This window comes from Mustela erminea, chromosome 2 (genome assembly GCF_009829155.1).
Source record: "Mustela erminea isolate mMusErm1 chromosome 2, mMusErm1.Pri, whole genome shotgun sequence".
NCBI lineage: Eukaryota > Metazoa > Chordata > Mammalia > Carnivora > Mustelidae > Mustela > Mustela erminea.
In genome coordinates, this window is record NC_045615.1 from 31231121 (window position 1) to 31353016 (window position 121896).

Here is a 121896-nt window from a genome sequence, read left to right on the forward strand (position 1 = left end):
ATAAATATTAGTGTAAATGTGGGTAAGAAGAAATAGCAGTTTTAGCCAGAGGGTTCACTGAAAAAATTTTAAGTCATGTAATCAGTACATTCAGAAGAATGTATTATTATAATATTCAAATTCATGAAATTTTTGGTTTACAGATTTTATACATGTGTTATGTTTTATCTTCTAATAATCAACTGTGCTGTTTTAGCAATTCGTCAAATATCCTATTCACGTGTCAGTTTTCTTAAGTCTATGAACAGGATTCCAACCAGATCAACTTCAAGACACAGAGCCAGTAAGTTAAATTTTGAGAAACTGTATAGAAAAAAAAGTATGAGGGGCGCCTGGTTTTGAGCCTCTGCCTTCTGCTCAGGTTATGAACTCAGGGTCCTAGGATCCAGCCTGGCATGGGGCTCTCTGCTCAGTGGGAGTCTGCTTCCCCCTCTCTCTGCCTGCCTCTCTGCCTACTTGTGATCTCTCTCTCTCTCTCTCTCTCTCTCAATGTCAAATAAATAAATAAAATCTTTTAAAAAAAAAGTATGAGAAAAATACTTTCTTCCTGTTTTGTAGCAACTGCCGTAGGTAATTGGTAAGTGTTTATAAAGTTTACAGAGTAAAGGGGCAGGGTTATTCGTGTGGATGTCTTTCACGAAGTGTTTTCTTCCTGCTGCATTTCTAACAGTTTCAGGTTGCTTGCTGTTGACAATGCTCTGGTTTTATTTTTAGGTTAATGTTGGAACATCTTAGTTCAAGTGTATGCTGCCCACCTTGTCTCTGAGCATATGCTCATTCCTCAGACAAGTCTCTGTAGATAGAAGTGCACATCCGATCACCCAGAACTTTTGGGCAGTCTCTCCAGCTTCCGTCCCTCTCATCACCAGATGACACTTGGATGGTAACATTTCGGAAACACTAAGTTTTCACAGAGCACATTGGGCACTAACCTCACAAATCCTGAAGAATAAATTCACTATAGTTTTATCTTTCTCATTGGATCATCTGACCTTCATATTGCTCACAGCCATGAGTACAAACAATACAAGTAATTCTTTAAATTATTTTTCAGTTAGTCAAACACTTTAGAGTTGATACTAACATTATTACTTTTGCAAGCGGTCCAGCCAATTTTATGCCTCTTTATTTGTGCTCTCGACTGAATACCATCAGCAGACTTGCGTGAACTGTGAGCGCCGAGACCGATCTTGATGTCACATAGGTATATTTTTTATCTTATCTACCCCCCTATGTTACATCATCACTCTTACAATAACTGGGTTTCCACCTCATTTCCAAGCACTGGTCGCACCTGTGGGTCTTCTACCTGGGTTTCTCCCATGGTCCCAGTTTCCAAGTAGCAAATCTCATAACTTAATCTTGCAACAATAGTAATAGTAATAAAAATAACCACCTTTTTTTTTTAAGATTTGTTTATTTGAGAGAAAGAGAGAGAGAGACAGAGTCAGAGTAGGAGACGGGGCAGAGGGAGATAATCTATCAAGTAGGCTCCCGCTGAGCACGGAGTCCAACATGGGACTGGATCTCCCAAACCATGAGATCCTGACCTGATCCAGGAATTGGATCCTCCACTGACTGAGCCACCCAGGCATTCCTAACCACACATTTTTGAATAATAATAAAGTGTTGCTGAGTACAAGTAACTACATTTTTGACCACTTGCTACATACCACTTGCCATTTTCTAAGTGCTTTACATATATTAATTAATAAGTGCACCACAGCCCCCTTCTTGCCAGGATTACAGACTGGCCAGGAACCATGTCCCGGAGCAGAAGCCTCACTATCCATGGATAGCCTCCTTGAACCTAAGGGCCTGTGTCCCTTAATATATTCCTTTATTAAAGCATTGTCTTCATCAATTTTCTGTCTGATTTCAGGAACCCTAATACTTCACTTTATACCCTCCCTCTCCATCTCACTGTAGTCCGCTCTGACTACAACTTCAAGACGGACCGAACTTCTGCAACCAGAGCCTGCTCTGATCAGCTTCTCAGGAATTCTTTGCCCCCAAGGAGGAAGTGAGGGACAAGGAGGCAGGTGTCATGCCACATCCTCTCTTCACCTGTCATGTTCTTCTGTAGGTTACTGGACATGCCGTGTGTCTCTTTGCAGCATTAATTTGTGGTCAAGCATAATATCGATGCCAAACATCACCAGGTCCACTGGGAATCGGATCACACTAACTGGATTCATAGTAATTCCACCTAGCAAGAAGCTATAAAACAGGAGCTGGTTGTATGTATTTGCAGAATGTTTTAAAATTATCTTTAAAGGGTAGGTAATAAACCTGCCCAGAAACCCCAAGTATAGCGATCAGCGTATGTGAAGTAGTCAAAGGAATTGAAAACAAAGGTATGTTTAATCAAGAATATAACCCTTTTTGGATCATGTTGAAGAAGTGAGGTGAGGTAAAAACAGATAGACTTGAGGTCAGGCAGACATGAGTTTTAATCCTGGTCTACCACTTACTCTTAGCTCTGTGAGGTATGGAATTTAACTTAAATTCTGAATCTGTTTCTTCATCTGTTAGACAGGAATACTGCAACACTTCCTGTCTCACAGCTTCATGGTGGGGTTTCAAAATACTGCATTTCATTCAAATGCCCAGCACAAGGTGTGGTACAAGATATATGCTTGATAATGGTGGCGACTACCATGGTAATGGCCATGGCCATAGACCATGGAGATGTGTTATTACAATCTCTGGTCAAGATCACAGAATGAGCATTTAGTACTTGCTGAATGAATCTTCAAAGGAAAAGAATGGATAAAGGAAAAGGAGGGAAAAGGGAAAAAAGAGAGCTAAGATAGGTTAAAAATTAGGAGGAGTAGAAGAAAATACAGCAACCTACAAAATTAACCTTGTAGGCCCTGGCATCATGAAAATTTTCAATAAGGTGATTTTTCTTTTCTGAGCCACTACAGGCCATAGTCACTGATGACTCTTAATCCAGGAAAGTTTTTTTTTTTTTTCTATTTTTTTATTAACATATAATGTATTAGCCCCAGGGGTACAGGTCTGTGACTTGCCAGGTTTACACACTTCACAGCACTCACCATAGTACATACCTTCCCCAATGTCCATAACCCAACCACCCTCTCCCTACCCCTCCCCCGTCAACCCTCAGTTTGTTTTGTGAGATTAAGAGTCTCTTATGGTCTGTCTCCCTCCCAATCCCATCTTGTTTCATTTATTCCTTTCCTACCCCCCAACACCCCCACATTGCCTCTCAACTTCCTCATATCAGGGAGATCATATGATAGTAGTATTTCTCTGATTGACTTATTTCACTAAGCATAATACCCTCTAGATCCATCCAGATCATCACAAATGGCAAGATTTCATTTCTGATTCTCAGGGAATTTTGCAATGACTTAAACAAATCACATAAGACTAAAGTTATGTACTATGCTAGAAACCCAGGTTATGATTGAATTGATTCACTGGCTGACTGTCTAGTAGAAAAAAAGAAAGGGTACAGAATTAGAACATTGATAAGTACCTAGAATGATGTTTTTGTTTGTTTGCTTTTAAAGATTTTATTTATTTGACAGAGAAAACATAAGTAGGCAGAGAGGCAGGCAGAGAGAGAGGAGGAAGCTGACTCCCTGCCGAGCAGAGAGCCCGATGCAGGGCTCTATCCCAGGACTCTGAGATCATGACCTGAGCCAAAGGCAGAGGCTTTAACCCACTGAGCTACCCAGGCGCCCCTGTTTGTTTGTTTTTTAAGATTATATTTATTGGGCGCCTGGGTGGCTCAGTGGGTTAAGCCATTGCCTTCGGCTCAGGTCATGATCTCAGGGTCCTGGGATCGAGCCCCGCATCGGGCTCTCTGCTCAGCAGGGAGCCTGCTTCCCTCTCTCTCTCTCTCTCTGCCTGCCTCTCTGCCTACATGTGATCTCTCTCTGTCAAATAAATAAATAAAAATCTTTAAAAAAAAAGATTATATTTATTTATTTCATAGAGAGAGACACAGTGAGAGGGGGAGCACAGGCAGGGGGAGTGGGAGAGGGAGAAGCAGGCTCCCCACTGAGAAGGGAGCCCAATGCAGGACTCGATCCCAGGGTCCTGGGATCATGACCTGAACCAAAGGCAGATGCTTAACGACTGAGCCACTCAGGTGCCCTCCTAGAATGATGTTTACCTAAGAACAGCAAAACCAGGATAGAGTATATTTATAAGTGAGTTCATTCCACCTTGACATTTCTGAGGCAGAACCTCCAAATGCTGTCCAGTTCTATCCAGAGAAGAATTCCTCATGAGAATTTTGAGAAGAGAAGTTGAGTCATGTTGGAACAAATGATGATTTTTTAGCCTCCCACAACACCAAATCATGGAAAGATTTCAGAGGTTGTGCAAATAAAATATGAATATCAAAGTTCATGTTTCCCTTCCTACAAGAAATGTTTATCTTTGTTTATGCAAAGAATTGAAAACCAAAATGTGAGTGGAGATTAGCTTCCATAATAATGTGTCTGATTTTTCATTGTCAATGTGGGGGGGGGAGCAAAGTTTAAAATGCGTTCATTATTTCATAAAAATCAACTCCCCAGTCCCCTCCCTTTCTGATTTTTGTTACCTACAACAATTTAGCCCTGTTGTTCAGAACACAAACCTGTTTAATTCTCAACCTTCAGATGCTCCACATTCATGCCTATTCTAACATTTACTTTCAAACCAAATAAAAAACTTTAATGCAGAATTTTCATTTATGCCAAATTTATATGAGGCAACAATGTGACATGAAACCTCCAAAAAATGTCAGTCCATCTTAGATTGTATTAAGAGAAGTTCGATAGTCAAAATGAGAGAGGGACTGGTCCCACTTGACCTTTGGGGGAAAAAAACACCTAATGTATTAAAGTATTATACTTTTTTGAGGATTTTAGGGATTCCACATATAATCCCCATTTCTTCCATTCCTGAGCTCAGGATCCCTTGGAAAGTAAAACATGGGAGATCAACAGACAGAGGTTAAACAGTCAGCTTTATCATTGATAAATAACTGGAGAAAGTGATGTTAGATCTGTGGAACAAAGAGTCTGTTAATATTCTAGGCCCACGAGCCCTTCCTCTGTCCCTGCACACATACCCAGGGAGACTCTGGAGCTGCCTCTACCTAGGGTACGGAAGAAAGTGAAAGGAAGCTTACCATCATTTCATGGATTTGTCCCACCCAATTAGATTAGCTCGCCTGTCATAACCTAACAATTAAGTGACTGACTTCTCTGCAGGAAAGAGTAAGTGAGAAGTAGGACTAGAGGCCAGGAGTTTTATTCCGGTGGAGGTCTTTGAGCACGGAAACACTGACCAGGAGGACTTTCCCTCCCAACAGCTCTCCATTCCAGACCCTTCGTTTGATAAAATCAGAGCATGCTGAGAGCAGGACCAGGAAAGCAGGGACCTTTGAAACCCTGCATCATGACAAATGGATGCAAAGGCAAGACTACATGGAGTTGCGTTCCCACAGTTGTGTGCACAGCCAACTTGGTGTGTATAGTCTTCTGGCAGAGGCAGATATTCTACTTGCTCCCCCATATTTCCTGCATCCTGTTCAGTTAGGCGAACCCACGTGACTACCTTCGGCCAACAGATTGTGAGAAGAGCGGACACCATGTCATTCGCAGGCTAAGTCAATAAAAGGTCCATTCTGGATTCTTCAGTCTCTCCTTTGGTCTGCTGCAATGACCAGGGAGCTCCCACATTCCCAATGATGCACCTCCATCCACCCACATCCTGAGTGAAGAACAGGGGAGTTCAAGAGCACCATGTCATGGCCTTGCAGAATGCACCATGTCATGGCCTTGCAGAATGAGAACAGGAAGCACTTTTCAGAGTCCAGAATCAATTCTGGAACCAGGACCATTCTCTATGCCCAGAAGAGGAGGCTATAGAATAGCCACTTGGCAAGATTTCAGAATTGCTGCAAACCAGCGAATACTGTGCATCTCTCGTTTCTCACCATTGTAAGGAGGAGTGTTTACTGACCTTATTCTATTTTATGTTGGGTGAGAAAGAGTCCTATAAACTGTCTTTTTGGTTTGTAGATTTGGACAGCAAGAGGGGCCACTTGCTGATCTAATAGAGAGGTCATTGTGAGATCCCTCAAAAATCCCAGACTTGAGGCTCCAAGCTTTGATATAAGTTACCTCACTCACGCACAAAGAGGTCAAGTGAATTCTATATTTGGAAAAAAGGGAGCAAACCTATATTGCAACCAGAAAGGAGAACTATAGTAGTAACAGTATGGCCCACGAAAGATGGTGATTCAATAAGCTATGTGACTAGCTCTGGGCAATGAGCCATGGGCAGAAGTGACTTCAGGTATGTCTTATAGATATCAAGTCAAAAATTGACTTTTATTGTGCTTAAGGCAATATATATTTGGAGGTGGCAATATATATTTGGAGGTTTGATATTACAACAGTTAACATGACATTAACAAAAACCTACCTGGATAGTAATCAGCCACACCATCACACCACCACCACCACGACCACCACTAACACACACACACACACACACACACACCTACACTGCATTGCCCACACCTGCTCCTATTTTAGGCGTAGGCTTACATGCATCAAGAGGCTATTTCTGAGTCCCCTCAGCCAGTCTAATTTAAGTTTCTCGGTCATTCTCTTTTTCTGAACACCCTATTCTTTCCTGCCATCTTACTCATCATGAGAGACAGTTACATACTCATTTCTGTGTCCATTTATTTAAAATCTGTGTCCAAAGCTGATTCATAAGATCCATGGAGTCAGAAACTTCTGTCCACCAACACGCACAGGGTCTGCTCTGTGCTTGGCAAACAGCAGCCGCTGGATACATTTTTAAATGGTAATAAAGATAGGGGTGCCTGGCTTGTTCAGTCAGTTAAGCAGCTAACTTTAGCTCACATTGTGATCTCATGGTCTGGGACTCAAGCCCTGTGTCGGGCTCCCTGCTCAGCGAGGAGTCTGCTTCTCCCTCTCCCTCTCCCCTGCTGCTCCCCCAGCTCATGCATGTTTTTGCTCTCCTGCTCTCTCTCTCTCAAATAAATAAATTCCATCTTATTTAATGAATTAATTTTAAAATGGCGAGGATTAGCAAGTAAGAAACCATTACAGAAAAAAGACTTTTCATCCCAAGACCACAACTCTACACTAAAAATCATAGAGAACTAAAATAAAATAAAGACCGTGGGGATATTTTTTTTTTACCTTTATTCATTCAGAATGCAATTCTAGACCAATCAACAACCAAGAGAAAACCCTTAAGCTTTTAAGTGGCGTTAACAGGTTGAATAATATAACAGTATAGCTCCCATATGTACAAGCAAGAAGTCGATTTCCATTCTCATGAGATCTCTTCCTAAACATTTGCATTTCCTTCCCATCCAAAAAATGCATTAACATGATCATGTTTATATAGCTAGTCGGCACGAGACAAATGATAATTTATACTGAACTACTGAAATCGTGTGGTATAGTGCCCACCACTCCATGCTGTAGCCCTTGACCTTTTCAGCGGCATTCACTATGTGGCATCGTCGCCAATGACAATGAAAGCACTTCATTAATTTTGAAAAGCTAGAGTTACTCAGAAAGTTTCCGTATCGTAAATAACATGTGGAATATTGCATTTAAGTCTAAAATAGCAAGATCGCTTAAACATTTGCTACAGTCCTCCTTGTAATATATGTAGGAAAATGAATGCTATATGAGAAGAAACAGATCAAGTTCTTATATTTTCACCTAAAAGTCTAGTTATTTAGTTTAAGTAGTGTCTATTAATATTGAAATGATTACAAAATAAATCAGTGTTAAATACTGCACAAAATCTAAAAGAAAATGGTCACGTTACATCATACTATATTGTAGAGATAATGATTAAAAGCAGCTAGTTAGAAGCCTCTTTTAAAAATTTAAAGTTTCTGACATCATTTTCCACCATTCCATCAATTCTTCCTTCTCCTCTTCTTTCCTTTGAGAAAATGACTCCAGTTCAAAATCAACCTAAAAGAGGAAATCAAGAATATATTGTTACCATACTGCATGTGTATTTTTAAAAGCTGAAATTTTAGGGGCGCCTGGGTGGCTCAGTGGTTAAGCCGCTGCCTTCGGCTCGGGTCATGATCCCAGGGTCCTGGGATAGAGCCCCGCATCGGGCTCTCTGCTCAGCAGGGAGCCTGCTTCCTCCTCTCTCTCTCTGCCTGCCTCTCTGCCTACTTACGATCTCTGTCTGTCAAATAAATAAATAAAAATCTTTTAAAAAATAAAAAATAAAAAAATAAAAGCTGAAATTTTAAAAATGAGCACAGTTCTAGAGCTTATAGAATAAGCTCAGGATAGCCACCTAAATTAAAAGTATATCCTACAAATCTCTTGTGATAAACAAGATACTTTCAGAAAGGGGAAAAAAAAAAACAATCAAAGCCATTATGTTTGAAATGTGCTTTGATCTTACAGTCTTGTAGGATTATTTAAAAGCAGATTATTCAAAAGCCGCTTATTTAAAGGCAATCTTTAACCTGAATCAGAAGATGTAATTTATAATTAATTTTTTCCCTTTGAGTATTCACTGAACGTCCCTAAACCTTGAATTTTCTCATAAGAACTGGGGAAAGATGGCAGAATGTAGTTCAGTGTCCTGGTGTCCCAAACCATAGGTACTGCTTTCCAGAATCTTGAATCTGCTAAGGAAACTGACAGAGACATACACATCTCCAAACCACCAGAGAGGCCAGTGGCGCAGGAACTCAACTCTGTGCAAACTGCAAGTTCTCAGCAGGTCTATGAAAATCCACAGACTTCAGCATAAAAGGCCATTCAAAACCTGTACTTCCCAACCTCCGTCCTCCTCAGTCCCTCTAGATACCCCTGCTTTCATTGCAAATAGAAGTAAGGTTCCTTGATCTGGCCACTAAGTCCCTGGTTATTTAGGAATATAACACTCACTACCTTCTTCAAGTAACACTGGCCAGAAAGGCTAAGATCCACATAACTGAACATTTAACAATCTGTTTCTGGGGCTACTTTTTCCCAGGTTTCACTTGCCCAAAATTATCTCTTGATTTTAATACATATACAGCCTAATGTACATAGACACACAATGAAAACCAAAGCACCAGGTAACAACTAAGATATTCTATTTGTGAAGCCAAGTACTTATAGTCCAAACTTTGGCTGTATGCACAAAAATGCAATAAACTCCTCGTAAGTAAACCTTTCAATTGGAAATCCTGCCAGCCATTCCCTGGTTGCCAAAATGTAATGCAAAGATTGCAGAATACCCTAGAACCCTGCCAAGAGGAGTTCTGGTCTCACCACCACCACCTTCCCAGCAAAATAAGTAACACCGACTTAAATAAGATGTACTTTTTGATAGCTTTTAGCAGAGGGTCTCTCTCATAATACATACTTATTACATATTTGGTTAATGCCTAAGATCACCTGACAGACATAATTATTTTCTCCAAATGCTTACTGAGTATTATACTGGATTCTAGAAATAAAAAGATAAATGGAACAGAAATCTCATTTTCTAAATTTCTAAAATGAGATTTTAGATTGACATCAATGCGTCAAATAAAAGTTTGATTTTGTTAAGTTGCATTTGATTTTCTTGTGGAGGTCTTCAAAAAAACTGAGAAATAATAAGGGAGCTTTGCACTAAGTAGCATAAAATCAAGCAAGGAGCCCTTGGTCACCTGCCTTTGCTTGGCCACGATTTTCTCATCTGTTAAATGGAGGTTAATAGTGGTACCTACCTCACAGGGTCATTATGAAGACTAAACATACATCATGAATATGTGTGACACACACGGAGAGCTCAATAAATCTTAGCCATTACAATTTCTTACCCCAACAGCAGGGCTATAAGGAACTGCTACTTTCTTTGTTATTGCCAGATACCCCGGAGCAGAGGCTGTGAGTTTATAGTTCCCAGGAACAAGCAATCTCCAGTAATCACCATCCTTCGCTGTAGGGAAACAAAATATCCACTCACATAATTATGCCATTTTAGGAATACCCACTATACCTCAGTTCAACTTCTCTGATTCCCTGTTTTTAAAATACATGTTTATGGAATTTGATAAAATGCCATTGAAATGAATGTTACACTCTCTTAGAGAAATACATACTTTTTTTTTTTTTAGTATTTTTTACTTATTCATTTGAAAGAGACAGAGCAAGCAAGAGAACAAGCAGGGGGGAAGGGCCAGAGGGAGAAGCAGACTCCCCACTGAGCAGGGCACCCCATGTGGAAATCATGACCTGAGCTGAAGGCAGATGCTTAACTGACTGAGTTATCCAGGTGCCCCTAGAGGAAGTAATTTCTAATGACAATTTTATAGATATTAATGTCAAATTTTCAATAAATCTTCGAAGACAATGGATTCTCATAATCATGTCAGGAGTGACACAGTTAAAAAGATAAATAAAGCCCCCAATCCTGGAGTCAGAGCATCTGGTGCTGTGTTTCGAGTCTGGCCAAGCATCTTGCCATGATCTCCTGATGGACTGAAGCTAATCAGTGTGTCACAAAGTGTGACCCAAGACAGCCTCATCCAAAACCAGGCACTTGCTAGAAATTTCTATTTCTGAAGATTCAGAATATGTTGGTCTAGAGTGCTGGTGTGGAGGGACCTCATTTTCAACAAGTTCCCTGGAGAATTCTTTTTTTTTTTTCCCCCCTGGAGAATTCTTAAGCAAAGGCAGGGGTCATACTCTTTCTCACCCTACATGTCCACAGCTCCCTCCTCATCTCGTTAGGATCCCTGGCCACTCCTACATCATCAGTCTCACACATGTGCCTTCAACCCATCACCTGCTTTTCCCTCTTGGTTATCCATGCCTGACAAGCCACCAGCCCTGGCTCATTTCCAGAGCTGCACCTGCCCCCATGGAGCTGGAGGAAACACACCACCATGCTCCTCGGTCTCTGACGCATATACACGGACATAACCGAGGGCACAGAACCACTCTGTATCCCTTCTCGTCCCTTCTTCCCTGGTCCTTCCACACTCTCATCTTCCTAGACCAGTGAAGATCAATCACCTAGGAAACTGGTCAAGTGCAAATTCTAATTCACTAGCCCTGGGGTGAGGCCTGAGATTCTGCATTCCTAACCAGCTCCAAGACTGTGCTGACTTCAGGGGCCGGTCAGGGCCACACTTTGAGTAGCAAGGACTTAGCAGACATTTCACACTTTCTGCTTCTTCCTAACACCTCTGACATATCCTCTTCATCCTCACTCTCAGTTGATGCTTTCCATATTATTTCACTGTGAAAATAAAACCAGAAAAAGAAAAGCCCCTGTGACCATCTCTTCCAATCTTCCTCTGACTCCTACATCTCCTTTCAACTGGGACGTCGCCGTTGCTTTTGTCTGAAGAGATCTGTCAGTACTCTCTATCTCTAATGTCTCTCCTGTTCTCTCTTAGACCCTCCAAGGAGGCTCCCACTGTCCCACGGAAACAGATTCTGTCAGGATCCTCCATGCTGGTTCATTCACAAGGGTCATCTTACTTGGCACTCCCAATCACTCCCTCCTTCTTGGAACCCTTCTGGGTTTTCAGGACAATTCATTTCGTTCTTTCACTACCTCGGGCTCCATTCCCCCTTCCTACCCTGCCCTCAAAAAGATGGAGCGTCTCCTCAGATTTCATGCCTTCCTGCCTGTGTGTATTTCCCATGTTAGAGTTCCATAAAATGCCTGAGTCATGGAATGCAGAGAAAATCGTATCTCTCTGGCACTCAGGTTAACAGACAGAAGAGGCTCCCTTTGGCCAGAGAGGATGGATGCCTGGGTGCCTTCTCCAAGCTCCCCCGAGGGCTAAGGGGGCAATGTCTTGGCACAAATTCTAGTATAGTGGTTGGCAAGATGTGCTGGCACTTAGGGGGGGTGTTGATAAATATTTGTTGAATAGATATATAAATGGAGCTTTAGGTGGGCAAATGTTAAGGATTTTTTTAAATACCCAAGTCATAAATGAGGAGGTTAAGAAAGAGGTTATGGTACAGAGTGATTTGGGAAATAAGGTAAATGCTCATTAATTATAAGGTATAAAAACATGCCAATAGTTCCTCCCTAAAAACATATTGTTGTTGTTGAAAAGGCCCCAACAAATGACAGTTAAACTAGAACGAGCTGCATAAATGTTGATTAACAGGGGTAGGCAGGTTTGCCAGGAAAATATATCCTCGTCCCCAAACAGGGAAAATGGAAATGGGGCTTTGAACTCAGAAATAACTAATATCCACCTCCACGCTGTTAACACCTGGTTTAACTCTGAGAAAGTCTGGATTTTTTGTACAGATTAAATGAAGAAAACAGTAGAGAAATCCTAGGCACATCCTGATACACTGGCATTGTTCTTTCCTATCCTTCCCACTCTCTCCCGAGGTCCTCCAATTAACAGCCTGTCAGCACTTCAGAGGCATCAGAAAGGCGCTGATACTTCAGATCTAGCCAGTTCATTTGCCTTTGCCTCAAGAGCTACACAGACTCTCCAGGGGAGGCTTCCCCGGGGCAGCAGGCCAAGACAGCGAGGAAAGGGCGCCACCTGCTGCATGCCAAGTTCTAAGCCAGCAACCGTCCTAGTAACTGCCTGACTGTGCTCCCACAAAGGAAATGTAACTTATCAAAGCGGGCAGAGGGGGCAGGTAAAGAGACACTAGTCATTCGATTGTTTTGTTTAGAACAAGGTAGGAACTGTAACTAGGATGACAAGTAATCACGCTCTGTGTGCTACACTAGAGCCTCCAGATCATGGCAGAGAACACCCACCGGATGTAACATCATGGTCAATTCCCTCCACGGAGATAGTGGCGTTGGCAATCGGGTTCCCTTGAAGGTCTCGGACAAAGCCTTTAACTCCTCGGTGTATCTGTGAAGATCAAGAACAAGCAAAAAAAAAAAATCAAATTCAAGGGGCACCTGGGTGGCTCAGTGGGTTAAGCCTCTGCCTTCGGCTCAGGTCATGATCCCAGTGTCCTGGGATCGAGCCCCACATCGGGCTTTCTGCTCAGCAGGGAGCCTGCTTCCTCCTCTCTCTCTGCCTGCCTCTCTACCTACTTGTGATCTCTGTCTGTCAAATAAATAAATAAAATCTTTTAAAATAAAAAAAAAAAATCAAATTCAAAATGCTCTAAGAACACGTTTCATGCCAAGAATCTCCTTCTTTTCGAGCAAAAGACTGTAGATCCTCAGTGTTTAAGGATCAAAATATGCTCAAAAGGCTGCTCAATTTTTTTTTTTTTTAACATCCTCTACACTGTTCTTTCTCAAGTGGACAAATGAGAAGTAATCCCCTGAAAACTGACATCTTATTCTGTCAGATAAAGACAATGAAGTAACTTCCAAACCACCAAAACAAAACAAAAGTCTGTCCTAAGCAGTTCTGGTCGTTGGCAGATTTCATGACTTTCTCCCTCTTACACTGGGTCACCTGTGTATAGGGGTATGGCCCCCGCCAGCTAGCAAGAATTACATTACAGCCTTTTTAGCACTTGTTCATGTTGAGTAAAAAGATAGATTGTGATTACTCTTGTAGTGAACCCATTAACAATATTCTTTTGGCTGAAAATAAGTGACCTGAAAGATCTGTGGACTTTAAAACTGAAGACTGGGTTTAGAAAGGAAACGGAAGAATAACACCCCTCCATTAAGCCACAGTCGACAACTACAGTGCAAACTACAAAAGCAGCTTTTTCCTTCATTTTTAAACAGAATTCAACTAAGTCAGTATGTTTCAAGTAAGAGAGGGTCACTTCAGGTCCCCGAGAAAGTGCTGCTTCTGGAAACACCAAAGGGTGATACACTAAGCTTAATTACTTAACAGAAGTTGCCCAGATTCCCAAAGGCTCAGCTCGCTCCTCACTCCATCTAGCCCTAGAAAGTGAATTTGCTTTTGCTACTGAGGACACTGGAATATTTCCCACAGAAGGTAGAATAAGTCTCAGGCCTGCCTTTGTCATCAGAGAATAAATCTGGCAGCAGTACAATGTTTTATCAAACAGATGTCCTGGATTATCAATCAGCAAATCTTTTTGCATTTGCTATTAGTTTTAAAGATACAGAATCTCTACAACTCTACAAAAATAACATGTACTTCCTTCCTCTAAAGGCAATTTGGGGATCAGAAAAATTTTAGAGAAAAGGAAGAGCGATACACATAGAGCAGAAAATCAGAGAAAAAAATGCAAACCTTAAATTTCTTAATATGAGGGCTCTTCAAAGAAATTTAGAAAGCTTGCAAACAAACCATTATTTATCCACATGTACTTTATGCTCATTGAGGCACCATAATCTGGATATTGTCAATATTATAAACCTTAGAGAGATGAAAGTTTTAAATGTCCTTACCATTCAAAAGTAAGTCAAACAATGACTTCAAAAACATATATAGTTCGCCTGCATTGGGCAAAAATATACCCAGTTAATATTCATGACTTTACTTTTTTTCTGCCTCTGCAACCCAAGACTTAGAGTATGCCATTTAAGAAATAGTGAAATAGGGGCGGCTGGGTGGCTCAGTGGGTTAAAGCCTCTGCCTTCAGCTCAGGTCATGATCTCAGGGTTTTGGGATCGAGCCCCACATTGGGCTCTCTGCTCAGCAGGGAGCGGGCTTCCTCCTCTCTCTCTGCCTACTTGTGATCTCTCTCTGTCAAATAAATAAATAAAATCTTAAAAAAAATAAATAGTGAAATAAGTAGATATCTATCTCTGATACGACAATTTTGAAGGAAATTTCTCTGAAAAATTACACAGTAGTACTAAATCTCAGTGAAAGTGTTACAGACTTTCACAACTCCACATGAATGCAGATCAGAAAATGCTGTCATTTTATGACTTTTGCAAAGGAAATCACAGAAGTTCAAATTTCACTCATGCCTGAAGAAACTATTTACTACCATTGTCCCTCCTATAATGCTCTCTCCTCAGATACCAGGACATCAATCAACCAAGCCTGGAAAAAAAAAAAAAAATCCAGAGATTCTCCATTGTCACCAGAACTGTTCATATCAGTAACCTTTAAGCCCTCCCCCAAAGAGCTTGCTGAAATGGACTTACTCTGGGATCCTACCATGCAAGCAGTGAGGTTCACTGATGGGACAGGAAACTCATTTTTAACAAGAACCTAGGTGATTATGATGCCAGTGCCCACGAAGCATTCTTTGGGAATTTCTTTGGGAATTCTGAGAACTAGACCGTTGCAAAGCTATTGAGTGAGAGGCTCTCCACCACAGCAAACTATTTATCCTAATTAACTTTGCAATTCCAGTTCCTGCAAACATCCCTTTAAAGCCCTGCAAGAGATTTCTTTTCAACCAATTACAGAATTAGACCTCCTAATCACCTATTTTCCATGAATTCTAAACTAGTCCACACTTAGACTTTAGGTCCAGGTGTTCAGTTACTATACCCCACTGTACTCTGTCCCATCATCAATAAAATAATTTCAACACAGAACTTCTGGCAGTCTTCACTGACCTGTCATCAGCCGTTGATACCCTAAACTCAGTGTTCTATGAAGCAAGCTGGAAGAGCCCATTGTAAATATCACTGTCACCGCCTCTCCACAGCAGGAACCATAACACTGAGGTTCTATCACGGTGGATCCTATGGGTCTTTGGACAGATCAAATTCTGACTCCAAGTGGCATAAAACAGGATGGTATGACCTGTTCCCTCTTCTTTCCAGATTATGTCTATATAAATTGATGAGTTGATACATGCCTACTCACCACCATAAATATAACACATATTCTTCTCTTTCCTGATGGTACATATTTGTGGGTTTTGTTCTGTCTAGAGTTTTTTCTTAAGAACTAAGGCTCAAGCAGCAGCTGAACCTGTTGTTTTAACTGATGAGCAGGACCAGGTTATGGACCCAACGTGCTGCCATGGCTCTTTGTAACTGACCTTTATTTGAGCAGTTATCATGCTCTCACGTGATTCAGTTCTGACGTTTCTGAACTCATTGATAATCAGACTTCTACCCCCAGCACTTCACAGCATGCCTAAGACACTAGAGTAGCTGAATAAATTTTTGTGGAAAGAACTATGTAAATAGAATGAAAAGCACTGCGTTAAGTAGGCATTATTTGACATCTAAGAGGAGGAGGACACACCAAATAGCCCTGTCTTACTTTCTCTACCCCAAAAATATAATTACAGCTCTCCTCGAAGGAGAAACTATTCAGGGGTTCTTATCAAGATTGTTCGAGGGTCAACATGGCTAATTATCCTTACCTTTTGCTGTTGAAAATGCCTTTTTTATATTAACATGCAGAGCCTTCCACTGATTGAAAATATCCTGTGTCATGAGTAATTTTTAATCTTTGTAATTAGCGCATCTATTCCATGAGAATCACTTTTAGTAAGGTATTCTATGGATATCTGACACGTGTAAAGGAACACTTAAGCTGATTTTACATCTTTTTAAATGCATCAGTTTCCTACATACGTGTTGTCCACATATATGCAAATAGCTTCATGTTTATTTAACATAATTTGTTCATATCAAATTAGTTTTTAAATTAGTCTGGACCATCTGCTGGCATGTGAAACTGACATCACTCTACCTAGCTTTGGGTGTAAATAGCCACACACAGAATGGAGTTTGAAGACCATCAAGGCACTGCAGGCAAGGATCAGAGTCTTTGGGTCTTCTTCCCCACCGAGGCCCCCAGAGCCCATGTCAACATAGTATAGAGGTGTGGGGTTGGCAGGGTATCAGTAGGTAAGGTATCTTACTCCCTCAGGCGGTGAGATTCCCCCCAAATTCTGTATAGACCGTACTGGAATGGCTCCATTAAGTGCTTCTCTAGAACAGATATGGGACTGTGTCATCAGAGGCAATATGGCATGGTGATTCTGGGAGGACACAGCCTGGATTTAAACTGTGCCTGAGTGACTTCAGGCAAGCTGTTTGACTTGTCTGTGTCTCTGATCCCTCATTTTTAATTCAGGGATGATGATGATGATGATGAAGATACAACTTCCCTTATGAGGTTGTTGTGAAGATTAAATGTGTTTATGATCACATGTAAGGCATTCAGAACAATGCCTGGGAAACAGTAAATGCCCAGGAAAGGTAAGCTATAGTTATTATGATTACCTCAGATACCACTGAGTTGAGGGTGAAACAAGTGGGGCACGTTAGGGCACAGAAATTAAGAAGGCACTCACACTCGGGTACAGATCCTATACCTGCATGCCCCTGAGAGTAAGTGCCTCCCTCGGTTTTGGATCCTCGATGCTTCACTTACCTCACCCTTGTCCTGATCCTGTCTGGGATGCCTGACAGGCCCAAGACAATCAGGGTGGAGGAGGGTCCTAAGACTGCCTGGCTTAGAGCAATATGAATGAACACAGGGTGTCACCTCACTTTACCACAAATCTCAGTTTAGTCGGTTCTCACTGAATATCATGAGGCTCAAAACCTATGACAAATGAAAGCCTGTTTGGACCACTGTTGACATGTTTTCCAAATGTAGCGGCCTCATTCTGAGTCAGATGGACTCCCCTGACTCCTGAGATGGGCTCAGTATGCCTGGATTAAATGCTCTTAGATCTCCCATTTTATGCTGGAGACAGTGTTTACCTGCTCGAGGTAGCTAATAAGGGAGTTTTTGTTATCCTCCCAGTAGCTCTTCAGAGTCTCTTCAGGTGGAAACTTTTCACAGCTAAGCTCCACGGTGATCTCGAAACAGTTGCTGCTGAGGTAATTGAAGTCTTGCATTCCTGCCAAGGTACCAAATGGAAAGTCAGAATTTACATGTGGAGACGAAAACCCTACACAAACCGTTCTGCTGAATTGGGAGCCAAGCAAAAAATACACCAACCGCTGCATTTTAAGTAGTCTGTGGGAAACCACAAGGAAAATCACCTACCATAAGGGACATAACAACAGAACTGGGAGGCTGTTATTGCTTTAGAGCAGAAATTCTCTTGGGTTCTTAAGCAATCACTTAGCTGAATGCATTGCGGCTGCTGGGTGCTAAAGCAGGCATCAACGGTGTTCCGCGTTGCTGGAATTGTCTTCAAAGAAGATAACTGGGAACAATGGCATGAAAATGACAGAAGAGGAGTTTTCTACCATCTTCCTCGAAAAAGACCCAATTTTGACAATCAGGCATGGAACAGAGAGCCTTTGTGGAAAGCCAGGAGTCCAGAGCAAAAATTCCAGCACACCATTGGAAGAAAAAAATCAGAGACCAGATGCACTTAAGAAAGTAAGAGTAATGGTTTTGCCTTCCTTGCATCACCCCTTCCCTAAGGTGGTACAGCTCAGTGACAACAGAGAACTTTTTGGTCCATGATTTCTCTCAGGAGGCAAAGTGGGAACATGTGAGTGAGTTTACTGGACACAGCTTCTTTCTCACCCCATTCAGAAAACTTAAGTATGCTATATGACTGGGGGCAGGGAATGGCTAGGAGAACAGTAGGCAAGACTTTCAGAATGTATCAAAGGAATGTGGATCTTACTAACCTTGTCAGAGAATCCATCAGAAAGCCTACCCATGAGCCACTGGGGACACCTTGCCAGCAGATCCCCTCGACTGGCCCACAGGTACCCCTAACGTTCTACACACCCCATCCACACACCCCGCCCTGTAGCAAGCTCCCCCTGCATGCCACTGATGGTAGCAACAGTGAGTCTTTGCAGATGACTGATGAGCACTCACAGAAAGCTGGCGCAACACTGCATGGCTGAGAGAAAGGACACAAATTTGAGCATTTAGCACTGCCCTAGGGAAAGCAAAGAGGAGGCTATCAGCAATTGGCCTGACTTTGCAGGATCAAAAGAAGGCATACAATTTTAAGAATATTCCCCCTAACAAGTAAGGAGGAGGCATATCATAGAAAAGGTCTGGGAAAGCCTTGGAATTCCTAACAGGACTAAGAGAAGTTATCATTCTACCAAAGCCAGTCGGTAAAGAAAGGAGGTGGCTCCTTTTTCAGATGGGAAGGCAGCAACAGAAACCTTCAAGGAACATGAAAAATCAAGGAAACATGACACCACCAAAGGAACACAATCATTTTCCAGTAACCAAACCTGAAGAAATGGAGATCTATGACTTTCCTAGTAAAAAATTCGAAATAGTTGTTTAAGGAAGCTCAATGACCTACAATAAAAAACACAATTCACGAAATCAGGGAAATTATATATGAGCAAAATGAGAAGTTTAACAGAAAGATAGAAGTCATAACAAGAACCAAACAGAAGTTCAAGAGCTAAAATAACAATAACAACAATTACAAAGAATTAAAAGGGGTAAAATGCAGTAGGAAGCATTAATAGCAGACTGGATCAAGCAGAAAAAAAAATCAGGAGGCAGAAACAGGTCATCTGAAATTACCCAGTAATAGGAAAACAAAGAAAAAGGAATGAAAAAGAGTGAAGAAAGCCTACATGACTATGGGATACCATTAAGAAAACAATCTATACATCACTAAAGTCCCAGAAGAAGAGAGAGAGAGAAGAGGCAGAAAGTAAATATCAAGAAATAATGGCTGAGAACCTCTTAAATTTAGGAAGAAATTTGGACATCCAAGTTCACAGGTCACCCAAAAATTTCAATTCAAAAAGATCTTCTCCATGACGTATTAGAAAAAAGTAATCAAAAAAATCAAAGACAAAAAGATAATTTTAAAAGGAGCTAACAGGGGGGGAAAAAAAAAGCTTATAACTTACAAAAGAACCACCCCCACCCCCACACATGAGGCTATCAGGAGATTTCTCAGCAGTAACCTCATAGGCCAGGGAGAGAGTGGGATGATATATTCAAAGTGAAAGAAAAAAACTGCCAACCAAGAAAACTTTACTCAGCAAAGTTGTCCTTCAGATATAAGGCAATAAAGACTTTCTCAAACAAAAGCTGAAGGATCTCATTACCATTAGAACTGTCTTACAAGAAATGCTGCAAAGTGTTTTTTTGTTTTTTTGGGTTTTTTTTAAGATTTTTATTTATTTGTTTGACAGACAGAAATCACAAGCAGGCAGAGAGGCAGGCAGAGAGAGAGAGGGAAGCAGGCTCCCTGCTGAGCAGAGAGCCCGATGTGGGGCTCGATCCCAGGACCCTGGGATCATGACCTGAGCCAAAGGCAGAGGCTTTAACCCACTGAGCCACCCAGGCACCCTGAAAAGTGTTCCTGAAGCTGAAATGAAAGAATTCTAATTTTTAACATGGAAACATATAAAAAAATGCAACACACTGGTAAAAATAGGTATAGAGTTAAATTCAAAATACTCTAACACTGTGTTATGGTAGTCTTAGTCACTTAACTCTAGTATGAAAATTAAAGGACAGAAGTATTAAAAATAACTATAGCCACAATAATTTATTAATGAATATATAACATAAAAGAATGTAAACTGTGACATCAAAAACACATTATTGGTGGGGCATGGTATAAAATGTCTTTTTGTAAATGATCAAAATTAAGTTATTGTCAGCTTAAAATGGACTGTTATGTCTATAGGATGTAAGTTTCATGCTAACCACAAAGCAAAAACTTAATACTTCACAAAAGACAAATGTATAAGAACTAAAGCACATCACTAAGGAAAATGATCAATTCACAAAGAAGGTCAGAAAGAGAGGAAGAAAGGAACAAGTGAACTACGAAAACAGAAAACAATAAGATGGTATTAATATGTCTTTTAAATGTTAATGGTTTAAATTCTCCATTAAGACATAGAGTATCTGAACAGATTTAAAAACAGGAAAGAAAAAAAAAAAATCAGGATCGAACTATATGGTGCCTACCAGAGCCTCAGAGCCTCACATCATCTTCAAGGACAAGGAAAGCTTAGAGTGAAGGAATGGAAAAAGATATTCCATGCAAGAGGAAACCTAAAAAGAGTAGGGGTAGCTATACTTTTATCAGACAAATACACTTTAAGACAAAAAGCTCTAACAAGAGACAAAAAACAGTCATTATAAAATGATAGAAGGGTAAATTTCTCAAAGGACATAACTCTTGAAAATTATATATGCATTCAACACTGGAGCATCTAAATATATTAAGCCAAATATACTAACAGAACTGAAGGGAAAAATAAACAACAATGCAATAATAATAGAAGACTTAATTATCCTAGTTTCAACAATGGATAGATTATCCAGTCAAAACTCAATAAATAAAAACTGCCCTTGAACTATATGTTAGACCAAATGTACCTAACAGACATATATGGAACATTCCACCCAACAGCAGAATTACACATTCTTCTCAAGCCCACATGAAATATTATGCAGGATATATTCACAATTCTGTAGAAAATTAAAACAACAGACCTCTGAACAACCAATGGGTCAAAAAGGAAATCAAAGGAAAACCAAAATATCATGAAACAAACAAAAATAGAAACACGGCATAACAAAATTTACAGGATGCAGTAAAAGCAGCTCTAAAAGGAAAGTTTATTATAATAAATGCCTGCATTAAGAAAAAAGAAAGATCTTGAATAAACAATCTAACTTGATACATCAAAGAGCTAGAAAAAGAAGAACAAACTAAGTCCAAAGTTAGCAAAAAGAAGGAAATAAGAAAGATCAGAGCAGATACAAATGAAATACAGACAAGAAAAACAAAAGGAAAGATCAACAAATCTAACAGCTGGTTTTTTTTTTTTTTAAGGTAAGCAAAACTCACAAACATTTAACTAGAGTAAGAATTAAGAGAGTGAAAACTCAAAAAATAATCAGAAATGGAAGAGGAGACATTACTACAACTGATATGACAGAAATACAAAGGATCCTAAGAGACTACTATAAATGATTATAGAAAAACAGCTGGATAACCTAGAAGAAACGGATAAATTTCTAGAGACATACAGCCCAAGACTGAATTATAAATTATGAAGAAATGGAAAATCTGAAACAGATCAGTTACTAGTAAGAAGACTGAACCAGCAATCAAAAACTTCCCAAAAAAGAAAAGCCCAAAACAATATGGTTTCACTGGTGAATTCTACCAAACATTTAAAGAAGAATTAACACCAATCCTTCTAAAACTCTTCCTAAAAATTGAAGAGAAGGAAACACTCCCAAACTCATTTTACAGGCCAGCATCACCCTGATACCAAAGCCAGAAAAGGACATTACAAGAAAAGAAAACTACAGGCCAATATTCCTGATGAATATAGTTGCAAAAATTCTCAATAAAATACTAGCAAACTGTATTCAACAGCACATTGAAAGGATCATACAGAATGATCATGTAAAATGTGTATTTAGGGCATAATGATGGTTCAACATAAGCAAATCAACAAATGAGAAACACCACATTGATAGAATGAAACATAAATATAATGATAATCTCAAAAGCTGCATAAAGAGATTTTGACAAAATTCAGATTCTTTTCATGATTAGAACTCAACAAATTGGATGTAAAAGAAATGTAGCACAACGTAATAAAGGCTATATATGACAAGTGCACAGCTAACATCCTACTTGATGGTGAAAGGCTGAAAGCTTTTTCTCCAAGATCAGGAACAAGAAAACGATGCCCACTCTCACCATTCCTATTCAACATAGTATTAGAAGTCCTAGTCAAAGCAATCAGGCAAGAAAAAGAAGTAAGACATCCAAATTGGAAAAAAATGAAGTAAAACTGTCTGTTTGCAGATGATATGACCTTATATATAGACAGTCCTAAAGAATGCACCAAAAAACTCTTGGAACTAATAAATGAATTCATTAAAGTTGCAGGCTGAAAAACCAAAATACAAAAATCAGTTGCATTTCTATAACTAACAATGAACTATCCAAAAAACAAACAAAGAAAACCATCTGATTTACAACAGTATCAAAAACAATAAAATACTCAGGAATAAATTTAACCAAGGAGGTAAAAGATCTCTAAACTGAACACTGTAAAACACTGATGAAAGAAACTGAAGAAGACACAAGTAAGTGAAAAAATATCCTGTGTACATAGGTCAGAATTAATATTACCAAAATGCCCATACGACTCAAAACACAGATTCAAGGTACAGATTCTATCGATGCAATGTAATCTACAGATTCAATGTAATCCCTATCAAAATTCCAAAGGCATTCTTTATATATAGAAAAGAAATCCTAAAATTTATATGGAACCACAAAAGACACCAAAGAACCAAAGTATCTTGAGAAATAAGAATAAACATGGAGACATTACACTTTCTGACTTCAGTCTATACTACAAAGATATAATAATCAAAATTGTATGATACTGGCATAAAAACAGACACATAGATCAAAAGTCCAGAATCAAGAGCCCAGAAATAAATTCTGGCACATTCAGTTTACTAATATTTGACAAGGAAACAGGGAATACTCAATGGGGAGAGGTTAATCTCTTTAATAAAATGCATTGGGGGAAAAAAGAAACACAAAAGACACACAAAAGGAAGACACTGGAATGTTTTCTTAAACCATACACAAAAATTAACTCAAAATGGAATGGAAATCATATGGGCCATATGATTTCAGGTCCATTGCAAATCAATGGACCTGAAATCATAAATCCCTAGAAGAAAACATAGAGGAAAAACCTCCCTTGGCAACAATATTTGGATATGGCAACAAAGCACATAGTAAAAAAAACCAAAAATAAATAAGCAGGACTACATCAAACTGAAAACTTCAGTACAGAAAAAGAAAGTCAAAAAAATGAAAAGGCAATCAATCTATAGAATGGGAGAAAATATTTATGAACTATCTGATGAGGTGTTAATATAAAAAATACACAAGGAACTCATACAACTCAATAGCAAAAAAACAAATAATCCAATAAAAATGGACAAAGAACCTGTCTAGACATTTTTCCAAAGAAGACATACCCATAGCCCACAGACATCCAAGAAGATGCTCAACATCACTAATCATCCGGGAAATGCAAATCAAAGCCACAATGAGATATCACCTCATACCAGTTAGAATAGCTATTATCAAAAAGATAAAAGACAATAAGTGCTGGCAAAAATGCAAAGAAAAGAGAACTTTTGTGCACTGTTGATAAGAATGCAAATTGGTACATTCACTATGGAAAATGGTAGGTTCAGAGGCTCCCAAAAAAATTAAAAATAGAATTACCATATGATCTAGCAATCCTAATTCTGGGTATATATATCTAAAGAAAATGAAATCATTATCTAAAAGATAGTTATCTGCACTCCCATGTTCACTGCAGCATTATTCACAGTAGCGAAGACATGGAAACAACCTAAGTGTCCATGGACAGATGAATGGATAAAGAAAATGTGGTATATATAAGCAATAGGATATTACTCGGCCATAAAAATTAAGGAAATCCTGCCATTGCTAACAACATGGACGGACCCTGAAGGCATTACGCTAAGTGAAATAATTCAGACAGAGAAAAATACTGAGTGATCTCCCTTACATATAAATTTTAAAAGCCAAACCTGTAAAAAATAGGAGTAGAGTAGTGATTGCCGAGAGGGGGACGAGGAAATAAAATGTTTGTCAACAAGCACACACTGCCAGTTACAAGATAAGAAAGTTCTGGGGAGCTGATGTATAGCATGGCGACTATAGTTAACAATACTGTGTAATATATTTGAAAACTGCGAAGAGAGTAAATATTAAATGTTTTCACCACAAGAAAAGAAAAAAGAAAAATGGTAACTATGTCAAGTGATGGATGTCTTAACTAGCCTTATTAGGTAATCATCTATGCAATACATTCATGAAATAAATCACATCATACACCTGAAATTTACATGATTTTATACACAATTATAGGTCCATAAAGCTGGGGGGAAATAAAATTTTTAAATAGTAATTTTTTTTGTAAGTGACAATAGGGCCAAACCTTCAATCCTAACTGGGCTGCTAAAGAAATGTCCATCTGTCTAAACCGACCTCTCTATCATGGAAGAGCTTGGACAGTCATATAAGATAGTCTGACATACTATTTTGTTCCTTAAGTCCAACCAAGAGCACAGTAGATTCCTAAGGGCTTGGGAGTCTTACTAATATACTCCATACTAATTTAACAGTCACTGAGTATCTACTACAGATGAGGCATAAGAAGAACACTGCAAACAGCACTGAGAGAAGATTGTGCATCCGGAACAATTTTACTTTGAAGCTGAGTCAATCTAGTAGTGAATGCTGTCGCTACCCACAAGATTGCTTTTACTAAGCCAGGGGGTCCATCCCCAAATTGCTGTTTGAGTGTTGGCTGTTCAGAGCTCAGAGCTGACCCCTGTTTTCTACGAGAGCTGCTTGCTGATAGAAACCACCTGGCTTGGGAGGTCACACCCTCCTATCCTCCATTCTAAAATCCTCCTCTGCAATCCCCAACCAAAGACTGACTGAAGCCACCAAAGGCTGGTCGCCTTGCCTCAGGGCACGATAACCCCCCTGCGGTTTACACTTGAGGACTTCCTCCCAATGGCTCAGGCCAAGGCTATGGCTGTCTCTGTGACCACATCCTCCTTCAGCTCTATCCATCTCCCTACCCTGCCTCCCTCACTTCCGTGCAGGGTTTTTTCTAAAGAGCACTTCCTCAATAAATTACAAGCAACCAAATCCCTATTTCAGATGCCACTTCTGGAAAACATGGACCTAAGACACTGATTTCATTCACTATCTAGGGAGCTAAAGGAAGTCAAAACTTTCGTAGACTGATTATTGTGGTTTATAATCACTGATAAAGATCAGTATTATTATTATTATTATTAATATTATTGTCATTATTTTGCAGATCTAGATCTCTTGGTATTCTGTAGACAACACATTGTTTGTCCATAAATGTAATTCCAAAGGTATGATTAATTTTTTTATAAAAATTGAATTATGAAATTACTTCCCATCTGATGTATGATGCATTTAACATAGTCTAACTCCTAAATCTGACTTTATTTCTCAGGCTATAGGGGGGAAAAAAAAGTGCTGAATCGGATCTGGTCTGATGCGAAATATAAATCAAAACAGAACAAACAAACAACAAAAAAAAACAGAACAAACATATATCAGAAAGAAAAATGTCAGGAAAAATGTTTTTCTCCAGGCATAATTCAATAAAAGAAGCATAATAAACAAACCCAAACCCTATAATTCGCTAGTGCTGCTACTGGCCTAATTCTCTAGCATTTCCAGGTGGGTCATAGAAAATCATTCTTGGTCAAAGAGGGAAAACAAAATCAGTTATCTTTACATTTCATTCTTCATACTGGGTAGAGTGAGTGTTACATAACTGTTGGTGGTCCAGCTAGCCATGAAAATAAGAGTTCTATGAAGTCTACTTGGGCAAAGGGAGCCAGGACTGCTGCCGTGGTTGCCTAGAAGATGGCTTCCTCCGGTGGCTGTGCTGCCTTTTCCCTTTTCAGACCCCAAAAAAGGTAAAGATCTTCATGATCTAAGAGTGCTTATTACAGTAGTGAATATCAACTAATATTCCACATCAAACAGTCCCCATTATCCCATCATTTAAAAGAAAAATAAAAGGTATATGGATGAAGATACACTGCCCTCCAATATATTCTTCTGCCTAAAAACTTAACTAACATATAACAAGGAAGCTCTTATTTCCTAAGGTCAGAATTTGAAAAGTAGGATATTTCACAATACTCAGTCTATATTTTCCCCATGGACATCTTTAGTTCATTCTTATGTCTTCAATTAGCATCTTAATTTTTAAAAATCAACAAAAACGAAACTATACATAGCAACCATTCATTCAGAAAACTAATTTCAATGGGTGAACTATAGGTTCCATCTATTTCTTAACGTCTGAGGACTGAAAGCTCTCCACATCTAAATGGTAATTATAAATAATTCACTACCTCCGAAGCACAAGGTGAAATGGACACTCACCGCCAGGAACACTGTACCAAGCAGCACCATTGGTTGTTCCATCTATGAAGCTGCTGTCATCATCGTTCTTGCGACATGGTGGCCGATTGGGGTCAGACATGGGTGGGTTAAAAGAGGAGTATGCCCGAGCCAAGCTTTGGAAAATGGCATCATCTGGGCAGGAACTATATTCATGAGCACTACCTAGAAAACAAACCCACAGGATTAAAGAAACCAATATAGACTGAAGAGCTCTGTGTGTTTTCCAAAGAGTGATTCAGTGTCGTCTCTTGCTAATGTATTTTTTTTCTAGAAGAGTTTATTTATTTATTAATTTATTCATTTATTTATTTGACGGATTGAGAAAGTGAGCAGCAGAGGGAGAAGGAGAAGCAGACTCCCCGCTGAGCAGGGAGCCCCATGCAGGACTCCAACCCAGGATTTGGGATCATGACCCTGAGCAGAAAGTAGACACCTAACTGACTGAGCCACCCAGGCACCCTCTTGCTGGCTTTTTTTTTATTTTTAAGCAACATCACAATGGGAAATAAGTGATGGTCTAAGTGCTCAACAATTACACTTAGTATGTAAGTGCTATATGATTCTGTTCCACACCATAATGTAGAAATTGGGTAGAATGGGACATCCTACTTAGTATCTGAAAGCGTCACAAGAAAAGGTGAAAGTTCATCATAAACTAGACCTGAGAAAACAGAAAGGAGATTTCCACTGTCAGAATTTTTAATTTTGAAAAATGTGACCTCTGGGTGCCTGGGTGGCTCAGTCAGTTAAGCAGCTGCCTTCTGCTCAGGCCATGATCCGGGGGTCCTGGAACTGAGCCCCGGGGTGGGGCTTCCCTGCTTAGCTGGGAGTCTGCTTCTCACTCTGCTCATGCTCACACGTGCTCTCTCTCTCAAATAAATAAATAAAATCTTTTTAAAAATAATAATAAAATAAAAATAAAGTAAAAAAATAAAAATGTGGGCGCCTGGGTGGCTCAGTGGGTTAAGCCTCTGCCTTCAGCTCAGGTCATGATCCCAGGGTCCTGGGATCGAGCCCCGCATCAGGCTCTTTGCTCAGCAGGGAGCCTGCTTCCTCCTCTCTCTTCTGCCTGCCTCTCTGCCTACTTGTGATCTGTCTGTCAAATAAATAAAATCTTAAAAAATAAAATAAAATAAAATAAATAAAAAATGTAACCCCATAGCCACCATGCATCATTTTCACACATACTTTTCGGTATTCGAGTTTTAAAGTTTAAAAAAAATCTCTCAGGGGCGCCTGGGTGGCTCAGTGGGTTAAGCCTCTGCCTTCGTTCGGCTCAGGTCATGATCTCAGGGTCCTGGGATCGAACCCCACATCAGGATCTCTGCTCAGCGGGGAGCTTGCCTCCCCCTCTCTCTGCCTGCTGCTCGGCCTGCTTATGATCTGTCAAATAAATAAATAAAATCTTAAAAAAAAAAAAACTCCCATGTGTAATATGGAAAAAAATTATATTTTGATACACTAGTCTTCTTCATATATGATAAAATATGCTAGGTTTTTAAATTTCCTAGCTATTGACAAAGTACAAAATCTCTAAATTTTAATGATGTTTCACCAAAGACTTTTTTCAAGGCTCAATATCTTAAATTATCATCATGTGCTTGCAAAGAACGAATTCTTCAAAGGCCCCCTGAGAACCCATCCGAAGTGGGAAATTCGCTGGAGCAACAAAAAGTAAGTTGAAAATAACTATCTGGCTAAAGCTTGCTGTGCCTGAAATTTAACTAAAACGAGTTCAAGAAAGTCAAAGCACCAGTTCCTCTCCCTGACACCACTAGAAAGAGTCCCAAATGCAAAAGCAGGAGTGCATGGTAAGACACGGAGAGACCACACAGGCCCTGATCAAGCTCCAAAAGGATCAAGCTCCAAAAAGACCGCTTTCATTTTTAAGCCCTCTTGTACACAAACTGCATAATTTCCATTATCTCTTGATTCTACCTGGGTTCACGAGTGACCAAGTTCATGACCTCTCTTTTCTCCCTTTCTCTTACATTCCATCACAATCATATTCCTCGTCCACTAAACTTACTAAAAAGTTATAGTCTTTTTCTGCCAAATATTATTATTATAATATTTATATATACATATATAATATTTATAATAACCAATGCCACATGAAATAAACTTACGTCCTTCTCTAGGCAAAATCGTTTAATGGCCAGTTCCTTAAAAGAGTATTATAGAAATCATCCTATAAACCAGCACAAAGCAGTTATAAACCTTGAACCATTAGAGAAGCAGGAAGGACACCTACCAGTCCTCGTCTCGTCATAGGGGTAGTTGGCCACAAGGTCTCCTCCGTGGAGATTGGCTGAGAGCACAAAAGGAATATCCATAATCCAGTGAATAACCGCCTTAGTCTCAGGAGCGAGCTGTATTAAAGATTAGAGAGTAGAAGGGTTATACACTTGGTTATCACTGGTGGGAGCGCTCAGCAGGAAAGACAGAAAAGAAAAAAACAACAACAATAAGGTGAAAGCTGGTCATAGGTCTTCTCTCAAATGCTTTGTGGTTGTTGTCATAAAAATAAAAAAGCTTTCAGTAAGAGCAGCATTTCCATCTCTATCTTTCTCACTTACAATAAAACATATTTCAATAGTGTTTGAATTTCCTTAAATGTTTTACTTTTGTGAGCTGCCAGATTTTCTCTCTCTCTCTCTCTCTTTTTTTTTTTTTTTTTTTTTTTTTAGCTTTTTTCTCTTTGAAACTTAAAAACCATCATGCAAATCACTTACAAATTCTGGGACACTTCCATCTGATCTTTGTTAATAACAGCTAAGAGTAAGACAAAGAGGAAAGAAAATAGTTGGGACTGAAGAACAAGGTTCTTTCTCCACAGTGGTTGAGCTCTAGAAATGTATGACAAATTTTATTTCTTTTGTTACTAATTATTATTATTATTTATTATCTTCTTTTGTGGCTTACTATTTTTCCAATTCCCTCCAAGTACCTCTAACATTGTCCCTACAAAAAAATACTAAATTGGGTCTCTTTGAAAACTCACTATAAAACAACACCTTACTTTGGGAAAGCCATCTTAAACAAAGGCAGAAGTTTCAGAAATTCATTTTGCCTTAATTTAATGACTCACAGCACTTCATATCCTGGTAGCAAAACAAAAGAGGAAAGAAATTTATACCAAAGAATCCATCTGGAGCCAGACACGTGATTCATATGATGAGGTTTTAATAGAAAGGTTTTAATAGAAAGACTCTTAATCCCCCAAGTACCTTATTGATCTTAAAAAAAAAAAAATTCCTGGAGCTGTGATCCATATTCTTCTTTGGGATGGAAAATTTAACAGCAGCAGAAGGGTGTGATGGTTACGAGAGCTTGTATTTCTGTACCCCTGTTCAGTTTCAGTTGTGAGTTTCACAATATCCCCATTGGATAGGCAAAGACTTCATGCCCCTTTCACAGGAAAGAATCTCGGGATTCACCATGTTAATAACATGTCCAAGTTCACACAACTGAGAACTCAAATCCAGTCTATAAAACTATAAAGTCCATGTTTTTTTCAGTATTGATATATAGTTTGATACATTAATGTATCAAATCTATCCTATTTTTCACGTAAGGGAACTTATAATCGTGAAAAAGTGTGATTTAGAATACGGTGTTGTTTTTATTATTTATTTGATTGGTTTATCTCATTCTTCCTATAAAAAATGTCTACTGTTGAAAATGTAAAGGAGACAAACACAAAGAAAGAAGATTAAAGTGACCCATAAGTGTACCATCTAAAGATACAAACTGCTAACATTTATATATATCTTTTTCAGTCTTTTTCCAATGCACTAATGTAATTTTTTAAATGTGATCATTTATGTATAATTTGTATGCGAACCTTTTTCATTTCATAATGGGTAACAAATACTTTTTCATGCTGTCAAATAGCCTTCTAAGTTAATAGGTTAATGGCTGAATAGTATCCAACATATGGATATATCATTTTTTTTTAAGATTTTATTTATTTATTTGACAGAAAGAGATCACAAGTAGGCAGAGAGGCAGACAGAGAGAGAGAAGAGGAAGCAGGCTCCCTGCTGAGCAGAGAGCCCGATGCGGGACTCGATCCCAAGACCCTGAGATCATGACCTGAGCCGAAGGCAGCGGCTTAACCCACTGAGCCACCCAGGCGCCCTGGATATATCATTCTTAATCATGAAAAAATAATAGCCAATACTTACTAAACATTTTCTGTGTTTTTTTTTTAAATCTGTCATGTTGACACATGACAAATTAGAATTTTTATAACTGTGCATTCTTTGATTAACCAATAAAACTAGAACCATTTTTGTATGTTTAGTAACCATTTATGTTTAGTCTTCAGTGACATATTTATACATGGTTTAATTGATTTTTCTATTGAAATGTTGATCTCTTGCTAATTTGCAAGGGTTGCTTACTTAGTAAAACACTAACCCTCTATATTATAGATATTTTCTGAGTTTGTCATTTGTCTTTCAAATTCAGTGTTTTCAATTTAATAACAATGATAATTAAAATACAAAATATTAAGATATTTATGTTGTCAAATCTACTGATATTTTCTTTATGGTCTCAATTTTTCTATATAAGGGATTCAGAAAGTTCTATCTCCCTCCCAAAATTATATATTTACCAAAGTTTTCTTTTTGTAAGTTCAGACTTTTTATATATAGATTTTATGTTGCTCTAGGCTGATATTTGTGAGATGAATTTATCTCAATTTCATTTATTAAATTATCCTTTCTTTCCACAATGAGCTGAAAAACTCCCTTATGATATACTAAATTCTTATACATACTTAAATTTGTTTCTAGAATTCAAATTAATTTAAATTAAATCCAGCTTAAGTTCTGATTTAAGTCAACCTTAAAATAACTAATACAGAACATTTAATCAGAAACAATCTTTAATCCAAAAAATGCATATGCTTTTCTTCGTAATAAATTTATGATTTATTAGGCTCAACTGCTAAAAAAAAAGGTCAATAATATTATATGATATGAGTTTAAAACATTCTTTTATATTCTGTTCAAAGTTTTCCTTGTAGTATTGAATTTCTTTCCAATCCTCTTCCTTGTACATCCCCTTCTTTCCTCCTATTTTCTCAAACCTATGGTAGGTACTGGTAAGTATCTCAATGAGTTCAGAAGAGACAGAAATCTCTGTGGTTTGGAAGATCATGGAAGATTTTAGAAAGGAAGTGAAACTCCACTAGGCCTTGGGAGAAAAATCAGGTAGGCTTTGGATAAGTGGAAAAGAGAGGAGAAGAAAGAAAGAAAGGAAGAAAGAAAGAAAGAAAGAAAGAAAGAAAGAAAGAAAGAAAGAAAGAAGGCTTGGGGGAAAGCAAGCAAGCACTGCCTCGGGCAAAGGATTGGTTTGAGTGGGAGCTCAGGAGGCAAAGCCCTTACAGAGGCAGACTGTGCTTTTGGATTTATTATTCACCTAAAAGTGTTCAGAACAGTGTGCATGTATGCTTCCATATGTTTATAGATTAATACATGCCTTAAAAAAATAATTCTAAAGGAAACATTCCAAGATGTGAATGGTGGTCATTTAAGACTACAGGATAATGCATTCTTTTTCTCATCATCTATATTTACTTTATTATTTATTATTTATTATTATTATTTTATTTATTATTTATTATTTTATTTATTATTAATTTATTATTATTATTATTAATAGCATAATAATTTGTAATATAACATTTTTTTAAAAACTCTTTTGGAACAAAGATCCAGTCCTGAATACACGAAGTCATATTCAGCTATTAGGTTTAGCCTACTGCTACTTCTTATATATACACTTCCTAATACACATGTTACCGATATATTCAAAAGCAAGCAAGTAAATTCCACAATTTGACAAATTAAATACAGTTTGTCTCTAGCTACTAAAAGAACTTTTTAGGCTGACTAAATGCTGAGATCCCCTAGGTACTGTAATTATATAATTAAGTAATCTATAGAGAAGCCTCTGGAACATCTCAAGATTGAGCCCCAAGAGAATCTAGAGCCAATTATGACCTATCTTTTTTTTTTAATATTTTATTTATTTGACAGACAGAGATCACAAGCAGGCAGAGAGGCAGCAGAGAGAGAGGGGGAAGCAGGCTCCCCGCTGAGCAGAGAGCAACTATGTATGGTGACTGATGGTAACTACACTTAAGATGGTGATCATTTCACAATATATACAAATACCAAATCATTACTCTGTACATCTGAAATTAATTGTATTTTATATGTCAACTGTATCTCCATAAAAATAAAACAAATATAGAAGCTACAGAAAGGGATATAGAAACTGAGAAGGGGGAGCAAGAAAAGGCAAGATGTGTGATAACATTCCTGAAATGCCTGCGACATGTCTCCTACTGGGCAGCACCTAAACACAGTCTCAGTCTTAATGACAAAGATGGAAAAAGGAGAAGATAAACCAGACACGAATAATACCATTCCAGGATTATTATGCAGGTTTACTGAAGACTTAGTCTAATGTAAACAAACATTGATTCTGTTCCAGAAAAGAGACTTAACTTAAATTTTTATGTATTTCTCTTTAGTTTACCTTCACCCAGAAAAAGTATTGGCATTGAGATATTTTTATATCTCTAATTAAAGCTCTAATTTGGGGGGTGCATATGGATGGCTCAGTCAGTTAAGCAGCAGAATCTTGATCTTTTTATTTTTATTAGTATTATTTTTAAAGGTTAAAAATTAAATTAAAATTTAAAAAAATTAAAAGATTATTTGTATTATTATTTTAATTTATTTTGTTTATTTATTTGAGAGAGACAGTAAGACAGGGAGTGGGAGAGGAAGAAGCAGGTTCCCCGCTGAACAGAAAGCCCTATGCAGGGCTCGATCCCAGGACTCTGGGATCATGACCTGAGCCAAAACAGACACTTAATGACTGAGCCACCTAGGAGCCCCCAGAATCTTGACTTTGGCTCAGGTCATGATCTCAGGGTACTGGGATAGAGCCCTGCTTCAAGCTCTGTGATCAGTGGGGAGTCTGCTGGAGATTCTCTCCCTCTCCCTTTGCCCCTCCCCCACATGCTCCCTTGCACACACTCTCTCTCTAAAATAAATAGATCTCTAAAAAAGTTCTAATTTTTTTAAGTACCATGAGCATATGTCTTTTTTAATTTTATTTTTTTCAGTGTTCCAAGATTCACTGTTTATGTACCACACCAGTGCTCCATGCAATACATGCCCTCCTTAATACCCACCACCAGCATATATCTTTTAAATAAGTGTTGCTTACCCTAGAAATAAGAAAACACCTAACACCACAGTTCTGCAAATATTACACAGGTTCTGCTGGGGAAGAAGAAAGTGGTGCAGATGGAAAGTGTATGGTACTGCACAAAGGCTACCCAACAGATGTCCCCTGAACATGAGTTTATTCCATAGATTCTTCTTTGCAAGGTAGCAGGCATTATTTGTCCCATTTCTTGGATTTAATGGAGAAGCATAGGCAGCTTAATGTAAGCAACGGGGAGAGCCTGCCTGCTGATATCAGCACTGGGCTTCCACAGTGGTTTTTCATTTCTGCCTTATCCCTCACAGCTTACCACATAGGACTGCCCTCTTTTTACCTCTGGTTAAGAAAAAAAAAAAAAAAAAGACCATCTTCTGTCCTTCCAGCTCTCCCTTCATCCAAGAAAATTGTACCAGAGGCTGAGAAACTACAAATGTGTCTGTGACTCAGAAGCAGAAATGTTTAAGTCACTCACTAATCAGGTTCTACTAGAATCCTCAGCCCCTGGCAGCCCTTTTCTGAGACCAGTTTCCACTTGTCGGCTTAGCAGAAGTTTCTGGAAGGAATCCTAAATATAGGCAGGAAAGTTATAGGAACCTTACACTGATAATCCAGGACCCTCCCTATCTCCTGGATCCTCTTTCTAGTCCCCAACCGCATGATGAATGCTTGTCTGGAACTCCAGCTGTGGATTTTCAGATACTGAACTTGCTTGCCAGGCTGGACTGCATTCGTTCATAACAGGTTTTCAGCCTACTATGTGTCGGACTCAAATATAAACCATAATTCTTGCAACCAAAAAACTGAATTCTAGAACTAAAAGAGAAAATAGCTATAGAAATAATAATAACAAGCACAGTTTTATATAGCTATAAGCACCAGACTGGAAATATTTTTAAAGAATGGAAGGGAAGCTTAACAGGATCTGTCTGGAAGAGCAGAAGGCTTCACAGAGGAGATGACATGGAAGCAAAGGGAAGAACATTCTAGATGGTTGGAACAACACATATGAAGACATAAAATTACTAGAAAATGCTTTGCTTAGGGAGCAAAAAGGAGTTGGTGGACTGGAGTCCACAGACTATCAGAGCCAGATTAAGGAGTAGGTCAGCCAGCAGCTGCCAGGGGCCAAGGGAAACTTGAATGGCCTTGGCACTATAATAAAATGGAGAAATGGTACTTTCCACATCCTCACTTGGGAAAGGTACAAAAAGGAGTTGATGAACCAGAGCCGAATTGCCTGGAAACACAGAAGAGGAATGGAGAGCTGCCAACAGCAGTTCTTCTCCACCTTTCCTCCATGATGGCTCTAGATCTCGCCAAGTAATTGAGAACAGTGTTCAAACAATATTGGTTTGAAGGAGCATGAAATGTTTAGTGGATATGTCAATGCACCCATCTAACTCTAAGGTACATAACACAGAGTCCTGAGCAATTTTGCCAAAATGATAATAATAGTTGTAGGTCCTGACTTCAAACACTTTATATATATTAACTCACTCAAGCCTTACCCCAAGGGGGTAGATCGTCATTGAATATTATCATCTCCATACTGCAGCAGAAGCAGCAGAAGCACACAGTGGTTAAATAACTTTCCAAAACTCAGGTAGCAAATATGGAGCCAGGCTGCCCGCAGAGTCTCCAGACGACTAAACCATCACATAATTCTGACATACTGAGTTTTCACTTTATCCTCTGGGCAGTGGAGAACTGGCAAGGTTTTTTTAAGCAATGGAGCAGTAATTTGTGCAGGAAGATCACTCTCAAGGGATTCGAGAAGATTGAACAGAGTTGGGAAAGGCTGAACCCAAAACAAGAAGAGGGAACTGCTGGTACTCATGAGCAAGAGACAGTGGGGGCCTGAACCAAGCAGTGGAATGAGTTTGCAGAAGAGGAGAGACTGAAGAAGCTTTAGGGCCTTCAGATCACTGAGATCCTCCAACTGATTGCTGGTGGTGATGACAGTAATGGAAAAACCAAGGCTTTGATCATAGAGTAAGAGAAAATACTCTTTTCTTATGGAAAATGTTTGGTTTTGAGGCCCTGCATGTCATCGCCAGATGAAGAGACTCAGTGAGCCAGTAAAATAGAGAAAGAACTCCACAGGAGATCGGGAGCTGGAGAGATGGATCTGTAGAGAAAGAGATAAGGGTAACAGATGGCATCTTGAAGGCCAGCACTTAGCCAAGGTAGGGGAAGCAGGGAAAGAAGCTGAGCAGTAACTGGAAAGGCAGTAGAAGGAGCAGGAGAAAGTAGAATTGTGCAAAGCAAAGAAAGAGAAGGTTCTAGAAAAGAAGAAAAAAAATCAACAATGTGAAATGCTGTGATGTGCTGATACAGGTCCTCTGAAAGGGCCATGAAGACGTTCAAAGACACAACTAGGTTCCTTCCTCCTATCCCCTCCCCCTCCTCCTGTTCTCTCGACAGCCCCTGCCCAATTCCAGGGTGTCCAGCCATGACTTTCTAGGTGCGAGCTAACTATCCCACACAAGCTTAACATTACTGCTAACGTCCTCCATTATGATGAAGATATTAGAACATACTTCCTTAGGCTAGAGGATGGAACCCAAGAAAACAATGTATTTTCCCTACCTTTGTGTTTTGATCCACAATCTTCTTCAGATTTTTCAACAGATGATTATTTGGACCACCTTCTTTCTCATTAACATAAACTATCCTATCCAGGTCTGGAAAGTTCCGATTCAGATCTATTCCCTGGGCATTGCTGCGACCCACAAACCAGTCCTTGAGCTCACCAGGCTAAAAAAAATCAAGAAAAAAAATAATAAGTTATGTATTATTATTGTTACTATCTAGTTAAGGTCTTCATTAATAAATTTTAAAATTGGAATTAATCATTTATTTTAATAATATCCTCTCAAAACTGAATTTTCACTCTTACTAACAAACACATGAAGGTATCAGGCTTAAAGTATTTGTTATTGTAATTTCAAAAATATTTTCAATGAATAATATCTGGAATTTTAATAATAATTATATTTGAAAGATAATTATCATCAAACTACAAAAAAGATCTATATATATATCAGTAATAGATGATGCCTTTCAAAGCATATATCAGTCTACAGTTGGGTTTAAGTGAAATATTCACTGGCTCTGTAAATCACAGGAATCTATTTCTTAAATATTAAAAAGAATAAACTACTAAAGAAAACTGGAGGTTTAGAATGAGTTTAACATGAATTATGTACATATCAGTAAGATACCTTCCTCTTACAGTCTTTATGAAAAAATATGAGCTCTAGAACAAAGTTCAAGAGCTTTGTAAGTTGAGAAATTTCTGTTCAATTTTAAATCCTTCATTTCAGTAATGGTATAACCTAGATTTCCAAGACATTTAGCTACATTCCATAATGTATATTTTCTTGTTTTACTATTAAATTTTACATAATCTATGATATAGAGCTAATTCCCATATTCTTGAAGTTATATAACCCTTTAGACTCCAAGAAATAAAAATCTACTACAGAAAATAACAATGATAATTTTTTGTCCATTGATCTTACAGATCAGAATATCACCTTAAAATAGTAAACAATTTAATTTTCTATGTTATTAGAATTTTTCTAACTTAGGAATTTTATCAGTGTTATTTACAGAAATCCTGTTTGGGTTTCTTACAATGTCAAACTGTCACATCACTGGATGTTTTATTTTTAAGGTAAAAATCAACTTCCTAACTATATATAGACATACCAATATCCCCATAAAATAAGAAAATCACTTCATACTGTAGAAAACAACTAATGTTCTCCATGCCTGTGCAAACAAAAAGGGAACACACAGCATTAATCTTCTCTTAAAGTGTCATTACTTTCCAGCTTCTCTAACAGTTAAAATGTATGCACTTCATTTTAGAGGTAGGAGAGGATTTTTTTGGTGGCGGGGGTTTTTTTGTTTTGTGTTCTTTCCTTTTTTTTTTTTTAACTTTACTGATAGACAAGAATTAAACACCAGTGCAACATTGATCCGGCCAAAATTTTTCTTCATTGCTGTCAGTAGAGGGCGCTATGACATCATCTCTTTCAAAGACAGCACTAGCCTTACTCTTCAACACTTGGCAGTAGTTCTTTCAGTTTTTTAGGAAATTTACCTAGTCACAAACGTGGGTAAATTCAATATGATTTATTTAACAACAAAACAAAACATTAATTAAACATTGGCTGAACCAAATTTATCATTCGCAATCTCTGCTGAAGAAACTCTCACCCACCACCTCTTACCTTCTGAACTTTTTTCTTAGCAGCAAGGTGATTAGCGAATCACTTATATCCTCCCAGGCCTTGTCCGCAAGATTGATGTGAGTGCAGCATTACTTACCGACAAGCACACATGTTCAAACACAGACTGAAGAGAGTGTTCCCTGCTCCGGGCTGGCTGGAACTCACCTGAGAGGCAGCCTTCTCAAAGCCGTCCGGGTTGAGGGAAGGCATGATGTGGATACGAGTGCTGTGGATCAGTTTAACAATTGTGTCGTTGCCCTTTTGGTACTCATTGCACAGGTATTGGGCCAGGAAAATGAGCAGTTCCCGTCCAACAGCCTCATTGCCGTGCATATTCCCAATGTATTTAAATTCAGGCTCACCTAAAAGAGCAAAAATAAATAGTATGGAGACATTTTTAGAGCTCCGAGTAGAAGACAAATGGCATCCAGTTACAAGTGTGCTGTATATCTACTAATTTACTACACAGAGCTGACAGCTACTTCTCCCTCCGAATTGACATCCAAGAAATCTACTTTATTTATTTTTTTTAAGATTTTATTTACTTATTTAAGAGTGAGAGAGAGCACGAGGGAGTGAGAGAGAATGAGAGAGAGCATGAAAGGGAAGAAGGACCGAGGGAGAAGCCGACCCGCCATGGAGCAGAGAGCCTGATGCGGAACTTGATCCCGGGACTTCAGGATCATGACCTGAGCCAAAGGCAGTTGCTTAACCAACTGAGCCACCTAAGAAATGTACTTTCAGTGTCAAACTACTCCAGGGCACCTGGGTGGCTCAGTCAGTTAAGTGACTGCCTTTTGCTCAGGTCATGATCCCAAGGTCTTGGGATCAAGTCCCATGTCAAACTGCCTTTTTCAGCGGGTAACCTGCTTCTTCCTCTCCCTCTGTCCCTTCTCCTGGCTTGTAACCTCTCTCCCTCGCTCACTCTCTCAAAAATATAAATAAAAATCTTTTTTAAATAATAGATAGATAAATAAATAAATAAATAAATAAATAAATAAATAAATGTATGCCAAAATATTCCAAACACTTCTATCTTTCCAATTCTCCCTCCCCAGCTACCCACTTGTTAAGGACTGGATTGTGTCTCCCTCAAATTGATATATTGAAGCCCTAACCTCCGATGTGACTGCATTTGGAGAATAGGGCCTTATAAGGAAATAATTAAAGTTAAATGAGATCATAAGGGTGGGACCCTAATCCTTACAAGATGAGAAAGAGACACCAGCAATATCTCTCCACACCTGGGTGGAGACCACCTATAAGCCAGGAAAAGGGGTCTCAGAAAACTGCCATACTGGTACCTGGATCTTGGACTTCCAGCTTTCAGAACTGTGAAAAAATACATTTATTTTGTTTAAGTCACCCAGTTGGTGGTATTTTTGTTAGGACAGCCTGAGCAGACAAACATACCATCTCATCGTGAATAAATAATAATAATAATAATAATGCGTTGCATTCCTTCTATTGATTAAACACTGAACTTCACATTTTTCCTTATTTAGTCCTCACCAAACATCTGTAAGTGGGTATTATTTTATGATGAGCAAACTGAAGTTCAGACTGCTTAAGGCATCTTACCACAGGGGCGCCTGGGTGGCTCAGTCGTTAAGCATCTGCCTTCGGCTCAGGTCAGGATCCCAGGGTCCTGGGATCCAGACCTACATTAGGCTCCCTGGGAGCCTGCTTCTCCCTCTAGCACTCCCCCTGCCTGTGTTCCCTCTCTTGCTGTGTGTCTCTCTCTCAAGTAAATTTTAAAAATCTTTAAAAAAAAAAAAAAAAAGAGAGAGAGAGAGAGAATGAGATCTGACTATGGTAACACAGTCCATGAAGCCATATTTTTTTAAAGATTTTATTTATTTATTTGACACAGAGGGAGAGAGAGAGAGAGAGAGCACAACCAGGGGGAGTGGCAGGCAGAGGGAGAAGCAGGTTCGCTGCAGAGCTGGGGAAGCCTGATATGGTACTTGATCCCAGTACTCTGGGAACATGACCCAAGCAGCAGGCAGTGGTTTAACCAACTGAGCCACCCAGGCACCCATCCCCGCTTTTTTTAATCCTCGTGATTAAAAGCATGAACTTCTGGAGCCAGACTGCATGGGTTCAAATCCTTGCACCAAGTCTTACTGGCCGGCCTTGAGCAAGTTACTTCCACTCTCTGTGGCTCTCTTTTACCACCCATAAAATTAGAAAACTATAAAATTATCCTACCTATAAAATTATTGTAAGAACTAAGTGAAGGAATAAGTATAAATGCTTAGAATGGTGCCTGACAAAGAACAAGAGCTATGTGTTTGCTATGATGATGATGTCACATTATCTTATCAGTGTGACAAGCTTTACTACATATAATCTAATTTTCTCAACAGTCCACTAAAATGGGGAGGACAGATATTTGTATTGTCATTATTATACAAATACAGCCCCAAGAAGATATGTTTTGCTAAAGGGCTCAGAATTCAGACATAAATCACTGTTGCCTATTTCTGCTGTGGTCCGTTGCATTTAGGAATCATAAAATTGCAGAGTGCATAGCAGCAGATGCCCTCAATTAATCCTGTTGTTCTGCTCCCTTCTGCTTCATCCATTCCCCAGGCCCGATTTCTACCACAGGAAGGATTCTCCCACTTACAAAATCACTAGGACTGCTCCCCCCTGGTGAAAAATTTAAATTTATTAATTTTTTTTTAAAAAAGCACAACAAAACTGGAATTCTTTTTCTCTTGGAAATATGTTATGAAAATATCCTTTGTAGGAGATTCCTGAGCATGTGATTTAAATGACTGCTAACCCCTCCGAACCACGTCCTTGTGTGACCTCCCAGCCTGCATCTAAGCTAATCTTAATCTAAGGATCAGGTAGGAGCAGGATCAGGGGCTACTTATCTGCCCCTCATTTTTCACTTTGAGGGCAAGTCGCTCACAAAACTATGCCTAGGGACTTGCCCACAAGGTACGTGAGAAGAGATGTTTTCTTTGCTTCTGATTTCAAAAATCTTAAAAACCTTCCTTTGTGTCAAATTCACAAGCTTTACACCTGCCCCTCACTGGATATAAATTTGTTTGAGGCACAGTAGGGAGGGTAGCCGTCCGTTACAAAAGAAAATAGAGATCGAGTAGCCAGAGGAGTATTACGAGCCTATTCTGCAAAGTTCTGTGAGGAGACTATACTGGGGGAGGCAGGCTGGTCCCGCCCCTGACCACAGCACAGTTCTGTGTACTGCTTCAGTCATTCCAAAGTGCTTGCTTGGCCCGCAACCCTCAAGAGTAGGTAAGCTCACTGACATTTTGTATTACTTCCCCGGATTTAGAAAATACACTCATAATCATTTAAAGGAGAAACAGCAAACTCATACTCACTTAGCCCCGCAGTGTGTGTTTGGTGGTCACAGTAAATTTTGTATTGGAATCCAAATGTTCTCCTGATTCTGCCACAAACCACACCACTCCCTAACGCTGCAACACCTGATTTTCCAAGTCAGAAATTGCCAAATTTCCAACATGGTTTTGTTTCTTCAACTCTATAGGGAATTGCTCTCGGAAGCAAATCTCCCCCAAAATGTCTATTCTATCTGTGAGGAGATGGTAATAATAGTAACAATAGCAAAGCTTTCGTTTGACATGAAGATAGAACTATAAAGGTCATTTTATAGAAGACATTAGTGTATGGAAATGAAATTCAAGGCACATACGACTTAGCGAAAGAAAAGGCAAGTGTATTTTTATCTTCCTCTGCTTTCTAGAATAAATTAGATTGCTAGATAACGCTCTCATTAGAATACAGGAGAGCTGCTGCTAAGCCTACGGACGTGTCTTGTAAGATGAAGAAGAGCCACAGTGTTGTTGTTGGATGTGCACATGAAAACCTTGGTGTCTGACACTACAGGAGACCCAGAAGCCAAGAGAGCAGGATTCTTAAACTCAAGGAACGTGGGGTCTGGAGGAAGACACAGACACGCACACGAACAGTGTTCGGCAGTGAGGCGATGACGAGGGAATGTCGGATACATTAACCAACCAGCTTCAGGCTTCTAAAGTGCTATAGTCCTACCACCCAGATGGCCCTTCTCCAGCCCTTTGCCTTCCCAAAGACAAATTTATTTTTACAACACAGCCCCCACTGGGTCCCCTCTGCCTAAAACCCATCAGCTGACTAACTTCCCATTTGCTTTCACCATAAAGGCCCAAGTTCTCTCCAAGAGCTTTAATCCCCTGGGGTCCAGTCTTGTCCACCTCCCCAGTCTCCTGAGGCACCACCTTCACTCCCAGTCTTTCCACCACAGGGCCTGGCCTAAGATGGATGCTCTTTACTTGTCGCACACACACAGTTTGCCCTCACGGTCTCCTAACCGTGGAACACTCTGGTTTCCTCAGAGTACTTGGAGTCTCAGTCCAGTTCTTTTTTCTTTTTAATGCCTCAGGGTGAATATATACATTCATCAGCGTGACTGTTTGCTCTTCCAGCCGACTGCGTGGTCTGTCAGTGTTGGGATGGTATCCACTAGAGTTCACTAGTGCCTCACTCCTTCCCAAAGGAGAGCCAAAAACACAGTGAGAGCACAATAAATATCGATTAACTATAGTCCCGAGTCAATGAAGAAACAATGGGTTGTGCTTCTCACTCCCAGCCTCCCAACGCGTGACTGACAACACAAAGTGCCCCTGACATGCTGGTGTAGCTGTGGGCACCTGGAAACTTCCTGGCACAGTAAGGGGGACAAAAGGATAAACTGAAGGGGACTTGAGGCAGGGTCAGGGAGTCCATACCCCGGGGGCAATATTTAGAGACCTCCATGCTTGTCTCTGTATCCGACATTCAAAGGGAAGAAATGGAAATTCTTCTTCGGGAAGGAAAGCAGTCGAGTTGTGTGAACAGCTGATTTGCCAGGAAGAAGATTAATTTCCATGGTCACAAGAGAACCAGGAAACCTCTAGGCAAGGACTCCCCAGGGCTCTCTTTGTCGTGAAGTCTAAACAAAGGATTCTGAAGAGACTTTGCCTGCCGAATCCTTAATTTAGAAAGAGAGAAGATGGAAGCTTTCGGGCTTTGGATAAGCCTCTGTCAGTTCACCTTCCATTTATTTTAATGGAGGATTGACTGCTTTTCGTCAACAATGAATTTTCTTCTCTGATCCTCTGAAGCTGGAGTTGCCACAAACTGTACAAAGGATGACATGTGCGTGTCTGTTTACAGTGTCGATACAGAACAAATCCCAGGTTAGCAGGTGTGTCACCTCTTGTGGACATAGCTGCTAATGCACATGTGCCCAGGCTCAAGCTCCTCTCTCCCCTAGCAACGGGAAGAAAAGGTGGCCTGAACTGCTCTAAGCGCACCTGGGAATGGTTGGCTTTGCCTTCATCTTACGCTCTGAACTCACCATCTCGTTCATTTTCCTTTTTACACAGTGATGAGCCTGAGCTCCTGATCCTGCAGCATTGTGTTTGCACGGGTGGCCAAAATGTCAATGGCATTGGCTCGGAAAGTACAGTTCCCCTGTTGCACCCATTTTCCCACAATTTCATGTAACCATCTGTCTTCCAGTTACTTTGCATGGCACTCGATCATCTGTCAAGGTACCATTAAAAGATAATCACCCGAAAACCAAACGCAGCCTGGTTGGACAGCGTTTCCATCTTCTTCATCTGTGTCACAGAACAATCAATGCGCCTCACTGGATTTGTGTTTGCATCAGAACTATATAAGAATAACAGATGTTATTCTGTTAAAATCAGACCAAGGCTTTACTGAAGTCAGAAATAAAAAATTCCAAACTGAGGAAGCAAATGATTTTAAATTCCATACCTGTAACTCTTCATTTGCTCCAAATGTTTATTAATGTGATTTGAAGTACCTAATCACTAAAAAAAGAAAAAGAACAAAAGAAAGAAAAGAAGAAAAGGATGCCTGGGTGATTCAGTCAGTGTCTGCCTTCAGCTCAGGTCATGATCCTGGGGTTCTGGGATCAAGCCCCACATCCGGTCCCTGCTCCCCAGGAAGTCTGCTTCTCACTCTCCTCTGACCCTCCCTTGCCATTTGTGCATGCTTTCTCTCTCTCAAATAAATAAATAAAATCTTAAAAAAAAAAAAAAAAGGAAGGAAGGAAGGAAGAAAAAAAAAGTTTTAAAGAAACATCTACTGCTTCAAAATTAAAACATACGTATTTTATACCCCCAGAAACTCATACCCCCTTGGGCTTAGTACATGGGTGAAGTTTAAAGTTGAGAGCAGACTGGCAAAGCCCCCAAAGGTTAGGAATTAATGGATTTTATTAAAGTGACCAGAGAGCTCCTAAAGCAGAAGTTCACAGGCCCAATAGGCTGAGCCTTAAGAAAAGAAAGAAGTAAAAGTAAAAATAGTAAAAAAAAATTTCCTTCTCGCAAAAAGGAAATTTTACTTTCACTACCTTATTTGACCCAAGGGTCAGCCTATCTGTCCCTAATATTTTTTCCTCTTGGAAATAGCTGACAGGCTGACCATTGGATTGAGGTCTTGATCAGAATGAAGGTCCTTCCCAATCATAGAGTCAATTATTCAGTGCCCTCTACGTGGGAAGAAAAGAACAGAGGGCAAATACCAAATGGAAAATGAGATAAACGTGAAAATAGGTTGTAAGCTGTGAAACTCTGGGTAAGTGTAGCATCATTATTTAGAAAAAAGTAACTAGGTTAAGGGTATTTTAAGAAAGAACTTGATTATAGTATCAGAACCTTTTCATCTTTCATTCTGTAAATAGAGACGAAACTCCTACTGAGATGAACGTATTCTTCTTCCAACATCAAATTATTGCCAAAATATAAGTTCACTAACTCATTCAAAAGGTATGTTTTACTCACTGATTTCACAGTTCTTAGAGCTGGGGCAATTTCAAGAGGCATGTTCCTGCTACGTGTAATATACTAACCACATCGCTGAATAACTAGAGCATCCAAAAATAAAATGCTATTTCTCAAAAAAAGCATGGCAAAATGTGCACCTCACCAAAGATTTTGAGAAATGGTCACATAAATAGCTACCAAAGCAGCAAAATCACTGAACCAATCCGATTTACAAAAGGCTATGCAAGCAAGTTGGAAACCTCTCAGGAACAGATGGACCTTCCCATCAATGATCTCCCTCTCTCGGCGGTAAACCTGGGGTTAAGACATTAGTGCTACTAATTGTTTCCACTTGTTTGACATTCTAACATCTTAGAGCTTGTAAATCACTCTTGCAGAATGAACCCTGCAAGTTTCCAAAAACTTGTCAATAAATGCGTCATTAATTGGCTCATGTTTTAGCAGATTTTAGCAGCCTAAAATGCTGAGTGCATTCCTAAAAGAAATCCAAATCTCCAAGGGTCAAACAGATACTAGAAGAGGGTGGATATGGATATGAAAATAGATTCTTCTTCTACAGAAGAGATGAGGAGAGAATAAAAAGAAAAAAAAAAGAGAAACAAGGAAAGGTGAAAGAATAAAAAGCAGCTGTAAAAGACAATACAGAGTGTAAAAGATTATCTTACCTCCCCTTGCTTCCTCCTTCATAGTCATATCTTAAAATAACTAAATTTACATGTCATCTTGAAAGGAAAATCTCACTTCATCTGATTTTTAATGAACAGCCAACACAGAATACATTACAGAATTATTCTGCAGAAATCCATTCCAGAATTTTTCAAACTATTAATTATGAATTAGCCATAACATAGCACTTTAAAGTTCTCTTACAAATAACGTCTAGCATGTACCTAGTAAGATCCTAATTGAAGTAAGAGGGATAAGCAAAAAAGCAGAAGTTATTTCTAACCTTGGAAGTCTATAAAAACAATGTCAAAGGTCCAATATCAATAAATACCTTTAATTTTTTTAATTAAAGTATTTGTTTGGGTGCCTGGGTGGCTCAGTGGGTTAAGCCGCTGCCTTCGGCTCAGGTCATGATCTCAGGGTCCTGGGATCGAGTCCCACATCGGGCGCTCTGCTCAGCAGGAAGCCTGCTTCCTCCTCTCTCTCTGCCTGCCTCTCTGCCTGCTTGTCATCTCTCTCTGTCGAATAAATAAATAAAATCTTTTAAAAAAAAAAAAAAGTATTTATTTTTAACACTAGTATCCTAGAAACTTTATACAAATACCCCTATTCGATGATGAGTACATAAATGTTTAACAACTAGCTCTGAGCTGCTGGCCGATTTCCGTGGTGCAAATGTGCCCACTCTGGAAATCTGGAATTACCAATGCAAAGTCAGTCAGCTCACAAATTTCCCGAAAATTAAAAAGAGTTCTCTTGGGGCACCTGGGTGGTTCAGTGGGTTAAGCCTCTGCCTTTGGCTCAGGTCATGATCTCAGGGTGCTGGGATCAAGTCCCACATAGGGACTTGCTCCTTGCTCCCCAGGGAGCCTGCTTCACCCTCTCTCTCTGCCTGCCTCTCTGCCTACTTGCGATCTCTCTCTCTGTGACAAATAAATAAATAAAATCTTTAAAAGAAAAAAATAGTTCTCTTAAGCCAGTACAACCCTACTCCAACACACATCCACATTTGAAGCAACTATTTGAAATATGTAGCTTCTGGTTTCTTCACAGATTCTCCAGAAGGTGAATCTGAGGTCTAAGAAATCCAAAGGATTTTCAAACATGTTATGAAAAGTATAACCAGGGGATGCCTGCGTGGCTCAGTCGGTTGAGCATGTGCCTTTGGTTCTGGTCATGATCCCACTCGACCCTGGGATCGAGTCCCACATCAGGCTCCTTGTTCAGCAGGGAGTCTGCTTCTCCCTCTACCTGTTCTGCTTGCTGATCCCCCTGCTTGCACTCTCTCTGACAAATAAATAAATAAAATCTTTAATTAAAAAAAAAAAAAAAAGAAGAGGAAAGAAAGTGTAATCAGGCTAGCCTCTACCATACTGCCCTTTTTATCTTTTGTTTTATGAAGTAAGAATTAAAAGATACTTGGTTTGGGGTTTTGTTTTGTTTTTATTGTATTGAGATAGAGCTGTTTTCCAAAGTGTTGCACCATTACCCATCCATTCTAGGGAGAAAGAAAGGAAGACCCCTCTTTTTTTCTTTTGACTAAGTGAATTATTCTAGCAGTTACTAATTGACTGGATTACATCACTTTTACTCTAAAGCTGATTATAATAAATCAATGAAAAATTTTACTTTAACCTCTTAAGTAGTTTTTCTAAAATAATTATCATTTCAGATATTCAAAATTCTTTCTGTTCTTTCTACCATCTTGACCTACAAGGCTATCTTCACAATGAAAAAGGCAGTAGAATTTCTGTGCCCAGTCCCAGAAATTCATAGTTTAAAAATCACAGGAATTAGTTACTTAAAGTTCATAACATGAAACACGTTATAGCTACTATCCAAGGAGAGGCTGCTACAAAAGCCTTAGACTCAGAAAAACCTTTGACTTGTTTAAGAATGCCGTGACATGAACACGGTATAAGCTTTAATATAGAAATCAGATAAGGCAGAGATTGTTTTAATGATGTAGTTTCATGATTTGAAATCCTTCTGTAGATATGAATCACCAGTCAAGACATAATTATTTTTAAAGTACTCTAATAGCTATAGATCACATCAAATTGTTATCAGGATGACTTTGTGCAAGTATTTACTGAAGATGAATTCTGGACATCAAAGTATCTTTTGAAAGTATTGATTTTATTTTAGATAACTCTCTTAAAAGACTTTGGTGTTTTTCACCAGTATTTGGATCATATAAAATAAAATGTGAAGACAAATGTACCTATAGGGCCAAGAACAGAACAGAGTTAAATGAACTGGCACCAGAAGAGGGGGAAAGAAAACATGAAAGAAAGAAAACATGACAGGGGATTATGATACCCTCTTTGCTGGCTCTCGCATTACCAGATTTGGTTGTCAATGGTATGTATCTCTGGGAAAACAATGCCCATGAGGAGTCATGTCAAAGTTCTGGAAGAGAACTTAGGTGCTACATTAATTTCCCAGAGGTGGTTGTGGGAAGAAAGGTTTGGCTAATTCTGCAAAATTCCAGAAGACAAAACTAAAATCCTGACTAGAAGTTCCAGAGACAGAGTGTTTACCACAGCTGAAGAACAAATTTTCTTTCAGCGAAAGCTGTTGAAAGCCAGAGCCGCTCTTGTGAAGTCATCAACTCCCCTAGAAGACACAGCGGTATCTCGTAGCCATGCCGTAAATACAGGACTGGAAGACCTCAAACATCCTAGCATTCCACAGAAATAGAACCTGACAGCTTTTCTTTGACAAATTATTGGTATTCAAGTTCCTCAACTTGCCCTACACAAATCATAGCTCTCAATAAGTGTTAGCTGACAGTTTTGACAGTTCTCTGGAACAAAGAGAAAATGGTACATCATCATCGTGAACTAAGGAATGATTACAACAAGTAATGGAAAAACACAAGTCCATTTCCACCAGTCATCACTCTGTATGCCCATGAAAAACAGCCTATCTTACTCCAAAGGTGAACAGATGAGGGGACGAGTGAAAGCTATGGCCTCAGAACCTACATGGGCCGAAAACGTCAAGCATTTCTAGGAATGGAGAAAAACTTCCGTTTACAATGAAGCAGGTGAAGTGGTAGCAATATCAATGACCTAAAGCGATATCAGCAACGTCAGACTTAATTGAACAATCTCTTCCCAAAAACTCTTTGGGAGTTTTTCTTTCTTCTCTCAGGAAGAAGAGAACTCAAAAGTCAAACCGATTTGTCAAAACATCTTCAGGTTGCTATTCCCTCGACATCAGAATAAAGCCGGGCAGTGCAAAACGTACACCACCAGTCTCAGAAGTAGTGGGCAATACAACAGAATCTTTTCCAGGAGAGTAGAGGGCAAAATGGAGGCCGCTGGGTCTTTTGCATGCCTCAGCACCTTGGAAATTCTAGCACCTGTGATCTGGTGATGATTCCTTTGTAAAAGGGTTGCAGCCACCCTCCATCTCCTGCCAGGAGATTATTCCATACTGGGGCATGCAGGAAGTATCCTCTTTTGTTCAAAGTCGTTAAAAAAAACTGTGTTGACTTACTGCTCTCTAGGTCAGAATCAGTTGTGGGCTTCTTACAACTACAGATTTTTTTAGCTCAATTCCCAAAGATCATACTTCAAAAGGTCTGAGGAAAGGATACAAGCACCTGAATTTTTTTAAAGATTTAGAGGTGGGAGCGCCTGGCTGGCTCAGTTGTTAAGATTCTGCCTTCAGCTCAGGGCATTATCCCGGGGTTCTAGGATCAAGTCCACGTCGGGTTCCCTGCTCGGTGGAAAGGATACTTCTCCCTTCCCCACTCCCTCTGCTTGTGTTCCCGCTCTTGCTATCTCTTTCTCTGTGTCAATTAAATAAATAAAATCTTTTAAAAATAAAAAATAAAAGATCTAGAGGTGATTCTAAATAACAATGATTTGGGAATAGCTACGGAGAAAGTCTGGTGATGGAGAGGAGTTCAATGATGCCAGCAGACAGGTGGGAATTCCAGTGGCCAATGGTCAGTGGGATACAGATGAGAAGGGTGATAGTTCTTAATTTATGGGACATTGGCTTTTTTGAGAATTTGATTTAAAAGAAAGTAAGAATTCTCTTCCCTCACATTTAAAAAAGAAATTCCACAAAATTATGGAAAGATCTTATGGACGTAAGGAAATTATACCAGACATTTAGAAGTCAGAATCCGGAAACAGAGAAATCACCAGCCTCCATAAATATCAATATACATTGCTTACATACACTTGTTTCCTGATCCAGATGAACGGACTATTCCATGCCCTTCCTTACTGCAAATAGAATACAGCAACGTGGCAGCAATAGAGAAGGAAGGTCAGGGGAGTGGGGAGCATGGGCTTCGATAAGACAGACTTGGGTTTGAATTTCAGCTCTAAAATCCTATATCTACCTTTTGCAAATCAACTCTTCCCCAAGCCTCAGGATTCTTTTCCCTATAAATTGACTCCCTAAAACTTCTTTTGTTGCATTGTTGAGAAGAGTAAAATGAGAAAATGAGACGTTTTCTGCCAAGCTCGACCACTAAATGGTTGCCCATGACTCATGGAGTTGACATAATATGAATAATCCTCCATACTGGAAATATAGAAGCTAGAAGATTCTAACGGTAATATGAGGTGATCCTGAATCTTTCAAAGTGAGTTGAGAAAACTGACCAATCCTTCCAGAATTATAGATAAACATATCAGCTTGGGGTTGAGCTATCCCATAGAGCAGGTTCCTCAGACTTGGATGTGCATGGGAACCACCTGAAGATCCTGTTAAAAGGCAGACTCCAGTTTGGCAGCTCTGGAGAGGGGCCTGAGAGCCTGAAACTCTAATAAGCCCCCAGGGGACATCTGGTGCTGGTCTGTGGACCACTGTGAACACAGAAATGTTATTTGGCACTTCCAAAATAAAGAGTATGGGACAAAGAGAAAGAGAAAGAGCAAAAGACTGCCTTTCAAATAATAAAAAAAAAGACTCTTGAGAAACCTAAGTGCTTTGTCTTAACATTGGCTCACTCCAAACAGGGTTGAGTGCCCACCCTGCCAAAGGCACACAGCATAATTCTGGGAGCCACTACATGGCTTCAGGCCTAAGGCGCACTATGAATGCTAAACCGCACAGACAAAAAAGTATCCGCTAATGTATACTGAGCCCAATGTTAGATGCAAGATGGTGGTAGAATATTATGAGGCTTTATAATGCCTCAGAACCATTCAGATTACAGGAAAGTATTTCACTCTTCTCAATTTTAAATTCAATATTTAAATTTTAAAAATACATTAAATAATTACGCACAGTTCTACATTTTGAATGTCATTATAAATAAATTATGAATGATCATGGATTCTTACAGGCTATTACTATCATATTTTGTTTATAATTCTCTCACTACTTTCAAGATTTTTACTTATTGCAATTATTCCAATTTTATCTCCCACTCCATCTCACCCATCTTCTGCTAGTCTTTTATTTATTTCTTTGGGGACTAAGATAAGAACTTTAGGGATTTTTTTTTTTCTTTGCAATGAAGAGGAGAAGGCAGTACAATGAATGACAAATCTCATACAAGAACAAGTAGGCAACTAACGAGATATGCACAGCCCCAAACAACGACTAGAGATTTCTGATCTTATAATACATTTTATAAATTTGTATTAGTATTTCACCTGACCCTTCCCTTAGGGATTTTTTTGGTGGGGAGAGGCAGAAGGAGAGAGAGAGAGAGAGTTTTAAGCAGGCTCCACATCCAGCATGGAGCCAAACATGGAGTTTGATCTCACGACCCTGAGATCATGACCTGAGCCAAAATCAAGAGTTGGACACTTAACAGACTGAGCCACACCAGCGCCCCTCCCCTAAAGATTCTTTAATGTTGACTTAAATATTCTACAAGAATTCTAAAGTAGAAATAATATTAAAATGTTTTAAGAAAATAAAACCACCTAGCTTTTCAATGAAAAGCTAACGACAGTTATTAATATTAACTAATTATCTTGAATTTCATCTGTCCCAAGTAAATAATATCTACAATCCCAAAACATCAACAAAAAATATTATACTGAACCTTGTCATTTTTCTTACAATAAGTTCGTGATTCTTTTAACATTATCTAAGATTCTGAATTTGGATGGTTTGAGCTATCGTGCCCAAAACATTCTTATTAAAACATTTCTTGTTAATAAAATAAAGGGCTACCTGTTTCCAAAGTTAATGATAAAAATCACCATGTATAGCAAAAGTTGCCATTAAAAAAATGACTTCTAACTACTTAACAGCTCAGAAAAAGATAAATAACTATATCCCAAGCCCAGCAAGAGAAGAATTTCTTTTCTGATAACAACAACAACAACAACAAAAAAAGCCAAAAAAATCTCTCATGAAATTGCATGACACCAAAAGAAACAAGCTCTATTTTCACAGTTTCATCACATATCTCAACTTTGAGGTAGGAAGTACAGTTATTTCCTTCATATATCTGCCACTCTCTTTTGATTACTCACCAATCACTTTCCTGTCTTTCCACTCACTTCTCTGACCTATGGATGGTCTCATCCCCACAATACATAAAATGTGAAACAACATACCCAATTGAGCAATAAGAACAGTCATGAAAATTAACAAACAGAAGTCACAAAAAGAATTAAATCCCTCCTGGGGCGCCTGGGTGGCTCAGTGGGTTAAAGCCTCTGCCTTCGGCTCAGGTCATGAACCCAGGGTCTTGGGAATGAGCCCCACTTTGGGGGGGGTCTCCGCTCAGCGGGGAGCCTGCTTCCTCCTCTCTCTGCTTACCTCCTGCCTGCTTGTGATCTCTCTCTGTGTGTCAAATAAATAAATAAAATATTTTTTAAAAAAAAGAATTAGATCCCTCCTTAAATAAACCAGTATTCTTTTCTTTTTTAAGATTTATTTATGTATTTGTGAGAGAGAGAGAGAGCATAAGCAGAAGGGACACAGGGAGAGGGAGAAAGAATCTCAAGCAGACTCTATGCTGAGCGTGGAGCCCAGTGTGGGGCTGGATCCCATGACCCTGAGATCATGACCTGAGCTGAAATCAAAAGTCTGATGTTTAACCAACTGTACTACCCAGGCGCCCCAAACTGGTATTTTTTTTTTTAAGATTTTATTTATTTATTTGACAGAGAGAGAGAACAAGTCAGGGGAGCAGCAGACAGGGGAAGAAGAAGAAACAGGCTCCTTGCCAAGCAGGGAGCTGGACGCAGGGCTTGATCGCAGCACCCTGGAATCATGACCTGAGCTGAAGGCAGCCACTTAACTGACTGAGCCACCCAGGTGCACCATACACAGTCAATTTTTAATAAATGTTGAACTCCACTGAACGTGGGTCTTTTTCTTGGCAACCAGATTGGTATTCTTGAAAACAAAATGGCAACTCAACATTTCTGGTGTCACATATAAACACATTAACATACATGGCAGTGTTCAAATGTTTACTAACCTCTATCTCATCTTATTCCTCTTAAACCTCATGGTATACATGTAGGCATTATCATTATGACATTGGTAAGCACAGACTAATCATATCACAACTACACCATCTTATTAGACCTAGAATCTGAAGTTTGGTGATATTAACAATGGTCTGCATGTATTAAGGGCCTACCCTGTAGCAGGGGCTATTCCAAGGGCTTTTTGTTTATTAACTCATAATGCACACACACACACCCTATGAGATAGGAACTATTTTCATCTACATTTTACAGATGATGAAACCAAAGGCATTGGGAATCTAAATAATGTCCTCAATATCACACAACTTACTAAGAGCAGTACTGGGATTCAACACCCTTGACCTACCACCATAGCCAAGTTATTTAACTACCCTGCTACCTGCCTCACTAAATCAAATTTTTTTTTTTTAAAGATTTTATTTATTTATTTGAGAGAGAGACAGTGAGAGAGATCATGAGAGGCGAGAAGGTCAGAGAGAGAAGCAGACTCCCCATGGAGTTGGGAGCCCGATGCGGGACTCGATCCCGGGACTCCGGGACCGTGACCTGAGCCGAAGGCAGTTGCTTAACCAACTGAGCCACCCAGGCGCCCTTAATCAAATTTTGATATTCCATTCTGCTTTGCCTTGGATATCCAAATTCTAGTTTACCAATATGCAATAATCACTGAACAGTAGATAAAAGATAAAAAAATGTCTTGGTGTGTCAGCCCGTTGTTACAGGTGTGGTAGAGTAAAGGGGTCAGTTAGGAATGATTATGGTGCCCCCAGTAATAAATGAGATTGGGTCTTTTGTTTTACTCTTTGTTGGTTGCTACCAGGGCCACAGCCAGCAGTGTTTCTTATGGCTCCCTTTCCCAAACTGAAGAAAGGCAATTCCTGTCCCACACATCAGAAGACACAGCTATGGTATGGCCTATAAGAAAGAGACATTTGCACTCCCGTGTTCACTGAAGCACCATTCACAATAACCAAAGGTGGAAACAAGGTAAGTGAACGCTGACAAGTGAATGGATATAGAAAATGTAGTATAGGGGCGCCTGGGTGGCTCAGTGGGTTAAGCTTCTGCCTTCAGCTCAGGTCATGATCTCAGGGTCCTGGGATCAAGTCCCGCATCGGGCTCTCTGCTCAGCAGGGAGCCTGTTTCCTCCTCTCTCTCTCTCTCTCTACTTGCCCCTCTGCCTACTTGTGATTTCTCTCTGTCAAAAAAAATAAATAAATCTTAAAAAAAAAAAATGTAGTATACACATACAATGGAACATTATTTGGCCTCGAAAAGGCAGGAAATCCTGCAATCTGTGACAGCATGGATGAACCTTGAGGACATTATGCTAAGTGAAATACGTCAGTCTCAGAAGGACAAATATTGAATAATTCCACTGGTATATACATGGTATCCAAAATGGTCTAACTGAATAGAAGCAAAGAGAACTACAGTTGCCAGGGCTGGGGTAGGGGAAATGGGGAGTTGCATATCAATGTGTATAAAATTTCAAAATGAGGGTCCCTGGGTGGCTCAGTGGGTTAAGCCTCTGCCTTCACTCAGGTCATGATCTCAGGGTCCTGGGATCAAGCCCCACGTCAGGCTCTCTGCTCAGCAGGGAGCCTGCTTCCCCCTTCTCTCTATGCCTGTCTCTCTGCCTATCTATGATCTCTGTCTGTCAAGTAAATAAATAAGATATTTAAAAAATAAATAAATAAATAAATAAATAAAATAAAATAAAATAAAATTTCAAAATGAGTATATTCTAGAGCTCTATTGTCCAACACCGTACCTGTGGTGAACAATACCCTACACTTAAAAATCTGCCAAGAGGATAGAACTTGTGTCGTGTTCTTACACAATAACAAAGACAAAAAGCAATGTAATCAAAGAGTGCCATCCAATTGTTCATAACAAAGATCTTGTTCTTCAGTCACTACAGCCATCCTGTAATTCCTGTGGGTGGTACAAATGAACACTGGTGCAGCCCAAGATGAATCCCTCTACTCTCCAAATAAGACTCCAAAAACGCAATGAGGGTAGGAGAGAGGATATGGCTGGAGTAGCAGGACCTCTGTAGGAAGTAGAGTTGGTTAAGTATTACAAAAAATAACAGTGGCAACAATGACTGTACCCTATCTCTCCCGCTTGGCTGTCATCACCCACTATACTCCACCTCAATCAGCAGTTATGTCTTTTCCTAATTAGGTTCAAACTCCAGTGGGTGGCCAACTTCGGAAGAACCAGCCACTCTCCCTAGGGGTTCAACGTGCAAGCTCTGGAATCAGGCGGGGTGTCTGTCTGTGTTCCATCATTTACCAGCTGTCAGACTCGGGCAAGTTCTTAGCCCTGTGTACCTTGATTTCCTCAACTCGGATGTGGGCACAAGAATACCTACTTGATGGAATTCTTGGGATTACATTTTTAAAATCTATGGAAAGCATTTAGATTAGTGGCTTGCATGTCATAAGTGTTCAAAAAGTTTAGCTACTTGATCATGATGCCAGTGACAGTGAGGGAAGAGGAAAGAGAAGGCAGAGAAAGAAAAGAAGAACCACTCAGAAAATGCTCTTTGCTCTATTCTTTGCTCTGACTTCTACACAGAAGACTTTTCCAATGACTCTGACTTAGTCCCCCTCATAATTGCTGGAGAGCCTTGACGTGTGGTGTGGCATGCGCAGTTTAGAGCCAGATTTCTAACTATATTTAATTGTAATTAAATTTAATAGCTGTATGTTGAACAGCACAGTACTAACTCCTTATTTTTTTCCCCTGTTACAACTCAGAAACATAATTTGTCTCTTTTGTATCAATTCCTTATATGATAAGTATATTTACTTGGCAAAAAGACAAGTTTGAAGAATGCCAGAAGGAAATTCAGAAGCAGTACCGTGGACCACCAGCACAATTCCATTTTGGAATGAAATTATTTTGGAATAAAATAATTCTATGTTGGAATAAAAACTCATTGTTGTGATATAGAAAAAAAAAAAGAAAAAGACTTTCCTGAGTGGGAAAATTTTTAGAAGGTCATGCCAAACCAGAAATGTGATTTAAATAATAAGAATTTACAAAAAGAATGCTATATTTTGTACAAAATACGGAATGCATTCCAACTCCCCTTTTTTGGCAGAAAAGATGATAGATCATGATTAGAACCGTGTACAAGTGGCACTTCAAATGCATCTGCATACATAACCTGAGGCCACAGCAAGAGAACTGTAGTAACAGTGGTCATTTTCAGTTTCATCAAAATGTCTATGGCTCCTCAAACATAACCCATGGCCTCCAGCCAAGAATGAAAGGCCAACCCAAAATTCTGAGTGGACTTAAAGCCAAGGGAAAATTAAAAAGATCTGTAAAGGAAGCACCAATATGATGGTTTACGTGATTGGGAGTAACTGAAACCAGGATCTCATGGGAAATGCCCACCTTAAAAACTTTAATGATTGGTTCAAGACTGCTACCTGGAAAACAGGCTAATGAGCCTAGGCAGCTGACTTGAGAGTGCTCTGAAAACTCAAGGACCACACTGGTCTGCTCCAGAGACAGGCATTGACAGCACATTCAAATGATGGTGCCATTCTTTAGCATCATGGGGCTGAGTCATTGTGCTGTCCTTTCCTGTCCATGACAGGAAAGGTCCACCAAGTGCTGCCCATCAGGTCTCTTGAGGGGCTCAGGATATATATGAGCCCCCTCTTTTCCAAGTTGTTTCAATTCTCCAGATACACAATACTCATACGTTTCCTTATGCTATTCAAGCCATTAAAAACAATCTCACTATTCATCAGATCACCAACCAAATCAGGACTCTTGAGAGTGCAAGGGATCCCAGCAATTAATTACTCCAGGAAAACAGTCATAAACTGGGCCATCGCGAACAAGCCAGATCACGTGGTCACCCTGGCAATCCTGGTAACTGGCTCAAAGGCCCCAGGTTTGCAGCCAAAAGATGTTTCAGCACGTGCATCTCCCCTAGTTTGTGTTTCCCTTGGGATGTGTCTTTGTACTGAGGAGTTTTCCTTCCAGAGATATCCCACAGTCCCTTTAAAGTAACAATATTTTATATTCTTTTTTTATGGTTGAGATTAAACTGTCAGGGTTGCATTTTTAAGATTTATGTCCTACTGACATTTGCTGATGCTGTCCATGAGATAAGGAGCACCATGGCCTCTCTAGGAACCTACAGGTCCCAATCTCAGAGGGAATTTTCAAGCACTAATTAACCAGTCCTTTTCAAGGTCTCACATGACACTGAGGAAAATCCCTCTGGGCAAATATTTCCCCATTTGAGAGATAGTAATCTCTTGTGCACTCCTCAGAATTCGCCCAGCACTGATGTTCATGTTTACTAAGGGCTATGGGTTGTCATGACCTGAGCTGAAATCAAGAGGACATCAGGATACCATACGGGAATGCAACTGGGAGGGAGATATTTTATAAGTGTGTAAGGCTTCAAGTATAGAAGTTATTATGGACGTTTACTCTTGTTTATTCCCTCATGCTCATATGAATCACGAAATCAGTGACATTTCCAAAAACACTGACAATCATACCATCGCTCCAGAAATTGTATCTTGGGAGTAGCTGGGGAATTCTGAAACAAGTGCTTGGTTCATTTCTGCCACGAATGAATATCTTGGTAACCTTCCATTTGCCAACATCTGGCAAACTATGGAGAGGTGTGGCTCAAACTGATCTGATTTCTGGATTAGAGACAAGGTTATTTTTTTTTTAACATATAATATATTATTAGTCCCAGGGGTACAGGTCTGTGAATCACCAGGTTTACACAACTTCAGAGCACTCACCATAGCACATACCTACCCCAATGTCCATAACCCCACCACCCTCTCCCTAGCCCCCTCTCCCCAGCAACCCTTAGTTTCTTTTGTGAGATTTAAGAGTCTTTTATGGTTGAGACAAGGTTATTTTTATAATGACAAAGATTAACTTTAAAACTACCCTTCTTTCTGCCTCCTAGTGATTCGGCACTGACAAAAACACTGAGCCTTTCTGGTTAAAGACGTCACAGCATGAGAGGCATGTTGAAAAGTTGGAAAGGATACACAGAGAGTGAAAATAGAAAAACAAACACACACAGTGGTTTTAGTAGGAAAAACTAAAGAAAGCAAGAAAGGCTGGTGTAGAAGTATTATGTGAAGCTATGTAACAGCATAATTGTATTATATGAAAGACAAGCTTTGAGCTAAGATATTAAAATCTAAAAAATTCTAGAAAACAGAAAAACAAACTGCATTCTGTTCATTTATCAAGCTATGAGCTAATCTGGGGAATGGTTTCACTCTCATTATTCTCCCAGTTACCATGATGTCAATGATCTTTTTTTAAAGACGTTATTTATCCATTTTAGAGAGAGAGAGAGGCAGCACTAGCGGGAGGGGAAGAGGGAGTTGGAGAGAGAGAATCTCAGGTAGACCCCACACTGAGCAGGGAGCCTGACTGTGGCTCGATCCCAGGACCCCGAGATCATGACCTGAGCCGAAACCAAGAGTTGGAGGCCTAACCGACTGACTACACCACCCAGGTGCCCCTCAACACTCTTTTATCCAGAACACTAACATGTACAACTTAAAAAAGCTGCTTCCTTTTCTAATCAGATGGCTGTCCCAATCTCTTGGTATATAGAAAGTTCTAGAGTGAACTATAAAAATATATTCTCTCTAGTAATGGTATCCTTTGTTAGTAGTCTCTGAATTTTTTAGAAGAGTGAGAAATAGGGGCATCTGAGTGGCTCAGTGGGTTAAAGCCTCTGCCTTCGGCTCAGGTTGTGATCCCAAAGTCCTGGGATCGAGCCCCACATCAGGCTCTTTGCTCCAAGGAAAGCCTGCTTCCTCCTCTCTCTCTCTCTCTGCCTGCCTCTCTGCCTACTTGTGATCTCTGTCTGTCAAATAAATAAATAAATAAATATCTTAAAAAGAAGAAGAAGAGTAAGAAATATAGCATGAACCTCCTGTCACATGGAGATAGAAGATAAAAGTTTGAAAATGAAGTAAATCTTCAGAGTGTTATGAGTCACATTAAAAAAAAAAAAATTGCTTCAGCAGACTTCTGCCACAACATATTGTTCCCTCTGTGTGAATAAGTTGGCAACAGAGAACACAGATGGCTCCTCCATGAATAATTTATTTCTAACAATTTAACTAGGAAATGAATTCCTCTTGACTTATAAATCAGAATGATGAACACCAAAGACATGGTCTACTATCCTTCCCCCAGCTAATTCTATGGGTTTTTTCCTCATCTTTTACCTTATCCATTTCCCTTTTTACATGTTCTGTTGCCTTACCCAGTTTTAAAGTCGCCGCAACACAAAGCTACCTTCTGGCAATTACCGGACAACTGGTATTTACGGTGTTATTTGGGATTTGGGCATTTGTTTTTGGTTTTGGCTGTTTCGGTTGTTGTTGTTCATATTGCATTGGTTGGATGATTCGTTAGTTTTTTCAAACATAAAGCTAGACTGTTTATCCAGAAACACATTTTATGAACCAGGCAAATGAAATGTTCCCCATTATTCCCTTTTTTCTAAGTCGGAAATATAAGAGCCAGATTCTCCAAAGGTTTAAATCTCTTCCTGAATACCAGACATCTTTGAAAATTACACACACTCTTTTAAAGTACTAATTAGTATTAAAGAATTCATCAGGAGGGCCTTGCACAAAATCTGCCCCGTGTTAAAGGGATCACTTTTCACACTATGGGTCAGTCTAAGGATCCCCACCTCTGCCTTTGGCTGGCCTTGCTCATCCTTAGAGCAAGCGCTCCTTGAAACTCTGTTAGGAACTCTGCCTTCCATGAGTCTCAAGAAATCCTAAATCAGTTCCATAAATTGCCCCTGTTGCAACCACTGGCATGAACCTTTACATTTCTTTTCTTTTTCTTTTTTTTTTTTATTTAACAGACAGAGATCACAAGTAGGCAGAGAGGCAGGCAGAGAGAGGAGGAAGCAGGCTCCCCACTGAGCAGACAGCCCGATGTGGGGCTCGATCCCAGGACCCTGGGATCATGACCCGAGCCGAAGGCAGAGGCTTAACCACTGAGCCACCCAGGCGCCCCTGAACCTTTACATTTCTTAATACACATTAGCCTTAAAGCCAGAATGAACGCTTTCACTGCATTAGATCTATTTTTCTTTTTAAAACCATACTTATTTTAGTGACTTTGTAACACTAATGTTTGAAATTGCCTGTTCAAGTTATCTATTTGTCTTCCGCACTAGACTATAGGGTACAGGGGAGCAGGGATTATGACTGTTGTGCTCACTATTAGGATCCCAGCACAATGACCATCATAAAAGAAAATGCTCAATAAATACATGCTGATAAAATGATCAATAGAGGGGGGAACGTGATGCAGCATAACTGTGTCTCAAATAAAGAACAGATGTCCAATTATTCCCCTCCTCCTTCCTCAGAAGCTTTTTTGGACTTCCAAGTGTACCTGTTGCTTTGACTAAATCAAAATGGTCTCCCTAACATGAGGACTAGTATCTGGAGGAGACATGTACCGCAAAACAACTCCCACACCGGCCACACACACACACACACACATAGATCCAATTACCCAGCTTTGCCAATATTTCCTATATCCCTTCCCTTCTGAATACTCTTCCATTCACTATCCTCATTATCTCTCACTAAGTCTATTAAAATCGTCTCTTATGGTGACTTCCTAACCAGAAAAAACCCTCCCCTCATTAACCTTCCACACAAGCGATCTGAAATGCACATCGTGCAATCCTTTCCCTAACTAAGCTCCCTTAAGATCTCCTTAACCCTCATAGGATAGAGTTCAAATTATTTTGTATTTGATTAATCTAAACTCTAGGTGGCTTATGTTGACATCCAACACCCGGCCCTCATCTGCCCGTCCAGGCTCACTCTGCCTCATCCTTCACCCTCAGGTAACATTAAATCATTTGTAGTTCATCACATATAAAACTTGGCTCTATCACATCTCCATATGTGTGCACATTATGTTCTGTCTGCCCAGATATCTCATTCCCCACTTTCTCATCCAAAAGCTCTTACTCAGACTTCAAGATTCAACTCAGATGTTAGCTCCTCCAGAAAACCTTGCCTAAATTCTTTCCATATCCCACTCCCTGCTTCCAGACTGACTGTGTGCCTTTCCTGGGTATCCCATGATACCCAGTGCATGATGACATCATAAGTCTTATATTGTCTTGAATTCCTATGTTTACATGTCTTCTATTAGACATAATGACTTCAAGAGCCACAACAGTGCCTTCTCTATTTACAAATTCAGGATCCAGCAGACTGCCTAAATTATTATTTAACAAGTACTGACCAAGAAGGTTTCACTTTAAGCCTCTCCCCATCTCCCATCCCTTAGAGAACAATAAACTCAGATGCAGGGAGGTTGGCAGAATAGGACCAATTCATTCAAGGTCCAGCCCCTCAATAAGTATCCCTGAAAATATTACTGAAATGGCATCTAAAATGGACATCTGATGCTTTTGCTGATCCAGAATTATTATCTCTTTTGTTACGTAATAGCACCATGATTTCCTTTACTTTCAATCCACGTGAACCAGACCCAGCCGGTGTCAGCACACTCCACGTCTCTGACTACAGCAACTGTTTCAGGTATGAATATGTGACACAAGTCAGACCAATAAGACCCAATTAAGAATTGGGAACTTCTCCTTCTTAGAGAAATGCCTGTCTAAGAAACAAAACAACACAGAGAAGAGCATTCCCCCTAACCAAGCGCTTGAGATCTCACTTCCTCTCTGATCCAACGATGCCTGAAACCAGATCTATTCTACAGTTTGTCATTTCTGTAAACCAATATGCTCTCTTTTTCCCTGAAGTTGAGCTATCATTTGCTATAAGAATCTCCATACAGTGTCCAACTTAAATAACTACTTGAGATACCAAAGTTCCAAAACCAGACCGATTTTGAATACAACAATAATAAAGAATATAACTAGTGAAGGTTAATTTCTTCTATATGTCAAAATTAAAGGTTTTGTTTAAATCCCTGAATTTCTCTAAAAAACACTTCAGTTGAGGTGCAAAAAAGACCATTAAATAAATTATTAAAATCTGTTTTACATTGGACTATCTCTAAAATAGACTAAAAAAGAAATTGTCTGGTCTTTGGAAAATTCTGGCCCAATAATAACATAATGTTATTCTTTTAATGTGTTTTGATAGAAAACAGACTAAACGTCTAGGGGCATTTTAAGCAGAGCAAAAGCATCACACACTAACCTGAGGAAAAACTGTGTGATGGCAGAGCTTTAAAGGTAACATTACATAATGATACAAAATTTCCAAATACAAGGGGAAATCTGTCTTGATGCCAAGAATTAGAGGCACCTTTGCTGGCAGGGACTGTAGAGGTCAGTGGTTTAAGGTCCATCCCCAGCCTCCATCCACAAATGGGCAGGGGTCTGGGCAGGAAGTCAAGGGGGCGCATCTCACACTCAGCTTAAGAAAATGTACTGTCCTGGGACACCTGGGTGGCTCAGTTGGTTAAGCAGCTGCCTTCGGCTCAGGTCATGATCCCAGCGTCCTGGGATCGAGTCCCACATCGGGCTCCTTGCTCGGCAGGGAGCCTGCTTCTCCCTCTGCCTCTGCCTGCTATTCTGTCTGCCTGTGCTCGCTCTCTCCCCCTCTCTCTCTCTCTGATAAATAAATAAAATCTTTAAAAAAAAAAAAAAAAGAAAGAAAATGTACTGTCCTAAGGTTCTCAACAGTAACCGGGGCAGCCATTCCCAACTGGAGAACAGACATGAAGGGGAGCAAGTCTCCTATTGAGGGAGCAGGCATGAGGTAGGCCCCTCATGGAGGGTGAGCCCTTGGGACACATGAAAGTTCAGACCCAGAATCAGCCTTATGTGGTGACCATGCTATCCAACTTGAGACACAGGACTGACCACAGGCAACGGTAGAGGCCTCACCCCTCGCAAATGTGGTTCACACTGAACAAAGTAGTTGAACTGGTTTTACTCAGAATGCAAGTTGGCAGTTGTTAGGATATTGGTAAACTGCAAAAAAATACAAAATAGCAATTTTTGTACACCAAGCCTATAGCACACATAGATTAAAGGAAGCAAGTAGAAAGAAAACACATTAAAGTCACGTAGTGCTCTTCAGTTTATGGAGTGTTTTTTATATATTATTGTTATTGTTGATCATCACTTTACCTTACCATAAACCTCTGAGATTGTGTAGACCTGGTATTAATAATCTCACTTAATAGATGGGAAAACAGAAACCCAGCATAGTGACTTGCTCAAGATCACTTTGCCAGCAAGTTGCATTATTAGAATCCAGATTTGTACCCTTCTATCCCAAAAGTAGATACCCTCACCATACCATGCTGTTGCTCTGAAAAATACCAAGCATCCGAACAACTAAAAAGTCTTTATTCTGGCTCTATACAAAAGCACCCCTTTCATCCATGATATGCAGATATTATTACCATCTCAATTGCTACATAACCAAGGTTACAAAATCAAAGAACACTGCAGGAATTTAAAATCAGGAAAAGTCAAAAAGCATATTTTAGTTTGGAAAAAAAGAATGCCACAATAGAAGAACCAATTTTTTTTTTCCTTCAGGACAAAAGCCAGGATTCTGACTTAATAATATCCATTACAATGTGAGGAAATATTAAGCAAAAGTTAATAACCAGATCTTTCCTAGCTCCACCAAAAGGGCATAAATAGAAATGGGTTTCCACTGTATCTGCGGGATATGTGTGACAAATATAGATGATCATAGGGCTGGTAAAATTAGGGTAGATATTTTCTAGAAATATCATAGAAAACATATTTTTTATGTCTAAGATGATTCAAGAATGATTCTGCCAAAAAGTCTTTGGAACAGTCTAGATCAGGGCTTAGCAAACTACAGTCCATGGTTTGGCCACCTGTTTTTGGTAAATAAAGTTTTATGGGAAAAAGCCACATCTATTCACTTATGTATTGTCTACATCTGCTTTTGCACTACAAGACTAAAAATAGTTTTTATCTGTTCCTTTAGAAGTAAAGCAAACGAGACCATTAGAGGAATGAAAGTGACCCAAACTGAATATTAGGTACCTCTCTTTAGGACTGACTAGTCAATCTCTGTTCCTCAGAGATTCTGTTTTAGACAACTTGAGTTTAAACTACCTAAAAGAAATTAGTTAAGGGGCTCCTGGGTGGCTTAGTGGGTTAAGCCTCTGCCTTCAACCCAGGTCATGATCTCAGGGTCCTGGGATCGAGCCCTACGTCAGGCTCTCTGTTCAGTAGAGACCCCGCTTCCCCCTCTCTCTGCCTGCCTCTCTGCCCACTTGTGATCACTCTGTCAAATAAATAAATAAAATCTTTAAAAAAAAAAAAAAGAAAAGAAAAGAGAAAAGAAATTAAAGTTAAGATATATTATGCTGGAACTCCAAGAGAAGTCCCAGCTGGGGTTAGACATGCAGTCTTCACTCTGCATGGATCCAATTTGCATGAATATTGGCCACCACCATTTAGCTAAATAACACCAATCCCCAGCGACATGAAGTTACCAGGGTGTATTAGGTGTGAGTGTTTGCAGAAAGTACAAATGTCACTGCTAACCCTTCTGTCCACAGGATCACTCCTTAAAATAACAGGTGTGCATCATGATGACTGACCAATCACGTCACTTCTTTTTAAGTTTGTTGGTGATTGATCACTGCACATCTGTCATTCTGTTTATGCCCAGACAGCATGTAGTTGTGTTGTTTTCTTATCTTTCACTGATAGAACATATGACTTTTCACAAATTGGATAATTAAAAGAGGGAATTGGCCAACAACAAAGATAAAATTGCACCAAAGATATGGGAAGTAATGATGCAGAAAGTAAAATTCAAATTGAACTCCAATGGAGTTTTTTTGTTTTTTAAATATTTATTTATTTATTTATTTTAGAGAAAGAGTGCCCACAGGAGTAGGGGGAAGGACAGAGGTAGAAAGAGAAGCAGACTGAGCTGAGTATGGAACCCAACATGAGGTTTGATCTCACAACCCTGAGATCATGACCTAAGCTAAAATCAGGAGTCAGACACTCAGCCAACTGAGCCACCCAGGCACCCCTGAATTCCCATGGAGTTCTGGAAGAAATAGATAATAGTGGGAATATTGACACTGCTACCATCTGAGAGACTCTAGATATGCAGTCACAGGAATTTAGTGAAGGGGAACTTACTGACGTGAGTGAGGAAAGTGGTTATGAGGAGAAGGATAAAGATGTCTCAGAGGAAGCTGGCAAAAAAACAGCTTTAAAGGAACTTTCAGAGACATTTTACAATATCAAAAGGGCAAAGAATAAAATGTTGGAAGCTGATTCAAACTCAGAAGGCAGTACTACGATTTACTGAGGCATTGGAAAGATGTTCATTTTGTAAGGTAATTATACAAGAAGACGCAAGCAAGCACTGTTCAAACTATTCTTGATCCACTTTTTACAAAGAAATAAAACACTAATTCTCAATATTTCTATAATTTTCAGTCACAGTGTACTAAATAATATTAAGCTTACTATTTTGCCTTTCCCTATATATTCATAATCAGAAGTAAGAGTTTTTCATGTTTTAACAAAAAAGTTTCAAAGACTGTGACTTGTCTCTTTTATTATGAAGATTCCTTTACATGTTTTCAGTTGGCACATTTTTATGATCCTACACCCCCATGCACAGTGAAAACTGCTTATGTATTACAACATCATCTGCATAAAAGTGGCAACTAAAACCCTGAGACTATGAGACTCTATGAGACCTACTTAGAAAAATGTCTTTTCAACTGTAAGTTGTGACTCACTGAGTGGGTGGTGAAATCAAGTTAGGGAGTGTGAAGAGGACTTTTTAATTAAATAGAAAAGATTAGAAAAAATAAGAAATCAAAATGAATTGTTTTGTGAAGACTTTGATTCAGTGCATGTGTGTGTATGTGGTGCATCCAGCAATGTTCTAAATTGTGTTTTTTACTGCATAGGGATCAAAATAAGTTTGAAAGTCACAGACCTAGGAAATGTGTGCAGACAAAGAAGAGATCAAACACAAAGTCCTAGAGTATTCTAAATATTTGAGTCTGGGAACTGGAGAGGAAACTATATAAAGGGTAGAGAAGAGTCAGCCATTCAGGGGAGAAGAGTACTATGAAACCACCAAGTCCTGGAAACCAAGTAAAAAAGTGTTTGTTTGGAGCACCTGGGTGGCTCAGTGGGTTAAGCCTCTGCCTTCAGCTCAGGTCATGATCTCAGGGTCCTGGGATTGAGACCTGCATCAGGTTCTCTGCTCAGCAGGGAGCCTGCTTCCCCCCTCTCCATCGGCCTGCCTCTCTGCCTACTTGTGATCTCTCTCTCTCTGTCAAATAAATAAATAAAATCTTTAAAAAAAAAAAGTGCCTGTTTTTAAGAAGAAAGGAATGACCAATGGACTCAATTGCTAATTCAATTACTCTTATATTTAACAACCTGGGCACAGATGAGCTTGACGGTGATGAAGATGGTAACCTTCAATTGCGCTGTAGGAACAAAAACTTGATAGGAATTTATTCAAAACATCAAGGAGAATGAAGACTGACAGACAAAAGTTTTGGAGTAAAATGGCACAGACTGCTATTTAAAATTTGTGAGGAACATAATATCAAAGTGAATAAATGTTAGCACACATAATATCACATTTGTATACAATGTGTTTGAATTATTACTTTTTGCTCCTCTTCTACACCTTCCATGAATCATAAACCCAAAAGGTCACATTAAAAATTACAGTCTTTGTATTCCCAAAACTTTCAAGGATTATTAATATTTTACATATGTATAATTATCTACTATGATTAAACAACCCGATATGTGTTCCACTGATTGATTAATTAACTAGTCGATTAATCAATTATCTACTCTTTGTAAGCACAGACTCAAGCTTTCATCCTTTCTTCTTCTGCTTCTCTGGATTATTTTCCAGGGATGATTTCTCCTATAGCCTGAAAAGCATTAGCATCTCAATTCTCCTGGGAAGTCATAGATGCAAAATCATGGTCCCTTTTCATTCCATTGTTTGTATAAATTATTGGAGACTATAGTTATCTCTTTTTTTTTTTTCCTCCGTTTTGGCCAACTCATTCCAAAGACATTTTGTTATCATGAACTCAATGACCAGGTGTCACTGCCATTCTTGCTGACACTTATTGGCAGATCCCCCCATTCTTACTTCACCAAGAGCTTATGAAATACAACGTCCCAGGCAACATAAGCCAGGTGGGCACTGTGACCCCCAGGTTGGTGTTCATGGGTTCCACTGAGTTTTTTAGGTGCTGGAAGTAAGTGGCTCTAAGAAAGAGGGTACACAAAATATTTAGTATTCGATTGAGGCACATGAAATTGCCTTTTCTGTAGGCCTAGCATCATCAAAAGTAGGCAGGTTCATGTGGTCAGACCTAAAAGGTTTTCATGCAAGACCTGTGGGTCCTCCTCAACTACTATCCAAATACTACAACATTTCTGTCTCCTTTTGATTCTCCAGCTGACAACAGCTCCTCTAATATCTGTGTATCAGTGTTCGCAAGGCAGATAGAAAGGATAGATTGAGATGTACTCATTTAGCAAATATTTGCTAGGTGCCTACTATACAAGGCACAAGATCCGAAGCTCAGAATTCAGAGTCGAGACTGGGCCCTCCAACTTCACAGTCTTGCAAGGAGCTGAATGTCAGACAAACAATCACACAAGGATTCAAATAAGTTCGGATATAGCAGAAAGAATCTAAGTTAGTCTGGGTGTATAGGGAAGGCTTCCCTGAAACCTTTGAAGCTGAGAACAGAAGGTTGAGTGGGAGTCAGGACTAAGTGAAGTTTTCTAGGGAGAGGAAAACAGCTTGTGGAAAGGCCCCAAGTCAGGAAGGAACTGGAAGCTTCCATGGGTCTGAATGAAATAGGGCCAACAGGACTGGCCCAAAATGATCAAGAAGGAAGGGGCTCAAAAACAAGCAGAAAAAGGAAGTAACACTTTGCCAATTTATTCCCCTAGCAGTGAAGCAATTAAAGAGCTTCAAGCAAGGGTCTGACACGTCTGAATTTGCATTTAAGAAGAATTACTAGCCACCCTGGAGACCTGGAGAGCAGGGACTGTGGCTAGCACACCAACGCCAGCAGCTATCTGTTTGGTAAATAAGGTTTTACTGGAATACCACCACTGTTTGTTTGTTTGTGTACTATCTCTGACCACTTCCCTTCAGTGGCAGACTGAGTGGTTGAGGCCAAAACCGTATGGCCAACAAAGCTAGAAATATTTATGATCTGGGGCCCTTTACAGAAAAAGTCTGTCGACCTCTGGTGTGAGATAATGAACTGGAAAGACAGAGAAGGTAATAAGGAAATAAGTCAGGAGACACTGTGGTGGCCCGAGCAGGAGATGCTATTGGCTTGGACTAGAACGGGGTGGGGGGGGGGGGCGGTCATTGGGAGCGTGGACAGACTGGAGAAAAGATTAGGATCACGATTAGAACTGGCAGGGCTTGGCAGTGGCCTGGGAGAAGCAAAGGAGGCATCCAGAGTAAACTGCCCCCACCCAGGTTTCTGGTAGGAGCTGCTAGGGGCATGGTGATGCCATTTAGAACCACCTGAGTTTAAAGGGGGGGGGGGGCAGATGAGGAACTGGCCTTGAAGTATACCTATAAATAAGAATGATCCATCTGGAACATGGGAATCTTTGGTGAATCTGTCATCTGTGCCCAGCACAAGGACTAGAATATAGCTCCACTGGACAGAAGCCAGGCACAAACAAATCTGCCTACGCCAATCAGCTCCTCATTTTTTAAGTGCCTACAATATTTGGGAAGTGTATTTGTCTTCCAGGACCTTCTTCTCTGGCATCAGTCTGAATGTCGGGCTTACACGGTCTACCTTACACTGATTGTTTCTTTCTTTTTTAGCAGGGTGGGTGTGTCAACAGGAGAGAAAGATGATGCATTTTATTTTGTTTTTCTATTACATTCATCTCTCTTACTTTTGTTAGCTGTGTTCTCGATTAGCCACTGGAATGGAGAGGAAAGTGTACTACTTGACTCTATAAAGCCTTCAATGTACTCCCTTCCCTTTAGATCTCTTCTCATATATGTAAACATTTTTATTACTCTCTGGGACCCTTATCACCCTCTTCCATATTTTAGTGTTTTTATGTTCAAACAGAAATCTAATCAATGTTCACATATCTCTGCTCCAAATTCCAAGTTCTTTAGTATTTATTTCCAGTTACTGCTCTTGGATGGTATACAGAAAAAGCAGACTCTTTCCATTTCAGATGTTTCAAAGTTGTAGGGAAGCAGCATCTTGAGCTGAAAAAAGCTTGGCCTTTGTCAGAAAAACTCCCCCTATTAATAACTATGGGTTCTTACTTAATAGGGATATTAACATCTCTTCATAGAGAGCTATGGGAATTCAATATAGAGTTATATATGAAAACTACCTAGCCTAGCACCCTCAACGTATTTTCTTCCCCGTCTCCCTTTCTCTTTCCCTCTCTGATACAGAAAGATGGTTGTCCTGCTAGCCCTTCCCCTTTTTTTGGAAGGGTGATTTTGTAGCCCTGACATACCTGAACTATAGCCAGGCTGCTTCGGAACAGATACGAAAACAAATGCTGACGCTACCCATGTGGCAGAGAGTACGTGTGAACAGTGGAAGACAGAGGTACCACATTTGGGCAGGAAGTCCCACCAGAGGACATGAGAAATACGGAGACAACTCAACACCACAACTCCTAAAGCTTGGTGGAAATATGACTCATAGCTCAACATAAGGACATTTAAGGTAAGGAAGCCAGGAGGCTGGGAAAAGACAGGACACACATTGGAAACACCAGGAATAGGGCTCAGGCTCCATTCCAGATTGAGCAATCTCAGCAGGGAGGTGGGACTAGGTGCTGAAGAACCGTCTTTAGAATGAACATGAAGTCTCCACTCAGGTGAGGCAGGTTCATGGGAAAAGCCCAGAGCTGATCATAAGCAACCAGGAAGGCCAGAGCTTTTTCCTAGTCAGGCCCAAGGGGCTGCATTTGCAGTAAAAAGATGGTGGCTCACTCGGGCCTTTGCTGTAGTTCCATTCAGTCCTTGGTTTCCTCTGCACTGTAACAGCATTCTTCAACCTCGGTGTCCAAATATTTAACTCAAATCATTTTCTGATTGTTCTTTTTGCCTTTTCTCAGATGTAACTACCTCACTCTAACTTCTATTCTCTCTTACTAGGCCTGGAAAGTATATATCCTTTTTCTTTTCATAACTTTTTTTTACTATCATCTAATTTCAACCATCAATCATACTGTGCAGAAAGTCCTTATCTTCCTTTGGGGATTTGTGCTAGAAATGATGAGGCTTGAATATTAATTTACAACACTTTTAGTCTGTTACCTCCAAAATGTCACTAAAATGGGATCCTGCAGAATACATCTTAAACATCATTCTGAAATCCCACACAAGTACTTAAGTTTGTAATCAAGCCAAAAAAAATATTTTAATGTTATTTTTGTCACATGTTGTTTTGCACTACTTTAAAAAATTTTCATGCAAACTTCCTGATGTGACATTTTCCTCAGAGAGCAAGAAGGTCTTGTAGTTAGTATGGTTGAGAATACTTCTTCCAAAAATTGAGTCAACACATGCAATCAATTTGGCCACATATGGTTACTTGCAAGCAGTAATTCTTTTTTTAATGAAAAGTACCTCTAGGCTATGTGATTTCTGCAGCTATTAAAATCTGGTAAGAAAATAAAGACTAGACTCAATGCATTTTTAAAAGTACAGTAGCAATAATAATAACATTATTTCTATTTTTCCTTGCTATTTCCACTCAGCTTTCAAACAATCAGATTCTCCAGGTATATAAAAATTACCTGCAGAATGACTCCAAACATAGTCATGGCTGGCCTTACACCAGCTGAAGTTATGACTTTCCTGGGGATTAGATGGTAGGCATAAAATTTTTCTTACCTAAGTATGAGTCATATATACAGCACAGAAAAAACAACTCCAAAACATAAGCAGAGCATAAACAAGGACTTATGATAATTCCTTATAATTCATCTTGGTTATTTATTCGTGCTTTTATATTATATGTATGTATATTTTATTTTTCTTATAAATTTGAAGTGTTATTAACATGACAGAAGCTAAATCATCTCTAAAGTGTATGTAAAAAGATTTAACTATAGAGAACAAACTGATGGTTCCCAGAGGGGGGGGTGGGTGGGATGATGGGTTAAATAGATGGTGGGTATTCAGGAGAGCACTTGTGATGAGCACTGGGTGTTCTGTCAAAGTGTTCGATTGCTACATTGTACACCTGAAACTAATATTACACTGCATGTTAACTAGAATCTGAATAAAAACTTTAGAAAATAAAATAAAATAAAATGAATAAAATAAAATATGTGTAAAAGAACAAAGATTCTTCCCACTATACTTATTCTGGGAATTCTTTTGTACAGACTTGGATTTTTAAAAGCATTAAAAATAGGAGTTGCTGGGAATTACAAATTATTAAATTAATGGTCCTCAGAGTCACAAGTCCCTGAGCCCACACCCATGTATGGTCCCCTCTGGCCTGCTGGTTCTCCAGAACTTGAACAGACAGGTATAATTAAAGCCATTTGAACCAGCCAGCTTCTAAGTAAACTACAGCAAGCTAGCAGAAGAACTGCCCAGATGACCCCAGCCTAAATTGCCAACCCACAGATTTATGAAAAAAGCCAATGATTGTCTTTAAGCTACTGAGTTTTGGGGGTGGTTTGCTATGTAACAATAGATGACTAATATAGGAGAGAGGAGTGACAAGATTGGTTAAGAGAAAGTTTGTAAAGACCGGTGTTGCTTGGGGCGCCTGGGTCGTTCAGTGGGTTAAAGCCTCTGCCTTCGGCTCAGGTCATGATCTCAGGGTCCTGGGATGGAGCCCTGCATCGGGCTCTCTGCTTAGTGGGGAGCCTGCTTCCTCCTCTCTCTCTGCCTGCCTCTCTGCTGCCTACTTGTGATCTGTCTGTCAAATAAATAAATAAAATCTTTAAAAAAAAAAAAAAAAAAGATTGGTGTTGCTAAAAGAAATACTGACGTACATTAAAAATTTTAAGAGTTCATCGGAAAAAAATCAATTTGAATCTAGTGGATAGAGAGCAGCTCCAAGGAGTTCTACAAAATGACAGATTTTTACAGGTAGAAGGGAGCAGGAGGAAAGAAGTTAAACTAGGGGAGGAAAGTGGGCTGGTTACTTCAAGGTTATTTTCCTTTAGGGGATGGCAGGGGTCTTCCAAGCAGATTACCTAACTAGTGCTGATCTGGTGATTCCTGATTGGCTGGTTTAACAGATTCCATTTCTAGAAAAGGTAAAACTGTAATTGGTTGTGAAAACCAAAAATGTCTCCATACGTTGCCCAGTGTTCCCTGAGGAGCAAAATCTCCCCCATTGAGAACCACTAATCTAAAACATCGACTTGGACTTTATTGGTATTAAGTGACCTTTAAGAGAAATATTTTGTTTTCAAACAGATCTGACCTAAACCTTCGTATGATTTGACTCTATTGTCAATATATTAGTAACTCTGGCAGATTATTTTTTATTTCCTGCTCATCTTTACCCAACTAATACATAGGCCTATTTCCCAAATAAGTAGGCAAACCTTTCATCCTATCTTCTGTCTCTAGGTACATACAGGGAATATTGATCCAAAATACTGCTTGAGCAAGGGGTCCCATAAATTCCTTAGACTCAAGAAATTAATTTAAGAACTAGAAGTAGTAGTAAAGAAGGACATATCATTTTTTTAACAATTTAAAAATCTAGGGGCTTAAAAATCAGAATTAAAACTCCTCAGTTAGGGACTCCTGGGTGGCTCAGTAGGTTAGGCATCTGCCTTCAGCTCAGGTCAGGATCCCAGGGTCATGGCATTGAGTCCCACAACAGGCTCCTTGCTCGGCGGGGAGAGTGCTTCTCCCTTTACCTGCTTGAGTACTCTTTCTTTCTCTGACAAATGAATAAATAAAATCTTTTTTAAAAAATGTCCTCGTTAAATACAAAAGAATGAACAAATGTTGAAAGACAAATAATATAGATTTATAATCTCTATTATTATGAAAATACAAATCTATGTTATCTTTACAGTAAGCAACAGTGGAATTAAAAAGAGGTTTCTACTTTTTAAATCATTACAGAAACTAAAAGTAAAGAAGAAGGCATTCATTGAAAGATGCAAAATAGGGACGCCTGGGTGGCTCTGTTGGTTAAGCGGCTGCCTTCGGCTCACGTCACAATCCCAGCATCGTGGGATCGAGTCCCACATCGGGTTCCTTGCTTGGTGGGGAAGCCTGCTTCTCCCTCTGCCTCTGCCTGCCATTCCTCCTGCCTGTGCTCACTCTTTCACTCTGTCGCTCTCTCTCACAAGTAAATAAATAAAATCCTTTAAAAAGAAAAGTAAAAAAGAAAGATGCAAAATAGTAATAAAAAATAAAAGCATAAAAAAGGATCAAACATAATAATCATGACAATCAGTATAAATCTTTTATATTTAACTGTCAAAAGGAAAAGAAGTCTAAGACATGATAAAAAAAAATACCTGATTCTACAGCATCAGGTAAGTAAAAAATAAAATGACAGGGAAAGACTGAAAAAAACAAAAACAGAAAACCAGACTATGTAATCATATCAAGATAACCCAAAAATAAAAGGAAAAGAAAACTAAACTCGTATGCCAAGTTTACTTTAACTTTCTTTTAAAAGAAGTAAGAGGAGGCGCCTGGGTGGCTCAGTGGGTTAAAGCCTAGGCCTTCAGCTCAGGTCATGATCCCAGGGTCCTGGGATCGAGCCCCACATCAGGCTCTCTGCTCAGCAGGAAGCCTGCTTCCCCCCTCTCTTTCTGCCTACTTGAGATCTCTGTCAAATAAATAAAATCTTTTTAAAAAATAAATAAATAAATAAAAGAAGTGGTATTTTGAAGTTACAATATTCACTGAATATGTAACTCTGAATAATGCATCAACAAAAACCCTTGGAAATACAAGCAGAAAATAGTCAAAGCACAATTACATAAGAGACCAACACGCCTTCACCAGTTTATAGTACGTCAAGTAGATAAAAAGAAGGATAGTGGAGATTTTTAAAGGCAGATAAAATTAACTAAAAAAATGTTCAACTCCATAATCTAGAAATGGGGAATTCACTTTCTAACATGCATATGAAACATAAGGGCTAATTACGTAACTGCTCACAGACAAATATTTAATACATCTTGAAAAAGAAAATTTTACAAATAAGATCACATTCTCAACAACCATACAATGAAACTCTTAACAAATGAGATGAAAGGGAAAAATTAAAAATTAAAAAAGCGTATTTATAAGAAAACAATAATGAGGTTGCTAAATATCAAAACCTATAGGATGAGTCAAACGTATACTCAGAGATATTGTCATAGCTTTAATGTTTATTCATGCTTAAATATTTTTAAAAATGAACAAGACTATTTTTAAGTTGTAAAAAAGATGGGAAGATTTCTTTAAGAAGTAAAAAGTAACTTAAAAATAAGTAGAGAATAATAAGAAAGAAAAGCAACAAATTGAATAAACAAATTCCAAAGCTCCTTATTTGAAGTGATAATACTGATGGAATAGGCTAGCACTTCTCAAAGCGGTGTTAAAAAAAAAAATAATAATAACTAGCTGTGCCAAGAAAAAGTCTTCCTCTGCACAAGTAAGTTCTTTATTTTAAGTTCTTTAAAACATTAAATAGACTTCACAAGTTTTCTTTTTTACTTTAAAACTTCTCAGATCTTTTCTTATGTTAATATGTACTCTGAATCCTCAAGAAGGGTATTTAGTACAATTTCCCAAGCTCATTGCCATTTTTTAGTATTCTGAGAAGAGCTTTGCAAAAATGCTGAAATAGACAAAACTCTAGCAAAGCTATTAGGGAAAAAAGTAGAAATAGATCAGAAACAATAAAGTGGAAATAATGCGTTAAGTGGAATGTTATGCACAATCACACTTTAAAACGGGAGAACATGTTTAAGAACGTGGTTTAAGAAAGCACTCACTGTCAAGATATGTCTTCTCGTTTATATAACTTGTGCTTTAAATCAGGATGTGATTTTAACTAAAATCATGAAATGGATGAAAATCTAAGCACAAAATGTTCACTTCTATTAAATTTTAAGCAAGCATTCTATAACTACAATACACATTATCCTTTCCTGGGTGCAGAGCTATAGACTATGTGAGGGGAGACAAAGAAACTTCAAGAGGCCATGTTGTTAAAGCAGGAAGGAAAGGGGGTGTGTGAGGCAAATGTGAATTCGCTGGGCAAACCTGGAGAAGAACAAACCCGCACTCTGGGAATGAACCCTACCTTATCCCTGTAAGACACAGAGGATCACCGCTATAAATTGCCAAGCCCAGGAGGTGGCATAGAAGCAGAGGTAATTTGCTGACCAAACATACAAGGGTCATCAAATTTAAGATTCAGGACATTCCCTGCCCACTGGAGGACACATTGCTATAGCCAGGCATGTAGGTCCTAAAAGTACACCTTTCAGTACATCTGTTGTTTACTGCCCTAAAGAAACCATTAGTCTTCAGAGCACAGCAATGAAAAGTCTCCAGAGATCTGAGGGGGACTGGAAAATACTTTCTACTTTACTACGGTATAGCCTTAAGAGAATGCTCCATTTGGCCTGTCCTACGCAGTTAAAAATAATCATCTGGCAGTGTGTTAAAAACTATAATTTTGCTGTATGATGCAGACCTAAATAGAGCCAGCTGTTCCTTATTACATTAATAAATAGGTAGACCTCAATGAAATAATTTTCTCAAAATAAATTACACCTCTAACTCCAAGTCTGGGAAAAATTATATAAAGTAAAAAAAGTACAGGCCAATCTCTTTTATGAACGTAAATACTAACATGTAAATAAAAAATCAGAAGATAGAAATACATTAAAAGAATAATCTGTCCCTAGCAGTTTATTCCTAGAATTCCTTAAATAAAAATTCATTTCCAAACAGCATGGAGGTTCCTCAAAAAGTTGAAAACAGAGCTACCCTATGACCCAGCAATTGCACTACTGGGTATTTACCCTAAAGATATAAATGTAGTGATCCAAAGGGACATGTGCACCCAAATGTTTATAGCAGCAATGTCCACAGTAGCCAAATTATGGAAAGAACCTAGATGTCCATCAACAGATGAATGGATAAAGAAGATGTAGTATATATATATACAGTGTAATACTATGCAGCCATCAAAAGAAATGAAATCTTGCCATTTGCGACGATGTCTATGGAACTAGAGGGTATTATGCTGAGTGAAATAAGTCAATCAAAGAAAGGCAACTATCATATGATCTCCCTGATACGAGGAAATAGAGATGCAACGTGGGGGGTTTGGGGGGAAGGAAAAGAATAAATGAAACAAGATGGGATCAGGAGTGAGACAAACCATAAGAGACTCTTAATCTCACAGAACAAACTCAGAGTTGCTGGGGGAGGGGGCTATGGAGAGGGGGGTGGGGTTATGGACATTGGGGAGGGTATGTGCTATGGTGAGTGCTGTGAAGTGTGTAAACCTGGAGATTCACAGACCTGTACCCCTGGGGCTAAAAATACATTATATGTTTATTTAAAATTAATTAATTAATTGATTGATTGATTGATTAATAGGGAAAAATTCATTTCCAATCAAAATTACATTTGATGAAACTAATTAATTATTGCAAAGGCATAATGTATCTAATCTGCAACTACAGAAGCATGATCATTCACGTCCTCTCAAGTGTGCAAACTGGCCTTCCTACACACCAAGCAGAAAGGAGAGATGGCTATTGGTGTTATTATGTAACAATGTACTAGAAATTCTGCACTTTTAATACACGTGTGTAAATAAATTGGGATATATAAACTTTGACAAATAATGCAAACATTGTGTACAAATTATACAGTATACTCAGAAGAACTGAAAGGAATCAACTGGACAACCAGTACAAATGAAGTCTCAACTATGGCCAAAAGAAGATATAGAAATATAGACATATGAAAATACTGTCAAGGGGCGCCTGGGTGGCTCAGTGGGTTAAGCCCCTACCTTCGGCTCAGGTTATGATCTCAGTGTCCTAGGATCGAGCCCTGCATCAGGCTCTCTGCTTAGTGGGGAGCCTGCTTCCTTCTCTCTCTCTGCCTGCCTCTCTGCCTATTTGTGATCTCTCTGTCAAATAAATAAATAAAATCTTTAAAAAAAGAAAAGAAAATACTGACAATAGTTCTTTCACTTCAGAAATTACAAGTTACAAATGTAATGAAAGAGAATTCATCCAATCTAGCAAGAAAAATATTATTGGTATAGTATATTACCAATAATAGTAAATCTGCTAAAATTTTCTGAAAAAAAGATGTAAAATATTTTCATTTTTCCCAGTTCATACTTTGATGTATTTTCAAAATAAAAAAGGATGTTTTTGTTACACGATAAAATGATTCTTCAGATCTTTTAGAAAACAAAAATGGTGAGAATAATGAAACAAAGAAAATCATTAAAGAGATGAGATCTGAGAATAAGGATGAGGGTAGCACTAATCCTTTGAGATACTAAGAGATACTCATACATATAAAACCATAAAAGTGAAAAATCTATGTATAAGCATAAGAAGAGAAAAACAATTATGTGTGTATGTCTACATAGCTCCCAGAAATAACCTATTATATTTTTTAATCACTGATAAAGACATTCTAAATCTGGACTTTAAAAATATTTTTCGGGGCGCCTGGGTGGCTCAGTGGGTTAAGCCGCTGGCTTCGGCTCAGGTCATGATCTCAGCGTCCTGGGATTGAGCCCCGCATCGGGCTCTCTGCTCCACAGGGGACCTGCTTCCCTTTCTCTCTCTCTCTGCCTGCCTCTCTGCCTACTTGTGATCTCTGTCTGTCAAATAAATAAATAAAATCTTTAAAAAAAAAAAATATGTTTCAATGAAGATTGGATCAACTGGCTGGCAACTTAACAAAAAATGTTTTAGATCTTCCCCTAACATGATACAATAGAGCAGGTGGGGGAGCTGGTTGGTGGGCTGGTTGGTTGGTTGGTTGGCTGGCTGGTTTTTGAAATGTTGCATACAGCAGTTGCCAGCTAAAGGCTGAAATCAGAACCTCCTCTGAAAGTTTTTCAGAATACATATGCCTAGGCACTACCCTTGGACAGGTGCAAGAGACAAGTAGTCTAATGCATAATAGAATTAAGTAACGTGATGTGAAACAGCCTTCCCTTATTAAGAAGCACCGACATAATGGCAAGAGTTGGAAGACCTAAAGAACTGAGTTCAAATCCACTCCATTATTTATTAGGTATGTGACTTTAGGACACTGACTAGGTTTATATGATCCTCCGCTTCCCCAATTATAAAATGAGGATGATGATAATACCTATGTTCAAATGTTATTTTGAGGATTAAATAAAATTGCTTATGTAAACTGTCTAGATGCCATGATTTGAGTTCATTTAAATCGAGTCCCACATCAGGCTCTCTGCTCAGCGGGAAGCCTGCTTCTCCCCCTCCCACTCCCGCCCCCCCACTTGTCTTCCCTCTCTCGATGTCTCTGTCAAATAGATACATAAATAAATCTTTAAAAAATATTATTTTGTTACCTTAGTAGTCTATTAATTTTCTTAGGAGAATTCTTTCTTACATTAAAAAATGTGAAGAGAACAGATTTAATACAAATCCAACTCTTTTCATGAGAAACAAAATACTTTTTATAATTTTGGTCACAATCTCTAAATAAACAAAACTTCTGTTCTGATAAAATAATGCATCTCACATTTCTATTATCCTGACACAAATACACACTTACTTAATATTCTGCTTCTGTACAATCATCCTTTCTTGTAACAGTAGCAAAGAGTTTTCATTTTTCCCAAAAACCTCAAACTACCGATAGATAATTTTACATTCTTTGTGATTTTTAGCACAATCACCGCTCACTGAATACTTCCTGTCACCATCTGCCTCTTTTAAGGCCAAATAGGACATTTCTTGGCTTGTTTATTTTTCTCCACAGTCTGTTGTCTGGCATTTTTCTCACCACCTTCTGGCCTTCTGTGTTTTTGGATAGCTGCTCCAATCTGATTGACTCTGGGCTCTTTCCACTCTTGTGTTTCCTGATTTTTCCAAAGGGCCTTGAATGTCAATCAGTGGGCTAAGTTCTCATTCACACAAAATCCGTTTGCCTCCCTGCTGGCTGATGATATTTGTGTTTTAAACCAACACATTTATTAACTTCTTGAATTTCCTCTTCTTCATGACTACCTACCTACATTGGTGTCATTTGTCTTAGGTAGGTGCTTTAGAAGATGAGAAATTCTCATATCCCTTCAGAATTCATTTCTAATGTGAATGTGAGTAGTAACAGTGACACATACATGAATTTGATCCTTGAAGTCCTTCATAATGTACTACATAATTATGAAGTCCTTCATAATTGGTGAAATGCCTCTTATACAGGACCAAACCAAAACACAGATACCAAAAGAAAATATGCCAGACATCATTAACTCTGAACAGAAAATGATCTGTGGATCCGACTTCTCTCACCCACTATCAATTATATGCTAATGACCCACCATGTCCCAGGCACAGTTTCATAGTTCCACTGATGTGATCTATTTAATTTCATGTATCTTGTTTATATAACTCTCTCTGGGCTAAAATCATGGTTCCAAGTGAAATGCAATTGTTACCACTGAGAAAGACAAAAAACAATGATGAAAAACATTTACTGCCAAAAAATATTTGTTTACGAATGAAAGAATAAATGAAAGCTCCAGCTCTACTGTTGGTGTTACAATTCTGAAGTTAATGAATCCCCTTCAACTCATTTCCTCACCTGTAAAATGAAAGTACAATTTCCACTTCATCCGACTGTTATATTAAAGGAGATAATCCATATGAAGGCCTGGTCTGTAGATACTGCTCAAAAATGGCTCTGTCTCTAAATCAGGTATCGGACACAAGAATATCAAAGGAATCATATTTAACTTAGTCCAAATATTTTTATAGGGCTACATCTGATTTTAAGGAAATTCATTCATTAAGAAAAAAAAGTCCAAACTAAGGAGAACTGGACAGTTTCCTAATTTCCATAACCATCAATACCACACCTGCTCCTGATTTTCTACCCCTTACTCCATTCCATCTTATTTTCTAGGTTGAGACAATGGCCCTATTTTGCTAAGTGAGAGAAGTCAGACAGAGAAAGACAAATACCATATGATCTCACTCATACGTAGAAATCTAAAACAAATAAGCAAATCAAACTCATAGATCCAGAGCACAGAGTGGTAGTTGCTGGAGGCAAGGTGCGGGGTGGCAGGGGGGCAAACAGGCGAAGGGCGTCAAAGGTACAAACTTCCAGTTATAAAATAAATAACTCACAGGGATGTGATGTACGGCATGGGGACTACAGTGAATGACACTAGAGTGTATATTTGAGGGTTATTATGAGCGTAAATCTTAAAAGTTCTCATCAGAAGAAAAAGAATTTTGTAGCTATGTGCGATGATGGATGTTAATTGGACTTACTACCATGATCATTCTGCAATAAACACAAATATCAAATCATCATATTGTATACCTGAAACTAATAGAATGTTCTATGGAAAGTAGCTCTCAAAAAAAAAAAAAAAAAAGAGGAAAAGAAAATGGACTACTCTCTCTACCTCTTAAATTCAGGGGTTGATTTTGCACTTTTTGTAAGGAAGCCCACCAGTTTCCTAAATAAAACCCCACTCCCGTCCTGCAGCATTGCAGGGAGGGAAGCATCCCATCTAGTGAAGGGAAGGAAAATGCCAGAGAACGGACTCTTTTTCTCTGAGATCTCAAACGTTCATTTACTGACTCATTCAAAAATACCCGTTGAGTGCCACTGTGTGCCAAGCACTGCGCAGAGGATACCGTGCCGAGAAGACACAGTTCCCACCTCACTGAGTTTTGGCCCCAAAAGGACATACACCCACAGAACAGGGCTATGAGTCATGTGTCAGGTTGCCAGAGCATCTGGAGCAAACAAACCCAGGCCGGACCTGGAGAATCAGGGGGACGTCATCACACAGACACTAAAATCTAGTGAATGAGACAGCCAGACAGCACGAGAGAAGGGCAGTCTCAGCAAAGGACAGGCATATGCAAAACCCAGCAAGGAACAGCAGGCTGGGGCTCTGGAGATCAAGTTACATGGCGGGGTCCAAACTGTCTCCTGCATCTTCTCCTCTTGCTGGTTTCCATTCTGTTACCACAAGGCCTCTAGCTCCATTACATATTGGTACTTCAACCTGCATTCACTACGCTACTGGAGATTTTGAAACAGTATTTTGTGTCCCTACTGGGGGACAGAGCATTAGCAAGAGAAGTGCAGCTGAGCAGAGGGCCAGAGCAGCAGGTGGATGGAGGTGAGCAGAGTCAAGGGCAGGAGCTCGGCTAAATCCTTCCCAGGCACCCTCCCCGCTCTGGAACAGACAAGGGAGTACAGGTGGAAATTTATCCCTTACCTTGCCCAGCACCTACATGTCCCAAAAAGCATGAATGCCATGTCTAGAACTAAAAAGAACCAAAGCCAAGTTCAAAATCTTTAGTTTTCATGTAGTGTTTACCTCTGGTGGGTCTAAATCCTAAACAAAACTAAACAAGCAACCAGAGAAGATCGACCTCCTTTGAAGAGTGTATATAATGGCATTAACAATGCTTCTTACTCTCTCCAGCTCTTACTTACAAAGCAGATGAAGGCCTATGTGTGACAAAGATAACATGTAATATGCCACTAACTGCGTTTGTATTAATTTTGATCTATACATTCTACATAACTGAAGTTACACACTTGCAATTTATAAAATAATTGAGTGCTGGTAGGGGACAAGAGAGAGAGACACAGAGACACCAGTGAACCCATACTCCCGGCAAAAGTTTAAATACCAGTTCTTTGTTAATTATCCCAAAGCATACCTTCTTTTTTTTTTTTTTAATTTGTTTGTTTATTTATTTGACAGAGAGACAGCGAGAGAGGGAATATAAGCAAGGGGAGTGGGAGAGGGAGAAGCAGGCTTTCCACTGAGCAGGGAGTCCCAAAATATACTTTCATGGAAAATATTAAGAATTGCAGTGACTGCTACCCTGAATACTGCTGCTTTCATTTGGTTATATTTAATCCACATAATAAAAAAAATTTATTAGCATTACCCTCCAGGTAGCAGTAGCTGTAAAAGATAATTCAAGTCAGTGCTTACACGATAGCGCTCCAGAGAACAACAGAATCCTACAAAGTAACATAGGAAGAAACACAGGTCTACTGTCCCCATACTGGGAGAAGTAGATTAGGCCCCTGCTGTGGAAAGCTGCAAGAACCTTTCTTTGAAGGTTCTTCCTCAAATCAGATAGTTTCAGGTTTGGCACTGTTGACGTCTTCACTCGTTACCTGTTTATGATTTGTAAGTCGAAGGGCTAAGAATAAATAAAGACTCCAGGCCAATGTCTCATTCAACATATTCATTTGGAATTCATTTGTAATAGTTAGGTGGATATAGGAAAAACTCAGCCTTCTAGTGTTAATTATATATTTTTTAAAATGGTCTTCTTCTCTCCCAATCTGGCACTTTGCTGTCACTAGAGTTCACTTCAAAATGTAAATAATTATCCTAAACAAATAACCAGCTATCCCTCCTTCATGTGAGGTGGTACTTTTTAAGTTCAGTTTTATTTCTGGATGCGTTCTTCTGAGTGATTGTGTGTGTGTGTGTGTGTGTGTGTGTGTGTGTGTGTGTGTGTGTGTTTCTGTCCTACATTTCGCTGGACAAACTGTGTAAACCAGTTGATTTTCAACAAATACTGTAATGATGGAGCCAGGTAACCTGCAAGTGAACACTGTTCAGGACGTTAAGACACACATAGACACACACAGACACACACACACACACACACACAATTTATTTAAGAAAATGTTCTTAGTTTCCTGAATGCATCACTGTTTTCGTTTTTCTCCCATAAAAAGTATTCTTAGAAGCATAACAAATTTTGTTTTTCTAGGGAGAACATCTGGCTTTAAGTTGCATACAATACACTAAGATTATTTAAACTCACCCTTCTTTAAAGCGGATCATCCTCTTCGTCATAAGAATCTCAAATATTTATAGCTTTGCTTTTATTTGTCATAAAAAAAGCTTTCTTTGGAATGAAACAGATTTTATCCAAACACGCAGAACTATTTTCAAGATGTATTCATCTGGTCAATTCCATAGATTAAGACTCTCCTCAAGTATTAACCCCTCAAGTTACTTCAGGAAAACTACTAAAACAATAAAAGCTGAAAATGTGAATTACATAAGCTTTAAATATTCTACATCCTTCGTGGATTTTATTTTGCTATTATATTGCAGGGAAAATACATAAATATCTCAAGAAATACAACAAAGCTAAGGCATTTTTTTTCTCAGCATGCCATAAGCAAGCTCAGGAAATGTTTCAAACTGAACATTCCTCTTGTCTATATTAAAAATAGAATAGTTCTCCAAATACCATTAATAATTTAACTTATAATAGAATCATAAATATGCATGAATGGAAGATCCCTTGCTCTGTCCCCATGCTCAAAAGACCTTGGACTACACTTTTCCATACAGATGAAGAGCTCGCCATGCTGGAATGCTGGAAGCTCTGAGGAAGACAAGGAAAGGCTTCACTGGTATCTGCCCCGATCCCTGGGGCTGTGCTGGCTGTCCCTACTCTGAGTTCCCACAGCACTCTGCCCACGTTTAACCCATATGTGCCATAATTACCTGTGGACAGGTCAGTTTCCCACACAAAAGTTCCCAACCCATTTTAGTGATCCTCACTTTCTATTTAAGAAGACAGCACAGAGAAGTCAGTAACTGGTTTAAATTCTCAAAAGTAGCAAGTGATAAACCTAGAATTCAATTAAGACCTACCCAATTCCTAACTCCTTCACCCTCCATTATATTACACTTTTGCTCACCACTTAGCATCGTACCTGCCAAGCTGGTGTTCAGAAGATGTCCACTACACTGTGAGGACAGGGTTGTTTTTAAGATTAAGTGCACGGACAGAGCTGACATGAGATGGGACAGTGTGGTGGTGGACACAGGCTCTGGAGTAAGAGACTGTGGGTTTCATCCTGAGTCCTCTACCTAACTGAAACTTGGGGGCAAGTCCTGTAACCTGTCTTTGACTCTGTTTCTCACCGCATAAAAGAGAGATAATAATGGAATCTGACTTGTAGGGTTTATTGAGAGGATTTCATTGAACAATACTTGTTTTATCTATTGTCTTATCTCCATCATCTAGAATTCTGCCTGATAAGTAGAAAATGCTTATTAATATTAGTAATTATTTGAAAAGTATAAAGGACTACATCATTGTAAGGTGTCCCCATAACTGTAAATTATAACTGCTTAAAAGTTTCCCACCACCAAACAAACTTTATTTTTAAAAATCCACAGTCTCTCCATTAACCACACATCTGTTTTTTTAAACATTGAAGTTAGTTTACATTCTCTTTTGTTTCTTTCTTACGTTTTCCATAATGTGTTTTACTCTTTCCAAACAAAACCTCTTCTGTTAAGTGAGTTTCTAAACCTTAACTTTCAGGCTGGCAAGGGCCCAAGTGCCCTGTAAGGTCACCAAAGCCTGCTCTGCATATAGACAGATGCTATTCCACTGGAAAAGCTGTCCCTTGGGTGGAGGTTCAACACGTTTAAAAGCCATATTAGCTCAGCCAACGGGACCTCCAAAGCAGCACTTGGCTGTACTAAAAGTAACAAATGATTCCAAAAAAGAGGGTTCCCTTGTGTTCAGAAAAAGCTTTCATATTTAAAGAGATGATTTCATCCTCATGGACTGAAGAGACACTGGGGCCCCACTCTCTTCCCCACACAAGTCTTGCCCCCACTTCTGGTAAAGAAAGGTCTGCTCCTCAAATCATCAGCAAGAGGTGTAGGGTTTCAACTGGCAGAACTAGAATTCACTGAACAATTTACCATATACTATATGAGTGCATATAGTTACCGTATATTATAGTGAGTGCACACCCTTTAATTTTGAATAAAATTATTGCATTAACTGATCAGATAAACAGACTGTTTTCCATGTAGCCTACACTATTCAGGTATCTAGACACCCATGAGAAAACCACTGTAAGCACATCATAAGCTTTCCAGTGTGTATCATAAAGAACTAGAATTCAAGTGGCCAAAAGAGGAGAAAACTGGTTTCCATCTTCATTCAACAGAGATGAGCAGGGGAAGTATACTCACCAACCAAGGCTGTGCGTGGCCAGTGATTTAGCAAGTATACGGCACTCATTTACCAACTGTGTAGAATGTCAAGTATACTCCCCATCGATGGACTGGGAGTTCCACAGAATGAGATAAACCAAGTAAAACAAGGAATCAAGGGAAACTGGAAGGAAAGAAGTGGGAAAAAAGAGCAGGACAGAGAGGAGATGGAAGGGAGGGAGGGGAAAGACAACAAAGAAAGGGAAGGAGGAAAGAGAAACCGTTGTCCAAACAGTCCATTTTGAAATAAACAAGAACTGACAGCACTCTCTTATACGATGTGGTATATATACACAATGGAATACTATGCAGCCATCAAAAGAAATGAAATCTTGCCATTTGCAACAACATGGATGGAACTAGAGCGTATCATGCTTAGTGAAATAAGTCAAGCAGAGAAAGATAACTATCATATGGTCTCCCTGGTATGAGGAAGTGGTGATGCAACATGGGGGCTTAAGTGGGTAGGAGAAGAATCAATGAAACAAGATGGGATCGGGAGGGAGACAAACCATAAGTGACTCTTAATCTCACAAAACAAACTGAGGGTTGCTGGTGGGAGGGGCATTGGGAAGGGGGGTGGGGTTATGGACATTGGGGAGGGTATGTGCTTTGGTGAGTGCTGTGAAGTGTGTTAACCTGGTGATTCACAGACCTGTACCCCTGGGGATAAAAATATATGTTTATAAAAAATAAAAAATTATAAATAATAAAAAAAAAGAAAGAAAAACTTCCTTTTCCAATAGTGTTTTTTGTTTTAATAATTTCTCTACATAGAGGAGATAAAAGGGGGGAAATATTCCCTCTAGAGAGGAGAAAGGGACCAACGCTCGGGAAAAAATGAGCTAGATTTTGATCTTAAATAATACTGGGTTCATGATCCCATGTGATAATATCGAAAAAATCACTTCTCTATTTCCCTAAAGATTGGAAAGATGATATAAGGTCCTACATTCGCCATTCTCTCTGGCCCTGGATCTTTCTACTAGTGCCGCCAGAAAAGGACCTTTGACATCCCCCAATGTCAAAGGGTTTCTGCAGAACTGTCGTCCCTTAGCCCCAGATCCTACAGCATCCACAGAAACCCCAACACATACACCTACAGAGGCACACACACACTCACAACATACATAAGACATGGCAGCACCTTCGATGAAAAGAAAATTAATTCTGAGCAAGATTTGCCCATTCTCTAAACTAATCCCAGGTTTTCTGTTAGGCCTTTAAAATACCCTCTAAAAAAATTATTTCACCTTCCATTATGGGAAAGGAGCAAATGCAAAGACAAATGTGGTCTCCTCCCTTTTTTTCCCGTTTTTTTTTTTTTTTTTTTAAGTAACTGCACATATAAAACCTCTGCCTCTTACATCAAATAGTACTGAGATTCTATTTCAGCACCCTCTGGGATGACAAGATTCCAAATGTGCAATAAAAATAAATCTCCATTAATAGCTGGGTCTTTAGCAGCTGAGAGAGTCACTGGTCCCTTTGGTTTACTCACCAGGTCGGGTGTGATTTTCTACTTTGGGCACAGCTGTGAACAGGTCCATTAATAATCAGTCTGCCTCAAAAAAGCATCAGTTCATAGCTCTAGGTCTCAATGATTATTTTTTGACCCTTTATAAACTGAAGTTGTTCCTTTCTATCAATTGTTCATACTGTCCAAAATTGACCCATAAGGTCTCTGAACTAACAGAAAAGCTTTGTGTCATTGACACACTACTTGTGTCATTGACAACACTACTTCAGGAAGAGGGGCAACTGGTACATAATCCTGAGATTATGTATATCCCATTAATTACATTAATTCAGCAATAGGAAGGTTATGGAGGTTTTACCTCCGACTGCTGAAATCACAGAGAAGCAACTGACCCTTCTTGTGGTGTTTGTTTTGTCACAAACATGCCTAGAGCAGCTCAGTGCATGAATATGTGAGTGAGCTCATCATGGAGGTGGCGGAGGTTCAGGAGAATTATAGGAAGCAGCCAGATCATGAAACTGAATACTGAAAGTGGGGAGGCTGAGTATGGTTGGAATCTACTAGGCACTCTCATGTCCCATGGACTCGATGCCATCTGTATGACACAGTAAAAGTAAATTTAATTTGATGATCTCTTTGGCTCTGAGTCTTTCAACGTACAAATGAAATCTTATTTTTTTTAAATTCAACTAACCAATGTATAGTACATCATCAGTTTCAGATGTAGCATTCAATAATTCATTAATTGCAAATAACACCCAGTGCCCATCACATCACATGCTTCCTTAATGCCCATCAAATGAATCTTGATAAAGAAAATCTCAGGGCCCTCTGGGTGGTTCAGTTTGTTAAACATCTGCCTTTGGCTCAGGTCATGATCCCAGGGTCCTGGGATCAAGTGCCGCATTGGGCTCTCTGTTCAACGGGAATTTGCTTGTCCCTGTCCCTCTGCCTCCTGCTACCCCTGATTATGCTCTCTCTCTTTCTGTCAAATAAATAAATAAAAATCTTAAAACAACAACAACAAAAAAGAACACCTCAAAAATAGCAGTGGAGCAATGCTTTTCTAAGAAGCTATGAAATACTATGATGATCTCTTGCAGTGAACAGGGATAGGTTGGTCTTTATTGAATCATTTTATGTTACTGTCTCTCTAGGTGTATTTGCCTTCGGCTCAGCTCATGATCTCAGGGTCCTGGGATCAAGCCCCGCATTGGGCTCTCCGCTCAGCAGGGAGCCTGCTTCCCCCTCTCCTTCTCTCTGCCTCTCTGCCTACTCGTGATCTCTGTCTGTCAAATAAATAAATAAAATCTTTAAGAAACAAAAAAACCTTGAGGTTAACAGAAATGAATGCATTCCCATAACGTCTCCTGCAGAAACTTGTTCACACTCCCTGATCAGAATTGATGTTTTTTTTTGTTGTTGTTGTTGTTTTTTTTTCTTTTATGGAGTTTATATTATCTTCTCTGAAGTCTCCTTCCACCCCAACTAATAGCCCTTTGAGTATCAGAAATCACATACACCTACGGGAATCATGAGAGTGTATTACAATGACTCTCAAGTGATCCCTGGACCAGCAGCATCAGCATCCCTGGAAACTTCTTAGAAAAGCAAATTTTCAGACCTTACATCAGACCTATTAAGTCAGAAACTCTAGTGGTGAGCTCTAGCAACCCATGTTTTAACAAGTCCTCCAGGTGATTCTGACACAGGCTCCAGTTTGAGAGCCTCTGGTGTATTTGAACCACTCTGCGTTTTGGAAGCACATAATCTAAGTTGTTCCTTTTTTACTATTATTATTCCTACTCTACCACTGATGACATTAAGCAAGTGATTTGACACCTCCAAGTTGCCCCTCCTCATCTATGAAATGGAAAGAACATTAAACAATGTCTGATAAATAGCATCTGTCCTTATATTTACACTACGGTCTTTGTATTTTATAACATCAACCCTGGATATCTAGTCAACACTGAAGATACTTTGTCCTTCACATTTATTTACTTAATTGAAGCAAATGGACTGAATGAAATGAGAAGAAAAGGCACAGTCATTGGGAACCAAACCGTAATGTGTTTGCAAGCAACATCATTGATAGATAAAGGTAATGGGGAAGGAGGAAAGTACTTAAAACACTACTAGGGAGGGCGCCAGGGTGACTCAGCCAGTTAAGCATCTGACTCTTTAATTTGTGTTTAGGTCATGATCTCAGGGCCATCAGTTTGAGCCCATGTCCAGCTCCCTGCTGGGCAGTGGAGCCTACTTATGATTCCTTTCCCCTCTCTCCCTCTTCCCCTCCCCTACCAAAGCTCAAATTTGCATGCATGCATCTAGTGATTGTCTACTCTAGCTCCCAAATTTTACAAAAGTAGACTTCTCTAATATTTTCCATTCCATTTCACACTTCTTCCCCACCACAATGCAAACAGTTTTTATTTAATTCAATTCTAATAAACTGTCTTCTGGAATAGAGGTTTCATGACCCCAAGAATGTAGGGGTTTTTTAGCTTTATTTATTTATTGGAGAGAGAGAGAGAGAGAAAGGGGGAGTGAAAATGAGGGGAGGTACAGAAGGAGAGAGAGAATCTCCAGCAGACTCCTCTCTGAGCATGGAGCCCATTGCAGGACTAGGTCCCACAATCCTGAGATCAGGACCCAAGACAAAACCAATTGTTGGACACCCAACCAACTGAGCCACCCAGGTGCCCCTAGATTTTTTTTTATCTTAAATTTCTTACACTGTCTTTTCCTCACACTTGGTTGACTTGAACCTTTGTTGCAATGGTTTCCTTTGTAATATAAATGAAATATAAACCATCCACAGCACAAATTTTTCCTTTTAATACCTTGTCTGGACAGTTAGGCAGAGCTATGTAAGAATCAAGTAGTCATCTAAATACTCTTCATAATCACCATTAATTTTTAGTTGTTTCCAAGAGCTGGCTTTTTAAATCTGAGCTCCAATTTGGGCTGTCCTCTCTTCAGTTCAGAACCAAATATTTCCTATTGTTTGGTTCGTTCAAATCCTGAAAAGGAGAGGAAAGATTTCAAAGCAGTAATTATGAAAGAAAGAAAGAAAGAAAGACTGAGAGAGATGGAGAGAGAAAGGAAGGAAGGAAGGAAGGAAGAAAGGAAGGAAGGAGAAATTTTACAAATATTTTTAAAGACATGGCTATGTTTCTCCTTTCTATTTTTCGACTTGCTAAACTTCTGAGGTTTTCATATTGACTCTCTCCTCTTCACTGGAGAGTAATAATCATGGGACACATTTGGAAGTTTATATTTTAATTCACATGGTGTCAAGAAACAGGCCAGAATCACGTGAAGTACAAACATCCTCCAAGACTAAGCAATGCATCATGAGCAGACTCTGTAACTAAGAGAATAATGAACCTATCACGAATGGGACCAGTCCTTTACAAAATTCATTCGAAGAGCTGAAGAGGTACGTCAATAAATATCTAAGTTAACTCTGAGTGAATCAGGCTGAAAATGTCTGCCATCATGATTATTGGTGCAATTTCCTTTTCTATCACAAAGAGACTGGCTCGAAAGAGTAGACACACATTGATCTATAAAAAAATTACACAGTCTTTATTAAACTATCTTGTGAATAAAAATAAAGTTGCAGTCTTCTGAAGAAAAGCTAATAGGAAAAAATTATCTCTGGATTTATCAGCTTTCCTTGACTATCTTTTCCTCCTCAAATTATCCTCCTCTTACTTCAACAGCCTCCTGGCCAGCCTCCCTACCACACCCCCACTTTTAAGACATCCGGATTAATATTAAAATAACTAATTTTACAAACACACCACTTTTCATAGATTAACCCTTAGCTTAAAAGCTTCCAGAAGCCCTTGTTACTGCCATCACATCGGAACTCCTCCGTCCAGCTTTCAGGGTCTCCCATATTACCCAATCTTTCAAAAAATATTTTTGTTCCCCCAAACATGGGCCCTCCTCCATTTAAATAGGTGTTCCACATCAAAGCAGGAAATATGGGAGAAGAATAAGTTTGGGGAATAAAAACAATCCCTATTATTTATAAAATATACATTGTGTACTATGAACCATGTAAAGCACTTCACATGTGCTCTCTTGTTTTATCCCCACATAAATCTCATGTGATGGGTTTTCTGATTTTACAGAATGAAAACTGAGCCACAGAGAGATTAAAGATCTTCTTCCAGTTCTCTAAAATACTAGATGGCAGAGCCGGCAACCCTCATGTTTCATATACCAATGCTCAAGTTCTTGCCCATAGGTTGAGTTTCCCTTACAGTAAAGGTGTTCACAAGACAGATAGATATGCCAACCTGAAGGCCAGGGGGAGAGACTAGAGTTACGTTTTGCAGGCACTGGCTTATAGACAGCTGCACCTATTTTTGTGAATGAGCTTGTCCAAGGAGAAGGTGTGTAATGCAAAGAGAAGAAACCAAGAACAGAAGTCTGGGCAATGCCACCACTTAAAGGGCAGAGAGAGGAGGAGACCTCAGAAAAGATTGAGAAGATAAAAGGAGAACCAGGTGACTTATCCAGCACAAGTCTAAGAGGAGTTGCAAGTCACAATAAACAAGGGTGATCAACTGTATCATGCAAAAATAAATAAATAAGGTCGAGTATGATAAAGATTGAAAGCTGCTCAGTGGAATTGATGGTTAAGAGCTAGAGTGACTCAGAACTTACCATTGAAACCAGGACAGTCTTGAGAGTGAAAGGAGACTCTACTAACAAACACCCAAGGAGCACAGAATATGGCCCCAGCACAAACCAGGACACAAGGTGACACAGTGAGGAGATCATTAGTGTCCTTCATGAGAACAGCTTCAACAGCATCATGCCATGGAAGCCACACTTGCTGTGAATCCTGAACGAGTATGATGAGGATGTAGAGACTAATCCTTTCAGAAGCTTGTTGTGATGGATGAGTAAGAAAAGGTTAGTGTTCGAAGGGAATCAACTCTCCATTTACTCCCTACCCCTTGGTCTGGCTCCTTTCTCTCGGTTCTACTGAGCCTGCCCAACCCCCCACACACGTCACAGTGATTTCTTGCCAGTCCAGGAAGTGAGTGACATTTACCGAGACCTCTGTTTCATCAACTTCCGCAGCCCATGGCATTGCCTGCTGCCCCTGGCCCCTGAAACTCTCTTCCCCTGATTTCTAGCGCCCTGAATTTCATCGACAGTCTCCACCTCTCTGCTCTATCTACCTCCTCTAATCTTAAAAATGTTGGTATATCCCAAGGCTCTGCCCAGGGACACCTTCTTTCCTCTGCCTATTCTCTCTCCTTCAGTGGTCTCACCCACAATTACAGTTTCCACCTTCTCCAGTCCTGCAAATGAGTCTGAAAACTCTTCCTCTGTCCTCAAACTCTCCCTGAAATAAAGGTCCTCATTTCAAACTAAGGACCATACATCTCTCTCCTGGTGCTTGGTCCATCACACCTCACTAAACCTGTCAAAAGCACATTACCTTTTTCTTAAATGAGCAGCTCATATATTTTCTACTCAAGGACATCCTAATACAACTAAAGCCTGTCTGTTAAGATTTTGCTTCCTTCACAAGTGCAATAAGTGCTGAACACAAAGTCTGATGTTGTTATTCGTTGAACATCAGTTACCTTGGAACCCATTCTTAGAGAGCTTGGGGTGATAATTTTAATGAGTGGTACCGCTTTTCTTCTAGAATCTTCTCTTTAACTTCACTTGCTAGGATCCACGTCAGTCAGGCATCACTTCTCTCACAGAGATTTCTTGGTATCCTTACTGAATATATCTTCCTCTTCTAATCTCAAACTTCACTTTGTATTTCTCTTAAGGTACTTGCCATATTCTGTCTTGATTATCTCATATATACATCTTATCCCTTCCTAGTGTGTCTCTCCTTTTTTTTAACATTTCCTCATTTTTCCAGTGTTTTTATTTAAATTCAATTAACCAACCTATAATACATAATTAGTTTCAGATATAGAGTTCAGTAATTCAACAGTTACTTATTACACCCAGTGCGTATTACATCCCGTGTCCTCCTTAATGCCATCACTCAGTTAACCCATCCCCCACCTACCACCCCTGCAGCAATCCTCAGTTTGTTTCCTATAGTCCAGAGTTTCTCATAGCTTGTCTCTCTCTCTCTGATTTCTTCCCATTCAGCTTTCCCTCCCTTCCCCTATGAGCCTCTACACTATTTCTTATATTCCACTTACGAGTGAAACCATATGATAATTGTCTTTTCCTGACTGACTTATTTTGCTTAGCACAATACCCTCCAGTTCCATCCACGTCAATGTAAATGGTAAGATTTCATCCTTTTTGATGGCTGAGTAATATTCCATTGTGTATATATCCCACATCTTTTTTATCCATTCATCTGTCAGTGGACATCAGGGCTTTCTCCACAGTTTGGCCAATGTGGACACTGCTGCTTTAAACATTGGGGTACATGTACCCCTACCCCTTCAGTATATTTGTATCCTTGGGGTAAATACCTAGTAGTGCAATTGCTGGATCACAGGGTAGCTCTATTTTTAACTTCTTGAGGAACCTCATAATCCTGAAATTTGTATGGAATCAGAAAAGACCATGAATAGCCAGAGGAATATTGAAAAAGAAAAAACAAATCTGGTGGCATCACAATTCCAGACCTCAAGCTCTATTACAAAGCTGTAATCATCAAGACAGTATGGTACTGGCACAAAAACAGACACATAGATCAATGGAACAGAATAGAGAGCCCAGAAATAGACCCTCAACTCTATGGTCAACTAATCTTCAACAAAGCAGGAAAGAATATCCAACAGAAAAAAAAGACAGTATCTTCAACAAATGGTGTTGGGAAAAATGGACAGCCACATGCAGAAGAATGAAAAAGAATGAAACTAGACCACTTTCTTACACCATACACAAAGATAAACTCAAAATGAACGAGAGATCTAAATGTGAGACAGGAATCCATCAAAATCCTAGAGGAGAACACAGGCAGCAACCTCTGTGACCTTGGCTGCAGCAACAACTTCTTGCTAGACATGTTTCCAAAGGCAAGGGAAACAAAGGCAAAAATAAACTATTAGGACCTCATCAAGATAAAATCTTTTGCACAGAAAAGGAAACATTCAACAAAACTAAAAGGGTATGTCTTTTAGTATATACAAAACAGATTTTTTTTTAAGATTTTATTTATTTATTTGACAGGCAGAGATCACAAGTAGGCAGAGAGGCAGAGAGAGAGAGAAGGAAGCAGGCTCCCTGCTGAGCAGAGAGCCTGATGCGGGGCTCGATCCCAGGACCCTGAGACCATGACCTGAGCCAAAGGCAGAGGCTTAACCCACTGAGCCACCCAGGCGCCCCACAAAACAGATACTTACTATTCAGAATGGATTGTTATCATTTAGATAACAGATGCATTTGCCATCTTTGCACTTCCTACTTGAAAATCCATTATTTTTATCACCCTTAAATACAAAAAGAAAACTGACAACTATTCATGTTCTAATGTTAAATATCTCCAGTTATCATTATTTTTACAAAATATCTCTAACTATGTAGCTTATGGAGATACAATGTAAGAGAACACTTTATCAAGTGGGTTCATTTTTAGGCACATGGAGATTAATATGATCATGTTAAAGGTGTATATTTAGGCAATTAAATTGGTATAACATAAGCCAGCTCGAAAGCAAAGCCTTTAATTCCTAGTGTCAAAGCCTAGAATTATGAATTAATAAAACTTGCTACAATAGGCAGTGATCTGAAGTGGAACTTCTTAGTCACCAATTAGTTAAAAGGGCCAATTCCTGCAAAACCTATTTTTAACACCTCAGTGTACGTCACCCAGTATTCTTTGTCTAACAGAACTGGACCTTTAAATACAGCTTAAAGCCAGATGGTCTCCTCAATAAAAAAACAGCAGGAGGCAACATATTAATGTTACTCAACAGGCAAGTCTGCAGACACTCAACCAATGAAATTAATCTTCAGTGGCTAAGCCATTCTGTTACCATGGCAACACCTACTTCAGAAAAAAATACTGGATTTTCCAATGAAATGAGCCACCCATCTTAAAACTCCAATATGATTCAAGCTACAATGATCAAATTAGCTAAAGTAACTGGCGAGATCTTTTGAGTCACCTCACATCAGGTCTACCTATGAAAAGTCCTTTGCCCTTCTATTTTAAAATATTCATCTATGCTCAGTTTCTAACTCTCTTGATTTCCTAGATAAACATATTCCATTTAAAGGTGTGTGTATATTTGTGTGCACACACTTGTAGGCCAACAGTCCTAAATATAATGGAAAATGTTAATGTCTTAGAAAACTTACACTGGTACCTACTCTTACGAGACTGTTATTAATACTATGTCTGATTAAAGAGATTAATCAAGGAAATAAATGTAGAAAAGACCAGAATGATATTATTATGTGAATGGTTAAAATTACACTTAAATCTTATTTTTAATATAGTTCCATTTTTAAGTTGAAATGATAATTTGTCCAAGGCAGATGATCTTGTTTTTCCTAATGAAAATGCAGAGAACCTAATGTTTGGAAATATCTTGTAAAATCAGATATGATGATGGGGTAGTGAGCTGACTTTGGAAGCAAGGAGAGAGGGTGTTTAAGAACATCTCACAGAGGTGCTGGGTGGCTTGATAGGTCAAGCACCTGCCCTCTACTCAGGTGATGATCCTGGGGTGCTGGGATGGGACTCCCTGCTCAGAAGGAGGCTGCTTCTCCCTCTCCCTCTACCACTCTCCCTGCTTGTGCTTTTTTTTTCTCTCTATCAGATAAATAAAATCTTTTTTTTTAAAAAATGGCATCAGCTTCCACTCAAATCACGTAATAACAAGGAAAATTTCTCCAAAAAGGAAAGAGAGAGAGGCAAGAAGAGAGGAACTATCTCAGAAGGAACGGGATGCAGCAAACAGGTCTTAATGTACTGATTTTGTGTCTTTGTTTAACAATGTACCTATCTATCCATGTGCATTCTAATCTTGATTTTGCCACTCACAAGCTTGTGATGTTAAATGTTACCTCTCTGTACATCTGTTTCCAAATTTGAAGAATGGGGATAATAATAGTACCAATCCCATAGGAGTTCAGGATTAGACGAGTTAAGCCTCTAAACAGTGTTTGGCACATACTAAGCATTATATAAGTATGAGCAAAAATATAAAATAAATTTCTATTCTTTTCACAACATTTCAATATTTTTGCTTATGTTTTCTATTTCATTCTACCTTGTTTATACTGTGTAGTGCTTTTGTTTTCAACTTTGCTCACCTTTCTTTTATTTTAAATGCTATGTCTCAGCCTGTCATAATCTTTTTTACCCTCTTCACTATCTTCTTATCTGACATGTCGAGCATTTGATGGCTCACTTTCTCTGAGCTACCTCAAAGCCAGGCTGTAGAAGCTATAGCAGTGAGACCCTAGTCCGTACACCATGATGAGTCTGACACCAGCCGTTCCCCTGACAGATTCCTCAGCCCAGTTAAAGATGACGCCAGAAACTAATTCAGAAAGGAGATGTAATATATCTCCCAGGAACCGAAAACCTCAGTACAAATAATACACTTGATTAACTGAAAAGTATTTTTTCATGAAAACTCTGCTAAATTGAAAATTTCAACATACATAAACACATACACACACACACACACACACACACACACACACACAACACACTTTTTTCCCTTTGAAGGGAGGAGAAAATAGAGGCAAAAAAAAAAGTTGCAACAGTCTTAGAATAACTGACTGGATACTGGATAAAAAGTCAGTCTAGTCTTGATTTACTTAAGACAAGGGAGGACTCCTCTTTATATTGGAATTAGCCCAGTCCCGGTGCCATACATGCAAGACTGGGTTGCCACAAACCTTTCACTACAGATTTGTTTAGTCATTCTGCTACAGAAATACTTCTGTCATCAGTAGACCTTGTGTGTGCCCAGTTACCATTCTCTGAAAAAAACATTTCCCAAGAACCTGTACAACTGTCTATGTGAAATAACATGTAAAACCTTTGAACTACATAAAATACACAACATTTAGGATTTCCAGTTTAATCCTGACCTTCTAAGCTCAGCTTCTAATTCAGCTTCTAAGCAGAATATAGCCTTAACAGATAAGAAACAAGAGGAAATTTAGTCCACACTCCTTTCATTCTAACCCATTTGTATAGGAAAACTTGGAAAACGACCCTAAAAAGTCACTTTTTTATTAATTTGACAAAGAATAGCTACTATCAAAACTGCCCCAGCAAGGGCACCTGGGTCGCTCAGTGGGTTGGGCCTCTGCCTCCGGCTCAGGTCATGGTCTCGGGGTCCTGGAATCCAGCCCCGCATCGGGCTCTCTGCTCAGGAGGGAGCTTGCCTCACCCTCTCTCTCTGCCTGCCTCTCTGCCTACTTGTGATCTCTCTCTGTGTCAAATAAATAAAATAACATCTTAAAATAAAAAAAAAACTGCCCCAGCAAATCATAAGCAGTATATTCACTGACCCCTGACACACAGAGAACTGTCCATCCACCGCCCCCTTCTTCTTGGCCTCACACCCAACGGGCTCTGGACTCCCACTCTTAACAATACCCAATGACCATGCACAAATCAAATGGGGAATTACAGCAGATGTCTAAATAATTCAGACCAAATACTTTCACCTGAAACAATACGATAATCAAAAGAAAAGTATTTTACCCTGAGTTAACTACAAAATTATCTCAAGCCTTTTCATTGTATTAATGGCCCATTTCCTGCCCATGAGAACCCACCCTCTCACTCAAACATGGTCCTAAAGATTCCGGTATTTTTACTGCTTATCCAAATGCTGCCTGTAAATTACCAACTGAATCTATCATCTAATCATCTTAGTAGTGTCTCACAAATGGCAAAGAACAAAACAAAAAAGTTTCACCCATATATATTTCATATATATTCTTAACTTCTTACAATAATGTACACCACTATTTTCTGTACAAAAATTTAAGGGGGCACTTTTTTCTAGGTATAATTCCTATGAATATTTATTATTTTAATATAGCTTAGTTTTAGTATAGCTGAGTTATTAGATATGCAATATAATGTCAATAATTCTTCTACCCCTGTAATGTTTTAAATAAAACACTCACAAATAAAGAAATAAAGTTCTTTAAGAAACTCTGTACTGGGCGCCTGGGTGGCTCAGTGGGTTAAGCCGCTGCCTTCAGCTCAGGTCATGATCTCGGGGTCTTGGGATCGAGTCCCGCATCGGGCTCTCTGCTCAGCAGGGAGTCTGCTTCCCTCTCTCTCTCTCTGCCTGCCTCTCCATCTACTTGTGATTTCTCTCTGTCAAATAAATAAATAAAATCTTTAAAAGAAAAAAAAAAGAAACTCTGTACTGACTGTTGGTTTGAGAAAACTTTCAAAAAACGTGTCCTTCTCTTTAGCACAAGTAACTTTTTTCACATTAAAATTTAATGTAGACACCCGAACAGGCCAACACAAGTACTATTTTTAAAAGGAAACCTCACCCAATATCAGTTATTTATATTCCATACTCCTAACCTCCAACAACATATGATTCATTCTGCACACGGCGCACAAACCTGGAGCTGGCCTTACGAACCAAATATGCCCTCACATAGTCCCCCTCCCCCGCCGCGAAATGTTTACTCTCTCCCAAGACTAGGGTTCTGATTTGGAATATAAAACTTAGGAATCGTAAGACTTTACTGTAAATGGGCAGTGAGTTGAGAGATGTCTGGATCACATTCCCAAATAACAGCCTTTATGTATTCTAGGAAGCACAGTGCATATTGTTAATAAATTCTCGTAAGTATTTTAACGAATACGTAACTGTCCTTCCTTGGACAACTTCAGTTTTGCCAGTGCTCGTCTTGAAGCAAGATTAAGTACCTCATCTCATCCTCCAAAGTAAACTCCTCCACAAAGCATCACAGGGCATAGTGGATTCGGCTGACTTCCCCATTTGACATTTTTGCCATCCCCAAAGGTTTTCTAAAGCCACCGGCCATTAAGTCTTTCTCTCCCTGACTGTCCACACAGTCGCTGAAAGTGTGCCTCTCCTTTTTATCCAATTTAGCCCATTCCTCAGCACAGGAAGGCCCAACTCTTCTAGAATTCATCAGAGCAGTCTTCTAACAGAATCTTGTTTCTTCCTAAAGAGTGGGTTCTACTGTCCCCCCAAAATAACATTTTCTACATATACTTGGAGTATGCTAAAGTGATTTATTTCAATCCTTTCCTGATTTTGCCACTTAACACACCCTCTGGCCTTCCCAGGCCCTGTCCATCCACCTTCAGCACACCCATACCCATTTAACAGCACACAGACAGGAAACTGTTCTAAGGAACTAAAAACACTGATAAGTTACATTGCTATAAACTCCCTCCCAGACTTCAGTCCATGCAGATAGCTCTAGACTCTCAATGGCCACATAAGAAATAGTTACATTGATTCATTGCTATGGGAAATACTCTAAAAAGGAAGACAGCCTAATTGTCTATCAGGAAATGGGTTCTAGGCCTCCTAGGCTAAAAAAGCTTGGGGAGGTGGTTTAATCTCTCTCTGGAGACAACAGAATCAGAGTATTCCTTCCAGATAGGAAAAAAAAAAAAATTATATGATTCCGTTTCACAATTCTATGTAACACTAATAAAGATTGGGTTTAACATTAGGAGCAATTTAAAATAATTTTACTCTAATCAAAAACCTATAATTTGAAAAATTAGCTAAACAGTAAATATTTCTGCATAGTGAATTTCTCTCCCAAAAGCATCTGACAAACTACATGATCATTATTCAAATGTTACACAAATGCATCTGAATGAAAGTTCTAGAATGTCTGCCAATGCAAAAGAAAAGGTATGGGCTGAAGTATCTTTCAATATCAAGCTACATCATTTTTTTGATGTTGCTTTTATTTTGTTGTTAAGGATAGCTTTTCAAAGTATAGTCAAATATAACTGAGCTATATCTAACAGCAGAAAATTAGCCTAACAAAATCAAAATTACTTAACATCTTTTACCCCCATAACTTTTAGAGTGTCCAATAATAGCTAGAGAGAGGTGAAAAAAGGAAATCAATTGTTACTTATTACACTATAAATTTTACATGCTTAATATAATTAAATTATATCTAATATAATCATAACATTTTATTCATATGCTTAATTTTAAGAAATGTTATATATAATGTAAATATAAATGTATACATAATATGTTACATCTTATCTATGTTATATTATGTACACATGCATTGTGTTATAATATATAATGTTAGAATTAGATCCATCCCAAATAGTTTTATCCTCCTGAAGAGGGAAATTAACCCCAAAGGACAACACCCTAAGCATTATATTCTCTCCAACAAGGTGGAAATTATTGAAGACCTACATTATCACCACTAACAGGGGCAGTGAAGAAAAAGACACAAGAATAATCTTATACTGGCATATATCTTCTACTTTCCAGATGTGATTCACTTTAAGACCTGCTCAAATCCCCTCCTTCTGAAAGTCCTTCATGCTCTCTCTCTCAACCCCTTATAGAATTTGAGTCAATATCTTCACATTAAGTACTTGGTAAAATACTGTTGTTTCTTGCTCTCTTTTGTAAGTATCTCTTCAATTTGCAGAATGTCAGTCATAGAGCAAGTACCTGCTTTTAATTAACTAGGCCCATTAGAAATACAAATATAATAAAGCACAGTAATAAAAGGTGCATATCATTTACTTACCCCTACTACCCACAGTTTGACTCCCAAACATGAAGTGGTTTGAAAGCACTTCTATCAGGTATTTCTAAATTCCTAGTGAATGAATGAGATTAGTTGTCCAATTAGGGTGATTTATACCTCAAAGTTGTTAGTAGGGTCTTTTTTATAATGAAGTTCTTATTACCTAGGTCTGGGAACTGAGATCATGGAAAATATGGTATGGTCTAAACTGAGAGCCTTCTTGGCGTCTTGGAAATGTTGGCAGAGGTATAAATGCTTTGCTTATGCTACTGTCTTTACAGAGTCCATAAATATATTAACTCTATTCTATGAATTCTGGGGGAAATACCAGCTAGTCTCACCCTTCTGTACATTCATTTAGGAAACACACTCTCATTCATTCCCTCTCCCCATATACACAGGTCATTGAAATTACAGCCATCATTGGCTAATTTCAACATTAAAATATCAACAGCACCAATGATAAGATTCTTAAAACTATTCAGGAAAAAATACTTCATGTTCCCAAAAGTTACATGTAATTTTTTAGGATAGAGTTTTTGCAAACTGAAGGAGAGTCAAAAGAGAAGGAGAATTGTTTGTTAGAACGGTATCAAGTACCCCCAACTCCCATCTATCCAGCAATATGAATTGACAATAAAAAAGCACACCAAGAAGTTTAAAAATAATGGGAAAAATGGGTCTTAGAAATATTTAAAATAATTGACACATAGTTCAGTTCTTACAGCTAGTGCAAAGCTTAGATTTGTCCTCAATATACAAACCAACAATTCAGACACAGGAGTAAAATTATTACACTCTTTTAATGAAGATTCTCCAGTCCAGTCCAGTCCACAGTGATCAGTAGAGAGAAAATCAGTTGTTGAAATGGACTTGAGAGGTACGGTAAAATTGCGTACCACTCACATATATGAAAACATGGAACTCTTTTAATCTCAGACACGATAGTGGACAGTGGAACACTGGAATCAACTGAACACCAAGTATATATGGGGAAGACTCTTCCAAGCAACACTTAGCCTAGAAGTTGTTCTATTTGGAAAAAGTAAATTTAAGGACAGCTTAGAGAATCATTTCATCAGGTATTTTGCAAATGCTCAATGCCTCCAAAATCTCCTGCAGCTCCTGAATTTGGAAGCAAAAATTCTTTCGGGGGACTGAGATCTGAGTCACTGCATGCAGAAACTAATGTTAAATGCATGCTTTCTGATGCCCTAGAGAGTGACTTATATGAATAGAAAAGATTTAGAATTTAATTAGGTTTTCAAAATTCAACATTCAACTTAGTAGAGGTACAAATTATAAATTCAAGATCCTAGTTATTCTATAAGCATTTAACTTCAGTTTACAAATCATATTGATTCAGATTCTATACTCTTACCTTAAGGGGAAATTTGTTCACTTCATTAAATTGTCTTAAAAATTTCAAACTGTAGGGGCACCTGGGTGGCTCAGTGGTTTAAGCCGCTGCCTTCGGCTCAGGTCATGATCTCAGGGTCCTGGGATCGAGTCCCGCATCGGGCTCTCTGCTCAGCAGGGAGCCTGCTTCCCTCTCTCTCTCTCTGCCTGCCTCTCCATCTACTTGTGATTTCTCTCTGTCAAATAAATAAATAAAATCTTTAAAAAAAAAAAAATGTTAAAAAAAAAAAAAACGTTTAAAAAAAAAAAAAATTTCAAACTGTAAAAATAGGGACGCCTGGGTGGCTCAGTTGGTTAAGCAGCTGCCTTCGGCTCAGGTCATGATCCCAGCGTGCTGGGATCGAGTCCCACATCAGGCTCCTTGCTCGGCGGGGAGCCTGCTTCTCCCTCTGCCTCTGCCTGTCATTCTGTCTGCCTGTGCTCGCTCTCTCCCCCTCTCTCTCTCTGATAAATAAATAAAAAAAAAAAACTGTAAAAATAAATTTAATATATTCAATTTCCTTTTTAAGTCCCTTGTTCGACTAACCGACAAATGTTCATAACTTTTTAAATAATGTGGTAAATCTACTATAGTAAACGTACATGGTCATTGTTTCTTTTAATTTTATTTAAATTAAACAAAAACAAAACAAAACAGTTCACTCCTTTGTCCCACACACCCTCCCCATACACGGTTATTCTTAAGTTCTCTAAGTGCTCTAATACAGTTTACAAACTTGTTAAGATTTCAGCTTAAAAATCATAATTGACATATTTTCCTATAAGCATTACAAGGTTAATCTTTAGACATCACAATCTACCAAATTTTACAAAACATTTTAAGTTTCAAAAGCACTTAAAACCCCAATAATATACAAATTATTTCTAAATCTCCTTCGTGGGGGCGCCTCGGTGGCCCAGTGGGTTAAAGCCTCTGCCTTCAGCTCCGGTCATGATCCTGGAGTCCTGGGATAGAGCCCTGCATCAGGCTCTCTGCTCAGCAGGGAGCCTGCTTCCCTCTCTCTCTGCCTGCTTCTCTGCCTATTTGTGACTTCTCTCTCTCTGTCAAATAAATAAATAAAATGTTTTTTTTAAAAATAAAATAAAATAAATCTCCTTAGGGTTTAAAATTCTTACCCCAGGGGCACCTGGGTGGTTCAGTGGGTTAAAGCCTCTGCCTTCAGCTCAGGTCATGATCTCAGGGTCCTGGGATCGAGCCCCGCATCGGGCTGTCTGCTCAGCAGGGAGCCTGCTTTCTCCCTCTGTCTCTGCCTGCCTCTCTGCCTACTTGTGATCTCTGTCTGTCAAAAAAAATGAATAAAAAATCTTTAAAAAAATAAATAAATAAAATAAAATTCTTACCCCAAAGGGAAAACAGCTATGTCAAGCCACATGGTTTTTGGGGTTACCTTCCCAAAGAAATGTAGGCAATGTTGGGGGTTATCACCAAAGCTGCAGATGTTTGGGGCAATTTTTCTCAGCATATTGAGCCACTGTAATAAACTATTTCATGCAGTTCACTATTTCATGAACTGCAAAACTTAGAGAAGAGAGCAATGATGAAGGTAGCTTTATGACCTATCCTCATCTAATTTTCAAGACAAGTTGGACTTGGTAATTCCCTCCCAGATGATTATACCGCTAATTTGACTATGTATTTCCTTGACTCTTGAAATAATTAAATAATTTCCATCTTGTTTCAGAGACAGTTTCCTTCCTTTCATAATCACCTATTTGATAGGACCACACAGCTCTTACAAATATTGAAATGGTATCCAACTGCATGCTTAATATTGCTCATGGCTTTGTTTGATAGTTTAGTCACAACTTCCATGGTCATCCTCCTGATGACTAAGAGCCCTTTGTAATTAGCCCTTTGGTTCTGATACAAGCAAGCAGCCAGAGTCGTGTGGCTCAACACAGCATGGACAGCATCTTACTAAGAATCTTACATGCTGTCCACAGCATGGACAGCATCTTACTAAGAAGCAGATCAGGAGGCAACATAAAGTCAAGTCTTTATAGAGAAAGGACCAGAACAAGAAAAAGACCAGCCTAGAATGGAGCATTAACATCAAATCAGCCTGTGATCAGATGCACATGCCAGGTGCTGTGGATACAGCAGTAAACCTGGCAGAGATATCCTCAAGGTCACAGAGAAGGCAAAACTGTGCATTGCTATCACATATGCCCTGCCATGGAGAACAGGACGTACTTCAATGGTCACAGTTAACAGTTTGGCAAAGGGCATAAAACTGTATCTAATGTTATTCATTCTGAAGTATTCACTCATTCATCATTTTCAACACTGCACTGAGAAACTACTATAGACCCAACACACACCAAATAGTACCCACTGAAATGTGCAGTCATTATCCTGGTTCCAGAAGAAGACAGCTTAGTTAGTCTCTTTTAAAAAGGGGAGGACAGGGACGCCTGGGTGGCTCAGTCGGTTAAGCAGCTGCCTTTGAGTCAGGTCCTGGGATCGAGTCCCACATTGGGCTCCTTGCTCCATGGGGAGCCTGCTTTTCCCTCTGACTCTGCCTGCCACTCTGTCTGCCTGTGTTCGCTTTCGCTCACTCTCTCTCTGACAAATAAATAAATAAAATCTTTTAAATAAATAAATAAATAAAAAGGGGAGGACACATCACTTTATAATTTGGCTTCTTTGAAAATTAGCACTGACATTATGCGATGGGCCCTAAATTTGATCAAATTATGATTTTCATTAGATGTTGGATTTGTTTGTTTATATTTAATTGACATTTTAATAATGTTTACATGCCAGATAACTTTATATAATTTAATTTATAAATGGTTATACAACACCACAACCTTCTAACATTTTTAGTATATTTGTCAATTAAGAAATTAGCAAAAAAGAAAAAAAGAAATTAGCAAGAAGTATGGTTCTCTATAGAGAAGGAAAACTTCAGCACAAGCAATGATTTATATTACTAACTTGTAACTGAATATACACTATATTTTTGAGGCTTCATTTTATAACTCTGATTTTTGTCATAAATGAACTAAAGAGTGATAAGGACGTGACAATTTGGCTTTTTTGTATAGGTGAAAATAGGCTGTCCCTGTTTGATAAACAAAGGCAGTATAGACAAAACCAAATGTGCCTATTAAGGACTCAGAATTTTCCTTCTGCAGCCCCATTACACTTCCTAAAAATAACCCCCTCAAGGGGTTCCTGGCTGGCTCAGTCTAGAGATGTGACTCTTGATCTCAGGGTCTTGATCTTAAATAAACTCCTCAAGTTACCAGTCCTTTTTATAGTGTAACTATTCCTAACATATTTGCTAAGTCTTTCCTCATGCATAAATAACAGCAGTTTATGTGTATTTTTACAGGGGATTAATTAAGATCACATGTGACAAGATCTTTAAAAAATTTACTTTTTTTATTTTTCTTTAAATTTTTTTTTCAACAATAGTCAGACTCTTTCTGCATCTTCAAGTTCCCACAAAGATATTCTCCAATTCGTCACATGTAGCAGGTATGGGAAATCAGTTCAAGTAAGACTAAACTGGAGGTTGTTTATAAAAAGATGGATGGGGAGCTATCTCAGGAATAAATGCTCGGCAGTAAATGAGCCTGTACACATCCCTGCGTGTTTACAACCCAAAGTTCACGGACAAAATCCTCTCAATTGTTATTCAGATTACTACTCTATTTTAATATCCACGGAAGAAAGGAAAAGCCAAAGGTGGAAGAGGAGAAAATGTGGGACCACACTAACCAGTAAGGTTCTCCAAACCTACCTCGGAGGGCATCTAGTTAGAATCCTCACAAAAGTAAAAGCAAATTTGGCCAATTTTTTAGAACCCTGGCAGAATATCTGACCAGATTTAGAGAAAGGAGCAATAACTCAAAAAAACTTCTTGAAAGAAGAAAGCTTTTGAGAAAAGACTTCTTAAGATTTCATTTTTAGGTAATCTTTACCCCGAAACATGGGGCTCAAACTCAACAACTGCATTGCCAACTGAGCAAGCAAGGCACCCCAAGACTTTTTTTTTAATAAGCCACTTAGATAAAAGAGAAGACTCTTTATTTCCTATAGTAGCTATGGGTAGGAGTAAAAACAAGGAAAATGAAGGCTCTTTTACAGATGCAACTGAAATCTATAAATACAAATAAGCCAATTTTAAAGTTAAAATAATTTAAAGTGATTGCTCCACTCATGATTATCTTGCCATCGTCCAGATAAAACGTAACTGTCTATATAGTATTTTAGTCTATTTATCTCTAGAGTATCATTCACTATATATCCATATAATATCCACATAAGACTCATTTATCTATATTTTGTATTACTTTCGTGTTTTCCAAAGACTGACTTTGACTCTTGAGGAAATACAATAAGCAGATTTCTCCTCGGGTGAGCACTATAAAGGTCCTGTTGCCTGTGTGGACTTAGCGCAGTTTCCCAAAAGTTTCATTAATTTAATTCCCATAAAGCTGATTATGGGAAGAATCTGGCTTAACATTTACTGAGTTCCCACAATGAATGAGACTGGTTTCTTCTAGTAAACGTCAAAAAAAAAAAAAAAGAAAAGAAAAAGAAAGATCTGTGCTGAACAATGTCACAGTTTGAGACAAATGAAACTGTTTTGGTAAGACTGTACTTATATGTCCCACACTGCACCTAAAACACACACACAAAATAGGACAGAAGACGTTTTATTTTGCAAATATCTAACGTTTCCAGTAGTTTCCCCTGCAGATCCGTTTTTACACTTGCTAGGTAAAGAACAGACAGGAGAACGCTTTGACCCTTGCATGTCTATGCAGCACACATTTTATATGGAATAAAGTAACATGGCATGTAACTTACAGCATGTAAGCTAAGCTCAACATGTGTGAAAGAGTGAACCCGGGTCAGGGCCGGGGGGGTGGGGGGGGGAGGCCTGGATGGCTCAGTGGGTTAAGTGTCTAACTCTTGGTTTTGGATCAGGTTATGATCTCAGGTTCATGGGATCAAGCCCTGAGTCAGGCTCTGACTAAGGGGCTTTTGTCTATTAACTTTGGGTTATAAATAAATAAACCTTTTTTTTTTTTTAGTGAATCCAAGTCAAGAAACTAAATAATTCATTTCAAGATATGCAACGGCACTGCCGGAAAGTGTGACCAGCAGAGAAAATAAAATAGCATATACATACTGGTATTCAGTAAATATTCTCCAAATTAAATTAAAAATATTAGCTACACTGACAAAAGCCTACATTCTCTTTTCATCTTGGAAAGTTGCCTTTATCCTGGAATGCCATTTTTAAAACTATCCCTTGGCTAGAAAAGGAAAAAGAAGAAAGGTATTCAGAATTTTGGTCAGGGAGGTGACAGCTTAACATTTATATAGAGCTTTTCCTATCCTGAACTCATGGTCAAGCTTATGATTTGTGCAAGCTGTTGAACTGAGCTCTAGAAACAAAATATTTTGTGGGGGGAAAAAATGGACAATGGCAGTGAATGGCAGCTGTGTAGTAAAGAGAAGATTTTCTAGTTTTGAATAATTTAATGTAGTAAGAGAAAATGGGTATTCCAATCAGACAGCATCATTCTGGGATGTGAACATCTGAGTGTTTGCCTGCATATGCAAATACATGAGATAATTGTTGTTTTTCTCAATTCCCTGAACACACATAATCACAGCAAAGCATGCTTTTAGGAACCTGAATTTAAGTTAAAGGTTGTATTTAGTCTCATTTTTAAAAATGAGTGATCTGCATCCATTTTTTAAACAATCAGTCTTCGTTTGAAAGCAAATGTCTTAAAAATGAAAGGTATTATTGTTGTTATTAGGACAGAACTATAATGTTCAGCAGTGACTTTAGAGTAAACAGATTTCTATTTAACAAAACACACAGAAGGGGTCCCTGGGTGGTTCAGTGAGTTAAGCATCTGCCTTCGGCTCAGGTCATGATCTCAGGATGCTGGGATCCAGCCCCGCATCGGGCTCTCTGCTCAGCAGGGAGCCTGCTTCCTCCCCCCACCGCCGCCCCCCCAACCCTGCCTGCCTCTATGACTACTTGTGATATCTGTGTCAAATAAATAAATAAAATCTTTTAACACACACACACACACACACAGAATATTTACTTGCAGTGGAGAATTGCTGCTGAGTTTATTATTATAATTCATTCATTTCTCATTTAAGAGTCAGCTCCACAACGCTCTACGCGAGCCATCTTATCCTTCAAGGATTACTGTTTGAAGACATTTAAATATGTAGGTAATCATCTGAAAATAATAAAAGGCAGTGTAACACAGACTGGATCTTCTCTAAAGCCACATTTCATCAGAAAGATCTGGCTGCTGGATTGCCTTGCAAAACACAATATCCTGAATTTTGAAAGAGAAACCTTCAGAGGAGTGGACCTCAACAATTCCAGTAATTAACAGGAAGGGAAGGGAAGAGTAAATTTAAATGTATTTCGAATTTGAGCTCTTGTGGCCCATCAGCTGGCTTTCAGATAAACCTCCTCCTCTAGGGCATTTTCAGGGGCATGATTTGAATGCCATTTCACGAGGGAAGGGAAAAGTAAAACCTGGGATGTATGCCTCTGACATTCAAAAGAGCACACAGCTCTTAGTACACAACACTCAAGGGTTCATGGTTTAAAGGTCAAAAATTTTACTAAGTACATTTTTACTGGTTATCTTTAGAACTTTAACTTAAGGCTTAAAAATCCAACTAATTTTTAAAATGTCTCAGGAGGAAGAGTCCGGTTATAGCAGACAACCTATGTAGCAAGCCATCAATGATATTTGGGCAGATTTCTCTCCATTATGCAAAACTAGATGCATCACAATATAATAGAAGTATATACATAAGAAAAATACCAGTTCTATCCTCTTGTTATCATACCTCTGGTCTGCTAACAGGCATAAAATCAACATTGCTCTTCAATACAGCTTTGTTTTGTGATGCATATTTTTGGCCTTTTTGAGAAACTTCATTTATTCCACAAACATTCCCTGAGTGGTCACTATGTCCTACACAGAGTACTGAACGTTTGGTATAAATACCATCCCCGACCACAAAAAGCTCACAGTCTACCGGGGAGCACTCGGACCAACACCGGGAAAGACCTTAATGGAGATAATAGTAATTGTTGACACATGCTGAACTAAGGACCTTATAGTTACTACTTCACTTAATCATTACATTATCGTCATTTCATAGGTGAAAATTTTAGGACCTACAGAGCAGTAATTAATTCGCAATTAAAAATAGGAAGAAACAGGGTTTGAACAAAAGCCCCCTGACATTGATGGATACAGTGGAGACCTTTATGTGACAGCTCATCAAAGAACTCTGGAAAACAAAGAAATGGGAGTAAGAAAATTGGGGAGGGGTGAGGAAGGAAGTTTTGAAGAGCTTTCACTTACACTGAGGCTGTGAAAGAATAAAGCAGTCAGGACCTGAGCAGTTTCTTTACAAATTTTTTTGGAAAAATAAGTTAGTTTGCCAAAGTAAATCTTCGAATTGCCCTGGATTTATTTAGCTCCGTGAAGAAACAACCATAGAGACGTTCTCAAACACCGATGAACATGTTCACTGTTCCTACTGAATGAAGCAAATTAAGATGTAGAACTGAAGAGAAGCAGGAACACCTCGTGTTTTAAAAATCGAGAAAAGGCAAACATTTGTGAACAAGAAACAGTGATATGGGAGAGGTCCTTCGGGGCCGTTGGTTGGAACAGGCGAGCCTCTGCAACTCTCATGTGAGGACACAGACAAGGAAGCCCCCTCCAAGTGGGCTAAGCCAATGGAGCACATTTTCCAGATTGATTGAAAGTGCAGAAAATTTTTTAACAAATTAGCCCATCTTCTTAGTAACTAGAAGCGAGCAACTTCATGGAATTATTTTTTGTAGACTATACAGTTTCAGCCCCACCGCAATCCTGGGAGGTGGGAGTTTTTAAGTATTCCTATTTTATAGATAAGAAGGGCAGGTAAACAAGTTAAAAGTGTAAAACTACTTACGAATAAAGGAACTGGGATGCACTTGGTACTTTAATCTTTCCTATCAAAATGATCTATCCTATGCCTGATTGCCTCAGGACCATGTTCTCAATTCAGTAAGTATATCTTTAAGATTTTACACAAATCGCTATGCTAGCTGTTTACTGGGGCGGGGGAGGGGGGAGAGGGAAACCATATGCTCTCCACCCGCCCCCCCAGGAACTCCTTGTATGAGACTCTCTGCTACAGAATTGCCCAAGTAATCCTGCATAATACATTAATGAATGATAATATGCTAATGCTCTTTTTCTCAAACAAAATACTAGTTCCAAAATAAGTTTTTGGAAAATAAAGGGGAGTTCCACAGGGAAAAAAGATTGGGAAATACTGTATATATGTATTATACTGTATATATAATACTATATCTAACTAAGGTCAGATATTCTGCCAGGGTTCTAAAAAATTGGCCAAATTTGCTTTTACTTTTGTGAGGATTCTAACTAGATGCCCTCCAAGGTAGGTTTGGAGAACCTTACTGGTTAGCGTGGACACAGACAAGGAAGCCCCCTCCAAGTGGGCTAAGCCAATGGAGCACATTTTCCAGATTGATTGAAAGTGCAGAAAATTTTTTAACAAATTAGCCCATTTTCTCCTCTTCCACCTTTGGCTTTTCCTTTCTTCCGTGGATATTAAAATAGAGTAGTAATCTAAATAAGTTTTTTGGAAAATAAAGGGGAGTTCCACGGGGAAAAAAGATTGGGAAATACTGTATATATGTATTATACTGTATATATAATACTATATCTAACTTGGAGATTTAAAATATACGTTTGCTTATTTAAGGGCTCTGAGAAGGTATGTAACAAACAAGCCTATTTATTTTCATTTACCTAATATTTCTCAAGTCAAGCTGAACTAATGTTCCAATGAATATACTTTGGGAAAGACTGGGTTATATGTCACTCCTTATAAGAGTTATTTTTGTATTTGTCAAAAATATCTTGGAGCGCCTGGGTGGCTCAGTGGGTTAAGCCTCTGCCTTCGGCTCAGGTCATGATCTCAGGGTCTTGGGATCAAGCCCCGCATCCGGCTCCAGTCCCGAGCCCCGCATCGGCCAGGGAGCCTGTTTCCCCCTCTCCCTCTGTCTGCCTCTCTGCCTACTTGTGATCTCTGTCAGTCAAATAAATAAATAAAATCTTTAAAAAAAAATCTTTCCCAAAGGAAGTGACTGCAAAGGTGGGGATTTCACCCCCATGCTATGCCAATAAAGGAGATGATGGTTGGCAGATGATTCCTTTGCCATCTCTCAAATCGGTTTCCATAGAAAGCTGGTACTTTGCCTAAGCACAGGATATAATGTTAGAGGCCAGTCCCATTTCCTCTCTTCCAAAAGCCAATCACAAGTCAATCAAATACACAATTTCTGGCAAGAACTGCAATGACTCACTCAGGTCTAAAAATAACTCTTGACCATATGTGGTACACATCTAGATCCTTCTCCAGAATCTAACATCTATGTTCACCAACTGTAAGGTCTTACTCAGTTATAAGCATTTCCCACTAATATATAACATACTAATCTGGTATGAAAAAGGTCATACAAAATAATCAAAATCTCTACTTTTTTTTTTATTTGTGTAGAAATTCTGCCAACATTAAATGTTCCATCACAATATTTGGCAAATACGTACTGACATTCATACACTTTAAATTTTAACAGATTTTGGAAGGAATAGGTCCAAAATAATCATTCCAACCTTTGAAAGAGAAAAATCTATGCTCTAAAGAATGTTTCTAAGATAGCATTTTAGCTATAAATCAGATTTGCCTCCCAAGAGCAATCTTAAACTACATGTAAAAGAATTCATGTTTTAAATAAACTGATCTTAACTCCTGTTTAATTCTGGGAAGAGTGGTCGGGGAAAACAGATTCCATTGTTTAGACATAAATTAATAAAGGTTTCTTTTACGAGTACTGCAATGATGGATATGCATTCCAGAGAGATTATGTTTGGGTTTGAGAACTTGAATCCTTAGATACAGAAATATCTTTAAAGTATAAGATATAAGCAAACAGGAAGAAAAATAAGGACACGATGAGTCTTGGCACGTATCGTATGTAAGAGAACTCATCTGAGCATCTAGAGTCAGCCAACAGCACAGTTCGACAGAGACCCAGTCTTGGCCCAGCCTTCATCCTACTCCTGCATCTGGGATCCAGACTCACGGAGTGTGAGTAGATGAGACTGGTTCCAAGACCACGTGTGGTTCTTCTAACTGAAGATGGAGGCCACCCTCAACCCTCCTCCCACCCAGCTTTGCAGATCTCAAAGTCATACAAAGTAATAACGGAGACCCAACATTCAGCGAGCCCGGAATCAAGTCGCTTCCTGCGGTGCCATAACAGAATAGGCACGGTATTTCCTTGCTGATCAATTCAAAACGGAATTTTCTTTCCCTTGGGGTGAATTCAAATGTAGATTATCTGACAGAATGAATCATTTTCAGTAGATGAGTTTCAGCTCAGACCACAGCCAAGTACCACGCAAGTATCATGGTCACTTCTTTCCACTCAGGAAGAGAGCTGGGGGTGTGAATTAATCCCTTGCATCCCTAACCTGTTAACTTAACCAAGTAAACCTCTCACTTGCCAGGGAAGTATTATGGATAGAGGTTTCGTTTTGGGAGAGCTCTTTGATTATACTAACTAAATACTAAGACACTAGTACCTTTTTTTAAAGCCCAGAAAAAGAACTTTTTTATGAAGAGTTTATTTATTTGTTTATTTGAAAGAACAAGAGTGAGGGAGCACAACATGGGGGAGGGAGCAAGGTGGAGAGTAGAGGGAGAGCTGAAGCGAGGAGCGCAAGGCAGGGCTGGATCTCAGGACCCTGGGATCCTGACCTGAGCTGAAGACAGGCGCTTAACCAACTGAGCCACCCAGGCACCCCCAGTAAAAGAATTTTTGATTAAGAAAACTAATAACCTTGACACCTCTCTCCTACTAGAAGGTAAAATGAATGTGGGCAAGTTGATCAAAGTTTTAATCAAGTAAATGATTTTGCTAAGGCCAATATTATTTCCTACCAGCTTAATCAGAAATATTTCAAACAAATAAGCATAAAACAGATATTCACAAGGCGAGAAAAATAGTTAAAACACTACCCTTAGATGCAGGGACCTCTGTCAAAACATACATCTGTACAAGCGACACTCCACTGGTAAATTCCACTGCACATCTCCTGCCTTCTTGTCATCCAGTCTTCAATAACCTAACGTCCCCGGTGTACTATCTCCAGTCCTGCCACACTGTCCTTGCAGCCTTCATACTGCCCTTCCAACTCTGACTTCTCAGTTCCCCAGAGGGCAAGGACTAGCTTGTGCATCACTGCACAGCCTATAGAACTTGGCCACCTAGAGTGTGGGGTGCTCAAAAAAACACTGAGCGCATCCATCTCTACCTCAGAATAAGCGTAGACATTCCCTTTTCGTTTCTCACAATATTTTACTCTACAAGGAACCTGAAAATCATTTAAGAATGATTTTTATATTTTTTATATTCTATATGGTTTTATATTTTCAAATAACTTTCCTAAAAAGTTAACTCATAGAGTGCTATCAATCTTATATACTAATCAGACTTCCCTGTTTACTAGTGTTAGAAATAAAAGAACAGGGCGCCTGGGTGGCTCAGTGGGTTAGGCCGCTGCCTTCGGCTCAGGTCATGATCTCGGGGTCCTGGGATCAAGTCCCGCATCGGGTTCTCTGCTCCGCAAGGAGCCTGCTTCCTCCTCTCTCTCTCTCTGCCTGCCTCTCTGCCTACTTGTGATCTCTCTGTGTCAAACGAATAAATAAAATCTTTAAAAAAAAAAAAAAGGAAATAAAAGAACAGGCCCAGAGTGGAGTCGCTTAGGCTAACGTCCACATCACCAAACCGAGACTGAACTTACTTCCAGTTTTATCTGTCCCAGAGGTGGAATCTTATATGAGTCAATTAAGAGTCACCTGATCAACACTAGTTAGGGATTCTGCCTGATAGATCCCTGCCATCCCCTAAAGAAAGGTGAGCTTACAATAATCAGTTTGCTTTTTTGCCTAGTATAACTTCCTTGTTCCCACTCCCTTCTGCCTATTGAAGTCTTTCATTTTGTACAGCTCCTCAGAAGTCCTTTCTGTATGCTAGACTGGATGCTGACCCATTCATGAATCGGTGCATACAACCAGTAAGATCTTTGAAATTTACTCAGTTGAATTTTGCTTGTTAACACTAGTTCACTGAAAATTTCTAACGGATTTATCTCCTCTTATAAAGGGATGGAGAGAAAAATCACCCTTGTGGCCTTTTAGGGTTGGTTCATAACAGTTTATTTTTCCTTTTAAGAATACAATGGATAGGGACACCTGGGTGGCTCAGTTGGTTAAGCCAATGCCTTCAGCTCAGGTCATGATCCCAGCGTCCTGGGATCGAGTCCCACATCAGGCTCCTTGCTCAGCGGGGAGCCTGCTCCTCTCTCTGCCTCTGCCTACTACTCTGCCTGCTTATGACAAATAAATAAATAAATAAATCTTTTTTTAAAAAATACAATGGATGGGGGCACGTGGCTGGCTCAGTAGTGTCTGCCTTCCGCTCAGGTCATGATCTTGGGGTCCTGGGATCAAGCCCCACATAGTGCTCCTTGCTCATCAGAAATTCTGCTTCTCCCTCTTCCTCAGTCTCTCTGCTCATGCTTTCTCTCATTCTCTCTCTCTCTCAAATAAATTTAAAAAAAAAAAACTTCAAAAAAATAAAAAAAAAATACAATGGTTAGGTGTGCCTGGCTGGCTCAGTCAGTGGAGCACACAACTCTTGATCTTGAAATCGTAAGTTCAAGCCCCAAATTAGGCATAGAGCCTACTTAAAAATAATAATAAATAATAAAAATACAATGGATAGACACTTGTATTTTGTTAAGTAACCATGAATTTAAAGTTCCTTTCATTTAACAAGAACTATAAAACACATAATGTAAAACATTTGAATTTACTTTTGCAAGATGAATTAAATCGGGGGGGGGGAGGTGTCTTTATAAGGATTAAAACATTTTGCTTTAAAACGCTGTTTTATTCAACTAGTGACCGATTTCATTTTTTCCATCATGTGTATTGAGTGCCTGATTCAGGCCAGGTGCTGGAGGCACAGTCCCCCCCTCATAGAGTTTGTAATCTAAAAAAGAAACCTGCAGGGCGCCTGGGTGGCTCAGTTGGTTAAGCAACTGCCTTCGGCTCAGGTCACGGTCCCGGAGTCCCGGGATCGAGTCCCGCATCAGGCTCCCAACTCCATGGGGAGTCTGTTTCTCTCTCTGACGTTCTCGCCTCTCATGCTCTCTCTCACTGTCTCTCTCTCAAATAAATAAATAAATTCTTAAAAAAAAATAAAATAAAATAGAAACCTGCAAATCTTAAAAGACTATTCATTCCAGGTATTGAAGTAAAAGAACTATTGTTTTCATCATCAGAAGCATATTGCATTCTAACAGTTATATCACTTTAGACTTGCATTTAACTTGAAACAAAACAACAAAAAAGTTAACATTAGCTTTCATATAATCTTAAAGAAACAGTGTAACACATTCTGAGGAACAATCTCTCATAGTAGAATAACAAAAGGTTCTAGGCAAGCAGGCAAGAGGACAATCCCAAATACTTAGATTAACTTTACCTGTGCAGGATGTCATGGTTTTAGGGTATTTGAAATAATTGAAATGGAGTCATCACATTTTTAATTGTTCCTTATCTTCAGAGAAGAGTATGAAACTAATCTTCAAACTTTTTAACTCTACATGCTGAGTCCTGCTAGACCCTCACTACATAAAATGTTTTCTAGATCTCATTTTAGGGTTTTGACAGCAAGATTATACCCTTTCCCTCATATTAGTTGAAGGTAAGAAAAGCTTCCTGTTTGAAGATTCATTATTGATCAACCCCATACACTCAGCATTTTAAGACCAAAGTGTCTCTATTAATCACTTATTTTAATACTTTTCAGTTTGATTCCTAAATATCATTATAAAACTATTCTGGCCCTACCGTGAGAAGTTTTTGCCTATTTTCTAGTTTCCTCTGTCATTTAAAAAAAAAAATCAAGCATTCTATGCTAATGTTATTAGTCCAGATTATTTTAACATTACCTTTGCTATCAGAAGACCAGGACTTATATCATTTCAAGAGTTACATCATTTCTAAAGAACAGAAGCATAATGAAAAACAGCCCCAAGAACATTATTTAAATCCATTTATTAATACCAAATTAATCACATTTAACATAAATAAAACGTGCCTTACATATGCATAAGATGGCTATATAGAACATAAGCTGAAATAAAAACCTGGTCACAAACTACTCATCTCAACCGGCTAAAGCAGAGAAAATGGGGTATTCCTTTTTTCCTTAGGCCGTATGCAGTTTCAGAACAGCAATGCCTGTCAGAGGCCACTTGTCCACTCTGGAAGAAGCCCTGTGTGTCTGCACACACCACCACCCAGTGATGCCAGTATCTCTCCCTCCTGGAACCCCCACAGCAGCGCGCCTCCCTAATACGCACATACAGGTAGGGATGGGTACGCAGAGCCTGCAGGACCCAATAAGCTTGTCCTCTGGAAAGGAGGAAACAAATGAAGGACTCTTCCTCGTTTCCTCTAAGTCCTTGATTTCTGCACGGTATCTTTCTGCTCTCGTCTGCAAGGAAGGTCGACCTCCTCTCGGAGGACTCTGAATCTTTCTCCGGTCTTTGATACAGCCAAGTGAGAGTGACCGCCCGGTTTTTGCTGGCGTGTGGATCTGCGTGCTCCGCGCTCCTACCTCCAGCCCTCCCGCCTTCCCGGCCCAAGCTCACGGAGGGGTGAACTAAGGGCTGGGGGGAGGGGGAGGTGCAGGAAGGACCGCAGAGATGGGGAACCCCGCAACCCACAACGCTCTAGGTCAGGTTCACAACGTCTGCATCCCTCCCTCCACTTGCCGCCTTCCACCCCAGGCGCCCTTTCCCATGAGGCACCCGTGGGCCCACCTTTTTTCCCTCCCGCTCCCCACCGCCCCTCGTCCAAGCCTCTGCGGCCCTCCGAGACGCCCCGAGAGATGGCGGGGTGCAGCGCCCTTACCAGGCTCATGGACACCGGGGTTGTCGGACAGCTCGATGACCAGGAGCTCCCGGCCCTCGAAGCTGCGCCCCACCGTGTAGATCCTGCTGATGGCGGTGCACTGCAGCCACACGGACACCAGCGCCTCGCGCAGCTCGGGGTAACGGTGGTACTCGAAGGAGATGCCGTCCTCCTGCTGCAGCCGCCGGCGCCGCCTCATGCCCGCCGCGGGCGCCCCGGGCTCCTGGGCTCCGGCGCCCAGCAGCCACCCGCAGGCGACCAGTGCCCCACACAGCGCCAGCAGCGCCCGGCCTCCTTGCGCGGCCATCGCCCCGCGCCGCCGCTGCTCGTGTCTTCCTGCGCCCGCGGCTTCTTTTGTTTGGGCTCCCGGACTCTGGCGGGCCGGCGCGGCTGGGGGCGCCGAGTGCCGCAGCAGACTCCGCTCGCTTCACCTCTCGCGGGCCGACTGAGCGCCGCGCGCGGGGGCCACCCGGAGGATAGCGGCTAAGAGGCGGCGCGCCGGGCCGCAAGACTGGCCGCCCAGCCCAGGGGAGCTGCAGGACAAACCACTGCGAGGAGGGGGCCGGCGCGCGCGCGCGCGCGGGATTCGGGAGGGATCCGGGAGGGCGGCTTGCGTGCTTGGCTGGGAACCACGTCAAAAGCCAAATGGCGCCGGGGGCGACGCAGGTGAAGTGACAACTAAGGACTGCTGCGTCGGAGAACGTTGTTGTCATTGAGGGACCCGTGACACTGCGTGTGGAAAAATATTCTTGGATAGCTGGAGGGAGGCTTTTAAAGTAACATCTGTTCTCAGCTAACCAGGGTTTCCATCTTGATACACAATAATTAGAGAATATTCCAGAAAAAAAAAAGGGAAGTATTGGCAGCCACTTGCCCTTTCCCTATGATGTATCTTTAATGACTGTATTGATAGTCCAAACAGAAACCCAAAAGTTGGATTTGCATTTATTGCAAGGTCTGGCTGGAAAACAGAAAACTGTGCACTTTGATTTCGAGGTTTAAGAGAATAAAAATGCATTCTATAATTTTGCAGATTCTGTCTTTAATTGTATTAAATGCCCGTTCCTGGATTCTTTCAGGGGGAAAAAAAAAAGCAAAAAGCGATTAGGCCTTCATTTGGCAGCGCCTGTGCCGACCCCATTCTGTAGCAACCCTCGGAAAAACAAAATACAACACTGGGTGTGCACCAGACAGAGGATTTAGTTTGAATTAAGATTAAGTGTTTCAGGAGAAGTTTATCTGGGTAGTTCTGGCTTAGAGTTTCTTATTAGATCGTAACCAGGGTATTGGCCAGGACCGCAGTCATCTGAATGCTTGATTGGGGCTGGAGCACCTTTTCCAAGAAAAATTTAAAAATAAAAAGATTACGTTCTATTATAGAAAGAAAACTCTGATCATGAGAGATAAGGGCTCATAACACTCCCAAAGTTATTGTAAAAATATCAGCTTTAAATGCCCAGCCTTAGTCAAGATATATATTCCTGGAGCAACTCTGAAACAGATGTTATTCTGAAAAGGTTGCCATTTGGATTTAAGAATAGTGCAAATATATAAATAAATAAATAATCCCCTGGACACTGTGAGGGTAATTTTTCATGTTAGACCTTTTTTCCTATCTTAACTTGCTCTTTCTCCACCTGTCTAGTAATGCATGCAGCTGAAAAAAAGCTTTCTCCTGGAAAAGGACATTTAGATGATTTTATTGGATCAAAAGAAAAATGTTTCTGGAAAAACTGGTTCCACACCCCTCTGTCTACATTTCCCATAGCATCATTTTGGATTTTCGCTGTGGGCGGTGGCAGGGGCGGGGTCGGGGGCGGGGTCGGGGGCGGGGGCGGGGTCGGGGCGGGCGAGCCTGCCGCTAGGAAGACATACCACTCAAATTTGAATCCCGCCACGATCCTTGTCAATGTAGCAAGGCTAAGAATTGTCTATTTTCCACTATGACCAGTCTGTGTTTGATTACATAGTCCAGAACTATAAAACCAGAGTTATAATTACATTTCTAAAATCAGGTCCAAAAGAGCAACCTTGGAAACTAGAAAAAGAAAACAGAGTAGCTAAAACCAATAACTTAAGAAGTGGAGCCTTGAGATTTTCATGTTAGCAATTTAAAGTAACCACACTAATTTGTGGCTAGGTGGGGCATATGGACTAGTAACTACACACAGGAACAACATGTCCACTGAAGTCCTGTGTTGCTCTTCAGCTATCTTTTTAAACAAAGGGTGTGCTTTCTGTTTTTTCCCAAATTCAATTTTATGGGTCGCTTTTCCTTTTTTTTTAAGTAGATGGAATCTTAATAGCTATGTAGACTCATTTAAGCGGGAATCTCTTTGCATCTTAGAAGTTTGTTTCCTTTACATATAAAACAGAAGGCTTTGACTGGATTACTCACTTGAGTGCAGCAGAATCATGTAGAGAGTTTGCAAAACATGCAGCTTCCCAAGACTCCGTCAATGTGGAGTTAATATGTCACACATATTAATGAGCTTCTAGGTTTTAACAACAGAGCCAGGTATTTCTGATTTTGATGTTTGACTGACAAACACACTTCAAGAAATACTGCCCTACATGTTTTCTAAGGTCATTTTCAGATCTAAAGTGCTATGGTTCCTGGGCTCCTTCCTGGGTGGCTCAGTGTGTTGAGCCCTGCCTTTGGCTCAGGTCGTGACCTTGGGGTCCTGGGATTGAGCTCCATGTGGCGCTCCCTGCTCAGCGAGGAGTCTGCCTCTCCCTCTGCCCCTCCTCCCCACTCATGCTCTCTCTCACTCTCAAATGGGTGAAATCTTTAAAATAAAGTAAAATAAAATGCTATGATTCTGGAAAGTTTTGCTTTAGGAAAAAAAAAAATTCCTGCTCATTTAATAGATGATAGAGCTCCTAAGCTTATTTGGGGGCATAGCACATACACCAAGGAATCAGTTTAAAGGAATGAAAGCTTGGTCTTTGAACTTCTGGGTTATTTTAGGCGTAGGTCATCCCCGCTGGAGTGTATATTACTTGTTTGTGGCTTCATAGGCAATTATATAAAAGGTCACATACTCATCCTGATGGCTAGATAGAAAATCCTGCATGCTAAGTCTCTAATGCAGTTGACTTTGTGTCCCCAGAGTTCAATCTAGTATGAACCTACATTTAAAATTGTGTATTTGCAAGAGAGAGAGAGAGAGAGATTATTTCATGTCACTTTTGGACATCTGTATGGGCATAGTTAAGCTCCCCAAGCCTCCATTTCCTGCATCATTTCTACTCTTTTCAAATTCAGAAACTATCGTGTCCTATATTCGGAACCTTTTATGGTCCCTTCCAAAGCCTCATCTAAACTCATCTACTGCACCTCAGGTCTGTGAGCACATTTGCTCTATATCCATCCAGCAGCGTGCTGGTTAATGTTTACCACTAGGGCTGGAAGCGGGGGTGGAGGACCCGGTTTAGAGTGTTTGCTGACTTCCACAGTGTAAACATTCCCATCACACTGATTTCAGATTATTGATGTGACATCACGAGCATGGGTGCTGAGAAGAGACGAGGTTTAGCTCACCTTTTAATATGGTGTAGTGGTGTGTGCAGATTCTTTATACTCCTCCCTTTCAGTAGGTGGAGCTGAATTCCCTACCACAGGACTGTAGACAGAACTTAGGGACTCACTTCTAACGAACAAAATACAGCAGAAGCGATGTATCTACCCGAATCAGGTTATACAGAGACTTCAGCCTCCATCTTTCTCTCCCCCTCCCACCCCCTTCTCCTGCCATTCGTTCTGGGTCACACTGTAAAGGAGCCAACATAGCAAGGACCTGAGGGGCGGGCGGCCTCTGTCAAACAGCCTGAGACGGACTGACCTCCTCAGGCCATCAGCCTGTGAAGTACTGAGAGCTGCCATCAAGTACATGAACAGGCTTAGAGGCACGTCCTTCCGTGCCGGCAATTTCATAATGTTATTCAGTTTTCATGAACCTTCTATATCAGGATCACGTGGTAAGCATGGTCACATTCCAGACCAATTGGATTCAATTTTCTGGGGACAGGACTTGTAAATCTTCATTTGAATAAGCTTTCCTCACCCCACCCCACCCCTACCCTCTCATGGTGATTCTGATGCACAGTATGACTGGAGGAACCCTCATGCTGGAGACTGCTTTTGAAACTTGACAGAACAGTGTTCTAACTCAGACCACTTGTTTTGGAAAACTTCGCAATGACTTCACCTGACACGATGAGCGTTCCATGAAATAAGCCAAGCAAGGGGGTGGGCACAGGAAAACCGCTCCATAAATAGAAGCCTTCTGCTCCAGTGCACTCCTCACTGGGACAAACTGCCAACATGGTCCCCTCTTACTGGCCAGTGGAGCATCCCATCCAGGCATGCCTGCTTCAGAATCCTTCCTCCAACCTTCTGAACTCCAAACACCAATGTCTGACTTTCTCTGTTAGTACTGAGGAAATTCTCTCAGCCTGCCTCCACTCAACCATCTCTCTATTCACACCTGACATGCTCTGGGGGATGCCCATGTTCCCGTCCA

General features: G+C 39.5%; 1 protein-coding gene across 1 annotated transcript; it reads right to left on the bottom strand.

The window, feature by feature from the left end:
- Nucleotides 1–7198: 7198 nt before the first annotated feature.
- On the bottom strand, nt 7199–118040 carry CPE (carboxypeptidase E). The gene is made up of 9 exons (XM_032332602.1): nt 117371–118040; nt 38525–38721; nt 36708–36875; nt 29116–29233; nt 26841–27023; nt 17605–17744; nt 12784–12883; nt 9854–9972; nt 7199–8006 (listed from the first exon to the last, which is right to left on the bottom strand). The coding sequence occupies exons 1-9, from the start codon at nt 117675–117677 to the stop codon at nt 7908–7910; spliced, it is 1431 nt and encodes a 476-aa protein (XP_032188493.1). The 5' UTR covers nt 117678–118040; the 3' UTR covers nt 7199–7907.
- Between the last annotated feature and the right edge of the window lie 3856 nt (nt 118041–121896).

Coding starts and splice junctions, on each gene's coding strand:
- CPE (XM_032332602.1), bottom strand. CDS start 117,677: ATGGCCGCGCAAGGAGGCCGGGCGCTGCTGGCGCTGTGTGGGGCACTG. Junction 29,234..36,707: donor TTGTGGATCAAAACACAAAG/GTAGGGAAAATA, acceptor TCTTTAATACAG/CTCGCTCCTGAGACTAAGGC. Junction 9,973..12,783: donor TGACCATGATGTTACATCCG/GTGGGTGTTCTC, acceptor GTTTCCCTACAG/CGAAGGATGGTGATTACTGG.